The 134,618-nt window shown below is 43.0% G+C and overlaps 2 protein-coding genes and 1 long non-coding RNA gene across 6 annotated transcripts; all 3 read left to right on the top strand.

Annotated features, from left to right (window-relative positions):
* Window positions 1-19,694: 19,694 nt before the first annotated feature.
* Window positions 19,695-59,840, top strand: INF2 (inverted formin, FH2 and WH2 domain containing). Of its 4 annotated transcripts, none has more exons than XM_027901642.1 (23): window positions 19,695-19,792; window positions 37,887-38,295; window positions 39,606-39,721; window positions 40,250-40,409; window positions 41,175-41,208; window positions 42,238-42,379; window positions 42,483-42,624; window positions 43,145-44,038; window positions 45,207-45,352; window positions 45,439-45,500; window positions 46,127-46,229; window positions 46,319-46,404; window positions 46,949-47,049; window positions 48,323-48,393; window positions 48,504-48,611; window positions 49,526-49,596; window positions 50,232-50,352; window positions 50,909-51,073; window positions 51,734-51,836; window positions 52,687-52,845; window positions 53,858-54,622; window positions 56,118-56,174; window positions 59,243-59,840. In XM_027901642.1, the coding sequence occupies exons 2-22, from the start codon at window positions 37,902-37,904 to the stop codon at window positions 56,171-56,173; spliced, it is 3,999 nt and encodes a 1,332-aa protein (XP_027757443.1). In that variant the 5' UTR covers window positions 19,695-19,792; window positions 37,887-37,901; the 3' UTR covers window position 56,174; window positions 59,243-59,840. The 4 variants fall into 4 exon arrangements, with proteins under 4 accessions (XP_027757443.1, XP_027757442.1, XP_027757444.1 ...); XM_027901641.1 differs by lacking the exon at window positions 19,695-19,792 and adding an exon at window positions 20,568-20,862; XM_027901643.1 differs by lacking the exons at window positions 19,695-19,792; window positions 56,118-56,174 and adding an exon at window positions 20,568-20,862.
* Window positions 59,841-61,210: 1,370 nt separating this feature from the next.
* Window positions 61,211-80,140, top strand: LOC114066721. Its single transcript, XR_003573234.1, has 3 exons — window positions 61,211-61,349; window positions 74,644-74,648; window positions 80,130-80,140. It is a non-coding gene; the product is annotated as an uncharacterized LOC114066721 (long non-coding RNA).
* Window positions 80,141-95,236: 15,096 nt separating this feature from the next.
* On the top strand, window positions 95,237-123,694 carry ADSSL1 (adenylosuccinate synthase like 1). The gene is made up of 13 exons (XM_027901647.1): window positions 95,237-95,449; window positions 110,104-110,206; window positions 111,606-111,668; window positions 112,418-112,468; window positions 112,807-112,873; window positions 113,279-113,386; window positions 113,742-113,823; window positions 114,742-114,868; window positions 115,799-115,953; window positions 117,103-117,227; window positions 119,148-119,245; window positions 120,379-120,528; window positions 121,933-123,694. The coding sequence occupies exons 1-13, from the start codon at window positions 95,261-95,263 to the stop codon at window positions 121,983-121,985; spliced, it is 1,371 nt and encodes a 456-aa protein (XP_027757448.1). The 5' UTR covers window positions 95,237-95,260; the 3' UTR covers window positions 121,986-123,694.
* The last annotated feature ends 10,924 nt before the right edge of the window (window positions 123,695-134,618 follow it).

Genomic DNA, 134,618 nt, shown 5'->3' with positions numbered 1-134,618 from the left:
AAGCACTCATGGTGAGCTGTTGCTCTCACCTAAAGCAGCTCTGGGAGGTTTGAGGTGCCCAAGAAGCAAAGAGACAGGGAGGTCTACTAAGTGAGGATCTGGTCAGAGTGACCAGACTTTTTTCTTGTCTCCCCTCAGCAAAAAGGCATTTATTTACCCAAATAATCCACATTTCTGAATAAAAAAGTAGAAAATAGTTCTCTAAGCAACTGAAAGCTTAGTTTCCCAAGCTGGACACCCATGCCAATGTTTTATTAGGAATCTAAACTAAAAGCTGGGCGCATGCCTTGTTGCTGCCAAACAAGTTCTAATAGAAAGGATAGAAATGTAAAAAGATCTACACATGTAAAATACATATATTTGAAGTACATATGTTTGTTGCATTAAGAGTACAATCACTTAAATTAGGGAGAGCACTTCATTTCTGTGCCTGACTCACAAGCAGTACCCATGGCAAGCAGCATATGCCAAGGTGCCAGAAGTCTGGAGGATGTGTGTGGGTAAGGCTGGGAGGTCTGATCCATCTCTGATGGTTTTACTTCCTCTTTTTAAGTTCACAGCAGTGCAGAGCAGATCTGATTCTTGTCTGCTTCAAGTCACTGCCCAATGCCCCCGGTATTGCCTGCAGGTATCACTTCTCTAAAAACCATAAAAGGACTAGATACATGATTCTCAAAAAAACCAAACAAAAGATCCAAACCAATAAACAAATTAAAAAATCACAAACAAAACACACCAAAAACAAAAACACAAGAAAAACAGTAACACCACCAAACAAAAACATAAACAACAACAACAAAAATATCTAAACCCATGGAACCAGAGTTGCAATAGGAAGATGGCACGTTGTTACCAGGCTAATTCACAGCAAGAGCTGGTCACTATACCACACAGGTTCCATAGCAGAACCCAGCACAGATCTATTGTCTTCACCTTGGTCTGATGAAATCCAGCAAGAGGATAAAGTGCAGAAAAGGTACACATAGACAGCAGTGGTCAGACCAAGCAGAGTGATGGAGCACTGTGCTGGTCATTATGGGGTGTTTCATGGTTGTGTTGAATTCACTGACACCCAAATGACCTGAAAAGAGGCAGAATAAGAGCTCCAAGCCTTGCTTAAAATGAATTTCACTCTCAGCAGGGGATGCAGACATCAACTCTTGCACATCACCTAAAGGAATGCAACATAGGCAGGCAAAGCTTGTCCACCACGAATAAATCAGACCCTGCAAGCTAGGCTAGCAATGGTTAGAACCTCATAGCTGCATCTCCTCGGGATTCAAATGAAGCCACAAAGAGGTACTCAGAGCAGGACGGTGTAGTTTCCCACAGGGTTGTTCCACAGACAGGGTGATCTGGGACAGAGCTGTGCCCACATAGCTCCACTGCATCCTTTCCCTGCAAAATGCAAAGAGCACATGGCAGGCAAAAAGGAAATGCAAGCCAATTATAAACCAGAAAATCAAATAGCAGTGCCATCTGGAGTGATCAGTGTCATTCACTCCCCTTTTGCAATCCCAGTGCAAAGGATAGAGATGGCAAAGAGATGTTACAAGATAATCCCATTTGGAAACTCTCATGTTCATATTTAAGAAGGGAAGAGGTCATGCTCATATTCCCTCCAGTACCCTAGGAAAGTGAGAGGATTTGGAGGTGGGGGACGTGCTTGGTTCTGTTTTCATCTGAAGTGGTTTGAATGCTCAGCCTATTCAACCTAGGAAGCTTTGGGATAATAATACAGCCCCAAAACCTAAGCAAGTGCCCTGTGTTCTGAAATCAGCACTATTCCCATTGTAAGTGTAGCCTGCATAACAATTCAGACCCCCATTCATCACTTTTACAGAGCTGGTTTTAATGCAGCTGTGCCAGTTCTGAGGGGCTACATCCTTCCACTGAGCAAACGCGTTGCAAGCAAAACCTGAATGAACCTCTATCTGTTTGACAGATCAGGCACTTACTGTTTAATTATACAGATGAGTAACACCAATGAACGGGTGCTTTTTCTTCAGAGTTTGTTACAGGGGAATGAATATGAATTAGGCTGTAAAACAAAACAACTGTGGTGTAAATAGTGTAATTGCTGCCTTCTCATCTGTGGCAATCAATGATCTGTTAAGGCATTTTACATGGCTGCCACGAGCCACTTCACCATCTCGCAGTCAGTGGCAATAAATAACTCCTTTACGAATGAGAGAAAGGGAGATGTACTCCAGTGTGGTACCCAGAGAGCTGCAGTGCATCAGCGGGGACAAAGGCAGTGTGGAAAATGATGTGGGCACTCACTTGTTGATCCCAAGAAGGGACGGACAAGTTGGGATGCACTTCATATGGGCAGATCCTCATTTGACAGCTTTACTTAGGAAAGTCCTTGGAAGGGATGTTTACTTGAGGTCAAAATGTGTACCCCAGCTTTCTCACAGAGCCTGTATGTGCCCTAAATAGCAAGGGGGAGGATTTAGACAGCGATTTCATGATGCCTCTAGTACAGCAGTCATTCTGAGCATGGCTGCAAAGGCCATCCTGTCCCCCAGTGCAGGCAGCTCAGTGGTGAGCGAGGCCAGGGCTCTCATCCCTCTGGCACTGCCTTGGTCTCCTCATGCCTCTACAGCCACACATAGGCATTAAGAAGAGAGTCAAAACCAAAACCCTGCCCTGGAGAGAACTGCACCAGCAGGTCAGAGACAGAGAAAAGAAGGGCTTTTTCAGTTGTCACCTCAGGGTCAGGGACCTCACTCGGCACTTTCTCAGATAATGGAGAAATGAAATAGGGCTGTGGCTGCTGGTTTGTCCCATTTTGCCCCAGGGTGACAGTGCTGACTCAGATGACAGAGCAGCAACAAAGGCCCCAAGGGCCAGGCTTTCTCCTTTCAGTTGAATTTCTGAGCCTCTCCCTCTCTGTGCAGATTAATTCATATCAAGGAAATGTTTTCTCTCAAAAATTTGACACTCCTCGTTTTCCTCCTGATAGAAAAGTTTCACAGAATGGATTGGGTTGTAAGGGACCTTAAAGACCATCTAGTTCTAACCCCCTGCCATGGGTAGGGACACTTTCCACTACACCACATCGCTCAAAGTCCCATCCACCTGGCCTTGAAAACTTCCAGGGATGGGGCATCTGCAAGCTCTCTGGGCATCCTGTTCCAGTAACTCACCACCCTCACAGTCAAGAATTTCTTCCTAATATTTAATTTAAGTCTCTCCTTTTTAAATTTAAAGCCATTAACCCTTGTTCTATCACCATATGCCCTCACAAAAAGTCCATCTCCATCACTCTTGTAGCCACTAAAGTTACTGGGATGTGCTGTAAGGTCTCCCCAGAGCCTTCTCCTCTCCAGGCTGAACACCCCCAACTCTCTCAGCCTGTCTTCACAGGAGAGGTGTTCCAGCCCTCTGATCATTTTCATGGTCCTCCTCTGGACTCGCTCCAGTGAGTACTTATGTGCTTATGTTGCCCCATGCAACATAATTTTTATGAGAAAGCCAAGGCACTTTTCTACCCAGACCACAAAGAAAGAGTTGTCATGCTGCCAGCATCACAGGCAAGTGTTCAGTCATTCCTGTTCAGGCCTAAGACACCCCATCCTTCATCCCCATCCTCCAGGAGGAAGAGCTTTCACACAAGAGAGAGCCAGGGCTCAAAACCCTTCTCATCAACTGCATAAGCACAACCTCCACCTGCAGCTCTGGCTCCAGGCGCCCTTTCTAAACAGCAGCTGGAGCTTGTTAGAGCAGCCATAACCTGCAGCAAGGTCAGCTCTGCATGAGAAATCAAACCAGAGTTGCAAAAATGGGAAGTAGAAAGAAAGCGCTCGGTGTGTGGTCACTGAGAGCAGATGGGTATGAGAGTGAGGAATGAGCACCCGCACGTCTCTGCCTGGAGGCTTCTGAACCTGGAACTGGGTTTACCTGTGCTGAACAAGAGCCCTGAGTGTGCCATGCCAGCCTACATCTACACTGCAGAGACTTCACCTCCAGCTCACTCCCATCCACACTGGATCCAGCCTCAGGAAAGGCATGACCCTGAGCATCCCCAAGACAGGCAAAGCTTGGTGTGAAATACTCAGCCATGGTTCCTTCCAGCAAAGCACCCAAGATGGTGCATGAATTGTGTGCATCAAAGGAAAGCTTCTCTGCCTTTGCCATCGCTGGGCACATGGGCACACACAGACACACACAGGGTAGGTGTGTGCAGGAGCTACTTGGCTTCACAGCATCAGTCAGTAGCTTAGTCAGTAGTTACCTCAGATCTCTCCTTTAGTTTTTTTGCTCTGGCACAGCAATGTCCTGCAGGGTTTAATCACACCTGTTCCTTGTACACATGGACACAGTCACTGCAGACCAGGTCTCACCGCTTCAGCATCCATTTCCAACAGGACTGGTCCCCAAACCACAATCAAAATGAGAAGGAATGAACCTGGCAGCCAGTTAATGCTGCTCTGCCAACAAGCCTGACACAAGATTACCTCTCCTAATTTCAGTGCCACTGATTTTCCTCCTGCCTGTCTCTCCAGCAGGCATGGTGCTGGGCTCCCCAGCCCCTGGGGCTGCCCTGAGGATCCCCTGCCTCCCCAGCTGCCCACAGTACTCACAGGACTCCTCAGAGCAGCATCAAGACCTGGAAACAGAGAAAACAAAGCTGCCTGTTCACATCCCACCCCATGAAAGAACTAAATCAGGTGGCAAGGTATGTTTTTGTTGTGTTCATTGAGGGCAGCTAGAAGAGGGGCTTTTTTCCTCTAAATCATCATGAATTAGAGAAGGGAGTTCACATCCAGTTACAGGCAAAACAAATAAGCACATGTGCTTCCGTCTTAGCTAGAAATGATGGCCCAGATCTTCCCAAGCTCACTTTTCCATTTGTGGCAAAAAATTCCCACCTGGCTTGTGGCAGCATGGCTGGAGTTACTGCCACTCTTAGGTTGATCCTTAGAAGGGAATTTAGTGGAGTCCCTGCTGATCTCACCAGCCTCATGTCTGACCTGCACAGAGAAGAGGCTGAAGGCTTTGCTTAAGCTCTCCCTAGATAGTACTTACTGAATGTGAGCAAAACCAAAAAGAGATGAATAAATTGTGCAGGCATCCTCTCAGGCCCCCTGACACCACAGCTCATGGCTGTTCATTTCATAACCACCAGCAGCCCTTTTTTTATCTTCCTTCAAACAATATTCAGTCATTTGTCCAGACAAAGTGCATCGCCCTCCCTGACCTTTACATTGGTGCGTGGGGCCTGGCTTGACAGGTATGGATGCCCAGATCCTCCCAGGGCCAGTGATGGCTTGAGCAGAATGATCACACAGTCTGTCAACAAGACTCCTGTGCATCCCACAGGGACACAGGCAGGAATCACAATTCAGAGCTTAACAACCCAGCAGATCTCAAAGCACTTAACAAAGGCAAATAGGATGTATCTGTCCAAGGGAAGGGCATAGGGACAAAGATGAACATCTCCAAAGGCCTTCAGGCACCTAAAGGGTTCTGAAACCAGTCACACCACTGTCCACAGGTATGTCCAGATTTTGGCCCTCCTGGTTGCCCCCATCATCTCCCCAGTGAGTGCACCACACCAACACCTACTACACAAAGGAACTGTGGCAGCGCTTCTGCCAAACAAGGTGAAAAACCTTGAACACCTTCTAAGACTTCTCTGCTTTTGATCACTATCAGCATCTTCCTGCATGCTCTTGGAGAGCACCACAGCTTGCTGGCAGGGGTCCAATTTCAAGAGCATCCTGTCAGACCTGTATCTCTAGTTCACCACTGCACTGTGCACCTCTGCATGAGTCCTTGCTTACAGAGACTCAGTGATTCTCTGTTTTAAATCAGATCACAAATTTCCTTCCCACTGTAATGATTTGTGGTTCTAAAAGTGGTCAAGATTTTCAGCTTCCTTTTTGACTTTTCGGGAGTGTAATCTCATCCATTGCAGAGAAATCTAATAAACTTCATTCACCTCACTGCAATGACACTGCCTTCACCCAGTTGCAACTCCAAATAGCAACTGGCCACTCACTTCACACCATATTGCAGACACTTCAGCATACATATTTGCTTCTACTTCCTTTTTTTTCATTTGACACAAACTATTTCTCCTTTCTATGTCCTGTTCACATCAAAATCTCAATTTCAGAGAAAAAAAAAAATTAACAGAAACTTTTTTTTGGCCTGAAGGCGGCAAGAGGCATTGAGGTTCTCAATCCCACCTCTAAGCTGAAAACTGCAGTTCTCTACAGTTCCCCTGCCCCTGACATGGCAGTGAAGCCTCCCACACTCCCTCCTGCCCCTCCCAGGCAGTCCCACGGGCTTTATCTGCCCCCTCCCATTCCAAGTGCCTGACTCCTCAGGCATTTCTGCTCACCTCCCACATTACAGGCGACCCAGACCTTTCCATGCCATCCTCATTTGCTCCCTCCAGCCCCAAGGCTTTGCAAATGACCAAGCTGTGGAGCTCCAGGGCACACAGAACACTGACTGGTTAAAGCCTGTTGTCCTTGTGCTGGACACTTGGAGCATCCAGAGCACACAGAGACCTGCTGAGCATCTCTAATTTAAAACCATTTGCCTTAAAAAACACTCCAAGACCAAACAAGGGTACCTAACTGGAGATCATCCTTGTGAAACACAGGTGAGACATCAGCCCAGAGACCTGTGTCGGTTTTAATCCAGCTGTCTGAGGAAGCAGCTCACCCACCAAACCACATGTTTCATGTGGTTTGTGCTCTGGGGTCAGTACCTCTCTCTGTCTTCACAACTCACTAGACCACTGCCAGGTGATTAGAGGTGGCCAGTGTAAACAGGTACATTTCCACACTGCTGCACTAGTCTAGGGTAGCTCTCCCTGGGCCCAAGGCAGCCCCCATGCTGGGGGAAAGCTCCAGCTGCTTGACTTGACCAGGGGATCAGGCCACGTCCCCAGTGAACTCCAAACCTGCTGGCTGCAAAAGGCTTCTCTGCACTCAAATACAGATGTTTGTGTACAGAGCATCTTCATAAACCTTCAAAACAGAAACCAGTGTGGCACTAATAAGCTCTGCGTGGGTACCTCCAGCAGCAGCAGCTATCTGGGAAATATCAGCTATTCCCAGCTAGAGGGCTGGAGGCAGCTATCACTGTCCTGCTTGTTATCAAGCTCCTTGGGTGCAAAGAGACTGGAGTAGCTGCATGTTGCTGAGCGCAGTGCAGCAGCAGATTATGATTCTTATGAGTAATCCAAGTTTGAACCTAGTGCTCAAAATACATGCCTCATCAGCTAAGAACTGCTAGACTCTAGTTATTCTTAGTCCCCAAGTCACTGTGATAAGAAAGTAAATGAAAATGATTCCCAACAAAAAACATACTGAAATGAAAATATTTATCATGCTGTTTCTGGAAATGAGTAAAGGCTCTTCATTTTTAGGGCAAACAACATGCTGTTTCTATAAGAAACCACTTCATGGATGATATTTACTCATCTAGACTTTCCGAAGTGAAAATGAGTGCAAGGTGTTTGTAGGGACCCTGCCTCCATCCTCCAGTCTGGGATTGCCTCTACATATTTGGTGAGGAATTCGCAGACCAAGTGAAGCAGCTGCAACAGATACATAGGATCCCAATGCAGAGAAGCTATCACAGTGTAATACTGCCCATGAATACGCTGCCTCCATAGGGACAGAATGGAAAGATGAAGTCAAATGAGTAAACCCCATGCCCAGCATGTGAGATCACACAAATCTGCTGTTCTGACTTGGTAGTGTTTTACAACAGCATAATTACCTCTAGTAGGGTGAGCTCAGTGGAGAAAAAGGCCCTTTCCTGGCGGAGGTGTTGACACAGGGAGGAAACACAAGCTATCCATTCCCCATTCACTTACAGCTTCATTTACGGAGTTGGAAAACAGAGCTCAGCACCCACATGCCTCCCCAGCTTTTATTTCACAAGTTTCTCAGATAATAGTAAGTTGGAGCTTTGGGGCTTGTCTTTCAAAAGCTGATGACAGATTTAAAGACTGGTTTTCCTAAGCCCCGCGCAGATTTCTTAAGAAATAAAAGAGAGCTGAAGACAGTATAACAAAAGATCTCTCTCCCTGCGTGTCTCACATGGACTATATCCTCAGAGCAGTCACAGCTACAGTAATACTTGGCTACATGAATATTCAAGGGTTCACAACAACTTTCAGCAGCCCTAAGAGGATCTGTTCTGACTTCCTACAATATGGCCTTTGGGATTCAGGTCTTCCTCTGCTGTGGAAAAGAGTTACAGGTCTGCAGCCAAGAACAGCCACCAGTGCTGTGGTTTGCAGTATCTGTGCTGTGCAACTGGAAGACACAACATGGACTACTCATCCTTCAGATTTGCCAGCCTGACATGAGCCACCTTTAGTGTTTGCTCCAGCCCTGCTGGCGAAAGCAGGCTGCAGTGCTGCCAACCCACCTGCAATCCCTCAGCAGGTGTGATTCCTCTGAAACCTGTGTGAATCCCAAGTGCAGAATGACGACACTTTCCAGCTTTCCCACTCATGCCCACTTCTACTGCTGGCAAGGCAAGGGCCAAACTCTGCAGCCACACTTCTCCCTCCTGTTTTCACCAGCTTCAGGTCCCCTCTGGTCTCTGTCTGCCAGACATGCAGGAGACAGGGAGATTTAAAATTTGACAAAGACATCAAGGGGGCCAGACACATAGGTCTTCCTTGTATCAGTGATGAGTTTCTCAGGGCTTTTCAGCTTTTCAGCTGCTGACAAAAGCCTCCTGCAATGACCCATCCTTCATTCTGAGCCTGGCCTTGGGAGAGAAAACAGATCTGTCCAGCCTGAACGAATTCACTGCTCAACACCAAGGGCATGAACACGATTTTGACTCTTTATCAAAACAGTCAGGCGAAGGGCAAGGCAATATAGTGCAAATTAAACAAGCACAAGACAGCATAGGTGGTTATAGGAGGGAAACGAGCTAGACAGTGACTTGAAGGCTTTCCATCAAGTAAGGAGTTGGGTTTATCCTGCCCTACCCTAATATAACCCTCTCAACTCTTATGACTCATAGGTTCACCGTGAATCACCACTCCCTTTCTGGTTTCCTCCTGCAACTGAAAGAAGCATTTTCTGTTGGCCCATGGCAATGTTAAATAACAGCCTTTCTCATGCTGGCTCAGCTGCCTGGTCCCAGAGTCATGGGGTGGGGATGTGGCACGCAGCTCACCTAGCTGCAGGAGGGGTCACATCTGCCTATGCGCATCCAAGAACACAAGCAGGCAGGTCCCTTGAGCAGGCTACAGGACTAAATACACTGCTTTCTGAGGTTAACCCAAATCCCTGGGGATCAGTGCAGCTCTTGGGTCTCTGGAAGGAGGAAGGGGTTATTATGAAAGCAGAAGCTTGTACCAGTGAAGTGTGCAAAGCTGTTGGTCCTCCTTACCCCATCCTATTGCTAAACCCAGCTGAGCCTCTGCCCCTGCTTCACTGTTCAGATATTAATCAAATCCAACTCAAAATTAGTCTTTTCTTAAAGCAGTTTTCTGATGAGTAACCAAGTCACATCAGTGGCTGAGTCATAGGAAGCAAACCTTTGTGCAGCAAGAGCAAGCTATGGAAACTCCCTGTCAAATCAGCTTTGTGACTGTCTTCAGATGTTTCTGAAAAAGCAGCTCTCTGTACCACAGCTAGCTCAAAACCTGTCATTGGCATGGGCTAAATGTTTTGAAAATGTTAGAAAATTATTAAATGGTGCCTTAATTGCAAAGAGAAGAAGCAGAAGTGCACATGGGGAGGCAGATTGGTTTCCCCTGTCCTGTGGTACGTAATCCCATGGGGACACAAGAGATCTGAGTGCTCTTGCAGATTCTGTTGCCATCTTTGTAACCTTGGAAAAGTCAGAGTTTCGAGATCTAGCACAATCTGAAGGCCAGTTTTTAAAAGACATTTGGCAGCAAATTTACTGAGCTTTTTACGGCTCTGGGGGAAAAGGCAAGGACACTTACTGTGGGACCACACTTGGCCCATGGGTGAGGTATGGGACCAGATCATGTCTTTGGCAGCAGTGAACACTTAGGCAATAAGGACATGACATTCTAACTCCAATACTTTTCTAATCCATGAGCATTTTTTGAACTTTGTGATCCACACTAGATCCTTTACAATTAACAATCTCAGTGAACTTTTCTCCCTTGAATTTCTCTAACCACTTTTTGAAGCCCTTTATTCTTGAACTTCTACAATGAATTCTACTGTTTAACACTAGACTGTATAAACAACTGGGTTTTGTTAAAAATTCTGTTACTGGAAACAAAAAGAGTTAATTTTAGGACCCCAAATTCTCATTTTGGGAGGAAAAAGGGAGATAATTCTGTTTACTGTTCATCTCCTCTATTGCACTTATGACATTGCAGCTTCAAACACAGACCCTTTCAATCGCTCCCCTTCCTAGCCAGTAAAAAGTCTTCTTGTGAGAAGAGGTGCTATTCCTGTTACCATTCCTGTTACCTTTCTCCACATCCTTTCTATTTCAGCTTGGGTTTTTTTCAGCAAGAGAGTTAAGAACTGCTCTGGGTGGGCAGCCTCCCAGCTGTGAGAGCAAAACATTTCTTGAGGAGCTTGTTGTGTTTTCTCTTTTTTGTGCACTTTTCTGTTTGAACAATATCTAACATCTGATTTGCCATTTTCTCTCTGCTGAGCATTGAATTGACATTTTCATGGGGTTATACATGATGAATTAAAGCTCTTCTTTCTGAGTGGCAATAGCTAATTTTAGACCTTACCGCTGTGCATGGTTAGGATTGTTTTGTTTTCCTTAAGTACATGAATTGCATCTGCTATTCTTCCATTTTGCCAATAACCTTTGTGAGATCGTTCTGTTAATCTTCTCTGTCAGTTTTAATTTGTATTATTCTCAGTCAACTCTGCATCATCAGGAACTGCTGTCACTTCTTTATTCACTCTTCTTCCAGATCACTTATGAATATGCAGAAAAGCAACCCAAGATGAACCACTATAGCAGTCTGTTAGAATTATAGAATATCCTGAGTTGGAAGGGACCCAAAAGGATCATCAAGCCCTACTCCTCGCCCTGCACAGGACAATCTGAAGAATCCCACCACGTGCCCAAGAGTATTGTTCAAACATTTCTTGAGCTCTGTCAGGCTTGGTGCTGTGACCACTGCCCTGGGGAACCTGTTCCACTGCCCAACCACCATCTGGGTGGTGAACTTCTTCCAACCTAAACCTCCCCTGACACGACTTCAGGCCATCCCCTCAAGTCCTGGTCACCAGAGAGAAGAGATCAGTGCCTACCCCTACACTTCCCCTCATGAGGAAGTTGTAGACTGCAGATAGTTGTAGACTGAGGTCTCCCCACAGTCTCCTCTCCTCCAGGTTGAATCAGCTGTTAGTCCACTCCTTATCAGCTGTGAAAACTTTTTGCTTCATCTGCTTTAACCAGTGTTAGTCTATGGAAGAGGCTTCAAATTTACTCCCCTGTACTAACTTAGATTTCTGTTACTCTCTTCTAACAATTTTCCACAGTCTGAAATTTCCCCTTAAACTTTTCTAGTACTTTTCTGGCTTTTGAGATTCCCAGAAAACCTGTCCCTTCATCACTACATCACTACGTGTCTTCACAATATCTGAGGAATGCAAATAGCAAATACTAAAAAAAAAAAAAAAAAAAAAAAAAAAAAAAAAAAAAAAAAAAAAAAAAAAAAAAAAAAAAAAAAAAAAAAAAAAAAAAAAAAAAAAAAAAAAAAAAAAAAAAAAAAAAAAAAAAAAAAAAAAACAACAAAAAAAGCTTAATTTTTAGGAATGTCACAAGTTCTCAGAGTAAAAGCTGATGATAGTCAAGTGCTTATGCATTTAGAGGCAACTCCATGTGCTGAGTCATACATGTCATCAGCTCTTCTGTGGGAACAGATCTCTGTGTTCTTGGCCTGAAAATTAAAACATGTGCAAAGGCTTTGACGGTATTAGAAAATGTTTATGTGCTGTTATGCCATGTGACATTATGTCATAGGAAACGAATCATTCATGCCAGGCTCTGACAACTATCGCTGCAAAAACTCTTGCCAATCAATGAACTGAATGGGATCAAAATGTCCAAGTAAAAATTGTTTCATCCAGTAAAACAACTGATGACTATTCAAGAGTCTCACCCTGCTTGTTTTGTTCTTCAGTTACAGACAATTATATTAACAAAAGCTCAAATGTTTACATTGCAAATGCAGTGTGTCTTAGGCCAGTGGTTTGTTATGTTTCCAGTGCAGCAACCACAATTTTCCTTGCATTATGAGCATAACCACAAAATGCTCTGAGCAAATATGTTCCATCCCCATAAAACTTTGTGGACAACTTATAAAAACTATCACTAATCTGCATACTACCACTGCTTTGCATGCTTGAGCAAGAGACACTCTTCTATTGTTGGAGTATCTCAGGTACCTAAGGGTAGATTTTGGCAGTTTTATCTTCCTCCTTTTTACACACAAGGAACGACAGAAGTGGATAGTTAGTCTGTGTATTTACCTCATGGGCCTCAAGTTGCCTGTAAGACACAAGTTCTTCTTGGGCTACATATTGGTTGGCCATTAATTCAGCCAAGAAAAGGTCCCCAAGAAAAAGAGAAGTTACAGGAATCAGAGAGAGAAGTGATGAACCAGTTTAGCATCAGAAAAAAAGTTTCCTCTAAAATGGTGGCAAAATATTTTGTGTTTTTGTTATTGGGCTTGAAACTGAGACCCTTTGCCCTCGGTGGCAAGATGGGCGTACCTTGGCCAAGAGAATGCAGGGACACAAAATAACCATTTCCTTGAAACCAGAATGGTAATGGGCAACAAGCTGACTTTATCCTCACAACCATGAGGATATCCAACCATGGCCCTATTTATTTACGGCCAGGCATGATGTATGCATGTACAATAGCCAAATTATCAAATATTCCAAGCTATTGTGGGGTCAGCCTTTGTTCTGCTGCATGCACCAGCTTTGAAAGAGAGCCTTTGTAGAGGAAAATGGCCTGCTGTTCGTATCAGTTTCCCTCCCCAAAACGAATTCTGCATTTCTCCTAAAGACATACACTAGGTCTAAGTCTTGCTTTCACAAAGGGGCTTTGTCTGGGTGCCTTTGCTTAGAACACAGATTTTATTTATCAAAACTGCACATGAAATTTGGTGCCATGCAGAACATGCTGCTTCTCCCCAAACTAGGATAGTGGAAATAGATCCTAGAGGAGAAGGAGCCATGCCTTGTCCTGCCACGGTCCCATCCTTCCACCAGCTCAGGCAACCTGGCTAAGTCAGTGCTAGCTTAGGACCCAGCTGTCTCCGGAAACAAAAAACCCCATGTCTTGCTCAAACCAGAACAAAGACCTTCTGGGGAATCAGTGACAGCTTTTTGCAGATATTATATATTTTTATTAAGTCACTTAGCTAAAACTTTTGCAGGCATTGTTTCAAAGAATGGGTAATGAACCAGGCTCTGCAAGGGGTAGAGGGCTTCCTCCACCTACGAAGAGCAGGCTGGAAGAAGGCCTAAAATACAAGACAAGCTGTACTGGGCCACACCAAAGTCTCCATCCAACTAGACCTACATTTACTCTCTGTAAGTGGCCAAACCGGATGCCTCATAATTGTTAGTCCTGCCTAATAATTGATAATACCAAGCTAATAATAAACCATTATGCCATAATTAATTATAGCATATAGTCATACTCATCCATAACACCTCCTCAGTCTCCAGCATTTTGCATCTTAGGGACTTTCAGACCCAGAAGAAATATCTCAGTAGCCCTCAGACTATTTTTCTTTCATGAATTGGTCTTCCCTGATTTTTACTGCCACAACATGCTGCATCAGGCAGTTTCACAACTTATGTCATCTAGTGTGAGGAATAAGCCCTCGTGGTTTACCTTGAACATGTCTTGTACTAGTTTGTTGAGGTTTTTTCTGAGGTTCTAAATCTTTGCTGGAGAAGACACGAAAGAGCTGGATTGTGTTTTTCTGGATCCAGTTCCAGTGCCTAACATATTGTAGGGCCCAAGCATTTGTAAAAATCCTTTCCCAGAAGTGTAACATTGTTTTTGCCATATCTGCACCTCCGGTATTCTGGTAAAGGCAAAGAGGTAGAGGTTGTGTCATTAACAAAGTAATTTAGCTATGACCTGAAACACGTCTTAAGCTGGTTGGTCTTTCTTCCTATGGCTGTGGATTGCCCATCCAAAAGCTGATAGAGGAAGTTTCCATTACACAAGACAGGCAAACCTACAGAGTCCATAACCCTTCACCTTCTGTCTCAAAGCACATGAAACACTCCAGGCATGCAGGATGGGAAGGAAGAAACCTTGTGATGTGAACCACAACCAAAGCAGGAGATGTAGGCTAAGCCTGACGTGAAAGGAACAAGGAGGGAGCCAAAGGAGGGGTGACTTACCCAAAAGCACCTCCCGTGTTGTGAGAGCGGCTGTCCTTGATCACCACCCAAAATGGGAGGGCAAACTGTATATCACAGCCTTTCTTCATTCCTTCAGGCTATAGACAGATGTTCAAGTAAAAGGAAAGGAGAATTTAGGACAAAACCCTTTTGTAGTCACTGAAACCGGCGTCTGCGGCTGCAGGCAAACCCCTCTTAATCACTTTTCATAAAGCAATGAAGGTCTCCTTTAACTCAGCCTAGAATTTTGGCCTTTCATCTCCTGACAGACACGTCACTTTTCTGACCATTAAAACCCTTGTTCTCTCCAGTGTAAATGTGTTTATTTCTTATTAATACCCATTTGTTCTTGTGCCAGTATAATTCACACACTTTAATTGCTGGGGATATTTTTCTCCTGCGTGGCACTGACACCTTTCCTGAAATACTCAGAGATGATCACATCCCCTTTCAACCCTCATTTTCTTATGCTTTGTCAGTCAAAGTCTTTTAATCTCGCCCTGTAAACCACCACTAGCATCCCCCTTCTCAGCATCTGTTCCACTTTAAATTCTCCATTCTGGGAATTATCTAGAATTACACACAGCATTTCAAAGGATGCTCCTAGCTGAGTTATTAGCAATGGGGACCTGAACTCCAGCAAGCTGGACATAAAAGCAGAAGGCTTTCCTGCCAGAACTGGAAACATTTCCAAGCTCTGGAAGACTTAAAAATGTTTACATCATCTGGATAAGAGATAGGACCAGGGAGCCACACATCACCTGTCCCCCCAGTCTAGCTGGCAGATGCGCATCCCACCAGTGAACAGGATACCTGGATAAATATTCTCTCCTGATTTTGTATCCACCTCCCTTATCCAGGGCAAGCAACAGCAAGCGTGGCATTGCTGTGTACCTGGAAGAATACCAGGAAGACAAGGAGGAAGAGATTTACAGGAAAGCCAGAGCACTGAATCAATAAAAAATTACGTCCCATTAGTCTGTACTTTGAGTGAATAATCAGTTCTAGAACTACGGTGTTTTAAAACTCCATTACATGGGAAACACAGTCATTAATCCCAAATTGTGATTAGGTAGAAATCTGGTGGTGAAGGGAAGGAGACTTCAGCCTCTGCTTTTTAACTGCTGTGGATGCTTGCTCTGGAAGCTTTTCATTTCTATGAAATCATGTTTGAGATGCAGTCACTGTTGCTGGGGAAATAAACATGATGGCACATGAGGAAAAAAGTGCTCTCAAGTGGGGAGTAGGCAAGAGGAGCAGATGAGCTCTTATGAAACAAAGGACTCTCTCCTCTCCAAGTGTTGCCTCTAACAAAACAAAATATGCGGTAAAGTGACTGAAAACATCTTAGAAAAATTGACTGTGCTTAGTTACATTATATAATAGGACATCAGTGAGTCTTTATCTAAATTACACAGTCTGAGGCATTTCACCCATTCAGTGTCTCTAGGCTTCTTAAATGGTGGGGGTTTTCTTATCTTCTTCCCATCACAACTGAAAATGCGTGTCTAAATCCTTGTGTATCTATGCTCCATTATTGACTTACAAACACTACATTGCTTCCCAGTGTTCTTACTTAATCTCCTGTGGTTAGGGAACACTAAAACACAAAGATTATTGTGCGCTTGATATTACAGATAATATCTTTGTCTTTGAGGCTCTCAACTCTCCTGGGACCTCCCCCTCAGGAAAATTCAACTGCTGCCACCGCTTTGCGACTCAAAACCAAAAAAGCACTTTTCTTCTATGCTCTGACCTTTGCTGTAAGCATTGTGAAGGGCTGAAGGGAAGAAACAAAAGATCAGGAATCCTTCTGTGTAGTACATGCTCTTAACCTCCACTGCTGGAATCAAGGCCCACTTTAATCTGAGCAGGGACAAACACAAAACCAGTTCTCGTCATCAGACCTTGGGACAACAATTCCTGCAGATGTGCAGTAATGACATTCTCAGCATGGTAGATCTCTATCTAAAACTCAGCCGTTTAATAGGGAAAGGAATGTCTGCACAAACATTCCTGTCTTTACATTCCTGAGCTCTACTGCATCCTTACCTTCATGTCATAGGCCCCCCAAAAAATGTTTCATCCCCACTGAGGGGCAGGGCACAACTGCAAGTAAAATATAAGGAACCGGTCATAGAACTCTGGACAGCAAGAAAAAGAGATCGAAAGAAAAAAAAACTTCAATCCATTTTGACTAGACAGTCATTTTAGGTCCTCCAACTGACATTTTCTATTCTATTCTATTCTATTCTATTCTATTCTATTCTATTCTATTCTATTCTATTCTATTCTATATTAGTGTAGGTAGTGAGAACACAGAGCAATGCAAGCTAAGAACTATTTGGAAGTAGCTTGTTCCACTGAAAAAATTTGCTTTTTAAGAGCTCAGTCCAGCCAGGGCAATAATCCCCCTGAACTTCAAAGCCCCATCTTCCAGCTGCAATGGTGTTTCTTTCCATCCCTTTTACCATGGGACCAAACAACCAAGCACAGAGATGTTGTTGAACAAAACTGGATTTGCTATCAGCTCTTTTGCCTGCACCAAAGAAAAAAAGTGACCAGCTGGAGGTTAGAAAGGAAGAAAAGTGGCTTGTGTTCTAACCAAAGAAGAATTTGGACCACGTGGTGGAGTTCTATTTACACATTTCTGACATAACTGATAGTGATAACACCAGATAGAAATGGCAACTCAGACATTCAGCAGCACCTTCAGTGACCACAGCCCCTCCAGGCAGGCAGATGGGGAGCCCAGGGAGAGTTCAGCCTGCTTTTCAGGGGTGCAAGGTTTCAAGGTGCAAAGCACACTGCAGATACAGGTCTGGGGAAGTAAACCAGCTACTGCATCCCCTTGGCCACACCACATACTCTGGACATACATACATAATGTGGCTCTATCCCAACAAAGGAGCACTTGTGTGTTCACTGTTCACCCCCGCAGTCATATCTGCTTCAGTCAAAAGGGATTTTGGCAAAAATGAGGGGGTTTTTACACAGAGTTTCATTTTTTCTCCTTGCCTCATCTTTTCCAAGCTTTGCTCCTTGCTCCTACATGATGGTGAGAGCCTTTGCAGTGCAGCAGTTATAATTTGTCTTCCATGAGCAATTTTTAGGGCCATGTGTACTGTCCTTCTCATGTCCACGTCAGAAAGCAGGACTGACAACTATCAAGCATTGGGGTAAGAATGAGTAAAGCAGTGACACACGGAGGAAGGAGAAGAGCTCCCTTGCTGTCTCTTATCTGCCCCAAGTACAAGGTCACTGTGAACTGCAGGTCTCCTGCATGTAACCCAGCTCCACAGCCTCCCTGCTACCCCACAGTCCTACAAACATTGCTGATAAGTGGCTTAAAGGATCCACTGGCCAACTTCCCCAGCACACACCATGTGGGACAGAGGCCACAAACTTGGTGCTGAAAATACCTGAAATGGGCTTATGACTGAGGTAGCATGAGGGGAAGACCCACGGGTCACATCACAGCCAAGAGCAAGGTGTTCTGCCTGCCTGCCTTCTGCATGGCCAGCCCCGGCAGGGCTGCCCCAGAATGTAAAGGGAGCAAACAAAGGCAAAGAAGAATTAAAATGCGCTCAGGCAGGAAAGATTTGGGTTCCCTGTTCTTCTTCACACACCAAAGTAGCAAAAACTTGCAGAGAATAGAAAAAAGGCTAAAGCAAGAACAGCAGCAGCAGGCAAAAGCAATTACTATTTCCTAAACAACAAACAGCTCTTTCAAAATCGGCTTTATACGCTTCAGAGAAAGATTGCAGGGGACACATCCATTTTGCCTGTTATGTAGATTTTTAAACTTAAGTACATACCCACCTGAGTATTGCATAAGATACCAATTAAGAACATTTATTTTGGGTAAAAGAAAAACCAGTGAGCCACTCTGCTTAACTGCCATCTCTCAGAGAGACAGTCTTTTTCCATTTGTCTCCTCTTCCACTAAAAACAGAGGAGTGTTTTATGCCAAACAGTAAAACCTCAGGTCTCATTTTCCAATTTGGAGTCTCAGAGATGCACAGCCCTGTGTTCTTACCCTGTAACTATCCTCCAGTCTCCTATAATCACACTCAGTGGTCTGAGTTCAGCTCTCACCAGCTTGCAGCAGCCCTTTGCAAAACACTTTATCATGATTTTTCCATCAGCTCTCCTCCTCTCCCTGCTTCTTGATTTTCCCTGCCAGATTTTCTCTGGGTGGTAGAAGTTGAATGGCTCTGCCTGAAATCATAACTGACTCTGGCCCCTAATGCCTATAGGAGACAGCACTTCTGACTCACAAAGGGAAACAAATTTTTCCACCAAATTCCCCCCACTTGGCTGATAATATTTAGTTTAACTCCACTGTTTCACTGCTCATCTCTAGAGCTGATGTGTTTCACCAGGGAAAAAGGAATCCTTCCCCTCTGGGGGGCTGGTTGGGTGTGCCCATCGATCTGACCTACCATGAGATATTGAACTTGTACTGACTTCAGCTTTAGGCTGTATCTCTCTAGATGTTTACACGATGATAGACTCAAAATCTGTGAAAAATGCAAATATTAGCTTTGCTAAGCTGGTGCCCAGTACAAGGTTCAAGCATTGAAATAGGCTTCCCAGGAAAGTGGTTGAAGCACTGTCCATCCCTGGAGCTATTTAAAATGTGTGTACATGTGGCACTTGGAGACACGGTTTAGTGGTGGACTTGGCAGCGCTGGGTTAATGGTTGGACTTGATAAACTTGAGGTCTTTCCCAACCTAACAGATGCCATGTTTCTACGATTCCATCTCAAAACTGAGGTGCTCAAATCGGGGAGACAAGGGTGTGGGGGTCCACAGAGGAAGGTGTCAGGGTTCCTTGGCTCTCTGACCACCTGGGTAGCCTGTCCTCAGCTTTTGTGATTCCCCCTAACCTCCCAGCTCCCGTGGCTAGACAGAGAGTGTCCCCCCACCAGGGACGGGGTGCATCCGCACACACTGGGGCACAGCACGGCTGTCAGACGGCTCTGGCTGGGGCGGGGGGGGGGGGCAGCGCTCGCCTGCAGGGCGCCCATGGGACACAGGAGGAAGGGGCACGTTGCGGGGGAGGCAGGACCTCTCTGCGGCGAGAGGGGCAGCGAGGGGAATGTTGGCTCCGGGGAGGGCTCTCCCTCCGGGGATGCTCCGCCAGGGCCATACCAGGCGAGGGGACCGGCGCTGCCGCGGTGACATCCCCGGTAGGACGCGAGGCGGAGGCAGCGCAGAGGGACCCACCGGTCCGGTGGGAAGAAACTTCCCCGGCGGGGCCGGTCCGGGCCCCCCGCCCCGCCCGCGCCCCGCCCCGGAACGGGGCGAGGCTGCTGCGGGCGGGCAGAGCCCGAAGGCTGCGGGCGCCGGCGGAGGGTCCGTGCCCGCTGCAGGGTCGGTGCCCGCCGCAGGAAAGCGCCGCGGTAAGGCCGAGCTCCGCGATCCTGGGGTCCTCTCAGCCGGGAGAAGTTGGGCTGAACCCCCATTCCGGGGCTGCAGCCCTGCTGAGCATCTCCCCCTCCCTCCGCGGGCGTCCCCCGGTCCCAGCCGGTGTGACGGGGAGAAAGGAGCTCGCCGGGCCAGAGCTCGGCGGCAGCTCGGAGCTGCAGGGAGGATGGAGGCGCGACAGGAGCAGGGAGGTTCAGGTGGGACCCAGTCTGGGCTGCAGGTGTGGCCGCAGGGCGCGTCGCTGGGACGCCCGTTTGACGGGACATTGGAGAGGTAGGAGCCGGTCCGGGTTGCAGATGCAACAGAGCGGTGGATAGGTAGTACCTGGACCAGACTGCAGGTACGACGGTGGAGCATACAGGTGGGAGCTGGTCCGGATTGCAGCTGCAAACATACCGTGTATGGGCTGGATGTGGTTTGGATCGCAGGTGGTGGATGTGGGTTGGATCGCAGGTGCAGCTACACCGTGCCCAGGTGTGACGTGGTCCAGATTGCACGTGTAGGTGCAACGTGGTGCGGGTTGCAGGTGTGATGTGCAGGTGGGATGTGGTCCTGCTGTGCCGGGGGCTGACTGAGCATCTCCAAGCACAGAGTGTATGGCTGCTGTGCCTGTGTCCAAGCTGGGCAACTTTCAGGCTTTTATTTTGAAAGATTCTGTTATCCAGTGGTTTTCGGACGTCTCCCAAGTCCTGCCCAGTTTTCCCACACAGCTCTCTCCAGCCTCATCCTCCCTTTTGCTCAATAACTCTGCAATGATGAAATGGCTTCTTGCAACATCAGCACGCAGAGCTGAATTCCAGAGCTCGGGGGCGGGGAAGGAGTGCTCAGACACACTGATCTTAGGAGAAATGCCCCAAAACAGTGTTCATGGTCATCCCTCCCAGTACCAGACCGACACTGTGAAATGTGCACTGCTTTTCTCGGATTCCCGAAGAATTTTGCTGGGTAAACACAGTGGGACACAACCCCAGGCTCCCTGGTAGATTGCGAGGAAACTTCTGGCCTAAGTCAGTTGGAAAGAAAAGTTGGAGTCAGCAGAGTTGCGGTAAGGTTGCCATCGTCCTACTGAACTTGCTCAGAATTTGGGCTGTCTGGCCACTAATCTCATTTCTCTTCCATCCACTTAAACTTGCTTTTCCGCTACACAGAAGCTGCCAAAACTAAAGGATGGGGGGCGGGGGGTGTGTGTCATAGGAACCTATGAGAATAAGGGTGGGGGGGTTTTTTTGTCCTATTATAAGTTAATAATCCCATTTCTAGGCTGTCATCCAAGAATATTGCTCAAAAAATGCAAGCAGTGTACAAGACCCATTGTATAAAAGATAATCTAAATGCAGGACAGGAAGGGACCTGGCAGGTCAGCAAATCTAAACACAGAATGATATTATGCCTTACTGCACAGCACTGTAATTCATTTGTTCCTGGTCTCCTGGGAAGGGGAAGTTTCAGAACTTTACTGAACTGACACTGCAATTTTTTCTCTAATATATGGTTTTCTCTTACTTTGTATATGCACTGTGACTGCTTAGTTCTCCCAGTATATATGCTTTTCTTTGTTATCAGTGTAGAAATAGGAGTTGCACGCTTTTCACTGTGTCATGCCACGCAAGATTGAACTTGCTGTCTGCTTTCATGAAGCAGGCTCCAGCTTATGCTGATCCCTGGCAGTCATGGGCTGGCCTTCTTATTTTCCAACTTCCCTGTGGATGAGCAGAGCTGCCAGGCTCAGAGATCTGTCCTGTGCCTCTCATGCTTTGACATCTCACCTAGAAATAAATCCCTCACCTGGTAGGTACTGCAATTATCTCCTCCTCAGGTTCTTCCTGCCCTGTGATGGGGGTGGGAAACTGGAATGTTTCATCCTCAGGTGTCCATCTGACTTTTGTTTTCTGCTGTCAGCTCTCATCTTGCTCCAGGCCTCTTATTAATCCCATTTTTATTGCATACCCCCATGTTCCGTGCTGGTGCAGTATTCCCCCAGCTTTCTCCCACTTGCTTTGTTGTGAAGGGAGAACTTAAGTTGGTAGTGACCCCTGCCAAATTCAGACTGACCCCTTCCATTTGATTGTCTGTCCAATCCTTTTAGGTCTGTACCCTATCGCAATTTTTCATCTTTTGTTTGTTAACTCCTGATTTCACTGAGATGCACAGCAAGGGGCTGCATTCAGATGTGTTTGAAGCTGAATTTTGCCCGGTGTGTGCCAGGTATGCTGGATAGGCTTCCCAAAGTAGCTGAGTAGAAAATATTTCTTATCAAAGCAAGCTAAGTTGCATTTTGTCCTCCTTCCTTCCCTGTTTACTTCCGTGACATCAGTTATTGGGGTGGTTTTTTTCTGCAACAATTGTTCTGTTGATGAGGGATGTTTAATCCCACCATTGTGTTGTAACCAGACGTGAGTAGAAGATGGGTGTAATTCAGCAGTGGGTATCAACACAGTGCTGTAGACTGGGCAGTGAACAATATTCATAGAGCTGAAACAGCTGGGGGAACGTCAGACAGACTCAGTGCTCCTATCTGAGCTCAGATTTAGCTCCCAGTTGAACATCCTTGCTCTTAATATTTGCAATGTGGTCTATCAATAGTGATTCAGAGGAAATACCACCCACTGAATCAACAAAGTCAGCTCACAGGGTCACACAAGGCACTGAACAAATCCAGCTCTGCTCAGTGCAAAATACCGCAGCCAGTAGGTGCAGATAAACACTTCACAAGGAGTTATCCCTGTTCCATTCATTAACACTGGACATGGTTTTTTATATAACCAGGTGAAAAAATAGCTAAATATTTTGCAGAAGCTAGATGCAGCCCTGCAGCCTGATGCTCCTCGTGTTCAGTGCATGACTACCTTCTTCTGCCCTAATATATTATAATCCCTTTGGTATTATCCACCAAACTCAAGTTTATTCCAGTGTTTCTCAGCACTGCATATGCAGCAGTTTATCATACAGTGCTCATGAGTGTGCTGCTGTAGAGCCTGCTTCCATCTCTCAGTGGCCAGAAAAAGCACTGAGAGCACCAAGTGCTGCAACAGAGCAGGCAAACAATCTGTATTTTAATTATACTCTTGGGTTCTGTGCTGTAAACTGAAATGCTAAGAACAAATTGGGGGAAGAAAAAAAGACGTCAAATTCTGAGCTTTGACTTTCCCCTTCTAATGAAGGGTGGCATCGTGCTCATAGGTCTGGTGTGGGGTTTGTCACAGCATCCCAGTTGTTCCAGGTCTGCAGGCACGCTTTGAGAACTGGAGCGAAGCGCAAAACAGGAGTGCTTCAAAAAAGGGTTCTCTGCGTTTGGGCAACTTTGCTGTGCCTCTCAGGATTCTCGTCAAGGGCAAGTATCATCTGCCTCCTTTCTCCTAGGGAAAAAAAATACTAGTGAGCAACAACCAAGCCTTATAATTGCTACCAGGTAATGTCAGTGGTAGATGAGCTGATTTAATGGAACTGAATGTCAAAACAAATAGGGGTGTGGGGTTCATGCGTGAGCCCCTGAGTCATAGCCTGGCATCTACAGGAGTGCCCGCAGTTTAGTAAGTAGTTGTGTGGTGTGGCAGGTGAACATTTGTTGCTGTTTTGCCAGCCAGCCTCTCATATCTGCAGAAATCATCAGGAGAGCATCTAACAGCATGATGGTTTTTCTGTTTGATGTAACGAACACATATTGTTCCCAGATTCAACTGTTTCTACTGGTTTGGTACCTGAGCTGACATTTCAAAGCGCTGGGAATGCTGAAGCCACAGATCAATGAGAGTCTTAAGCAAGCAATAGTGTTTGCAAAAAGCTCTTTAGCATTTGATGGTGTATTTCAAGGTGCTCCGAAAAAAGAATGATCCGATAAAGGACATCAGGCAAAGCCAGAAAGGAGGACTGGGAGCCGGTGGATGAAGTCCTCATGCCAGCATTGGAGTCACTCAGCTGATTCCAAAATGTTTAACTACCCTAAAAGAAACAGCTCATTTCAGAAGGGACCTTGCTCCAGCACTATGTCCAGTAAAACAAGTACAGGCAAGTGAAGAGCTGACAAATACTTTAGCTGGTAAGGTGGGATGTTGAACTTGGCAAGGTTGTAGTGGGAATCACCAGGTGGTGCTGATTGGCATTGACTTCCCATTTGTTTTTCTTACCACAGCTTTCTTTTCCTCAGCTGAGGTGTAAACGGTATTTATTTGGGGGAATGTCTGAGGGCAGAGGAGGGATTTGCTCTTTGCACTGCTGCTCCATTAGAGTATGTTGAGCAGGTGTCCTCAGCCACCCCTTGGTGCTGAAAAGACTTTCCCAAAAGGGACACAAAGGAAATTTCAGTTGATGGTTTGCATGGCTGCTCACAGAGTACCCACAGGTTCAGTAACACTGATTTCACCCCAAATCCAACTTGCTAAACCTTCTGTTGCCTCTGCTGTTCCCAAGCTGTGGTTAATGCCAACATAGGACATCACTAATGGCAGCTGGCCACCTTGGGGTGAAGTGGGTCTCCACTTTTCCAGCTGGGAGAGCTGAGTCACGTTTTAACAAGCGAGGACAGCAGAGGAATTTGGAGATCACTCCAGGAAAGTGTGGGAAAGGAGTCACCCTGCAACCATAAACTCTCTATATTTAGTTGTACTTTAAAATGGAAAATGCTGGTGATTTTGCAGTTGCAGAGGTCAAATGAGTTTGGGGACCCGCAGATCTGCTCTGCACGGAGCCTCTGCACAGGGAGTCATGGCCACCTGTCTGCCCCACTGTGTTCCCCAAAGTTAGGGACATTCCAGCCTTGTCCCTGTCCCAGGGACTGCACAGTGAGCTCATCCCTTGCTGGAGGCACAGCCTCTCCCCAGTGTACCCTGGCAGGCATAGGAGGTGAAGGGAGGGAAGCAGCAGAGCCCCTTTCCTCTCTCCAGATCAATGAATGAGGTTGGCATCATCTTTCTTTATTTATTTATAACTTTGGTGAACATCTCTGCTTGTGGCAGTGTAGCCAAGGAATAACTTTGTTACCCTCTGCTCTGTTGGTTAAATTGCATTATTTTTAATGAGGCAGCTACCTCCATGCTGTTTCTGTTCTGCTGGTTTCCCCTGTCTGGGAACTGCCTGCTCCTCGTCCGTCCTGCTTTTCTGTTAAGTCATTGCCCAGCATTCACTGGAAGCAGTGAGCTAAGTGTTAGCTTTATTTTCTGACAGAGGCCCCAGGTGGAAACAGAAGTTCCCGTAGTACAAGGCAGCGGCTTTTTGTGAGTGATGCTTTTCTTCCCACACCCTGCTGAGAAGTCAAACTGTGGCAAATCAACTCATTCCACTGTCTGGCCCAGATCAAGGTACTTCACCTAAATAAAAGGATGGTCCCTGCTGCCAAAGGATTTACTCCAAGGAGGGGGTGCAGCTCCTCATGGGCTAGGTGTGCAACCCAGGGGGATGCAGGAGGAGAGGCAAAGCCACACAGCCCTCCCTGGACCATTCCTTGTGGACTGGCCCATTTCTTCCATCAGCACTACAGTTCCCAGCTCCAAGATCTTTCCCTCTGTCCCAGCAGGTCCCTTGGGGGTATGAAGTGGCACCAGGGGGTTTTGGGGTCCAGCTTTGGGGTTTTGCCCCCCTCGCTGCCCACAAATGTGGACTCTGGGCGGCCGCCTCCCCTGCATCGTCTGTGTGAGTAAGCCTCCCTCCCGCCCCAGAAACAGCCACAATCTTCTCCTTTGTGTGTTTCTAGCTCAGAAAAGGCTGATTCATTCTCTGAAGCAGATTAATTACTTCTTCTATTTAGAAAAAAATAATATAAATCCTCTAGAATTGGTCAGCTTAACTTTCAGCTGTATGCACAGTGCAGTAAAGCAAATGCGCTGTGAGCCAGAGCATAAAAGTTCACAAGGAATAAGAAACTGGGGGTTGCAGTATTTACCTGGTTTGTCAGCAGTGGGCTCTGCAATTTAGGAAGTATTTGTGAATGTGTCTTCTTCTTGACTTATATGACAAACGGTGCAAATTTGAGCCCACCGTGAAGGCGAACTGGGGAACAAATATTTTTATTCCTTGATACATTTTATAACTTGTTTCCCTTCTGGTTTACATCATGCTGATGTGGCAGCCGGCTCCCTGAGTAGCTCACATCTGAAGCCTGGCTGAGCTGCTCCATTTCTCCCTCGAAAGGCAGCTTTCCAGCCTGCCTGGCTCTGCTCACTTGTTTATGCACTGATGGGCTGTAGTTCCCCATTTCAGAACAAGCTGTCCAATATTCATGAGTTATTTTATATTTACCCAGTTCTGAGGCTTCTTTTGTAAGCCTGGGGGTAAATTCTGGGTTTTGTTGTTTCCATTACTGGAAATGGACTGAACCTTCACAAACATTACCAAGCCTTAAATAAGGCCTCTATTTATCTAGAAAGGAAGGGAAATGACTAACACAAAGCTAAATTGATTTACTAGCCTGTAATTCCCAAACTCCTGTACTGATAACACTTGTAAGCAAATTTTGGGGCAAGCCATATGTGTAGAGATGAATCACTTATAAAATGATATCCTAATATTAATTGTGTATTAATTTTTCAGATAAATACAGTGATTTTCTTCTTGAAGATTAATGACAGCCACATGTTCAGCTGGCACAAAACACTGCAGCTTTTTGGACTATGTAGACCTGAGGATATGACTGAAAAAGTGATTTCTTTGCAAAGAACAAAACAGTATCACTTGTTTCTAGAGTGATTTAAATTATACTGAAGGAAAAACTGAAAGAGAGCAAACTGTCAGTATAAGGTATCCTACATGTACAGTAAGGTCATTTTGCCGTGGCATGAGAAATTCCCAGGATCAGCCTCCAGTTGGTTGGACCATATTAAAATCAGTTTGCATTAATTCCAAGACTGACTTAGAACTGTAAAGATAATATTGAGGAGGACAACTTTAGGTCCTCCTAAAAAACAGCTGGACCAAGTACTGTAGCAAAATGAGGAGTTAAGCCAATGTTTTAGGATTACAGTGTTATAAAATAGGCTCTTCAAACTTTTTCACCCAACAGTAGAGCAAATACTCTGAAGGCATCTTTGGAGTGGATTATGTTGAAATCACACTAAGCCACCCTTCTTCAAGAATTTATTTTAAACTGCTCAAATGCTTAACTTCTTGAATTAGCAGCTGAGCATGTTTTCTGGTTACTCTTAGTACCGTTCATGTTCTCACAAGCTCTCAGAAAAGTACCTGGCAGTATCTGAGGCTGTGCTCCTTAATGTGTGCAATATGTGCTTCGCCCAGGCCATTAGGAATCCTGGCTATGGTCAGCCTTATCTGAACAAAAACACTCAGGATGTTTGCTTTGGGGCTGTTCACCAGCTGAGATACCAGCCACCGTGATTCATCAGCAGTTGAATGGAAAAGCTGATCTCTATAGGAGGGAATCATGTTTGCAGCCTTTTTGGAGAGCAGCTGGAAAAATGCTTCTCCCTTCTGTGCGATTCTGGTGTCTTGGTAGCTTTTTTTCAGAAGGGATGTCTGTAAAGGTATAATATGGATCTGGGTAGCCCTTTGGCTTAGTGGTGCCCTCAACCCTTTCCTCTTTGGACCTCTGGCATCAAACTGGTTTCTAGGGAGGAGCAATTCTCTCCCTGAAGGTCTTCATCCTTGTGCAAGTCAGGAGGGCTTGTGCTTGTGCTAAAAAGAGTACAGAGGACAGGACCTGCCTACCTCTCTCCCTCTGGGCAAGTCTCAGAAGGTCTTTTTTCTGTAATTACATCTTCTTGCTGCTGCAGCACCAGTGTGTGTACAGGGGAGCAGAGTTCATGGCAGCCTTCATCCTGGCAATGTCTGAGCGGTTGCAGCCCTGCAATCCCTGCAGCCTTAGTACATGTGCAATATCTGTGTGCAGGATAAATAACCTGTATAAATATCAGGCTCCTTCCTCAGCCTGTGCTTAGGTACACATACATCCTTCCGAAACCCATGCATAGGTCTGTGCCCTTTGCTCTGGGAAGCACTGCTGGTGCAGTTTGGGGTTTTGGCAGAGATTTTTGCCATCACCTGCCCAAAGAAAGCACCAAGTTCCCCACAGTTAATGCTTTCATCTCCCCAGCTGGAAGCACCCTCCCCCAAAACAGGATGTTTCTTTGTTGCAGAAGCTTCCTACCGAAAGAACTGCAGAGCAAGTTTTATGGATGTTTTAAGCAGATCGACCCCATCAAATACAAAGTTCCCGGAAATATGCATGTGCTGGCAAAGTCCTTTATTTTTGTTATCTGAAGTATCCATTAAATAAAGACTACTTCAGAATGCTTTTTTTCCTTCCTCTTAACATCCTCTAAAGTGAATGCATTCAGCAGAAAAGCAGTCAGAGAGCTGGTCTGTGACAAGAGGGATGGAGGGATATCAGTCTCCAAGGAGAGCAGAGAAATTCAGTAAGCAGAAGAGCCAGTAGCAGCCAGATTTGCAGTTCCTGTCTTGCTTCTGTGACATCCTGAGGATGCTCAAATGTCTCTGCTCCCTAAGGAGGGAGCAAACCAGCTGCTGTCACTGTGCTCTCACTGTGCTCTCTCTGTACCTGGGAAGGTCAGCTTTGGTTCACCCCATCTGCTTCCCAGCAGTTCTTCTGACATCTCCTGCTTTCCCCGTGGCACAAGGTCACATTGCAAAGGCCAGGCATCTTGTGGGCGGGGGGAGGGGGGAGATTGCCTCTCCCCCTAAATTTATATGTCTTCACCCGGCCAAATCCCCTTTCATTGCCATTTCAGCACTTTCTCTGACACTGGTCCTTCTGGTTGCTTAACTCAGAGCTCAGTTCTCAGACAAGCAGAGAAGTTGAATTATCCAGATTTTTTTCCAGTACCCTAATTTTTCCCCTATAAATGTGTGGTTGTCTTCACTGGCCACATAGCTACCACAATACCCAGTAATTTGGTCCCAGAGATGCAGAGGTGAATTACACCTGTAATTCCTGAATACTGCCTGTGCTGATGTTTAGTAATTTAGTAACAAGTGATACTGAGCATTTTAGGCAGGATCACCTAAAAAGAGCCATCGCAGCAGACCTCTGGCTGGCATCTCTCCCTGCCAGCCAGAAATGAGCTGGGTGTCTCCTTTCCAAAACCCTTCACACGTCTTACTTGAAAAGCCGCTGGCATGGGAATGGATTTGTCACAGAAACGTGGAGCAGCGAGAAGACACTGATTGCTGTAATTAGGAATAATCTAATTCCTAAAGGCAAATGGGCTGTATTTATGTCTGTTTAATTGGATTCCTGCATTCTGTGGACCTGCCATGTGGGCAGTGAAGCTGTTGCACTGCAATCCAGAGGCAGCAGAGCGATACTTGAGGTGTAGAGGATCTCAGCTTTACCTTACCTAACACGGGACTAAACCCTTAGTTCTTGATATAATCTGTCTGATTTTGGTGTAGTTACTCTTCAGAGGACCACCAAATCATCTGCTAGAAAACCAGGGTAAAATTAGGCTTATTTGCTGGGGGAAAACCCTTACCCTTCTCTCTGAGCAACTTGAAAGGAAAGTTCGTAGGATGGAAGCTCAGACATGAGGGGATGGATCCATAAAAGGATTTATGCCCTTAACACCCTACATCCTTGTGGTCTGGGGGCAAAGCTTCGCTCCCCAGGTTGGCACTGAGCTCTCCTGTATGATAAGCCTTTGGACTCGTCTCCAAGCACATCAGTTCAGGGCTACCGCTGCTTCCTCTAAAGGAAGAGTAGGCCAGGTGTGCTGAGAAAGCCTCTGTCCCCAGGCAGTGCCCAAAGCATTCCATCAGAGACAAAACCCCATACCTGGATTCTTTCTGGTCATGCAGTGAAAAGCAAACACCTTTGCTGGGGCCAAGTTACAGACAGTCGGGTTGATGGACTTTGGCCGGACCTGAGCTCAGCAGGATGTGGGAACATCCATCTTTCCACGAGTTGCTCTGACTCAGGCTGGCATTGGTGAGGGTATGGGCAGCTGTCTGCAGCAGACAGACAGGGCAGCAAACATCTGGAAGCAGCAAGAGTGATGCCTGGGTTCTCGGGAGCAAGAGCTGGGTTCCAGACACCCTTATTTTTCTCAAGCACTGCCCAGTGCTGTTGCAGTTCATGTCCATGGGGCCCACAGGCAGCCACTGCAGCTCTAGAGCTGGTTTTTCTGCTTTTCAGCCCAACTTCTCTGCTTCTGCTTGTTTGTTTGTTTATTTTTTTGGGTTTTGGGTGGTGTTGGGGTTTTTTTGTTGTTTTTATTTTTTAATGTGGGAAATGATGCAACCTTTCTAAGAAGAGAGGCATTTCTGGCATTTCTCACAGATCCAGGCTTCAGATGAAACCTGATGGGAGCTGATTGATAGCCTTTTACATTTCTTCCATGGTTTTCAGGGACAGGAATGTTGCACCATTACAATCCTTTCTTTGCAGGACCTTTTTTTCCCCCCTTAATTTTATTTTTTTTTTATTCCCTAAAACCTGCTGTGAGCCTGGTCCTGCTCCTAGGAACCAGATTAGCAACTAATCTTTTGAGGACTTGGGATTTAAACTTCAGGAGTGAATGCTATGTGTAGGGACATTCACTTGCTGGTGTAAAACCCATCGTGAATTAACATTAGTCTTGGATTGTATAGACACACCCCCAGAGTGTTTCCTGTGGCAGGATGGAGAATTATGTGGAGTCATTTCCTTGGACATTAAGTTGTTGTGGTGAAACTGTTTTAATTAGAAAGCACGTGGCATTTGATCTCTTAAAGGTCAGCTGAATTTGGACCAAAGGGCAGACAGATCAGTGGATTTCTAATACTGGTGGAGTTGTGCTCATGTACACAAGGGTTGAGTTTCCCACCTAAGGCAGGAAGACTCTTGCTGTGGGCTCCAACTTTTGATCCAGGAGGTTCAATTCGGGGTAGAACCTCACAGAGTAAGAAATAAACAGCATTTGAAGCCTGCTACCCTGAGCCGGGCAGGAGGCCTATGCTAAAATGGGCCATGTTGAAATATTCACAATTTAATAATGACTGGGTTTCAGTCAACACCTCCCGAGAGGCTGAATGGATGCACTTTGCAGCTGTGGCTCACAAACTAGTTTCCAGGTGAAATGTCAGCCAGAAAGGCACAGAGATATTTTCTCTTAAAAAGAGCTTTTCATGTCTTTAGAGCCTGCTCAGCCCATAAAAGCTGGGCTGCACTGAAGCTCAGCAGGACCTTAGAGGTGCCCAGTGAGGGCAGGATTCTCATCACTGAGCCCCTGCCCAGAGGATGCTGCCTGAGCACTCAGTCTTTGCTTTGCTGATCCTCTCCCAGCTCCCACGATGGGCAGCCTTAAGCCAGACATCCTCAGTATTTTAAACTGTCCTGGCTCTTCCAGTATTGCAGAGAGCCCTGAGATCTTGCAGTATTTAAAGCTCTGGTGTCACACAGCCAGAAAACCCAGTGCAGCTCATGCAAGATGCAAGGGGCTGTCCCCACCACCCCCACGCTCTCCATCCTGCCACCCTGACCATCCTGCATCCTCTTTTTTTCTTTTTTTTTTTTTCTTTTTCCCCTTTCCTTTGGCAGATCATTTCCCTGCTTTGGTCATTTCCCTTCTCTGAGTCACCCCATGCCAGGGCTGCTTTCTGATGCTGGCAGATGGACTTGGAGTGGGTGCAAGGCTCCCATTTTTCCAGTGCATGGGGAATTGTTACCCTCTCAGAACAGTGTGAATGAGAGGGGTGACAAATGACATGCAAATGCCTTCCCTGGAGGCTACAGAAAAGTCACTTCCTTGCACCTTTCCGAAGGCTGGTATTTGCATACTATTAGACACTGACATCCTGTTGAACTTTCTTAGAGCGTGCGATTTGTAGACGTGCCCGTTTGGGGATTTAGACGACTTTAATGACTGAAGGTTGCTTGGCAGAGAAGGAGAAAAGGAGCTGGCTGGGGAAGGGAGTGCTCGCACAACTGGTACAGAAGGATCCTTCGGTGTGAGAGAGACAAGGGAATTATTTGGCTTCATCTCTGAGGTAGGAATTCTTCTCTCTGACAGTTTTCTCTGTCCTCTTGGCATCCTGTGGAGGTGTTTAAAAACATCAAAAACAAACAAAAAAAAAAAAAGGCAATAAAAGGGTTTTGCTGCTCATAATATCTGCTTGTGTGACAGCTTCCCACAGAGCGGAAGCCGGGAGTCTTAGAAAGTTACCACTGCACTGTCCATGTTGCTGGGTAACAGCTCCTGCTTCTCACATGACCCCCAAATCGGAATAATGAATTGCATCCCAAAATGCTGAATGATGATGGCAGGTGGAGGTGCTGCCTGAGCATGTGGGCACTGGAGCAGGGGGTCCTCCAGACCTGCCTTACTCCCAGTCAATGTTTTCCTGGGATCTGGGCCTGGGTTCCGTTTCTTTCCAGTTGAGGTCTGAGGCTCCCATGGGTCTGCTGATGACAGCAGGGGAGGAAGCCCCAGTGAGGCCGAGATGAAGTGTTGGTGGCCCGAATTGCTGCAGCACAGCTGGGTGCTGACACCGTCTGTCTTCACGGGGAAAGTGCTGGCCACCACCTCACATCCCTCCAGCACGAAATCCACCGTGCCTCCGGGAGCGTGTGAGGATGCCCAGGGCTCGTACCCACTGTGGAAAGCTTTTTGTGTTGGTTTGTCTGACTGGGCACTCACACAGACAGGGAGGGCTGGTGCCTTGCTTCTGGCCAGGTTTCCCCAGTGGCAGTGGCCATTACCGAAACAAAGGTCTGAGAGCTGCACCGATCTGGTTTAAACCTGGCTCGCCAGCTCCAGGGATGTGGTTATTTAGTGTCTTCACACAGTGTCATCATAGTAACAATGAGTGGTTTTACACCCATTTAAAGCAAAGCTTGTGGAACCTTTCAGTATAAATAAGGGTTTAGATGCCACTGAAGGTCCTGATGTAAACATTCTTGAGCGTCCCACTTGAGCTTGATTTGTGTGTTGTACCTGTAGCAGCCAGATGATTTATTTATTTGTTTATTTACTGTGAGGAAGAAGGCATTGGTGGCTTTTTTTCCGTAGTATGGTTAAACCTGGTGTAACCCCACCACTACCAAGACATATGAATGGACTCTTTTACCCCCTGGGGAGACATCACACGATACTGTAGCTTGTATTTGCCCAGGAGAGAAAAGTTGTGCTGGCACACAGCATCCTGATAGTGGTGGATGGGACGGAATCAGGACAACATGTTTTTCCTTTATTTGTGAAAGAATAAGCTATACTGGCAAAATGCATACACATTTATACCAGTATGGCCACTTTTTGTCTATGCACTGAAGTCCTTCTCTGCAAGTTTGCAGCCAGAAGAAGCCATTGCCAGCCCATGCCAGGCCCAGTCAGCATGCAGATGGCACAGCTCCTGCCCAGCTGCATCAGGCTGTGTGTCCATGCTCTCTCATTTGCTAAAGACAGAACACTCCCCATAATGGTGTGGCACTGCTGTGGGCACAGATGACCCTGCACTGTGTTGTAAGAGCTCCTGTGTGCCTCACTTGTGGGGTGTGCCACAGCAAAGCATAGTGTGCCAAAGACTCCATGAACTTCTTCAGTATGGAAGAGCAGGACTGGGCACTCATTCCAAGACCTTTTCATTTTTTGAGCATAAGTCATACATTCTGGCTTCTGATACAGGTGAGGATCAAGAACATGTAAATAAATCTAGAGGCTGCTGTGGCTACTGGCCATGGCAGCAGAAGTGTGGAGCAGCACTAGGTTTGCTTGCTGAGTTGGGGACTGTTGGGCAAACCCTGCCTTTGGCTTGCTCACCTGAGTTTCCCACTGTACCCTTACCCTCAGCTCCCCGGGAGACTGAGAACGCTGCAGGTTCCTACAGAGGCCAATGGGCCCACACCAGGGGCTCAGGTTGGTTTCTAAAACAGAGATTTGTGGTTCCCCCCCACTAGTCTGGGTGTGTGGGAGGATGGTTTTGTTAGTCTGTGCGTACGCGAGCTGTTCCGACGCTGCGCAGGAAAACACAACAGTACAAATGAAAGCAAAAAGAGAGGTGGAGAAAACCCGTCACGCTTCTAAAAGTGATTTAGCCAGGATGTTTTTTCTTTTTAGTGACTGAGTAGTCTGACATGTTGCAAAATACAAAGGCTCGGCATATTCCCAGCAGCAGAGTGAAAGCTGGAACTACCCAGAAGCAAAACCTGTCATTAGCAGTCAGCCAGGCAGAACGGGCTCTTGGGTGCCAGGAACAGGCACAGAAGGAAGGAGGGGCTGAGCAGCTTCTCTCAGGGGCCAGCAATGTGACCCAGCAGCCTTGTGGAGGGAAGCAGGGGGCTGTGAAGGGAGAAGGTGGGATTGGGATGCTCCCAGACTTCAAAGGGCAGCAAGGAGCTACTGTTCCCCCTCATGCACCCCTGTTCTTCAGCACAGACAGAGAGTCTGCCCCAAAAAATACAAACGGTTTCGACCTGCAATTTTTCTCCCTTCTGTTTTTGCTCAGTTATACTTAGCTGCCCTGAGAAATCTCTTTTTACATGTCCTCCCCAGTCCTTGCTGTGATCCATGTCATCCTGGAGGCATGCAATAATTTAGACTGAAAGCTGTGCTGTGCAGCTCTTTTCTCCACAGCTTCACAGGATGGAGAAAGTATTGGCTTGCCCTGATTTATCTCCCACAGATGTCATCTCCCTAGGAGCTGACTTGAAGGACAGAGGGGCACAGAAAACTCAGTCTGGGCAGCACCTGGTTCAGAAAGAAAGGAGAAGGAAATTTTATGAACTGGGTTGGATGGATGCAGGGAACATTACAGCTTTGCAAACCATGAAACGCAGTGTTGCTGTGGCTGGGTGCAGGAGGGTGAGCCTTTAGGATGCCTTCATGTTTCCAAAAAGAATCTTGCAAAATTAGAAATATTTTTGCATCAGTGTTGCTGCTAAGAAGCAACTGCTTCTTTAGTTGTCGTCCTCCATCAGGCCTGACCAACCTCTGAGGGTGAGATGAGGAGAGTGTTGTATTTAACACATGGAGATGTGGCACTTGGCAACAAGGTTTAGTCTAAATGGCCTCTGTGAGCCAGCCAGATAGATGTGTTCCATTTTAATCCTTATCCATCTCACTCTGCTGAGATCATTTACCTGCTAATAAGCTCCTGTGGTCAGAGATAAAAGGTGAAACTACCAGCCCTTAAAGGATGTATCTGAACAACTTTGCAGCACTTTGCTTCGTGGAAAATGTGGAAAGATGTTGCATTCATAATATATCACTCATATCTATGTTTGTAAACAGATTTGTCACACCATCTGCAGAATCGTACTGCCATCTCCTCTCCTCCATATTAATTTCCTTTCCATTTATATAGTACAGCTCCTATTTATTTTATTCCCTTTTTACAGTTAGATACATAAGACATCTCTTTTACTTCCCTGCAAAAAGTGTGCGCTCTCTGTGGGAAAGAATATTTAATCAATCCGATTTTTTTCAGTCTAGCGCATAAAAACATAAGCCGGGACTGTTTGGAGAGGTACCTGCCTGGTTCTGTTTCTCATCTCTTCACATCTGTGTGGAGCAGGTGGGAGGGAAGGATAATTCAGAACAAATCCACTGGTAAACAGGATGCTCTGTCGGTATTTCCTGTCTCCTGTTGTACTGGTGGAGCTTAATTTTCAGGAATCAGCTAAGCCTCAGGTCAGTAATGCTATTATAATTTCTCTGGCTTGCTGTAGCTGATACAATATAATACAATACAAATACAATATGGTGAAGTATTTATACATCTGGGAGCAAAAAGCCAGCCTGCTTTGTTATCTGATTTGATAAGAAATGTTTAGATGTGTTCAAATTTAAAAAGTGATTTGCTGAGTATAGAAAAGAACTCACATCAGAGAGAGGGAGCTCGCAGTTGGCAGCCACCCCTGCAGCCCCTCATGCAGACCAATAGCCAGGTCGGATGGTCCTGCCCCACACCAAAGGTCCAGGCTTGACCCCAGGCACTGGAAAGGGGTGGCTGAGCTCAATACACATCATGGAGCAGGATTTGACTACAGGTCTGTAGGAGCACCTCTTCAGCCCCATGACTGTGAATTCACTGTGGTGAGACGTGTAGGACACTGCCCCATCACCAGGGCTGTGACCCTGGGGCAGGGCACTCTCTTCTCTCCCTCCAGGGAGGGAGGATCTTTCTTCTTCTTTTCATTGAGCGTAACCCAAATACCGAAGCTTGGGTACAAGGGAGGGACTGGGGTTGACTAATCCCATAAGAATTTTACCGAGAGTGAGTAAGGGCTTTGGGCTGCAGACAGTGATGACAAATCTTAGAAACTCAAGCCTGTGCTTTGGCAGGAGGGTTTGTTGGTTGGGGCTTTTTTCTTTTATGGTCTTTTTATCACTTTTCAGCTGTACAGTGTGTTCTCAGATCGTATATCCACAACTTCACGTTTTTCAATTGTGGCCATCATCTTTTCAGCCAACAGAATAGGGAGCAACCGGGCACTTGGCCAGCTCCTTTCCCATTGAAGCAAAAGGAAACTCTGCAAGAAGGTTTCTCCAGAGCTCTCTAAAGGGCTTTTCTGTCACCATATCCTGCCATCTCCTCCATCCCTCTGACCTCTCAATGAAGACTTTGATGCTGTGAGCTGAGTGCCCCTTCCAGAGAGTCCCACCATCACCTTCTCTCTGGGAAATTGTTCAAATATCCTATCCCATCACACTTTGCATTTTTCCAAGAGGCATGTTTAGGCCTATAATATCATGCCTACCACGAATCAGTGAGCAAACCATATGCCAAGGTGTGTCTGCCAAAATGGGGTTTTGGGTAAAACAGAAGCCATGTGGCTCGGCTGTGGAGAAGCAGCCAGGACCTTTCCCAACAGGGTAGTCCCCAGGAAAAATCACAAGGTAGGCTTTAAAATGAGATTACTTCCAATCAGCGTAAACCATCCATCCTTTGTCTTGGCTGTCTGGCAAATAAAACCTTCCAGGGATTACTCAGTTTACATTTTTCAAGCCTTTTCTCTACTCACTGCAGGGCCAGAAACCCTTGTGCTGGAGCTGGGAAAGGAAAAAAGAGACTCTCCCATAATCCCTTCAGTCCCCTAAGTGCTGAGTTTTGGGGCCCAAATGGCCCCCAGGTTATTTTGAGTCCTGTACAGGCTCAGCAGCCCAGGGGAACAGAGGTCCTGGGGGCATGGAAGGGAGGAGAGGTCACGTCCATAGATGGCTTTGGGTCCAGCAGGTTTATCCCCTTCTTATTGGGCAAACTGTCGTCTCTGGGAGCAATTCAGCTCTAAAACGATTGCATGCAGCGTTGAAAAGGACTTGCATTGTATAACTTAATCGCTGTGGGTCTGAAAAGTAATAATCCTGCCTAAAACCGTAAACTCTGGTACCAAGAGTTACACTTGGCTTTACAGATTCTCTGTGCTGAATCAGCTCCTGACCCTCCTTGCTGCTATAACAGCCTGGCTGAACAGGCCATGCCCTCCAAGCAGATGAGCCATTGCTGCCCATCTCCAAAAAGGTGTTCTGTTTTCTTAGCCTCCCACTCCCGTCCCTGCACTCACAACCTGTCAGGGCTCTCACATTATCATGCACAAACACCACGTTTGCAAATATATTTGCTATTACAGCAGACAGGAAGGGATTTAAGTGAGTGCTATAAAATTAACCTCAACATCAGTCAAAAGAAACAAAAGCAAAAAAAGAACAGGGTAATTAGATGCTCTTATGAGCAGGATGTGCTCAGAATTACTTCTCCATCCCGTTGCAAATGCTTAGAAACTGCACAGCCTCTCCAGCACAGTGAGATTTTAAAGTGGTTTAATGGGCATTAGGAGTTTAGAGCTGATAATGCCACTTCCAACCTTATCCTTTCATTGCATGAAAATAGGTAGTGGCTATTGACTGGTGTAAATTGGCTACTTTTAAAGCTGTATTTGCTGGCTTGGATGTGCTGAAAGTCTCTCCATGGAGTTTTCAGACCCTGAATGTGAAATTTGTGTTTAAGGTGGGGATATATTGAGTTTCTTCAATAGAGGGCTGGTTCCAGTGTGTTCTCTATGTCCTGAAGAGCTGGGACCTGCTGTAGTTGGGCTTCACATCCTGATCACTGGAGAAAAAACAGGGCTACCGGATGGTTTGTGCTCAGTCCAGAATAAACATCTCACTTTACCTCTTCTTTTCTTTCTTTCAGAACAAACTGTTCACGATGTCAATCAAAAAGGAAGGTGCCCACAAGAAGTGGGCTGCCCTGAAGGAGAAACTCGGACCCCAGGAGACTGACCAGTCAGAGGCCAACCTGGAAAATGCCGAGCCGGAGCTGTGCATCCGTCTCCTGCAAATGCCATCGGTGGTGAACTACTCCGGGCTGAAGAAGCGTCTGGAGAACAGCGACGATGCCTGGATGGTCCAGTTCCTGGAGCTGTGTGGGCTGGACCTCCTTCTGGAGGCCCTGGACAGGCTGTCTGGGCGAGGAGTGGCCAGAATATCCGATGCCTTGCTTCAGCTCACCTGCATTAGCTGCGTGCGAGCCGTCATGAACTCCCACAAAGGCATCGAATACATCGTGAGCAACGAGGGCTATGTCAGAAAACTCTTCCAAGGTGAGGAGACATCTTCCTACTTCATCCATCATGTGGTATGGTGGGGGGACTTTCTTTTTGTTTATCCTTCTGCCCTGCACCAGGCTTGTTGGAAATTGTTTGTCACAATGGATTAGTAGTATTTTTTTGGGTTTTTTTAAATAATATTGCCATGAAGTCACATTGCCTTTGCCACCCAGTGCTGTTTCCACACAAATATTGTCATAGTTTACTGAGAAGCTGGGGTAAACCCAGCCTTAGCTGTATGCAGGCATGACCCTTCAGTTGTCAGACATTTGCTATTCAGTCTTTGTGAGCCCCAAGGGCAGAGGGAGAGGAATTGAAAGGTCTTGGAGTCTTGTAAAGAGGAGGGAAGGTGGCATGGTTTAGACTCCAGAGAGCCCATTCTCTGTGCTGCTCAGTCTGTTCCTTCTAGAAGATGGTAGGGCACACCACATACATTCTCTTGCCATTCACTTGGCTCGTTGTTAGGTATGAAATGCATCAAGGCATCTCCTAGAACTTCTTGTACAGCACTTAATGGTGCTGGTGCCGGAAGGATGACTTCTGTGCTGCTCCACAGAGATTACAGCTGCGCCCAGAAACCCTTATTAATATCTTTTTAAAATGCATTCAGTCTGAAAGCTGGCTTGCTCCCCTCTTCAGTTTTGAAGTCTCCTTCCTTCCTCTTCACCCCGCATTTTCTTAACCTTTGTGAAATATGGAGCTGGCATTTTTATGCTGTGAAAAACAGGGGAGTATCCTGGGATTTTCAGTGTTTGAGCTTCTTTGTGTACTAATAAAGGAAAAACAAGATGGTCTAATCCTCTCCCTCCCAGCTCCTAGGGCTCACAGAGAAAGAGTTGTGGAAAAAGGGAATGCATGGGGACTGGTTAAAACAATTGGTCTAATTGATATGCATATTGGTCTCTTCTGCACTAAAAATAAGAGTCATTAATCGAGGAAAATGGTTCATCTGCTGTTCTAGAAAACAGCCATATGTGAAAATGTGAACTAAATTGTGTGATTGTGAGTGTTGAGATCTTGGCTGCTCTTTCAGCATGCCACTGGGACATGGAAGAGATGAACAACTACAGGCTGCACCAAAATGCCAACAGGGTACCTGTGGCATTTACTGTTCCCACTAGAAGTTACTATCACATAATGTTATTGGGATGGGATATCTAGACACTGAGATATTTTTCTTACCATCCTCCATGTACTGGGTCCCCTCCTTCTGTCTTTTTTCTACCACTGGTCATAACCCATATAGCAGAGGACACTGAGAGTCATTTTATGTTCCACTTTGTTTTGTTCTGTTTTTCTTCCAGCACTTGACACAACTAATGTCATGGTCAAAAAGCAAATATTTGAGCTACTGGCTGCACTGTGCATTTACTCATCAGATGGCCATGCTTTGGCTCTGGATGCCTTGGACCATTACAAGGCAAGTGTTGGGTTGGAGCAGGAGGTATGGATCAGCTCTGATCCATGCAGAAAAGGGTGGGAATGAAGTTTATTTTGCATTGTTTTAGTAAAAGAAGCAGGGATTTATAAGGTGAAAACTGTGGGAAATTTGTCCTGGTCAGCAAATGTCTGTGGTGCTGTTCTGTGACTTGTCTGGACAGATGACTGCTGACCACAAGGTGTTTTCTGGCAGCAAAAGCACCACTAGATCAGCAAAATAAATGGTGCTACATCTACAGGTTTCAGTGCCCAAGAGCACAGGTACATGCATCAGTTATGAGAAAGCATGAAGGGATCCAAAGAGATGTTTCACCGACTTTCTCTGCCAAACGGAGCCTGCTCCATAATGGAGGAGTGCTGCTTTGACCTGCATCTTCCTGTCCTGTCCAGAGTGGGGATAAACTGAGGTTTTAAGGTGTTAATTCCATCTGAGAGCCTGCACCACAGTGATAGATGTTTATGTCTATAGAGACTATTCTTTTCATAATATCACCTGTGTTATTAACAGAGTGTGAAGAACCAGCAGTATCGATTCAGCATCATAATGAATGAACTCTCCAACACAGACAACGTGCCATACATGGTGACACTGCTGAGTGCTATCAACGCCATCATACTGGGGAAAGAAGAGCTAAGAACAAGGACACAAATCAGAAACGAATTCATAGGTAAGGATGTTTGTTGCACCTAACTTTCTCTGGAGAAAGTCAGTTGTCAAGCAGTTTTTATTTCAGAGATATCCAGAAGGTGCCTGAACAGGGCTGGGGAGCAAAACTGCAAATACTAATTCTCCTTTTCTTTTGATCTCTGTTCTCAGCAACCTTTCTGTCACCAGATTTTTTTAATTTTGCTGCTTTCCCATAGCTTTGATCTTTTCTGGAATCCCAGCAACATGTATCACTTGAACTTCTTCAGAACATTTCTATAACCATCTTATGTGGCCACATTTCTGTATGTTGCAACTTCTTGTAACAGTAGTTGAGCCACAGAAGCTGTCCTGTGACTCAGAAATTCTTTCCAACTGTTTGAATCCTGGTATCTTAGGTACCGTTGCTGGGATTCACCTCATGTAATGGGAGCATCTGAGCTGATGAGCCTGGGCTCCATTTCTTTCTCTGGAGAACAAGGGACATGGGACCATGACTGATTTTAGATATCTAATTTGGATTGAGGTCACTCATGTCCCAGAAGTGCCTGTGTCCCTCAGTAACTCCATGGGGATTGTGGTTCACACAGTTGCTGCAGATGTGTGTTGAGGTGTCCCCTCATTAATGAGATGGGACCTACCCACTTTGACAGATCCATATGAAGATATTTTCACTTTTTTCTCTCTGCAAAAAATATTTATAAGCATAACATATATAAAGATCATAGTAAATCAGTACCAAATAGGTCATAATGAAAATATATCTATTTTATTTTTGTCCTTCCAGGGCTTCAGCTGTTGGATGTTTTAGACAAGCTAAGGTAGGGATCACTGGTTACATTTATTTTATGAATGAGATTCACGGTGGGGTAGCTGTGAAAACTTAATACTTATAAATCTTCAGTTGTGTGAAGTGCAGTGCACCTGGGTGGGGTGGACCACTCTTGTGTGCACCCCTTACAGGGGACCAAAGGCATTCAGGCAGTGTTAAGATGTTCTTGCCAACCACAGTGTCACAGGGACAGCTGTTGGCACAGATGGCACGGGCAGAGGCTCTGGGCACAGATGGAGTGGCGATGTCCTCATTGAGGCTGTGTTTCAGACTGAGCCTGGAGCAATGCTGTGGGCTCACTGAGCAGCTCACTGTATTCAAAACCACTTCACTGCTGCTGTTGGTCCCAGAAGCACCCACCTAAAACAATTTACTAGTGCGCATCTTGGCATAATTTAAAAATTATGTTCTGTCAGAAACGTCCGTGATAAATTCTAGAATGCATTTTATGTGAGTTGCAGTTATCCATGTAACTGGAATTGCTCCATCCAGCACCATAAAAATTAGGGAAGAGAAGACAATAGTGTATCAGTGGTGGAGTTCTTACACAGAGTGGTTTCGAGAGTGTTGAAAAAGTTAGTTTTAGAATATCTAGGGGTTTTTTAATCAAATTTTGAGTAACAGAGAAGGAAGTTTTTCAAACAGAAACATCACTTGAATATTTTCATTTTGTCTTGACCCTAAAAAAGAAAGAAGGTGGCCCAGTTTCATAAAGGTGGGAATGCCACTGTATTGTTACAGCTCCAAGGAGAATTCCATAGCAAGCATACACTAGGCCAGGTTATGCCATGAAAAGTCCCATTCGTTTGTATATGTTGACTGTAGGAAGAGATATATTCAGTTCAAAAAAGGATACACTGATGGCATCTGATCCTTCATAAATAAGGCACAGTTGGGTACTTCAAATACTGACTGGCTGAGTCTGAGAGGCAAAGAGATAGAAACCATTTAAACGAAAACAATCTTCTGAAAATTAGTGAAGGGCTCTCCAGTGAAAATGAGTGCTGTAATATTGCAGAGACATCGAAGAGGAGGATCTGCTTATCCAGTGTGATACATTTGAGGAGTTCAAGGTAGAAGATGATGAGGAGTTATTAAAGATGTGTGATGGCATAAACATGAATGATCATCATGAGGTCTTTTCATCTCTCTTCAATAAAGTAAGTAGGCCCTCCCATGGGGTGCAAAGTCACACGATGGCAAAGTTAACCCACTTTGCTTGGAACCAGCCTTGCTGTGATGGAAAGCTGCCCTCTCTTCCAGGTGAGCCGCTCTCCAGTCTCCATCCAGCTGCTGTCCATCCTTCAGAGTCTGCTGCACTTGGAACCATCTCATCAGTCCAGCCTCCTGCTGTGGGAGTCCTTGGATGCCGTAGTGAACAGAGCCCTTTTGCTTGCAAATGACAGTAAGAATGACAAATCCATCCAGCCTTGCACACTCCTCTTGTTTTACCTTGTCCCACCCACAGCCCACAACAATCTTTCCCAAATGCACAGGAAATAGTCTGTGGGAATTGGTAACAGCTGAACAGAAGCTGGGACAAAGCTACACCTCCTGTACAGGGTCGAGTCTTGATGTGAAGCTCCATCTGTGTGGGATGGCCACGTTTAGGAGTGGGACTGGGATTCAGTCTTGCTTTCATGGTTAATCCCTGAGAGCGTTGGGTCATGGGAGTCATTGGGAATCTGTCCTCATTGGCATGCTGCCACTGGCACTGGCTTGTCTTGCTGGCAGGCTTTTTCAAAACAGTGTTTGTGGGCTGGGAGCATGGGAAGGAAATTGTCTGGAAGCCAAAAGTGTAGTTGTGCAAAGTGACACCACAGAGTGGGCTCTGCGGCTCCAGGTCTGCTGCTTGGTGAGGGTTGAATAGCACGATCCAGCCCTGGGGCCCTGTTCCCTTCTCTGACCTTGATTCCTTTCTCTAGTTCAAGGGAACACAGTTGAAGAGGTCATGGAGAGGCTGCTGTCTACCAAGAAACATCCAAACAAGCAAAAGCGAGCTGAGAACCGGCTGTCTGGGAGTGCAGCTGGAGGTGCCCAGGGTGAGCCAGAGCCATGTGCACGTGCAGCTCGGGGTCCAGTGGGATCATCAAACCCCTCCAAGGCACCGACAACATCCTCAGGGCCACTTGCCAACGAAAAGAAGATCTCATCCTGCCAGTTCACAGGCTGCTCTGCTTCACCAGAGACGTCTAACTCTCCCCACAACACTGGTTCCACCCCGGCACCTCCACCCCCACCACCTCCGCCCCCACCCTCTGGCACAGCAGGCATGAACCCCACATCCCTGATGACGAATACACCTCCAGCCCCTCCACTCCCTGGCGTCCCTCCTCCCCCACCCCCACTGCCTGGCATGGAGGGTATCCCCCCTCCTCCTCCTCCACCATTGCCTGGCATGGGTGGCATCCCTCCCCCACCCCCTCCATTGCCTGGCATGGTGGGCATCCCACCTCCTCCACCCCCATTGCCTGGCATGGGTGGTATCCCACCTCCTCCACCCCCATTGCCTGGCATGGGTGGTATCCCACCTCCTCCACCCCCATTGCCTGGCATGGGTGGTATCCCACCTCCTCCACCCCCATTGCCAGGCATGGGTGGTATCCCTCCCCCTCCCCCTCCTTTGCCTGGCATGGGTGGCGTCCCACCCCCTCCACCCCTCCTGCCTGGCATGGGAGGAGATTACATAGAAGCTGTGGTGGCCTCCCAGTTCAGCTGCCCTCTTGGCATGGGCCGCCCTCCCCGCAAGGCGGTGAAGACACCAACACTGAGGATGAAGAAGCTGAACTGGCAGAAGCTGCCCTCCAACGTGGTGAGAGGTGAGTGGCATAAAGTCACAGCTGCTGTAGGGGTTACCCAGGGGAGGAAACACTATCCTTGAGTTTGTCAAATGTGGTTGACTCCATTTAGATACAGAACTTTCCTGATTTCCTTTACTTTTGACCTGCAGAGCTTAAATAAATAAAAGTAGCGTGAAACTACTAGTATAATACAGTAACCATTGCAACTAAATCAGTACTTTGGGATAGCTTGTTTATAACTAAAATAGTCGGAAATTAAAAGAAAAGAAAGGGAGATGGGAATATTTCCCTAATACACCATGGCATGCCTTAGGCCTGAGTCCTCAGCAGGCTCTGATCTAAGTTCCTCAAACTTCCATTCCCCATTTCATCTATACTTGTATCTTGAAATATTAAAGTCATGAGTAAGAGTACATTTGAGGATCACATCATGTATCTCTTGATTTTTGGGTTACATTTCCCTCTCCTAGTGGATCTAAAGAGGAGCATGAAATGTGAGAAGAAGCCAGGACAAGCAGTGTCAGCTTTGTCCTAGACAAGCAAGGCATCCACTGCATAGAAGCAGGCAAAGGTGAAATCTAAATAAGGCATGTTTTCAATCACAAGAACAGTAAATTGTTGGGATTATTTCAGTAGAGACTTCCAGAGGCATGTTAGGGTGCTGATTGTTTTTTAAATAGATGTTAAGTACGTACAGTGGACATTCATTCAAGCAGTCCCATAGCCAGCATTATACATGAAGGCTCAATTATAACATGATAAATGGAGAAGGTCAGTGTCAGAAAATGTCCAGGTTGTGCCCAGTCCCTCAGTTAGGATGCAAGGAAGCAAAAATAACATCAGCCAGGGGACTAAAAACGAAATGTCCAAGCTCTCCCTTATGCGGACCCAGTTTGCCCACCCTGAAGGAAAATGCAGTTGTAGAGGGAGGGATGGGGCTGTGCAGCCTCTGTGTGCTCAGTGCTGCCTCCCCTAATGAGCACATCTTGGGGTAAAGCACTAAGTTTAATTGCCCTTCAGGCCCTTTGGATCCCACCTGTGGGAATTGCCCCTCCTCAGTAATGATCATTTATCTTATTCCATTCATCTTCTGAGGAGTGTCCCTTCCAGCAACTCACTCTGCCCCGAGAGCCAGGAGGTTTCAGCTGTCCCTGCAGCCAGTCTGAACACTTTGTCTCTTTTTCAGAGAGTCACTCCATGTGGGCTTCGGTGAGCAGCAGCAGCGAGGAAACTATAGAGCCCAACTACACCAGCATAGAGCAGCTGTTTTGCTTTCCACAACCAACCCCCAAGGAGAAGACAGCCACCCCCGTGAAGGCAGAGCCAAAGGAGGTGAGGAGGTCCCACTCGTTCTTTTGAGTAACGATCACTGCAGACAGCTCATCTAACGCGAGATATCTTCTTTTTCTTTAATGAAGATCACATTTTTGGACTCCAAGAAAAGTCTCAATTTGAACATATTTTTGAAGCAATTTAAATGGTAAGATATGGCCAGTTTTCGTGACAGTTGACAAAACTTTGAGCAGGTTTTGTGGTACCTGGAAGGTCCTCACGAAATCTGTTCTAGCCAATGTGCTTTGGTGGTCCGTGTTACTGAATCATCTTAACATTCCCCTGCTGGTCCTACACTATCTTTAAAATACTGAGTTTAGAGGTTTAGTTATGTTTTTACATACAACATCCCCGTATGTTGGCAAAGGCATTACATTTCCATGTTACAGATAAAGTTGTGGCACAGTCTTAGGGTGACTTGGGCTGTGAGACACATCTGGAAGTCAAATCCCTCCTCAAAACATGTCCAATGGACAAGTTAAGAATTGAATTTTCTCTTAAGATAAAAAAAAAATGCCCAGAGAAAGGATCTGGAATTACAGGATTCATCTCTGGCCTGGAGTCACTTGACCAGGGCCAGAAACAAAATTTGGGTTATAACAGAAATCCAGGTCCTAATTCTAATTTAATTGTGGGGAGGTATCTTCGCTTTGGATTATTGTGACTCTCACTAGGGTAAACGCAGAGTGCTTGCACAGATAAAAGTCTTGGTAGTGTGTGGTACTGGAAGAGTGGTCTTTGGGTGATGGCTGCCTCTGCTCCTCCTCCCTGCAGCTCCAACGAAGAGGTGACTGCCATGATCCAGAATGGGGACCGGACCAAGTTTGACGTTGAGGTTCTGAAGCAGTTGCTGAAGCTGCTGCCTGAAAAGCATGAGGTCAGGAGGAAAATGGTACCCTTACCAGAGGTTCACAGAGCTGAACACACAGTGCAGTCCTGCAGTCTTAATTCTTTATTTCCCATTAGATAGAAAACCTGAAGGCCTTCAAAGAAGAGAAATCAAAGCTAGCAAATGCAGATCAGTTTTATCTCCTCCTCCTTCAGATTCCCAGGTAAGGATGTTGGTCATGAACTTCAGCCCAATCTTTTTCTTGGTTTACTTCTGGGAAGTTTAAGTTTCTTTATAGGAGCCTCCCAGACCAACACTGATGGGTATAACTGGATTCCCTCTTCCACCACAGAGCTGTCCCTTTCCCTGTTAGCCTCAGATGGAGGGCTCTTCCTGCTTCAGCACCTGCTCTCCCTCTGAGCAGAAGCTCATCCAGACCCAGGGTCAGACATGCCCGAGGAGGCTCCATAACTTATTGAAAGGCAGTGCCAAATGCCGTGCCAAGAAGGGGGAGCCCATCTCTCACACAGTGGTCAGTCTTCTCTTTGCTGATCACAGTGTATCAGCAGAATATACATCCCTACTGGCCCTCAGGGCAAGGGGCAGCCCTTTGCCTCCCTCCGCAAGCCACAGACAGTGGTTTGATGTGGATGTGGTTGGCAGCAGTGCTGTGGGCTGGCACAGACTTGCTGGTGGTGTGGGAAGAGGGCTGCTGTGGTGCCCAAGATTCCAGTTTCTTTACACTATGAATCAATCTCCATCCTCAGCTACCAGCTGCGCATTGAGTGTATGCTGATCTGTGAAGAGACCATTGTCGTGCTGGACATGATTCAGCCCAAAGCTGAAGCCATCAGGAGAGCCTGCGAAGGTAAGTGACCTGAGCTTATTTCTGGATCTGATTTATGACAGGAAGCTTTAATTCCTACCCAAACTCCCCTGGAGCAATGCAATATTACTACCCAGTCCCCAAAGAACTCCCCCATGGTCCATTCACTGGTTCGCTGCAGCACATGAGGTGCAGCTGTAGGTATCTCCAGTGATGGTCAAAGCCCTTAACAGAACCAAAGATCATTTTCCCCTGTCCTCAGCCCTCTTTTTCTGCAGCAGATGTATTCCTCTGAAACAATGGTGAAGTGCTGGAAACTTGTCAGTCCTTTCAAAGGAGCTGAATTTAGACAGCAGAGCTGGCCTCATTGCAGCTAATTCATCCATCCAGCGTTATTTGCCAAATTAAGACCTTCGTACAGCAATTTTCCCTGCTGCCAGAAAAGCCCACCCCAAACTTCCCCAGAAAGTAGTGGTGTTTAATATTTCCCTGCCTACAAATGGAACCAGAAGAATAAATTTGTTATTTTGGGTTATAAAACTGCTGATGTTCAAATTTGGCGAGTACATGGGGAGATTATGCAATAATAGGTTTTGGCTTCCTATGGCAGAAACCTCTGGTTCCAGTCCACTGAGAGCAGGATACTCTTCTTGGCACTGTCAGTGTTACCTGTCCTACAGAGCTGGTTCCCCCAACTCCTGCTGTGGGTTTCTCCAACTGGCATTACAGCTGCTTGCTGGGATAAACTGAAGCTTTCCCAAAAAGTGTCTTCCCAGCAGCCCAGTTGTCCTTTTGGAGCTGCTCTTGACTCAAAGCTGAGTGCTTCAGAAAGCACACTGCCACAGCACCCTGTCCTAAGAGTGAGGACAGGGACTACCCTTCATGCCCAGGTGATGATCACCTCCACCATGCGAGGCCAAGAACAGGGTGAGAGTCTCTGGTTTTAGCAGCTGGCAGATAATATTCACAGTTGAATGGAGTTGGCAGGATTAAATTTGCAGCCCAGTTACCCTCAGCCACACTGGGGCACTTCCAAGGAAGTTGAAGCCTGTAGGTGAGGAGGGTCCAACTCCAGATTATTTGCTGTTAGAAATGAGAGACCAGATTGAAGACAGAAACGTAAGTCAACAAAAGCTTGTGCAACTTGTGGAATTGAATCTATTTAAACCAGTTTCTCTGCAGGTTGGGCCATTGGGCTGCAAAGGTGAAATACCAGATTTGATTCAGTGGAATTCAGAATCCCAATTTCAGTACAGTGTAGGAAATGTTCTGGTGTAACAGAGACTTTTGCTTAAAAGTCCTTTATGTTTTTCAGATCTTCTGACCAGTCATCGCCTGCCGCTCTTTTGCCAACTGATTCTCAAAGTTGGAAACTTCCTGAACTACGTAAGGCCTTCTTTTGTCTTGCCGTCTCCCATTACAGTCTGTGAATGATCTCCTTTAGGGTTGTAATTTGGGTGGACACGAGTTACCTGTGCTTTCTTTCTCTCTTGTAGGGAAGTCACACAGGCGATGCTGATGGGTTTAAGATCAGCACTTTGCTCAAACTGACAGAGACCAAAGCAAACCAGACCCGCATTACGCTGCTCCACCATATTCTAGAGGTACCACTGCCAAGTCCTGCACAGTAGGGAAGAGGGAGGGTTTTATTGTCCTACTCCTAGTTAATGCCATATGCTTGTACTCATACCCTCCCTGGCCACCCACAGAATGTCACAAGTCAGGAACATTTGAGTCACTTTGGCTGGTGGAGGTTGCTTGTTGTCACTACTCAGGAATCTCCTTAAGACTTGCTCTGTTTCCCTCCATCATCTTTCCCCACAATGTCTGGGACTTCCTTTTTCATATCTGTGCAATCTGCACATCAGCAGCCGCAAACCACAGAGCACGTGGCTACCAAAGCTGTCCTGGCTCGTCTGAACCCGTTCCGCCTTTCTGCCTTTCCACGGCCTCTCCCTTTTCCACCAGACTATGCTCAAGCTTTTTATGCTACTTTTTAAGGTCCTGTGACTTTCTTACTCCCTGCAATGCTTTTTTTACTTTTTTTCTGAATGCTCTGGTCTGCCACTTTCATTCATCAAGGTCCCTCTGTTCTGGTTATACATGTTCAAGCACCACTTTAGCTGGCAGTAGCTTCAGCAAGGACAGCTGAGAAAGTAAAGGATGCAAATAAGATTCAAGGCCTTTTAGTACCCTCCTGGGACCGTAGGAAGTGTCAGACTGCATCAAAGTCCTGCCTCCTCCCATGCTCAAGAGTAGGTGTCTCAGAAAAGGGCAAAAGAAGAGCTTAGCTTTGCTTTGAACTATGAGTATTTCTCAGGGTTCGGTGCTCTTGTATGTTTTTATAGCCCAGAGAAATGCTTTTCCTCTCCAAATGTGCAAACTACAGACAGCTGGGCAGCAGCAGGTCATGGCACAGTCATCCTTCCTGGAGGCTTCTGCCTGTGTTCCTTCCCCCCAGCTTCCCCTCAGCTCCTGCCACACAGCAAATGACTCTTCTTTCTCTCTTCCTCTTCAGGAAGTAGAAAACAGCCACAAGGACCTACTGGAACTGCCAAAGGATCTTGAATACGTTTCAAAAGCAGCAGGGTAAAATTGTGTGTCACTTCCTTTTAATTAAAAACAAAAATAAATCGCATGTACATCAACAATATACCAGAAATTAGGACACACACAGCTGGCATAGCAAATTAACAAGATGGCATCTTATATAGTTTGAACCAAAAGATTTGGTTGATGAACATTGAAAGCCCTTTAATATGTAATAATTCTACTACAGCTGGCAACACTTAGGGCTGAAATTTGCAGAGCATTCAGTTAAAGCTGCCTTCCAGACCCTTTCAAAATTTTCACTGCCTTTGTGGTAGCAGGAGTTTGTGAAGGTCAGCTACCCAGAAGCATTCTGAAGTGCCTTTGGCCAGGGAAAGTGAGCTAATGCTGAGCACTCCAGGTGGAGAACAGCGTTGTGAAGAGGTGGACTTTTTTTGGCCTTCTATCCAATACACAAAGTTTTAGGTAGACCTGACAGCCTTTCCATAAGTGCTGTGGAAGGAAGCTGTTTTCCATGAGCTTGGACTGTATAGAGAGTTCAGAGCTCAGGTTTCAGTTCAGTGAAGTGGTGGGAAGTAGAGGGACATCCAAACCACCAGCTCAGACTTGCCCACTCTTTGGTCAGCACCAGATGCTGGAGTGTCAACTAATGGTGGGGTTCTGTATGATTTCAGAATTAATCTTGATATTATACGCACGGAGTCCGGTACCAATTTAAAGAAGTTGCTGGAGCTTCAGCGGAAAGTCTTATCATCAAATGATGATGTGAAACAACAGTACGAGAAACCAATCCAGGTGAGTAATGGAGCTCACTTAGATCTCCCTCCTTACACACTCAGAAGCTATGCGTGGTACATTTGCAGCTGAGGAGGCTGATGAGAGGAGGGGAAATACTGCCACAAGACATGCTCTGAGATTTGGAAATAGGCTGCAATGCCACACAAACCATTGTTGTGCATTTGCCCCAAAACTACGTACCTTTGGTGCGGCCATTTCTTGAGGTGCATGCCCCAGCTGCTCTGTCCATGCTTTTGTGTGACTTCTCACTTGAAGTGAAGATGTTCACCCTCTGTGGGGGTCACCGGAGTAAAGCCCTTTGCTCAGGATTAAGCTTTGTATGTAGCTTTCCATGTCTTGCTCAAGCCATCCCTGTAAACTGGCACAGGCCAGTTTGCCAGGAGCAAAAATCATCTGCAAATCTTCGTTTCTTCCCACCTGCTTCCAATAAGCTCTGCTGCAGTTAAAAGGCAGGACCCGGAGACCTCCAAGCTCTTATATTCTTTCTCTGCAAGTGCACTTCACTACTTGTCCTCTGGATGGTGTTTTACTGTGTGTGTTTAATGCATTTCAGGATAGCATCGATGCCTCCAAAAAGCTGGAAGAAGAATTTGAAACCATTGAAAGGAAGAGAGAAGAACTTGCAAATTATCTCTGTGAAGACCCGAGCAAGTTGTCCTTAGAGGACATATTTAGCATCATGAAGACCTTCAGAGATCTCTTTATCCGAGCCCTGAAGGTTGGCATGATGCTGAGCATCCCTAGTACTGGCACATCCTCCACTCCAATAGACAGGGATGGGATGGGCACCAGAATCTGGTGGGGGAAGATGCTGGTTACGGGCTCCTCCTTTTGGCACTTGGCGTGAGGCACCCAGTGAAGCACTGTCTGAACCCTTCTCCACTGCATCCTCATGCAGTGCTGGTGCTCCTGACCTGGCCCAGGCCCTGGTGATTTGGGATTTTGGTGCAACTTTGGCTGCAGAGTCAGAAAGATACTTTTGGGCCAATCGTGAAAATTTTAAAGGAGGGTAAAAACTTTTAAAACTAAACCCTTTGCTTCAACCTGAACTAACAGACTCAGAGCCACTCATTTTGAGAAACTGGATTCAGTATTTTCCACTTAACCTTAAGTGAAAGGTCAGACAGAAGGCGAGCACACTGGTAGGTGGCTGTGTTAGGCATATCACCACTGTCACCTCCAACTGGGATGTGGCAGAGTCCCGGCCAAGCCAGCAGTCCCCTCTCACCCTCTTGGCAAAACAGCCCAATGCCCATTATATTTATTGTACAGGATAAGGCCAGAATTTTAACTCCTTCATCTATAGATCTTCTTTCTCTTCATCAGCTTCTAGCAGATGTTTAGCCAACCTTCTCATGCCCCTGTTACCTCACTGCAGGAAAACAAGGACAGAAAGGAGCAAGCTGCCAAAGCAGAGAAGAGGAAAAAACAGCTTGAAGAGGAAGAGGGGAAGAGACAAAAGGGAGAAAATGGAAAAGTCAGTGAGTATCTGAAATGGCTTCAAGAAAGAGAGATGGAGCCATAGAAGCTCTTTGCTGGTCCTGCTTTTAATGGACCAGTAGTGGCAATTTATTTTGTGGGTTTCCAGGTGCCAGCTGACTAAAGGCTTTTAGGTGTCTTAGAGCCATAGCTAAGAATTGACTTTCCACTGTTGCAGCTGGGCAGAGAAGTTAATTTTAGGTTTGCTGACGGAACAGCAGAAGAAAAAAAAACACCACAAATTAAAACATTTCAGTTAACTTTTTCAGTTTCTAAACATAACTTTTGAATACCAAAGCTAACAAGAAATTTGTCTTCTCCTCCAAGATCTTTGTACACACTTGAATGATTTCTCTTTATCACAAACTACTGATGTCCCAAAAATCTTGCATATAACTTTTATAACTTTCCTCTCTGGATGAAAACAAAAGACTGAAAAAGACGATTGGAAGAAGCTGAGAGGATAGAAATATAAAAATTATTTTCCCTCCAGGAAAAAAAAAAAAAAAAAAAAAAAAAAAAAAAAAAAAAAAAAAAAAAAAAAAAAAAAAAAAAAAAAAAAAAAAAAAAGGCCCCCATCAACATGGATAGGAAACAGGGCTTATTTCAAGGTCATGGCACAACCAGGGACACATCTGGGCAGAGCTGGTACCACTGGTGCCAGCCTGTAGCACTGAAACTTTGAAGTAAATGCCTTTTCTTCATCCAGGGCACACTGTTGTGGGGTCACAGAGCATGAGCTGCTCCCAGGCCTGATATTGGTGCCTTGTTCTTGCCCAGTGGTTGCTTGTACTGGGACAGCAGTACCCACTCCATGGGCAATTTTAACACCCATCTCTCTCTCTCTCCCAGTTAAGAAGGGTTTGGGGAAGCAGGACGAGGTGTGTGTCATCGATGCACTGCTAGCCGACATCAGGAAAGGGTTCACACTGAGAAAGACAAAGAACAGACATGAGTCGGATGCAATTCCTAAACCCTTGTCTGAGGAGAGCCCGGAGGAAAGCCAGTCTGGTAAGGACACAGACCTGACTGTACTGCAGCTATTCATTCCCATCTGCCTCTGAGCCTGAGCCAAGCACGCACCAGCAAGAAGCCTTCGCCTTTGCATTTGCATTTGGGGCATTTTATTTAAGAAGGCTTTGCAGCCAGTGCTGAGGAGAAGAGGAGCAGAGAGCCTTGAGCCGTTGCCAGACAGATCTGTTCCAGTATTAGCAGGAATTTGGAGCAGTATGGCCTTGCACCTGTGCTGATGAACCCTCTGAGGTGCTTGATCCATGTGTCAGCCACAGCACCATGCTGATGGGACACTGGTGTCATCCCCACACAAGTCCCCTCCACACTGTTGAGTCTCAGTAGCACAGTGTGTCACTGCCTTGGAGTCTGCTGCACCCCATCCTAGTCTATGCTTGGGAATCTGAGGAAGCCCTTAAAAGGATTAGAAACCCTATTTGCAGAAGTACCCAAGTTCTTTAGGTGCTTGTGAGGAGATAGCCCGTGGGTTTAGCTTTTCTTTGGTCTCTTGACCTCAGTGTTAGAGCACAGTAGGGAAGTTCAAGGAGATTGGTCTGCCATAGAGCCCACGTCTTCCCTAGAGCTGTTCTGCAACGGCAGGATTAGGCTGGTTAATGGGCAGCTCTGAAGTCCTCATACAGCCAAGCCAGCAGTCCACCCTAGTTCAGGACCTTGCAGGTTCTCCCTTCCTGCCATAGACTTTCAGGCCTCCTTGCAAGTCCAGGAGCTTCCATGGAAATCAGTCAGTTGGCAGCAAAGACACGCCTGATGAAAACAAAGCAGGGCCTTTGTTGAGCTGGAGCCTTGTAGTCCAGCCAGGGTGACCATGTTGGTATAAGGGGGGAGGTACAGGGAGAGTAAAATAATGCTGCCTCTGCATAGGTGCTTTAGGGTCAGTGCTCCCTCCACAGGCAGCTGCTCACCTGTAACCTCTCCCAGTGGCAGAAGCATCTTGGTTGATCCCAGGTGCAGCTCTGCAGCTGTGGCTGATTGCATGTTTTTTTGTTTAAAGGAAAGAGCATTAAGGATCCACAAGCAGCAGGGAAGCAGATGAATGATGAGACCAAGCAAAACAAGGATGGTCATCCCTCAGAAAGCACTCCCTCCTCAGCCACTGCCCTGATGGAGATGGATGGAGCAGTTACAGATGCTTCAGCTTCAAACCAGGTGTTACCTAAAAACAACGCTGGAGGAAGTTTGCCGTTGGAGTCCCAGACCGAAAGCCCATCCGTGAGATTGGTGGAAGCTGATGGGGCTGCTCAGCTCGTGCCTGGCACTGGGATGGAGCAGACAGACAACTGGGCAAGCCTCCAGCCAAGCACAAAGGGCACCTCCATTGCTTTCTCTTTGGCTGACACAGGCATGAGGATAAGCTTTGTGAGCAGCAGTTCAGCCACTGCTCTGAGAGACCAGCTCAGCTGGACTAATGGGTCCCTCTCAGAAGGCCAGGACAAGGAATGCCCAGCTGATTGCTCAGAGACCTACAGGCTGGCACAGGAGCCAGAACCCCAGCTGAGCAAGACCAGGACGGACCCCAGCAGCGCTCCCTGCAATGAGGCTCATCAGGCAGAGTCAAAAGAGATGACAAAGGAAAACGAAGACCCTGGTACAGACTCACTGTTGGACACCTCTCAGGAGAAGTCCTTCTCAGAGGAGCCAGCCACTGACTCCTCTTGTTCAGCAACACTTCCTCCAGAGCAAACTCACACCGACAGGGAAAAGCAGAGGCCACCTGGGAAACGGAAGAAGAAGAAGAGGCACAGCAAAAGCTATTCAGGTAGCCTATGTCATAAATAGCCCTTGGGAAGCGACTTAAGCGTGAGAGCCCTCCTCATATATTTGTATATAGCTGTTCCTCCCCACTTCAAGGCCCAACGCCACCTGCCCCTAGAGCCACACTTTCATGGAGTTTGATATTTTTTTAAACCTGAAAAACCCAAGCATAGTTCATTTGCATGACATTTATAAGTAGTTTATAAATGGATAATGATGAATCAATAATTTAAAAGCCCATTACACGTACGCAGTAAAGATGGCAATAAGCACATCTGTCAAGTGTGCTAAAGACAGCTACAAGGCATGGTTATGTGCAAACAAGAGCTCCATTAGGCTCCAGAGCAGTGATTAAGAGCATTTAATACTCGGTACTTAATCAGCAATCGCCCCCTCTGAACTACTTATAAACACATAAAGGCAGCAACATCAGTGCTGCCATGGGGTTGTTTGGTTTTTCCCCCCGCTAAGCCTCCTTGCAAGAGCACTCCTGCCTGACAGGGAGCCCCAGGGGTACTTTAAGTAGCTCCTAAACATCAGGCCCTCAAACCGTTACTGCAGGGTGAGGGGAAAAAGTCATTAAAAGTCATTCAAAAAGAGCATCTTGCTGATGCTTCTGCAAAGGACCCTGTTTGACCGGCCAAATTGGGCTGCTCTGCTGGCATAGGGGAGAGGGCTCAGCTGCCAGAGCCTCACAGGTCTCCACCTCACAGCAAAAGACCACAGTCAGTCCTGAAACTGGGAAGAATGTCCCAGTCCTTTAGACTATACCAAGCTGAAGCCACCTTTGGGTGGCTAATTAATCCCAAATTAGAGACACCTCATAGAGAAGACATGTGGGTCTGTCAGCCTTTAGAAAGATACAATATACTGTACAAAACCCATTTTCTGCAAGATCCTGGGTTCAAAAAATTAGACATGAAAGTGGGAGAGTCTCTTTTTAGCAACGTTTAATGTTTTTCCTTCCAAGGAAAGTGGAAGAGAAAGGAAAGAAGGGTTTGAGCACCCGTTTCTGAGAAAGACAGCATGGGTAGAGCAGCGACCACAGAGGAGTTACCTTTTAATACAGCATACCCCAAGGCTGTAGTTAGTTATCTTTCTAAACCTGACACTTACCCCTAGTTAAAAACAAGGCACAAAACAGAAGTGGTTTCCTAGAACTTGCTTCCCAGGTGACAGCAGGAGGAGCCGCAGCAACGGGAGCATCCCATGCTCCCAGCCCTGGCGATGTTTTCCTGACACCTGACATTAGTACTTCTGGCTTAAGAACTGACCCCATCCTGCAAAAGCTACAGGGTTCCCTGGGCATCCAGGGATGGCATCAGAGGGGTTGGAACCACATGATCTTTAAGGTCCCTTCCAGCAAAAACCATTCAATTATTCCATGTTCCTAGGAACATCTCTGCTATTAGACAGCATTTTCATCATAAAAAGTTCCCTGTTACCTTTGCCTTGCCATGACCAGATATATTTAGTGTGTCTCTTTTGTTTAAAAGCAGAGGTTGAGAGTGATACTGGAGATAATAAAACAAAAAAAGGTTGTGTGACACAATGAGGTATGTAAACTCACAAAGGTGTTTTTATGTGAACTAACCACTGCATTGGGACTTCACAGACCTAATCAGTATTCAGCAAATCAGCTAAGCTTTTTGTCTTTGTGTCTAATCACAAATACATGTGAAATAAATTTGTTACTCTGATTTTTACTCTCCAGGGTGTTGATCTTGCGTTGAGTGGAGTCAGTGCTGACCTCCCTTTGACACAAGATCACAGCCCACATGTTCATCCTCTGTGTCAGCAGCAACCAAACTGCCTTTCCCTGCAAATAATTAAAAGTCATTATTCTAACCAAATAATCAAACCTCTCGTGATGAAAAAAGTCCTTGCTTTGATCCCATTATTTTCCCAAAAACTGTAAAAATGCAATTTCAGTACCTACCTCCGGCAAAGAACGGTCGGTTTGCTGGTGGGTAACCACTTTCTGTAGCACTATTTAAATATGGCTATCTGGAAAAGGGAATAAAACACTGGACTCAGGGACAAGTACTTGTTGGGGCAAGGCACGAGCTCCCACTCAAAGCTAAATTTGACTCCAGAGTTGCACACAAGTTCTCTGTATCCTTCACTGATGCTGGCAACATATGGTTGCCCCTCAAAAGGAGTTTCAGGATGAGACTCTCATTTGCAAAACTTTGTCTGTTTTTACAGCAAGTGGAAAGAAAAGTAAGAAAAAGAAACAACCGAAACACCCACTGTACTGAAATTGCATAATTACGCCTTGCCCTTTCCATGCTGATGAGCATCTCTTATGAACTAAATCAATATTGTCAAATTGCTCTTTGTCTCATTTCCTCAAAGGAATGTATTTATTCTCCAGCATCCCCAGTTCCCTGGGGCTGGGAGCCCAGCTGGGAGCCCTGCTCCCACACAGCCCATCAGCCCCAGCCCCTGGGATGGCAGAACAGAGAAACCTGTGGAGGATTTCCCCACAGGACTGCTTTTGTTCCTGCACCTGGATTATCATTTCTAGCAAGAGAAAATAGGATTTACACTGGGTAGTTGCAGTCCTGACTACTCCTGCCCTCATCTTGGCGTTTTCTGTACAGGATTATATTAAGTGGAAATAGCTCTGTTGGTTTAAAAATCCTGAGGAAGATTTACTGCAGGAGCAGAAAATAGTAGCATTGAAGGATAGGTGGGAAGTACATCAGGACTGGTGGTCGTGCTGCACTGGGAAGGCAGCTGGAACTGCGTTAACTGAGTTAAGCTTATTAATACATATTATAATTAATATATTGTATGTATTAATACATAATATAAATTATGTATTTTTTCAAGCTCTTGGATTCCAGCATGCAGGCTTAAAAAAAGTAGTTTTTGAAAAATTAAAAAAAAAAAAAAAAAAAAGAAAAGAAAAAAACACAGACAGCTTTGCTTTGTCCTTAAGAAGACATAGGAATACAACACAGAGGAAGGCTTGGACAAATGATGCCTTTATGAAGTGGCCAAGTGAGGCAGGAGTTTCAGTGCATCCTTGGAATGCAGCACCTGGCATCACACCAGGAGCACCTACGTGGGCTTCAATGCCAGGAGGCAGAGATGAGCTGCACCTTGAAATCTACAATTCTCTTTTTCCTCTCTGTCTGTCTTTATGTCACAAGGCAAGGTCAGCAGGAAAAAAAACAAACACATTTGCTTCTCTTTGTCTCCCACCACAGTGCTTCCTCTCCCAAATGCAGCTCAGGTCCATCCATCCCTCTTCGAATGACAGATTCAGCAAGCCTAGAGTGCTCCCATTCAATCTTTTTAACTAGGATGTTCTACCTGATTTTTTTTTTTTTTTTTAAATTTTACTGTATGTTTTGGCCCAAGCACACATGATCTGTTCAGGTCACCACTAGTTCTCTTTTGGTACAGGATATTGCAGATATTGAGCTCTGGTCTCACCTGGACTATATCTTGTTATGCAGAAATTTCTGTAGTAATGTTGATGTTCCTTAATTGTCAGGTTTTTCACCCAAAGATTAGCATCCCACATCATATTCCTGAAAAAAATAGTTAGTTGGCTTTCCTCTGGAACCAATGTACAGGTGGGTATTCTGTGTTTGTGTGCACATTGGTAACATCTGAACTCATTTCCAGCCAAATCCAAAAAAAAGCTGGAAGAATGTCCATTTAACAAAGGTAACAGTCAAACAGAGGAGGAACTGTACAAATGCCTAAACTCAGGAGAGATGCTCTTTGAGTTTCCTTGCCTTAGACCCCAGAGAATTCCTACAGACAAATGCTCACGTCTGTTCATGCAGCTTCCCTGTTCTTCTCCTCCCATCTGTATGTCACTTGGAAAAGTCAGAATAAAGAAAAGCATTGAAAGCATTAAGTCCATAAGCAGCTAGGCTTTGGCAATTTCCCTGCTCACAAATATACTTGATTTATTCCATAGAAAATAAAAGAAAAACCAAACTGGGAGCACAGGCCAGCACTCAGAGACCACAGCCTGGTGAGGAGGGAGGGAAGGGGCAGAAGGGCAGCTGTGACATTCACGTGGCACAGCGGCACATCAACTCTTGCAGAGAGACAGAGGTGTTTGAGGGTCAAGGTTTTTCTTTAATTCTAGAGGAACAAATGCCTCACCTCCCCTTCTGCAGACAGTACTGTCTGCAGGCAGTTTTTAGATGGACCACGAGAATGTCATCAAGCTAATGCTCTTCCTCCTGTTTGGCCTTTGCCTTCGTGTCTGCCATTAGAAATGGTATTTGGTTTGATTATGGAGTAAGACAGGCTCTTAAAAATGTCAGTGTGCTGCCCCAGCCCTCTGACAGTCCTGCTAAATCATCTGGATTTAGTAAGTTCAGCGATTTAATATCTAGAAGGATAAATGTTGTTGGACTGAACTAGCACCCAGCTTAAAAGCAAAGTTGCCCAAACTCTTGAGCATCAGGATTAGTTCTGGAAACATGAGGTTTTTATTAAAGACATGCAACTCTACCTGTTTTTAGGTTATCTGAAGAACAGATTAAGCTAGTTTCCCTAGAAGCGTCCCAACTGTTAGATACACATGCATGCAAAAAACACACTTCTGTTCATAGTTGCAAATAATTTGCATTTCCCCCTCCTCCTGCAGGTGTCACAGCAAGGCAGAAGGTATAAGAGAGACCAAGTGAACCACTCTCATGTCCCTGGAGCACTACCAGTTTGTCAGAAACCAGGTTCTGCATCGACGAAATGCCACCGTGGACACCTTCTGCCCCACATAGATGCACCACTTCTCCTCCTGCAGCCTTTCTCTCCCCTCCTGAGGACCTAAAGAGCCTCCCCAGAGACTTTGGACCCCTCAGCCCATGCCTTACACCAGGCACCTGGGAAATGGGGTACAGTTCTGCACATGGCAGCAGCGAAAGGGTCAGACCTGTCATCCACCAGCGTGGAAGCTGAGTCTTTCAACCTGCTCTTAGGCCAAACTCCTCTTGAAATGACAGCTGAGTGTGGCCTAAGAATGGACTGCAGTGTTTAGCCCTCAGAGAAACGTTAAAAATAGCAGTGCCTGAACGAAATTAAGGGTATAAATTAAGCAGTGGCTGTACCACCACAGGTGGAAGTGTGTTAACTCCCTCTTCTCATCACCCACTGACGATTTGTATTGGATCAGGTCCAAGACCCAGATCAGACAAATGTATTTTTACTCTCAATCATTTAAAGCAAGGGGAATCAGTTACAGGGAGGGGGGAAAAAAAAAGTAAAATAAAAAAAGAGATATTTTAGTAGGCATATGGCCATATAAACAGTGTGTGGTTCCTACATAATGCTTATGTGCAATTAAGTTGAAGCACGTCAGTAGTCTTAAGTAGTCTCGTCACACACACTGAAGTGTACATCAGCTTTTGGAGAACCTGGGCCCTTGTTTCTCTTATTAAGGCAACAGGAAGAGGTTTTCCAGAGTGCTCTGCCGGACACAGTTTCAGCTTATCCTTTAGTAAATCTCTGGGTTTGACTTCTGTTGTCAGCTGCTTGCACTCAAGAGTCTACGTCCAAGCTGCAGAACGTTTTGAGTCATGTTACTTTGGCTTTAAAACTGGGACTGTGCAGTATTGTGTTTTCAAAATACAGAGCTTTATTTCTCAAGTTTTGTAATAACACTGTATCATAGTTTTGTACATATCTGCCCATTTTAAAAGATCTATGTTTGTTGAATCTATGGTGTGATGCTGTGCTGAAACATGAATCAAGTGGAAGAGCTCGGTACATTTCAGAACTGTTCTTTTATATTGCAACTCACTGTGGCTAGACTAATGTGCAGGCTGAAGCTGATTTTGCTTTGCTTAATAGGACTTGTAATGTCCTTGTAACACTGGAAATTTAGAAATGAAAACAAGAATTAAATAACTGATTTGCTTTAACCAAAGCATCGCTATGAGCATATTGAGAATTGGTCAACAAAAGCAGAGATGAGTTGAGAGCAGACACGTGGGCAGATTGAGTGCAGGAGACCCTGCAGAGCAGCACAGCCTAATTGCAGCAGAAAGCTCATTCCTGCTGGCAGAACCATGTCACTCTCTCCAGGTTTGACTTGCAGGACTGTCTCCATCACATTTACAGGTTTTCCCTTTTCTCCCCTCTTTTCCAGTCTCAGAGCACATCACCCAAGCATCATCTTTTTGCTCTTCAGTCTAGCTCCTCTGCTCTCAGACTAGACCCCAGGCTACAAAAACCTGAGTATGAGATGCATTCTCCCAGCAGCTTTGCAACCTCCAGGTTTCCAGCAAGAGCCTGCAGCCCAGGCTGGCAGTGCACAGCCAGCTTCCTCCTCACCACCCCCCTGGCTTATCAACAGGAACAACATCATTTGGAGATGCAGGACTGGGGAAAAAAACAGGTTTTTTGTGTAACAAACAGGTTTTTTAGTCTGTGTAACAACACAGGTGTTCTGTGTTACCTAGGGAACCTTGCCTGCTCATGACCCACTGGCTGCTTGCTTCAGATGCTGCAGCATGTGTCCACTTCTCCACCTGGGTCTTTCAGCTTTCCCCATTTCCACCCAGAGAGAGCAGCTCATTTCCACAGAGAGAGTTTTTTGGTTTTTTTTTTTTTTTTTTTTCTCTGTGTTCTTACCTTGGCCTTCAAAGAGAGTGTTTGGCATTATCTTCTCACTGCCTTTAAGAGTTTTCAGAGAAATGGGTAATTTTGAGCCACTGGAGGCTCTTTGTTCAACAGTCATCTGTGAAAACTATATTGTCTATTCAGTCACATCCCAATAAGCAGACTCAAGCACAGCATTTATAATTTATTACTCCAGAGCAGCTCTGCTTCCATTACAGTGGTTATTTAAGAAGAGCAGGGAAACAGAATCAGAGCAGGTCAAAGACTGATGCTGAACTGGGATGTGCAGTTTTACTCCATTTGTGAGATTGAAATAAAGCTTATAAAATCCTGAAGAATTTTCAGTGGCTGCAAGGCCAAACTAATTGCCAGTAAAAGAAAAATCACTCATAGCTACTTGAACAAGTCTCTGTGTTTGGATCTCAAAAAAGAATTCTTGTGGTATATTACAGCAACTGCACATGGACTCCAGTATGTAAACCAGGCTGTGGTCACCACAAGTTTCTTGCTGCCAAATAAATGCATATTCCTTAATTAAGCATTGGCTATGTGATAAAAGTATGAGAGAAATCAGCAGAAATCTTTTTCAAGTACTTTACATCAAAAATCAGATATGTTTAATGAGATGGATTTCCAGTGTTAGCTTTTGGGGACTTTTGGTTGGCTGTTTGGTGTTTTTTTTTATTTCAATACTTGATGAGTTTCCTTTTTCAAGTGGGGATGGAGAAGACCTGTGATTCACAAGAATTTGTACATCTAAGTCCTGTATTTCCCACACAGGATATAATACACCTAAGCATGTAGTTCTTCTATATACTTAGTAATAATTACCAATTGTTTTGCTCTTCTGTCAGCTCACTCAGTGCTCTCAGGTGGATTCCATCCGTCCACATAGACTTGTGAGTGTCTAAGTGGCACAGCAGGTCACTAACTACTTACTCCTGGATTTCAGGGGGTCTGTTCTGCTCTCTGTCCCTGTCTGCCTGATTGCCCTCATAATAACCAGTCTTATTGTTAAATAAGACCGAGGCAAAGAAGGCATTGAGTACTTCAGTCTTTTCCTCATCCATGGTGACAGTGTTCCCCTGCACATCTGATAAAGGATGGAGGTTTTCCTTGGCCCTCTCTTGTTGCTGATGTATTTATAAAAACACTTTTTTATTATTTTTTGCAGCAGTAGCCAGACTGAGTTCTAGCTGAGCTTTCACCTTTCTAATTTTCTCTTTACTTGATGTCACCATCTCTGTAAGTGTTCAAGAAAGGACTCAGCGTGACACTTACTTAGTGCTATGGTTTAGTTGACACGGTAGTGTTCAGTCAAAGGGTGGACTCAATGATCTTGGAAGTCTTCTCCAACCTTTATGATTCTATGAAACAAAAGAGGCATATAAATGGAGCTATATGTACTTCAGGAGCACCACCACAGCCTTGCACTGTACTTAGAGCGTGGCTGAAACCTCAAAGCTATGCCAGTATCTTTTGGGTTGAGTGTACCATTTAGTCCTCTCCTTCATTCTGTAGAGCAGAGGGGGCTGAGAAACACCTTCTGTTCCTGTTAGAAAGAGAGAAGATAAATTTAAATAAAAGAAAAATGCGTAAGTTTCATCAAAATTAACCAGTTTTCATTCTGTCTAAACATGAAGCCTGGATCTGTGGCTTCATATTTCTGGTACATAGGGGTCAACCAAGATACTAATTTGCCAACGCTGAACGTTAGCATAGTGCAAATGCTGCTTGCTCTGTCTGTGTGGTGATAGTCATGGCCATGAAATATGGGTGACCATGTTAGTTATGGGATTATGTCCACATAATGTATCTGAAAGGAAATACGGCAATGAAAGAGCTCCATCACAAACCACATTTTGTTTGGTCACCTCACAGCTAAGCTGTGGGCAGGATGTGATAAACAGCTTTCCCGGGAAGAAAAGTGTTAACAGAGGGTTAAAAATGGGGCAGAGATAGTGACAGGACCTCTCTAGGTGTTCACAATTACTGCATAGTGACAATCTTGCAAAATAACCACATGATTTGCAAGGTTTGCAATGGAAATTAGGTCCATAGTACAGCAAAAGGTCTCCAACTCCTTAGTTCAGAGCAGGCCTTAAATACCAATGGAGAATTTGATCACTGGAAGTTAATCAACATATTCAGCACTGTAAGTAACTCACCCCTTCATCCATGCTATGCTGGCACTTAATTCACATTAGGGACTCTCTAATGCTCTCTTTGGTGCAGCATAAACAGCTCCTGCAAGAACTGTGTGTGACAATTCATACAGAGCCAGGTGTCGGTAGGAATTAGCAGGAGCCCTGCACTTCCTTAATGGACTTTAAGCAGGCTCAGCTTGCATTACTTAAAGTCAGAAGACAAGAATCACTCTGTGGCAGTCAGCTCCTATCAAGTCAGTTTAGATATGTGCCCAGCGTGTCAAAGGAGGGGGTTTTTTTTCTAGGATCAGCAGTCTTCACTGATGACACCTACATTACAGTTATGGTTGATTTGCCCTGCTCTGGGCATGCAGAACTTGATGTGCTTGTTTAGTACTTATGCAGCTTCATACAGCATAATCTGCTATGAGTTTACTCATGAATTGGTGACAATAATTACCAAATCCATCACTCAGAGTAGATGGAGAAAGTGAGAGGAGAAGCAGAGGCAGCACATGCAAAAAGGGTAATCGGTCCTGTGATCCTTTGAAAACCACAACTCAATTTTGTAACCTAAATGAAACCCTCAATAGCACACAAAGGAGTGATCCTTTGAGACCAACAGATTGTTCTATACATTTTATCATGCTTTTTAATCTCCATTCTTTAAGGTTTTAACAGCTCAATTAGAAAAAAACATAGTGGTGATGACAGTCCTCTGAAGGGGAGCTCAGACAAGACCATTTCCAGGGTCCCTTCCAAACACCTTTTCTATGATTCTCTGTTCAGGAAGAAGTAGAGACAAAAGATGCAGACAAGATAAGAATAATACAAGTCCAGAAGCCCTTTCAGGTCTGTATGCTAATCCTCTTTGGTGAAGCAGTGTCATACACAGAAGAATAAGCCCAAGGAGTAGGGACCACATTCACCATATCAGCAGTCTACAAACCCAGCCTGAATCACAGACAAATGATTTTTTTTTCTAAAATATCTCTTTAATTGAAGAGACCCCAGGGAGAACAGAACAGAAGGGCGTTTTCTCCCTCCAAGTATTTTCAACTGCTTTATTTTGATTTTAGAAGCCTAGAGGGCAGAGGAGAGACCCTGACCCCTACAGGGCGTGTTCTGTGGCACATACAGCTGCCTGCAGAGGCCTGAGTGCAAACCACAGCACAACTGCACGTCGATCAAATGGCAGCACCATGGTAATCTCTTCCAAACCATGACCTATCTCAAACCTAGCAAATATCTAGAGATTGAAGTTGTTATATCCTGTCCCTAATACCTTCATCTATACAAGCCCAAACTGAAGTAACTGTTGAAATTCCATTTTGAAGGCTTTATCCCTAGGATCTATGAACAGACCCTACAACACAGCTTCTCCCAGCCTCCTACCTGTCACAGTCCATCCCCATACTTCACATACACCTTCACATGGTTCCTTGGTTGAACTGCCTCATTCTTCTGCTGCAGGGCACGGAGACCACAGCAAAGGGGTCTTAGCAGCACTGTCCCCCACATCTGCCACCCACAGCTGCTGTTGCTGGACCAGGCTCCACCTGCCGCAGATACCAAGGCTCTTGCCATCCCAGCAGCTGCCAAAAAGTGGAGCCAATTGCCTTAGAGGGCTTTTCCACTAACTCCCATCACTAGGACTGAGTCCACAGGCATTGATCACACAGACTTCACAGCCATCCTCCAGCCAGCAGCAGGGGCAGTCAGAGTGAGAAGTGAGTGCTTTCACTGTTTCCAACCGCTACCATTTTTTTGATATGAGAAAATGAAAGTATCTGGATCTTAGTAAGTGAGAGGTCGATTGCAAAGACTAAACAGGTTTTTGACAGCCAAAGCGCTCTTCAAAGTGCATGAAATGCTGTGAACTTGGGCTATTGAGATCACTCATTTTCTGCCACTGGCTTCCTAAGAGGCTGTGGGCAAACCATTTTCCTGTGCCTTGGTTTCCACATCTGTGAAATGGGGGCAGTGGCTTCCTTTGAAACACTTTGACAACTGTTGATGTAAAATACCATGAAAGAAATATTGTTAGCTATAAGCAAAAAAAAAAAAAACAAACAAAATTCTGTTCTTTTATTTTCTGGCATCATAACACATGTTTGTAGCCATATTAGAGTCAAAACAAAAGGAAGAGGGAAACTTTCAAGGAATTATTGTTCTCCTAAGGCCTCTCTGAACCCAGGTTGTAGAAGGACCGTGGAAACTCCTAGGAACATATTTCAAAGGAAGACAGAGGACCTTACAGCAAGAAGATTGCTTGTGCAAGAAATGATTAAGATCTTCAATTTCTTCTACTTCTTATCTTTATCCTTGTAAGAATCATAATCATCAAGAATAAATTACACCTGAAAAGTCAACAGTGAGGAACATCACACTGGGAGCATCTCAATGCAAGCCAATCCCTGAATCCAAACTACAGCAAGTGGAGCCCACTGGGAGGTAACAACAGCTTTGTACTAGTTAGGGACATGTTTCTGCACAACCAAGTAACTAACCCTCTCCCCAGCTGGGTTATACATCCTGTCATTTACCTCCAGCCACTTGGTAAGCAGTACATCTTCATATCTTCAAAAATATCTGTATTGCAGACATCAACTCTGTGCTTACGCTTTTGATGGTTACCTTGAAAGCGTATGGGGCACAGTTTCTAAATAAGGACTTCCCCCTCAAAAAAACCCCATTAAGTATTAAGAGCACACAAGGAGAAATATCAGGTCTTCTGGAGCATTCACTGAAATACCCGTTTCCAGTATAATAATGACCAATAAATGAAATTCCAATTAAAAAAACCAAGATTTAAAAAGCTAATATAGCTCCTTATCAGCCTGCCAGCAACAAAAGAAATGAAAAACTGAGAGTTCTTATGTGACCCAAGACAGAGAGGTAAGATAGTTTTTGGATCTGACTTAAAATTCTAAACTCTGTGCCATCAAAATACAGCTTCTCTTTCTAGGCTAATGAGAAGCGTGCCTATTTTTAGCATGTCAGTAAGCAGATGGAAATGAAAGCCTGTATTGTGCTGGTCCCCGAACATCAGCAGCTTTCCAATAAAACAAAAGGTGCAGTAGCAGAGCACTGAAAACAGCTTCACAGTTAATTGCAAGTTAATTGATTCAACTGGATCATCAGAATTGGGCTGGTGTATTCAGTCAACCTCTGTTCCCTGCCCTGCCTGAATGTTTCACTTACTGAGCCTTTGGAGCTTTCCCCAGCATGATACTCCTTGTCTGGTTGCGTGGAGATGTGTGTGTTTATGTATGTATTCACCAGAAGGGAGGGTTTGCACTTTCTGAGGAGAAATGTCACGCAGAGAATTCTTTTTAAAATATACCCACAAGCTCATTTGAAAAGTATCAGCAATGTAAGTTACAGCTGCCTTGAAGTTATACCAAAGCTTTAATCTTCCTAAGAGCATGGATTTCTCTACGCAGTCTCCAAAGTATAATCTTTGGAGATACGTTATTATAAGCCTATTTATCATTCAAAGCATATTAGCTGTTTCCTGTGTAGTACTACTTGTTAGTAGGATTTTTAAAAATAAGACTTTTCTTGACACAAACCCTGTAGCAATTTAGATGAGCACTCTGATTAAAAAAAAAAAAAAGCTTCCTAATTAATAATCTTACTGATTCTCCCAATAGCTTAATTAAAATAAACAAGCAGCAAAATTTTAACATGAGCATTTCTAATAAGATTTTTTTTAACAGCTCATTTTACTACTAATATTTCTAGCAGAGAGTGGTTTATTTCTCATTAAGCTTTCTTATTTCTCATTAGGCTTTCTCATAGGGCTGAGTCCCTCACTTGTCCTGTTAGGGTAATTACAGACATCTGTACAAGTTTACCACAAAGATTGTGAAGTCCTAAAGGGGATACATTAAGTTGTTTACATAAATTAAATGTAAGCCTGTCTTACCTTTGGGAAAGTGTTAGTGCTTATTTGTGCAAAAAAAAATTATGGAAACCAACAACAAATTAATCCAAGTAAACTGCAAACACATTTAATATTAATTTTCTATTATAGGCCTTTGACTTAGTTATTTTAACTGGTACCATTTAGCATGTAAATCAAGTGCTATTTTCTAGTTGATTTAACACTGAAAGTTTTTTATGTAAGCCATTCTTACTAAATTAAGACTGAAAACAAAAATCAAAAGTTTTATTTCTTTTTTTTGCATTAAAGCCACTGGTTTACAGTTTTACTAAGGCTGTTGTAAGAGCTGGGGACTATAATCAGTATGAACTACTAGGTTTCAAAGACACTGTTCCAAATTATAGATGTTTTGCTGGTATGCTATTGACTAGAGATGCATGAATTCTTAGTTTTAATGCAGCTCCCTTACAGAGTTTTGTGCAAATCACTGTCTAAATCTCTGTAAATCACTGCCTAAAATTGCTGTGTCAGGAGGAAAACGGTCACTCAAAAGCATTAATTTAGCCCTTTTGGAACATAAACGTGGTGTGTATACCAAATAAATCTCTGATCCTGCACTGAAAATGAAAGTCCCTATCTAGTCAACTCTGTTAAAGCTGCCGATGCCACTAATGTGTTTTGTTAAAGACAGGGATGGCAGGGGCTTTATTTCTGCTTACATACAGTCCCTAAAAAAGCTGCACCTACTGTGTCATTATTTCTGGAGCATTGGTGGTTGCTCATTGCTCCCCTTTTACCACATGGGGTTTCTGCTGCTGTTGATGGCCATTGCTGCAGAGGTTATAAAGAGAGACATCACACAGCACCTCCAGCTACTGAGATTTAGTGTCCCAGGACGCTGCTCATCCTCAAGAAATGCAATTATTTGCAAAAGAAAGGTTCACGCAGTCAAGCAAACAAAACCAAGTCCTGAGCCAGCAAGTGCTCTACTAACTTCAATAGGTCTGTCTCCAAGTATAAAACTGGGCTTACACACAAGCTGGGGACTTTTGCATAGCCTTTTACAAAAGGCTCTGAGAGAAACTGTGTAGGCAAATACTTGAGAAGCTCAAGGCAAATATAAAGATTTGCTCTAGAAGAAAATTTGAAGGGCAAAACAAGACCATCTTACTCAATTGTTACCAGTCACCTTCACGTGAGGCCACAGATACCTAAGCAGCTCAGCCTGAGTCCTCCTCCTCAGCTGTACCTTGTTTAATTTATTAGGCTATTTTGAAGGTTTCTATTAGTATCCCCACCCTTTTGCACTCAAGGCTAAGTTGTGGCAACATGGTTTCTCAGGAATAAGTGACTCTGTCCCTGCTGTTTGAGATGTCCCTTCTGTAGACCAACTGTAGCAGAGGCATCCATTTACCCCCTTGCAAGAAAAATCCCACTGAATGGCTGAGCAGCAAGGAGGAAAAAACAACCAGGTAGAGATTTACTCTGCTGATACCATTTTCTCTTCTCTTTTTTTTTTTAATGTGTCACAGGAAGGTAGAAGGACCAGGAGAAGTCAAAAAGGAGCCTTGTGGCCAGCAATACTGCTTTGCTCCTGACTTGCACAGCTGAAACAATGAGGAAATGTCACTTGGAAATATTCGTGTTGTTTACCTTAATAGGAAGGTCACTGTTATTTCTGTGTCTCTGTGGGAGTTAGCAGTAGCCAGCAGTTTTGCTAATCCATGCACCTCCTTGTTGTCTTATAGAGCAGGAAAATGGGACCGGGGCAAGCCATGGAGAGCCTGCTATCAAGCATGCAGAGCCCAAAACACTGCAAACCAGTGTCTAGAAGATCTGCTCAAAAGGTGGACAGGTGCACTGAGGTTGATACAGACTTGGAAAAGGAGAACTCCAGTGCAGACCTGAGCCTTTCTTCAACTACTGGCCTTTCTGGAAAATCACAGCAACGCCCAGGGAACGTGTCACCTTCCCAGAAAGGGGTTTCGTTTTCGTCGTCGTCCTCCCAAGGACAGTCTGTCATGCCAGCCGTGCTACCACAGCTGCCAGCCCCTCCACCTCTACCTCCTGGGCACAGGGTGCCTCTTCCACCCCCATCTGTGCCTGGCACAAACACCCGGTCGCTCCCACCTTCCCAGCCATGCAGCAATCCTGGGTGCAATCGCCTTACTCGTGGATGTGGGGGGCAGCCCCCACCTCAGAAGACACCGACTCTGAGGATGAAGGTGTTCCACTGGCAGAAGCTCCCCTCTGACGTGGTGAGACGTACGTGCTTGTTTGTAACGCGGGGCTGATCAGTTCATGTGCTTTGCACCCGAAGGAAAACACTGATGCTGGGGGGCTGAGCCTTGGCTCATTAAGTCAGGTCACACAGGTGGTCCCGTTGCTTGCTCTCAGTCCTGCAGAAAGTTACCAGTCAGAAAGCTGGGCCTTTGCCAACAAATGGAGGAAATAGTTTTAGAAAAAGCTCTGAACTGAGGCTCTGTGGCTGCTAAAATTATATTCTCTTAACCTCTCAATCTCGGTTTGCTGCTTATTAAAAGGCAGTTGTGAGTCTGCACTGATTAAGGTTTGTAAAATGCTCTGAGTGTGTCGAGTGGAAAGATTCTTTGAACAGTTGTGCTCCAGGGTTCTTCCTAATGAACTCCTGGCATATCACCAGTGAGTAAACTCTCAGCTGAGGCTTTTGCTTTCCTTATTTATTTTTTTAACTTGCACAGCCAGAAGATGCATTAGCCAAGATCTGGGGCTGAAAATTCTTGTCAGTAGGGCCTGGAGAACATGTACCCTCAGCGTAGCTCCCAACTTCGTTTCATACTGACCACAGCCATGTGGTTTGTGGAGGATTTCCCACACAATAACACTAAGGACTGTGCTTACCTTGTGTTCTGCCAAAGGGGCTTGCAAGTCCTGTTCAACTTCCAGCAGTGAGACCGGGAACCTATTTCCATTTTTGCTGTGGCTTTTAATACTCAGTTCACGCAACACAGATCTCAGTTATTCTCCCTTGCTTATCACCAAGACAGGGGGACATCAAGGGTAAGAACTTGCTTCTGTGATAAAATACATAAACATAGATACAAAAAATCCTGTTCGAGCCAGAGTCTGTTTTCTTGGGCAGAGATACAAGTTGAGATTCATCCCCAGTGTACTCAGTGTCACTGTTGCAATCTTTCGAAAAGAAGAAGGAGGTGAGATCCTTTCTGAAAGGTGCCGGTATTGTGCACAAGTTCATGTTTTGAAGTTCTGTGTGTTATTTGGATGGCTCCTGATGATTCTGGTATTAATGTTGGGCTTGGGAGTCCTTATCTCTTGCAAAAAGAGACATTTACCTAATGGGGCTCAGCCTCCCCTGTTTGGGTTCCACAATTCTGCAACATGTAGCCAGTCAGGATTCAAAAACAATTTGGAGCAGCCCATTAAGTTCATCTGCTGCCTTCAGTTCAGCGAATCTAATGTGGAATCAGTTTTCCAGGTTTAATTAGCCTTCAAACCTTCGGGATGCTCTCTGTGGGAGCTGTCATTCTTAAATAATTAACATTTGTCCAGGACTAATGAGCATCATATTTCATTCATCCTCTAAAGTGTTTTCCCTTTCAGAAATCAGAGTGCCTTGGAAGTGCTCCTCAGTCTCTGTGGTCCATGGATGTGTTCCATCTTGAGGTGTTATTCTCTTCCAGAAAGCCGCTCCATGTGGGCTGTGATGCCAAGCAGCAGCAAGGAGCTTCTGGAGCCTGACTATGCAAGCTTGGAGCTTCTTTTCTCTGTCCCACCAAGCACACCTCAGGAGAAAATGGGGTCAAAAACAAACAAAGCAAAGGAGGTACTTGGTCTGCTCATTTTTTGTAAAGCCTGGCAAAATTCTTGGAATTGAAAAGCTTATTCTCTCTCTATTGTTGCCAATCATTTATAATAAGAAAGTTTGAAACATTTTGAAGTCCATTACCTGAGGTTGCCTTAAAAAAAAAATAAACAAATAAATAAAGCACAGGAGATGTTTAGAATTAAACATGTCAAAGTAACTGCTGAGACAGGTCTTCATCTGAGAGGGGGAGGACATGGGAATTTCAGTATTAATTCTTATAATAAGAATATTCTAAACAAATCAATTTCCTTCTCCATGCCTTTGTCTCTTTCTAAAATAGATCTCATTGCCTGTATTCTAAATTGCTTGGGACTTGATTAGTGAAGGTTGATGATAATGTTATTACAGAGAAGAATGAATCCCGCTCAATAAACAAACAAAAGCTCTAAAAAAAAATCTGTTAAAGTCCAGATAAATGTATTTCTAGCTGACTGATTTTTTTTTTTTCTTTTCACAGGTCACGTTCATAGGTCCAAGAAAAAGCCTCCTTCTGAGTATACTTCTGAAGCAATTTAAGTGGTAAGATTTGGAGAATAACACCTGAATTACTGATTTGAATATGTCTATGTGTTTATTCAGACCTTAAATGAAATTGATTTGGCAGATATACTTTACAACTACTATCTTTCTCTATCAAGGAGTCAACTTATTTTTCCCCTTTTTTTAACATAATGAGATGTGGCAGTCTCTTTCCAGACAATTAATACCATGTCTCAAACTGGAATTAATTCTAAAATAGACCCACTAATTCCTAAAGAGACAATATTGAAAAATAACAGCCCAATCATGTGGAAACATATTTTTCTTTGGTATTATTGACATAAATATCAAGTCCTGGCAGGAACTGTTAGAGAAGATTATTGAATGGAAGTTTCTAGTTAGTTAATTGCTTTTAAAGAGACATCTCCAGTGGTTCAGATCCAAAGTCATATATAGTTTTTATTTGCAATTTTCCTATAAATAGGAAACAGTTTGTATAATTAAACAAATGGAAATTTACAAAGTCACAGTCCTCACAGGGAGGTGGGGGATGGGGAAGGAAAGGAATCTCCACTAGTTCTTGGGAAAATGTCTTTACTCTTAGATTCCCTGAAGCTACTGCAGGATGAAGATAGATGTTCTGCTCTCTCCCTGCCCTTTGTGTCATGGCCCTTGTTGAAAGGGCTTCAAGCAGAAACTCAGCCTAGGAGTTCCTTTGCATTAAGAATAAATCAAAATCAGTGAGAGGAATTTTTTTTTTAAATCATTATTATTCTTTTTCCATTACAAACTGCTTCTCAGTGGGGGAGAACTGTGCACAGCCTAATCCAGATGCTATTTCCTCTCTTCATGATTCCCTGGGCAGTGTTTGAGCTCTCCTGGGAGCAGCTGGTGACCGTGGGATCAAAGAGCTGGGCCCTGCTTGCAGTCATGAGGGAGGAGGCTGCTCTGCAGCCCAGTGCTGTCTCTGTTAGCACTGGTGGCTGCAGGGAGCTCAGACCTCCAGAGCCCAAACCACAGCAGTCTGGAACCATTTCAAACACATGTTGCTTGCCAATGTTGCTAGCAAGGATTTGGGATAAAACTTCTGGGAGCCATTGGTCTTATCCTTGTCTTTGCTGCAAGCAGTGGGGGAATTCAAATGTAAAGCTCTTCTCAGTGGCACTGGACACCCACAGTAAAAGGAGAGCTTTGGGGGTTCATTGTGTAAAGATGAACAAAGCCTGGAATGCACACCTAAATTACAAGGAATATTGCTTCAGGCTTAAAAAAAAAATCCTTTGCATTTTCATACCTCCACCGTGCTTTTGACAACTAAGAACCAAACTGTAATGGGAGGCAAGCATGAATTACTTCACCTACTCCTGCAGTGCTAGCTGAGAGACTGGGATCTCAGGTTATTAACCCTATTGCTCCACAGCACTTCTCTCTTTCCTGCAGCTCCAATGAAGAGATTGTTGCCATGATTCAGAAAGGGGATAGATCCAAGTTGGATGCTGAGATACTGAAGCAGCTACTTAAACTGCTGCCTGAAGACCAGGAGGTATCAATAATGTGTCATTCTGATGGAGTTCAGTGTGTTGTGTGGTCAGCTTCAAACATTTTGCACTGCTAAAGCAAGCAGCTATGACTAGATCCCACATCCTCCTGCCCCATCTTGGTCCATGACATTCCAAGGCAGGGCAGTGGGAAGTCCACCCCAGCAACAGTTTGGCCTCTTTACACAGAGTTTGGGCAAGAGCACATTAGGAGACTGAACACAGGTGTAGATCAAGGGCTGTTCTCTGTCCCATAGTTTTGATTAGGTGGATGAAGCATGTTAGTATTTGTGGACTTAGGTGAATAGAGAAACTTTCAGAGAACATTTCAATGAGGAGGAAGGAACAGGATCCATTCCTTAAAGGGGTTTCTGCGTGTCTATGCACTATAACTTGCTGAATCCCAGCCTACAGATTAGGAATTCATCCTAGGAGATTCTGTACAAATGCAAAAGGTCTTGCAGTCAAAACAAAACCTATATGTTTACCCTTGAAAACCAGTTCACATGTAGAATTTATTGTCCATCTGCCTCACTCCCATTGCCTCTGCAAGTTCAGAGAAGCCGGTTTCATGGCTCTAAAAAGCAACAGGCACCATGAATATATGTGTGGTTATTTTACTCCTTTATTCCCTGTTAGATAAAATATTTGTGTGGTTATTTTACTCTCTTATTCCCTGTTAGATAAGGAGCCTGAAAACTTGCAAAGAAGAAAAATCACAATTAGCAAATGCAGATCAGTTCTATCTCCATCTTTTGGAAGTTCCCGGGTAAGCAAAGTTTTGCTTATCTTCAACCCTTGAGTGTTGTTCTTATAAGATTCATCCACAAGAATTAAGGTCTCTGCTTCCTGTGCTAGAGAGATGTTCCTAATATTTAGCCTTCAGCATAAATCATCTGACTGCTATTTGTGGAGCTGGCTTGAGAAATTTTTCCTTCACAGAGGCCAAAGAGACTTTCAGGCACCTTCGGCAAACTACGGTTAAAATAACCTTGCCATGAAAAACCTCTTGACTGTTGAACAGCTACTCCTGTGTGGTGTGAAGTTGCAGACTGAATCCTGTCACCAGGCTGCTGATTCACTCCACCCCTGGGCAACAGATTCCAGTTTACCAAAGAGAGCCCACAAACCCCTGAGTGAATCACAGCAGTGCCTGTGCTTCCACCACCTCCCTTGTTTTTACCAAGTCAAATGAGGTGCACGCAGAGAAAACCTTTTGCTGTTAATAAAAACACGGTGACATGTCATAATTAATGGCAATATCCTTCCATCAATCTGATCAGTTGCCATGCCACAACCAGAGACACGTTTTTGAAAAGGCGGTGGTGAAAATGTGGCTTTTCATTTTCTCAAACTTCTAGTTAGCTTCAAAAGTACTTTAGAAAATGTTTTCATGGCTCTTAAACAATATTAATCCATGGCAAGGCATGAATGTCACTGCCAAAACATTTCAAATTTCTGTTTGTGAAGTTAAAAGGAGGAACTAAAATCCTGGCTAGTGCTGCCCAGAAATTGTAAAAAATTATGGCCTCATTATGCAAGGTAGTCACTGCCAGATGTCACTCCAGCATTGCTTTCTGAAAGAGGAGATGATAATTGTTTCTAGGAGATCTTTGGAAATATCTGTGTTTGATTTATTTATAAGCTGGTTCTCATGTCAGAGCATTAAAGAGAACGTAAGAATGCTGGTACCGTGCTTTGCCTAAAATGGGTGATACTCTTGCTGAACATGACTCAATTAATCAGACCTGTTGGGTTTTGTTCTTTGTGATGTTTGCTGTGGTTTTTTTCCACTGATCCCTTCTAGTTACCAATTGCGGATTGAATGCATGCTGATTTGTGAGGAAACAAAAATTCTGATGGAGTGTCTGTGGCCCAAAGCACAAGCCATCAAGACAGCCTGTGAAAGTGAGTACATCAGTGCTGCACCAGAGCCCAGGCTCAGCCACTTTCTTCTGCTTGATTAGCAGCAGTGGTAGCATATGCTATAATCTAATCGAAATTAACCTTTTAATTGCTGAATGTGTAGCAAACATAAAAATGATTCTGTAGATTCCCCCTCCTGGAATTCATTCTGCAGAACTGTAGTTTGTGCTGTTCTGCTCTGAAGTGGAGCTTCTGTTGGCAAGAATAATATAAACCTCTCTGTTGTCAGTGGTTCTGCAGAGAAGAAGAAAATTTCCTTAATCATAGGATGGTTTGGATTGGAAAGGTCCTTCCTGGCCTTGAACACTTTCAGGGATCACAGAATCACAGAATTATATAGGCTGGAAAAGACCTCTAAGATCGTCAACCTTTGACCCATCACCACCTTGTCAATTAGATCTTAGCACTAAGTGCCACATTCAGTCATTTCTTTAACACCTCCAGGAAAGGTGACTCCACCTCCCTGGGCAGTCCATTCCAAAGCTTAACAACCCTTTCTGTGGAGAAATTCCCCCTGATATCCAACCTGAACCTCCCCTGGAGAAGCTGGAGGCTACGTCCTCTCATCCTGTCACTTGTTGCCTGGGAGAAAAGGCTGACCCCTACTTTGCTACAACCTCTTTTCAGGTAGTTGTAGAGCATGATAAAGTCTCCTCGAGACAGAGATGTCAGTGCCAGGGACTGTTTAAATACAGGTTAAATTTTTGTGTGCCGTGGAGATTTTTGTCCATAACAATAAATCAGTTCCAGTTTTTCCTGAAGTGCGCACAGGTTGAGGTCCAGCTCAGCTCTGCAGTGGAGCAGAGAACCATGACATACCAGAATTTGGTTTGGCGGCCAAAAAGGACATCCCAGATGATGTTCACCAATGTTTCAGGAGACCTTTTCACACAAAATTAGCCTTAGTTTTAAGTTGCCTCATTCTTGAAGGTGCTCTTGGATTCCAGCTTCAGTTCAATGGTTTTAGAGAATGGTTGATCTCCTCTTGGACATTTAAATTGCACAACTTTTATGTTTGCACATAAAACTTGGCCATACCTGTTTGTCTGATGTCAGTGCTGTGGTTGCTGTTCGCTGGGGTGCAACCTACAGCTCTCTGCAGTCCTCCTCTGTCATCCCCATCCCTCCTCCATCCCATTGTGTGGGTCAGCATTTCTTTTCTGGTTCTACCAAAAACTTTATTCTTCCCCCAGATTCTCCTGCTAAAATACACAACTTCTGGTTATTGTTCTCACTAATGATGATAACAAGGCAAAAAGCCCTTTTCTCTTCTTAACCTAAAATAATATGTGCTGGGAATGGGGACTATAGACTTCCACAGTTTTATACACTTTCTCATATGTGGTTCTCCCTCATAAAGGATTGCAGGGTTGACACACCTGTACTCCAAACTTAGTGTGGAAACTAGTTTTCTATCTACTTGTAAAGAAGAGATCACAATAGAAACTTACTCATTCTACTTCCATTCAGCTGATTTATTTCTGTACTGGTATTTTTCCAAATCCATAACAATAGCTTGACATAATCCTGGATGAAAATTCTGTTACCATCACTGTCAAACCTAAGGAAAATCCTATTTCAGATAATTTAATTTAATTTATTGAAAATGTCTCTCTTCTTATTCTTAGCACTTCTTACCAGTCACCGACTGCCAGTTTTCTGCCAACTGATTCTTAAAATTGGAAACTTTCTGAACTATGTAAGTAAACTGATTTCTTTACTTGTTATATTCTAAAGATAATGGAAAATACAATGCATGACTTGGAAACTGAAGGAAGGATCTTTTTTCTGTATCTTCTAGGGGCATCACACTGGAGATGCTGGAGGTTTTAAAATCAGTGCCTTGCTCAGATTAACAGAAACAAAAGCAAACCAAAGCCACATCACCCTGCTTCACCATATTTTGGAGGTACAACAAAACTGTGAAATTATTCCTGTGTGCATCATTTTCAAATATTAATGCCCCAGAACCTAAGGGGCTTTTCCTTCAATAATACCCCTCCATTAGTATCTGGAGGGTGACGCTCTGTGCCTGAAATACAATGAAATCTTTTCCACAGCTCTCTGTGCAGATGGGATCAAACCCATTTGCAATAATGTTTAGAGAGTTAGCACTAGGCTTCCTTTCTCAAGTTCACTTGACTTGTCTGCTTGCTGCTTTCTTTATCTTCTTCTCCAACTGCTCTCTTGCGTTGACAGATATCCTAAACGCATCTGTCAAACGAAATTTATTTTGGTGGTATGAAGGCAACATCTCAGGTCAGCCTGCGCACTGTGGCAGCTCATAGGATGTAAACCGGAGCACTTAAAAGAGCCTTTTGCTTCCTTTTTAACTCCCTGTGGTTGCCAACATGAGGAAAAGCATGAACAAGACTGAATTTATCTCTATGGTTATAAGAACAAAACCGAGGTGTTAGTTTTGTCAGTCCTGATGTTGTCAACTGAAAAACTCTCCTACCCTTAGGCTGGCTGTGTATGATAACAATTTTTTCCCCTTCAATTTTAGGAGGTTGAAAAAAACCACACAGATCTGCTGCAGCTTCCCAGAGATCTTGACTTTGTTTCCAAGGCAGCAGGGTAGGACATCATTGTTTGTTTCTGTCATGTATGAATTGCCAACCTCTTTAAATCCAACGAGGAGCTGAGTCATTTTATGGTGCTGTAATAAGGTCACAGGACTTCTCTGCTATGGGAGAGAATGGTTGCCTTCCAACACCAAACAGTGTTGAGATTTATAAATCAGCCTGGCTAAGACTTTTATGTGGGGCTCAGAGTGATTTTTCTTTTGGTTGTTCCAGTGCTACTTTAGAAGTAAAACTGTGCAGACAGGGAACATCCCTCATTTTCAAGGACCGGATTTTTCTTCCACATATTACAGTAGAGACGTATCTTCCCTGAAATTTCTCAGTCATTTTTAGTTGCAAGTCCATCAGGAGGTGCAGAATAGGGGTAAGGAGGGAATGATTGGGGTGATTTATGGCAACTGGGGGACCCCTGAGTTGAGTATCAGCATCTTTCTAATATATGTGGGTAGAAAGAAGAGATCTGTTTCCTCAGATGTTCAACTTTCTTCCCATGCGTCCTAAAGCCTTATGAGTCTATCATCAGCTCCTTCTGTTTAACTCAGAGGAATCACATGGAGATATGTTAAATTACACTAATCATAATCTACATTTATAGCGCCAGGATTAAGATCTTTTTTACCGTTATGAATTCATGGGATTAATAGCAAACTTGAAGTGTTTTAGATTTGTAACTTGAAGCAGGGGTAACTTCTAAATCTGGAGATGTATTGACATTTATTGTGTAGCTGCTAAATAATTTTTTAAAATTATTTTAGTTTGGTAGTTGAACAGAAAAGACTACAGCTTTTGTGAGTTATATTTGCAGAATTTAAGTTGGATGTTGCTTTGAACCATGAATTTCTTTTTGGGATGTGTCATAATGGAAATACTTTGCTTACCCAAAACTAGATCTTGCTCATCAATGATACAAATGTTCTCTTCTTTACAAAGTAATTGCCCTCTAGTTCAGTCAAACTCTCAAACCTACAAAAATTGATTTGCTAATCAATCTGTGAAGAACTGTGTACAATGCAAATCCTGCAAGGGACTCTTTTAGGGCTGCTCGCACATGGATGCACCATGAAAGACCAAGCCAAGTTTTGCTGATTCAGTAAATTTTGTCTGGCACAAAGAGTAGTTCAGAAGTACAGAAGATGTTGTTTTGGCAGTGTTTGGCTTCGGATCCCCACATGAGCTAAACTAACTCAGAGAAGAGATACATTTTTGGACTATAAATAGACTAGGGAGAAAAGGCAAGGAGGGAAAAGAACCAGCTAAATAAGGATAGTATTGGCACAGGGGAGATGAGCTTGTGTTGCCTGTGAGTAAAAAGAGGCTGGAAATATTTTGGAGGTTTTTGAATACTAGGACAGGGAGGTTCTGTGAGGTTCTCCCACAGTCTATTGGGGAAGTAGTGAGGGCAAAAGCACAGATTCTTTCTTAGATGAAGATTTGAGCACATAAAAAAGAATTTTGATAGAGGAGAACCACCTGCAAAAGCAGGGCTGGATAATTAATTCTATATTCTACCTTTGTGGACCTTTCAGAATCCACATGGATGTCATGCGGGCTGAGGCAGGTGCCCATTTGAAGAAACTGTTGGAAATAGAGAAACGTTTATTGTTGTCAACAGAAGATTTAAAAGTACAGCATGGACAATCTGTTCAAGTAGGTAATGTGAGTGTGACACATTTCCCATATTTCTTCCTAAACCCCATCTTCTCAAAGGCACTGTGATTCAGGTTGCAGCTGGACTCAGAGCCCTATGAAAAAGAGGTTGTAACTACCCTCCTCCTGTTTCCTGATGGAAGGAGCATCCCAGATTTTCCATTATTTCTGTAATGTGATATTGGGATATGGAAACAGCTGAGGACCAGACAGCTGTTTGTATGGGTAAAAGAAAGGAAGGCCCTAAAAATGAAAATGAGGCTGCAACTATAAATGCGTATGGTACAGTACAGAAACATGTTTTGTCTCACTGTTCTTTGGGGATTAAAGTGAACAGATTTGCAAGATGCTTTTTTTCCCCCCCCACATATTTCTTAACATCCTAGCTCTTCATATTTGCAAAACAGGTCACTTAACTAAAGTTAAAAGGTAGAAATCCTGGTTCTGTATTTAACTTGGCCAGGAATACCACCTAGTGCCTAATTTCCACAGGGTTGTATAATAAAGTGCGACTTTCATCATGGGATGAGCTGCTTTGGGCCAAATGAAATGAGGGGATATGCAGATGGTTCAATTCAGAAGTAAATATCACACTTTGTGAACCAGCCTTGTCTGTCAGTTTTTTAAAAACTGACTGCTCTGTGTTAACTGGCCCGAGTCTTCCGGGTAGCTCAGAACATGCTACTTCTTAATTTGCATAAATTGTGTTTCGAAATGTATCTCAGGACAGCCTCGATGCTTCAAAGGACCTGCAGAAGGAGTTTGCCACCATTGAAAAGAAGAAGGAAGAACTTGCTGATTATCTTTGTGAAGACCGAAGAAAATTGGTTTTGGAAGATCTATTTAGCACAATGAAAACCTTCAGAGAGATCTTCCTCAAGGCCTTACAGGTGGTTTGCATTTGTGAATGTTTAGAAATAGGTTGAAAACTTTTTTTTTTCTTAAGCAAGCAAGAATTTCCTTTTTCTTCCACTCCAAGCTGGGCTACCTAACCCTGGCTGCAGAAGTAAAGGAAAGTAATTTTATGTGGTTGCAACCTGCAGTGGGAAATGAGCATGTGGACAAATATAAAATGGGATTATTTTATTTTATATTTTATTTATTTTATTTTATTTTATTTTGCTATGGGGAGCTAAGGACCCTTCAAGTTGCTTTTCCCACTGCAAAAATTATTAGCCAGTCCTCAGTGCAATAGGAGCTTTGTGGCATGTGAAGGAAATAGCAACATGACATGCTTTATAGGCTTTGCAGTTAGGCAAAAGGTAAATTTTCCAGTGGGCAAAGCCTAATTGGAAGATATGTTTACATGTCAGTATTTCATTGTACTAGTTAGTTCCAAACGGTATGTTTTTTGTTCCCAAAAAAATCCTGAATCTCCCAAGAGATTATATTTGGCACTTTATTAACTTACAGGACTGTGCTCCTTGCAGTAAAGGTAAGAAAACAGCAACTTCCCTGTAAAAGTTGTGTAGAGAACCTTCCAAGCAGTAAGCTTCCATTTCACAACCCCAGCTACATACTAATGTATGTTCCTCTAGGGTTTTCTTAATGCCAGGGGACAGTGGCTTCACATTTATATATTTTAACAGCAAAAATTTCCCACTCCTGTGCTGACTCCAGGAGAACCCCAGCCTGGATTTGCCTTTGGTAGAGGCAACCATCCACCTTACAAGAAGAATTGCAAGAATACAGACAGCTCTGCTGGTCAAGAGAGGCTGAGGGAGTGATTTAGGGTAGATCATAGACTTCAGATGAAAATGATGGAGTTTCTGAGGAAGTGATAGAAGATGAAAAATATATCCTGTACTGCTCCCACTACCTGCTTCTCCTGTGGGGCACTGGGCTGTAATGCCCCAAGCAATGCAGATACCCAAGTTCTGAAATACTGTGATAGTGCCACAGACAGTCTGGAGAATAAACCCTACAAACCACAGATGTTTTGGCAATATGCTTGATCCTCAAAGTTTCTAAACATGAAGGAAAGAATTGAGAGAGTCAAGGACATAATGGCTCAGCATCTGTGCAGAGCTACACTGGAAATTTACTGTAAAGGGTAATTCCAGGTACTGTGGTTCTTTTAAGAAACAGTCCCAATAAAGGTTATATAGTGTCCTAGTATAGCTTCAGGAGATTTAAACTACATTTCTGGGTGCCGCTTGTTCACAGCCAAGTTGGAGCATCAATTTCTCAACAGCATCTCACCTTGAAGGTACCACAGCTGTTAGCCACCTTGTGTGCATCTCTTACCTTCACTGCAGACCTGTAAATAATCTCCTCTTCCATCTTGCCTTGCTTTCTCCCTATCACTGTGGTTTGAGCAACATGCTGAAAAGCTGAAGGTCTGAATTTTTAAAGCATCTTCTTGTTCTGTGATTTTGATTTTTATTAGAATCAACCACAGGCATCTTCTCTTCCCAGTGCCATTTTTTTTAAGCTTTAATGCTAAGGTGTAACTTTTATTTTGAGATCAGTCTTCTGTGTAAAGTTAAAGAAGGTCTCTTAGCACTACCAAAATCATTAGTGTTATCTTCCCATTCCCACATCAAATAGGAAGGGAAATAGTTTTGATAAATAGTGATTCTTCATGTCTTCTAAGCTTACCTACAGAGATTTTGGTTTTGTTACTTTGTATAAACAAAATCTTTTTCTCTTCCCTGAGGGTTCTTTCTGACTTCTTATCCTCCAGGTAACAAAAACTGAGCTACACAAATGGAATTGCTATAATAAGATTCTGCCATATTTCTCTCCATCTATTTGAAGAGTAAAAAAAAACAAACAAACAAACAAACAAAAACCCAACAACAAACAAAAAACACCACCACCTTTTCAAACACCTAAATGATCTCCAAAACTGACATAGCGAAAGGGAACTGGTTCATCACCCAGGGCTGTTTCACCAGTTCTCAAAAAATAAAAGGAGCAGATGGCAAGAGGAAGGAGACAGGGAGAAAATAGCTTCTCAGTTCAAAGACAAAAAAATAGAATTGGAGTTATGCTGAGAACTGAGTGTTAAAATTGTGGGAGAAAGAATCACTGTGTGATTATAGGGGACCAGGGGAAACATTTGATTTCCCTTAGCATTTACAGCTGTTTAAAGAAGGGAGCTCCCAACATAGAGATGGTCTAATCTCAGGAAAAAGAGAAAAAAAATGTTAACCAAAATCTACTCTAGGAAGTACTCAGTTGGTGCCAGAGGTTACACAGACAGCTCTGCACAGGGATAGTTCCTCACAGCGCTCCCCTAGGACAACTGAGCTGGAGCAGCTGCCCAGTAGGGTTCCTATGCTGTTGGAACAGGATGTGCTTTAGATAGTGTAGAGACAAATAGTTGTCATGGAGCATCTTTTAATTCAAAGATCAAGCAAGTATCTATTGTGCTACAAAGTACAAATCCAAAGCAACATAGTTTTTTACTGAATCGCATCCCTGCAGCTGCCTTCAGTAATCCAGGAGGGTGGAGAAGGGATTGTGAATATTCATTCCTTTACTTTCTTGGGCTTTCTTGTGTTCTAGAAACTCTTTTAATTTGCATTGAATTGTTATGTGGGGATTTTGGGTTTTGTTCTACAATTGTTCTGAACAATTCAGTTCAGGTTTGCTTAATCTATAAGTTTATTCTTAATGTGTTTCAGTTTGTTCTAACTGCTGTGTGTGCTGCTCAAGTAGCGGGACAATGTATCCATGAATCCACCTCCTTTACTTCTTGTGTCATATAACATAGAAACCTCCTCCCAGGACCCACAAATCTGCAAGTCTCTCAATAGCCATAATATTTCAAAGATTTCATGCTAAGGCACAGCAGGAATTAATCTGTCAAGCACATAGGAGGTATATGCTGATAGAAGGCTTCTAGCCCTCCAAAGAACTTCCCCACCTGTAACTCCTTCCTTCAGAAGCACCATCTATTCAGGGCCAATAGATCCTTTTCTTTCTTTTTCAAGAGCACACTGTTTTTCTTCCCTTTCTAGGCATCCAGTGAAGGTGTCCATAGCCTTGAGCCTATAATTCTCCTATATTTCAGACAGAATAACTCTGTTGATGTTCACAGGTTTTCTTTATTTGTCTGGAAAGTTCTTTGGACCAAAGGATCCTAGGCTTCTACTTTCTATAAAGGCTGTAAGAAACCTGTGCATGTTTCCTGGGACTTCTTTGTCCCATTTTATGGAAATAGTGGCAGATGATCCATAGAAATCAACCAGATTTATCACTATAAGGGGAAAATGTATTTTCTGCTTCAAACTCTCTGCAAAGGAGACCAGACATATCTCATCAAGAATCCTGTCTGCACCAAATCATCAATAACTTTCTGGATGTTAAGTCTTCTCATATGACACAAATCTCTGTGACAGCAGGCCTTATAACTGCTGATCTACCTGCATTGCATAGACCAGCTACTCACTGGTTGCAATCAAAAGCAGGGAAGTTTCCAGGTGGGATGGCAATGTTCTGGTGATGACTGAAGCTCTGGAACAAGGACTGCATTTAAGAAAATGGCTTTTAACATCCTAATGTTCTGCTACAGGTATGTCAGTTGTTCAGAACTACTTTTTCCTACCATTGTGCTACTTATCAAAACCCAGAAATACTCTTCCACTGAGTAAAGCTCTTCTTTTACCAGAGTTAATCATTCAATTTCTTCTTCATCCTTCATTAATCATATCATTCTGGTACCAGCAGCCCTGTGGAATCCACAGTCCTGCCTGTCTGCATAAATCCCAACAGGATTTATGCCATCCTGGCAGTTATCCGAGTGGTACCAACAAACATCCAGCCTGGCCTCTGCCCCTGAACACTAATGCAGAAATACTGCTGGCAAATTTAACGGGAGCCTGAAGAGAAACTGTGAATTGCTGTTTAACACAGTTGAACAGTTCCTGAAAATTCTGGTAGAAATCCCTGAATACAAACAAGGTTGCTACGGGATAAATCTCTAGAATGCTAATTAAGTTAAACTAATGTTCTGTTTTGTGGACAAAGGGACTAATTAAGAAGAATGCATTTCAGTCCATAGTGAAAAGTTGCAGTTAAAGCTGATGAAATAGCTTGCTGGTAACATCATCACAGGGAGAAGGCCAAAGGGATTGACCAGGAAGCTCTGTTCTGCTATTTACCCTCAAATCTCAGCAGCTGAGATTTTTAAGTGTGCATAGGGCATGTTCAGAGTAGCTATTCATTGCAAACGGAGAGTTTCTTAACAAGCTTCTCCTTCAGTTACTCTTATTTACTTTTTTATTTGTTATTCTGTTTGAATGCAGGAAAATCAAGAGAGGAAGAAGCAGTCTGCAAGGTCTGAGAAAAGGAAGATAGAACTTAAAGGAGAAGATGCAAAGAGGCTAAAGGGAGAGTATGGAAAGTGCAATACATTTAACAAAAAATGATTCTGGATTTATTAGCCAGTTTTTTGTTAATTAGAAGGAATTTATCTGTAAACTGTGGCTGATCTAATACAGTGAGAGTGATTTATCCATGGATGATGTCATTGTCAAGCAGATAGGATATTAAGACATCAATTATCAATTTCCAAGTGCAAGTTAATGCTTGGAAGAAATCGTGATAGGGATGTTGGAAAAAATATCACTCCCACTGAGCAAGTTTCTACCACCTTGCTAAGAAGTGGAGATTATCCTGCTGCTAGTCCCCTGCATAGTCCCCTGCTAGTCCCCTGTTCAGAGACTTTTAGGGGTATGGAAAACTGCACAGACTTGAAATTCATGCAGCATGTGTCTGGTGTTATTGTTACCACACATTTACTTTTTTCTGATCAGAGATCTGATTCCTTAAAGCAGTTATGTCTGTGCTTAAGGGAGTCTCTGTGCTCTGCTGAAGCACAGCTGATTGATGCAGCAAAGCACTTGCTGTGCTGGGCCTCCCTGGATGTAAAGCACATCTAATGCTAACATTGGCATGTGTATATTTTAAATTTTTATTTTTATTTTGGCAAATACTTAGCATCCACTTGTTATTGGCAGAAGTCTTCAATAAATTTGATTATGCTTTTTGGTTCTTCAGAGAACCACTGCAAAAAAGGCATTAGCAAATCTGAGTGGAGTTCATGTACATTTTACACTGGATGATCAGAAGATTCTCGGAAGAATGTGTTTTTTCTTGTGGCTGGCATCTAAATAAATGACCTTCTTTTAGCTCCTCTTTCACTGTTACCTTTAGAAATACAATTTTAAAATTCATAAAATCCATTAAAAGCTGACCAAAACAAAGTTTTCAGTATTGTCTTGACAAGTTGTACCGCAAATGTTTTGCCTACTTTGCAATCATAACACACTTAATGTAAAGCTCCAGATTAAAACAGTAAACCTTTATGCTATAAATACAGAAAAGTGACTTAGTATATGATAAAACAAAATTGAAAAGCAATAGTCATCAGCTGTAAGAATTAAAGGTCGCTTCAAGTTTATAAAGAAAAGGAGCACCAGACCAGAAGAACCTTCTGTACTTACAATGGGAAGTTTAGGTCGAACTGCTGTTATTTTTGGTCCTTTGTGAGAAGGTGGATTTAATTCTTGGGGTTATAAACTTACACATAAAAGAGCATTTAGAGTCTGAATTATTTTTCAGTACTTATTTTAGAGAACTGTGCATAGTTGTGGTGACAATGAGAATCAGGAATTTTTAAAATCTATTTTTGATCTCACTGAGGATATGGTGACAAAAAATACAGAAGGTATCAGATCTGGCATCACGGGATGCTGAAGCTCAGCTTATCATTCTTCAGTCTATGTAAAACCTTTTTTCTTTCCTTTTTTTTATTTTTTATATCATATAATCAGCAAGTAATCAGCAAGTTAAGTCTTTATTTTCTGAGGAAGGGAATGAATAGACAGAAAATCAGATGAACCCCTATCAGCATGTGCTTACAGGATTATCAGGGCCTGGTTTGGTTCCACAAAGAATGAAGTACACCTTTAACTTGGCAGGTATCTCCCCTGGTGCCAGTGATATGTAGCACACAAGGCAGTCCTGTGCATGGACCTTCAAGGTCCCAGTCCTGCAGTCTTTGAATCTCTGACCTTAACTGCAGTCACATGCTCCGTCAGTGTGAATATCTGGTTTATCCAGTTGTCTGAGGATCATTTCCCTGCAGCTGACAGATCTGCCAGGGACAGCACACAGCAGCAATATCCCGTAGGGCAGGCAATAATCTTGCTCTCCTCAGTTCAAACAGGAGAGGTGAAGGCAGAAGCACCCATCGCTGATGTAGCATTAACAGAATAGAAGGGAGGGCTTGAGCTACTGAGAACTGCTGAGAACCAAGCAAAGTCAAAAGTCGTTGCCAAAATTCAGATGTATGATATAATTAGGAAAAATTAGCGTATTCTGTTTGATTTCACATATTAAAACCAGTATTTTCTATGAATAATATTTAAGATAGGATTTCTTAAATTTGGCAACAGGCTCCTGCAGATTTTAGGGACTCAGACATTGAGGTTTTGGGGGGTTTTTTTACTGCTCTGAACGTGTTTACACATGTATGTACATTAAGATTTTTTTCCCATGTTTGACAGTGGATTAAGCAACTCTTCTGCTTTATTTTGTTCAGCTTCTGCTGCAGCAGCTTCCATTACTGGGCATTTAAATTCTTCTGGAGAATTCTGTCAGATACTTGCAGAAGCTATATTCTATATGTTACTTCAAGAAAAACAACATATATATGTGTTATTTCAAGAGAAATAGCAACCAGAGGTTTCTTTAGCTAACCAAGTGGAAAAATGAGCTGCTTCTAGTGGAAACTTGGGAGTGCAGCTAGTGACCAGAGCAAGCAACAGAACAAAACCACTTCAGAACAAAATATGCAAATGTGCAGTTAAATATCTGGTGAGAATTTATGTGTGTCACTATAGTACTGTAATTGCAGCAAAAAATGAAATGGTATTAAAAGATAAAGAGCAAGTAAATTTTGATGAACAGTACAGGAGTTCCAGAGCATAACTACCATTGTTACACATAGAAACCAACTGCAAAAGCAGATCTCCATTCCAGTTTCATATATTGATATATCCAGGGTAACATACAAGAGCTTTTCTCTGGCAAAATTATTATTATCTGTACTTGCAGAGGACTTACTCATTTGGCTGTAAGTATCAAGCTGATATATGATAAAATGTCACAAACATAAATTGGTCTTGCAATAGGAAAAGCATCTAGTCTTCAAAAGCTGGGGAAATCAGCTAATATTCTGCTGATAAAAGCTTACTGAGTTGCTGTTGTATTGCTTGGATTTTTTTTTTTTTTTAAAGCATCTAATAATGGTTTAAAAACTGTGTATTAAGGATAAGTGCAACTTTCTTTGTGGAGTTTTCTGCACAACAATTGTGCTATAATATGTTTGTAATCCAGGCTTTCGTATATCTTCAGTAAACAGAGCTAAATGAAAGTACCTGAATCTGTGAGGTTTATTAGTTGTGGGTTTAAATCATGTACTAGCAAATAAGATCCTGAGCAAATGTTTTTCCTGTGCTGATTGTGAATAATGTCATGGTATTTTAATTTTTTTATTTTTAAGTACCAATGAAAAGACAGACTATCTGACTCCTAATCTCTTAAAGAAGATGATGAATAAATGAGGAAAAAACTTCTTAATTGCATCTGGCAATATAAAACTGTTAAGCAGCTAAATTAGTTGCACATGAACTCTGGAAAACTGCAAATATTTTTTCTTTTAAAGAAACAAACCAACAAAAAAGACTTGACCTGCACTCCAGAGCTCAATGAATCTGTCACAGTTCTTTCACTGGGAGCCTGGCAGATTTCAGCCCATGCTCTCACAGTCATAAATGAGTATAACCATATTACAGAGTCCCTTTAATCTCTTTTTTAAATATACATCTCCCTGCACAATCTCCAAATCTTATATTGTATGGAGAGGTGATTCAAATTGAGCTCATGTCACTAAAACATGTCTTTAAGTCTTTCCAAAGGCTTTATGCAATCTTATTTCTGTGCACATTGTTTACTCATATAGCTGAAATAATATGAAGAAGCCTCTAGTTTTGCCATCAGCTTGATTATTTGTTGGGCAGAGAGGGAGAAGCTGTGGATGGCCCATCCCTGGGAGTGTTCAAGGCCTGATTGGATGGGGCATTGAGCAACCTGGTCTATGGAACATGTTGGAATGAGATGATCTTTAAGGTCCTTCCTAACCCACACCATTCTATGATTCAACTACTAGAGGGCTCACTCAAGGATTACAGAGACTAAACAAGTTCCTGTTCACATCTCTACTCAGCAAAAAGAGATCTGAAGCAGCAGTGATTGTCACATCCCACCCGAGACCCTTAACTTCTTGGGCAATCTGGGATGAGAGTTAATGTTGAATCATTTCTGCCTCATCTCTTCTCAAAAATGCCCAAGGACGCAAGAATCCTGAAATCTGGAAAAGCTGCTGCTGTGCTCAAATGCTGTCCTGAGGAGTTGTGTTGGAGCAAAGCTGGTCTTATTCACAGCTTCTCTTTCAAGCTTGCTAAAGCTTTATACATGTGTCCATGTTTATCAGATTAGTTTGTTAGTCTAATAAAAGACGCAAATGCTTTTCATTTCATCCTATGCACAACAGAGAAAACACATTACCACTCCCCTTCTTTATTTGCAGTAGCATTTACATATTTTGTGGGTGTTATCATGTCACCCTTGGTCTCCTTTTTCCTAGACTACAACTCTTTCTGTTTGTCAACCTTGGACTTTCCTAGTTTTTTCGTCCTAGGGTTTTCCAGACCTGTATTCATGCAAATTGTGGCTCTCTTATGTTCCCCTCAACGCAGTGCTGGGCCTCCAGCTGGGCAGTTCAGAATGAAAGGACACTTGCCTGCATTTACAGGTTGTTTTTCCATCTCAGCATGGTGTTTGACTTTTCCTGGAACCGTGTTAACATTTTGACTCCTATTCAGAGAGGTATCCTGGTCTCCAGCATGATATTTGTCACTTCCAGCTTCATGCCATCTGCACACTCAATAAATGCACTCCATTGCACACTCTAAGTCTTTCATGGAAACAGAAAAAAACCCTATGCACAAACACAGCCTTTATGATTTGACGTGCACTTTGTCTAAACAATTCATTCTTTACTACTCTCCAACCATAGATCTTCACGTGCTTCTGCACCATTTTACTATTTTATGGGGGCCGTGAACAAACAAGTGTTTGTTAAAAATGCAGTTCTGAAAAGAAACAGTATAGTGGGGGTTAATTTATTCTGAATTAAATCTAAAGTGAACTGCTTTAATCATGTGCACGTATTTTGTTCCTGTTAGTTGCCCTAAAGTAAAAAGCACTGAATTTTTTTATCTGAGAAGGGAAATGCTTGCATTTTTTTTCTTTGGGATTACAAAGGTGAAGCATTGCCAGATGAATTGGTTTTAATGGAAGAGCTGTCAGGAAGATGGAGCTCCTCTGAGACATCAATTCTGATTACTGAGCTAACAGCTCATTCCCTTCTCTATCAGTACCCAGCACAGGTGGCTCAGAGGGGACAGAGACACTGCCTACCTGTGGCCCTTACAAGTCCCATGGCACTCTGCATGACCCTCCTGTTAATGTCTTACTCAATTTAGAAGTCAAACATTTGCTTTCAACTGAGCAAAATCTACCTTGAATATTTGGGTCTTTTTCATCTCATACATCAAAATGTATTTAAATCCATTGATGTCCATGGATTTCAGTTTGCTTTTGACTTGGCATAAGAAGAATAATAAATCACTGTGAGTAATCAACTGCTTCATAGTATTTTCATGCTGAGCTAAACGGTTTGAACTTTCATAAAAGAAGTGTTGCCCTGGTTGATTAGTTTGCTTGTAAAGTGTTTGGTATTTTTTTCATTTAAAACAGTGTACAGAAATAGAATGTTTGACATTGGCAGCGCTGGAAAAAAAATACATCTGGGGTTTCTGGCCATCTCAGAATGACAATGGATGCACCTTTCTTTGCACAAAAACATGCAGAAATTTCCATCAAACCAGTCACTTTGAAGATATATGAAAGTTATGAATGTGTTCTTTGTGGCTGAGAGCCAGAAAGACCAAATAGCTGAAAACTCTGTCATCTGCTGCCAAAAAGACAGGAGTCTATCCTTAAGCAGAGCAATTTATAAGTGGTCATGCCAGGACGATTTGCTTTTAAAAAAATAAGAGCATAACCAACACCCAAACAAATGCAAGAACAGCACTAACATTACTCTGGAAAAATATTGGAGTTCCTATACTAATAGGTGTACAGTATCATAAAGAGAGGAAAAAACCCTAAATATGCAGGAATGGCAATATTAAATGCCATAAAAGTAATAATAAATAAAACTCTAGCATCCTCTCTGACTTCAAATGTAGCTGTAAACAACTTCTTTTGCAGAGAAGCAGCAGCAGGAATATGTATTACTTGAAGAAGAGGAGTTTTTATATTCTAGCTGTGTGGGGCTGACTCACAAATCATCAGTTTTGAGGAGAATTAGAGGAGAATTAGTAAGGGAACTAAGTGACGCCACTGCTACATTTTGCTGTCCTTGGGGCTACTGTTTTCAAATTGTGAAAACAACCATAAACATAATGCCTGACAAATATTTATTCCACAATGAGATGGCACAGCCTTTATTATTTTATGGACAAAATTACCTTATTACTAAGCAGCAAAAAAAATCTGAAACATGACAGAAGAGTGAGAGAAGCTTTAGAGGAAAATTTGAAAGAAAATGAAAGCCAGGAGGTGAATGAAACTGGGATAGAGTACAGAAGGGAAAAGCAAAAGTAAAAACATATCACTCTGGCACTGGCTCCTTTTGACAGCTATCAAGATAGACCAAATGCAGTAGACATGGACTTCATTAAGACACTCAGTGTGGTGCAGAGTATGGGGTGAGAGAAATTACAAGGGAGGCTAAAGGTATCAGGTAAAGAGAAGTCATTAACAATAATTTCTGTTGCACAGCAGGACCAGACTGGCTGCATATGTTCGAGGAGATGACAGACCAGTGCAGAAGTTTTTCAGATGAGGTCCAAAAGCTGTCAGTGCATGGCTGGGAAGAGAAACATGGACAATTCTGGGTGTTCCCATGTGAGATGGAACAAGTTCAAGCTCTAGTGGTCTGACACCGGACAGCTCTAGGCTGGCTGGTACCAGGGCAAGAAGCCAAAGAGCAAAGTCTATGCTTGAGCAGCTGTGGACAAACCTTTCAGTGCATAGTAGACCAAGGAATCAAATGTCTTAAAATAATTCACAATAATGTTCCATCCTGCATTGGATCTGGCTGAGATGAATTTTCCCTATGCCAGCCCTCCTAGTGCTGTAATTTGCATTGGGAGCTAGAAGGGTGTTGATAACATACCAGTGTTTTGGCTATTGCTGAGCAGTGCTTGCACAGCATCAAGGTTGTCTCTCCAGCATTACCCCCTCCACCTGGGAGTGGGCAAGATCTTGGGAAGGGTCATAACCAGGACACTTGACCCAAACTGATCAAAGGCTGTACTCAGTCAAAGCTAAGAGAAAGGAGAAGGATGGGGGGACACTCATTATGTATTGCATTTGTCTTCCAAGGCAACCACTACACATGCTGAAGCCCTGCTTCCCACAGAATGGTCCAATATTGCTTGCTGATGGCAAGTAGAGAACGAAATCTTCTGGATTTTTTCCTTTGCTTACATGCACATGACCTTTGCTTTTGCTTTAGTAAACTGCCTTTATCTTGACCCATGAGTTTTTTTCCATCTAATTTTCTCTTCCCCTGTTCTGCTGAGGAGAGGAGAGATAGAGTGGCTCGGTGGGCAACTGGCTCCAGCCAAGGTCAGCCTGTCATACATCCTTCCAACTGAAGTAACGGTCAAAAATAATTTAAAAAAAAAAAAAAAGGTAAAATTCTACAATGCAAAATTCTGAAACCCAAGCTGGAGGCTTGTCTTTTAGTCCACGTTAGACTGCACAAGGCATCTGGCTGTGGATAGATACATCAAATGCCAAGTAGCTGAACTGTAAATGCGAAGTGCCGATGGCAGAAAGTGGCAGAGATATTTCAGTGTATGAGATACCAGCAGTGCAGTGAAGTGTGGGAAAGGAGATGACTTTCATCTCGTATATGAAACTTGGCAAGTCCAGAAATGTTTTAGGTGAGAAATCTCCATCTGAAAGGAGAAGATATTATTGTCTACATGGAAGGTAACAGGACACTTGACATGGACCACACCAATTTTAGCTGCCCACATGCAAGAAAAATGAAAAATTCAGAACAGGTGCAGGGCAGGCAGGTGAGAATGATCAGCAGTTTGAGAGTCTGTCTTTAGAGATGAGTGAAAAATCTTGTCTTTTTCTGCAGAGCAAAACAAAGCTAGAGACTGGATATAATTCCTTCTATAAATAAACACACAGGAAAGGGAAAGGAAGAAGTATTTAAACTAAATGGCAACATCAGCACAGAACATATGGGTTTAAATTGGCCAGAAGGCTGGAAATTAGCAGAGGTTTCTAACAGCTCTGGAACTTATTTAGTAAGAACAGCATGGTGTTGTACAATTTTGTTGACTGCAGAAGCCGAGGAAACTAGGCTCAAACATCAGAACTTCCCTTCCAGTCTTCTCTTCCTTATTTATCACCTCCACTGCTCAATGCTAAATACTCAGCCGGAGCATACAAAGTGTTAAATCTTTTCTAACTCCTTTTCTGAGAGGAAATACTGCAAATGCTAAAAATTATGTAAAGCAAGTATCTGCTCTGTTTGCCACCATGAATCCCTACAAGGTGCTGGAGTCTGGATTATGTCCTATACTATTTCTATACGTGCACACACATAAATGCAGACATGTATGTGTATGGGCACGGGTAGATGTTTACATGCACACATACAGGGCATACATACGCACAACTGAAATGGGTTGAGTTTTTTTATTTCTGGAGTTCAATAGAGTGCTCCAGTACTTTCTTTTTCTTCCTTATACCAGAGTAACGGATTGTGGAACCACCCTTCTGCGTTTTGACCACTGCACAAGCCACGTGTTTGTGGGATCTCATACATATCACAGCATCTCATCTGAGCCAGAGTGTAAGAGAAGGAATGCGGCACTGGGAAATGCTGAATTTCTGTCCCTTGCTCTCTTGGTAGGGATCACACACACGCAATTGCCAGGAGGAGCGCAGAAGCAGCAGCTGGTGCGGTTTCCCCCGCCTGGAGCTGCGACCTGGTATGTTCTGCTGTTTTGCTTCTGTGCATGCGTGTGTGTGTGCACTGGTACGTACGTGCACATATGCACCTCACACTAACACAACTGAATGTGCCCCAAACTAGTCTGTTAACCTTACACATTTCAACTTGCTTCTTTTCAGGACGTGGTACCACTTGCCTGGAGATACAGAATGCGTGTTGCAGAGAAATCCAAGCCTAACCTATGGCTCATGGATGGAGAAGGAGCTATGGGTGACAGGCATGGTCTGTTTGCCTGCCACACTACAGAAGTGGGTGCTTAAATTTGTCCCTTTGTGACACAGCTCCACATGACTCGCTTGTTTATCTGTCTCGCAGTGGTGTTCCTGTGGTTTTTTTTTCAGGTCAGTGTGTGAGTGCATGTGTGGGTGTGCATGTGTGCCTCGCCAAAATAGTCTCGGGTATCTCAGGCCATGGGACAGACTATGTATATGCCTGTCAACAGGGTAATGCCAGTTCGGTAACAACAGTCATATGTATTTTAGGCTAACGTGTGCGTCAGTCAAACTCGAAGTGCGCCTGCCTGTGTTTGTCAGGCCAGCGGGTGGATGTTTGTGTCTCATGATCCCTGTGTGCCAGAGCAGCTTGTGTGCCTGTCCCTCTCCCTCTGACTGTTGCATATCAGAGGGTACTCTGAGTGTATGTGCCAGACTTCTCCAAGAGTGAAATTCTCTGTATGCCTAACAGCAACAGTCCCAAATGCCTCAGAGCAACATGTGTCTTGCAGTGATAGTGGCCTATATTCCTCAGGTCAGTGTCTGTGTGTCTGTCAGTGACACAGGCTCATGTGCCTGAGAACACTGTGTGTGCCTCACAGTGACACAGCTCCTGTGCCCAAGACCATTGTATGGATATGTCTCGTTGTGTCACTGTCACACCTCAGTGACAGTGACACACCTCAGTGCAGCACACGTCCATACATCCCTGTGACACAGCCCCACAAGCCTCAGACTGCCGTGACAGCCACATGCCTTGGACCTGTGTGCCGTGACTCTGTCACGGAGCCGTGTGCCTCAGCCCCTGACAGAGTGACACAGCCGCACGCCTCAGACCCCTGGGTGAGCGTGCCTTGCAGTGATGCAGCCCTGCATGACCCAGCTCCATGTTTGTCTGTCTGTCTGTCTGTGCCAGAGGCCCACCTGCCTCAGACTCGCGTGTCTGCCTGAGGGTGCCACAGGCTCATGTGTCTCTGAGGTGCCTCTGTCACATGGGAGCCCCAGGGCTGTGCACGACCCACAGTGCCACAGCCTCCACATCTGGGGGTCGGTGTGTCCGTGTGTGAGGGGAATGTGTGTGTGCGAGGGGACCACATGTGTGAAAGGTGTTGTGCACGCATGTATGCGAGGGCACTGTATGAGAGCAGTGCTGTGCGTGTATGAGGGGACCCTGCGTTGGTGTGTGAAGGGACCTTGCATGTGAGACGTGCTGTGTGTGTGTGTGTGTGTGTGTGATGGGACCATGTGTGTGAGTGGTGCTGTGTGTGCGTGTGTGAGGGGACCGTGTGTGAGGTGTGTGTGTGAGGTGTGTGTGTGAGGGGACCGTGTGTGAGGTGTGTGTGTGAGGGGACCATACACGTGTGTGTGAGGGGACCGTGCGTGCGAGCGCGGCCGGCCGGGCGGCCGAGGCCGGGCCCGGGGGGCAGCGGCCCCGCACGTCAGCGCGGAGCAGGGGCGGGCGGCGGCGGCGGCGCCCTTAAAGGCGGGCGGCGGCGGCGCGGGCAGCGCGCAGGGCTCGGCGGCGGCGGGGAGCGAAAGCAGCGGCTGCAGCCACCCTCCCACACAGCATGTCGGGCACCCGGGCGTCCAACGACCGCAGCAGCCACCCCGCCGCCGGCGGCGGGCTGAAGCGGGCGCGCAGCGAGCCGGGCGGTAACAAAGTGACCGTGGTGCTGGGGGCGCAGTGGGGGGACGAAGGCAAGGGCAAGGTGGTCGACCTGCTGGCCACCGAGTCGGACATTGTGTGCCGGTGCCAGGTGGGTGCCGGGCCGGTTCTTATCAGCCGCTCCCTCGGCGCTTCCCCGCCTTGCGTTCCGTGCTCCTTGCGGCTCCCGCTTTCCCCCAGCTCCCCCCGGCCCGGCGCCCTCCTCCCCGTGCGGGTCCCCTCTGCCTCCCGCTGCTCCTCCCTTTTCTTCCCTCCAGCCCTGTTTCCCTCCGCCTGCCCGCCGCTCTTCGCTCTTCTGCCGCTCCTCGCTCCCGCTGGTGTTTCCTCCCTGCCCGCTCCCTGTTCCCCCTCCCCGCTCCCTCTCCCGCAGCCAGCGGCGGGACGCGAGCGTGTCCCGGTGGGCAGACGTGTGTCCCCCACACACCCCCCCGACCCTCCCCGGCTGCGCCTCCAAATGCCACTCGGAAAGAAAAAGCCCTGAGCTATAAATATAAATAGCTGACCCTTCACGATAAGCGACACTGGATCCCGAGGGGGCGGGGGAGGGGGGGGGCCGGGGCCGCCTGCCCGGGGGTGCCCGGGGAGGAGCCTTGGGAAGCCGGGACCCGGGGACCCGGGTGCGGTCCGGCCTTGCGAGGATGTTCTGCTGCCTGTGAAGGGCTGGGTGGGTGTCTCCGGGCGTGCTGCTTCTCCAGGGAAAATCGCGAATGAACCTCAGGAGTCTGCCAAAGTTTTACTGCAGGAGCTGTTTCGGGTGGGGCGGGTTGCGTTCCCTACAAAGAGCCTGGAATTGTATTATAAAAAGTATTTTAGAGTGGAGCGTGAGTAAAATAGGGGGGAACACCCTCCTTCCCAAGTTATGTAAAAGTACAAGATTTAGAGTTGCATGAAAACAGGGAACATCTTGTGTGGCTTTGCTTATATCTGTTTTTGAGTTGAATATGATGTATTATCAAAACAAGTATAAACCTAATTAGACACGCAGGTGATCCCAAGTAGAATCCTAAAATGGTTTGGTCCTTTGAAAAGGACTTTAAAGATCATCCAGTTCCAACCCCCCTGTCATGGCCTGGGACACTTTCCACTGGCCCAGGTTGCTCAAAAGCCCCATCCAGCCTAGCCTTGAACACTTCCAGGGATGGAGTATCAGTAATGGTAATAACTTCTAAGGAACTCTTTTCAAGCATTAGTTACAAACATATTAGATCAATACAGCTAATAATCTGTCTGTTTGCCCTTTAAATTATGTGAGCGCATTATTAACTAGTCAGCTTAGTCCAGCTCAGCTGATATGTACCATGAAATTTATTCTGCTTTAAAATGCATGATAGCCACTGAAAAGCTACAGACATCCTTGAATCCAAAATAATAAATCCAAGGACGTTTGTTTAATTAAGTATATTATGTAAATAAATGTTGTCATGAAGGTTAAATATTTAGAAGATGGAGGAAGTATTTTCTTTTGGGACATTAAACTCACAAGATCTTGAATCACCTTGGGGACAAGTTTCCCTGCAAAAGGTAGCTAATGAATATGTATTATCAGGAGTATAGCTATTTTTCCAAATTTATTTCTTCCTTCCCTTGCCCAGTAATGTGTTACTAGGAATTTCAACTCAGGTCTCAGGATTGCTTTGGTGAGAAAGCAAAATCTAAAAGTTTTAGCTGAGGAGGAACGTTTCATACAGGCCACGGTCAAACAGTGCATTCTCAAGAGGTTACTGTTACTGCTGCAAGGAGTCATATTGGGTTTTTTTGAGGGATGCCCTGAGGCTGCTTTCAAGAGGGATTTGCTGTCCTTCTAGAGAACTAATTTCCAAGCGTGGCCCCCAGGTGCAGCCTCAGAAAACTCTCTGAAGGATACAGGACTCTGTTTGTGCATGGGGGTCAGTGTGTTAACAACAGTCTGATGGCTTAGATGGGTTAATGTGCTGCTGGGCACATCTAGATCATCTTTCTGTAGCCTGATGGTGAGACTGGGGTGGATGGAAGGCAGGTGGATCTAGAACAGCTCTGGACTCTTTTCAGAGTTATGTTCACTGACACATTTGCACATACCCCGTGTGTGTGACTATAGTAGGATTACTGATACAATAGTCAGATGGAAGTGTCGTCAGGATTAGAGTTTAGGGACTACTATAAAGTATTTGAAAGATAAAATATGAGCCAGGATTTACTTTTGAGTTGAAAGTATTATAAAACTTTAGTGAGAAGTAGATTTTTTTTTCTTTTTTTTTAATACTTAAATGGGGGTTTGGCACATTTGGCAACTTGAGCATGCTTTAAAACATGTGCCATTTTAATAATTCAGTATTTCATCCTTTCAAAGCCAATTATACAAGTACATAATGGTGTATGATTTTTTACCTCTGTTAGAAGTCAAATGAGACTGTTAAAGCTTAGTAAAGATGTGCACATATCTAAGGATGTGAGCTGTACTGATGAGTTCTCCCAGTGTGATAATGGCAGGTCATTAACTTACAGGTGTAATCAGCTTGAGAGGAACTTAATTAACATTGTACAGTGCCATCTAAAACCTCAGCATCTGAACTGGAATCTTGCTTGCTTCACATTCCTCCTGGAAACTAAGGAAAAACTTCTAGTGCCATAACACCTGTATATTAGAAACATTTGCTTAAAGAAGTAACACTGAATGTCTCATTTATTAGAGTCTAGAGGAAAAAAAAAAAAAGTAAAAAAAAAAAAAAAATCCCACCAGTACTTTTTTGTGGTTTATAATATGGTGATTGACAAGATTACTTCCTGATGTCCTGTCGACTTCATTTTCTGAGACATTCATGGGAATTATGTTCAACAGCTTGTTTTAGTCCTCAGTGAAACAGAAGTAGAGAAAACTCTAAAAGGAATGTCTGAAAGGGGGATATTTGTCTTTTGAAACAATGTCTCAGATATGTGGTAGAATACTCTTTGAGCTAACCTTTCAAAAAAAGGTGGGGTTTCCCCCCCTCCCTGTATAGGAATTTAAATCCGGGGCCAAATTTAAGTCTGAAGGGGCTTTTCAAAATAATAGTTCCCTAATGTTTCCATGAAAGGAAATAATTTTCATTAAATGCTTCTCCAGTGTTTTAGTGTGTTGATTTCATGAGAAAAATCTGTGACATAGATTGCTGCAGAGGAAATGAAATTGTATTTTCTGTGATACAAGAAAGAAAGGCAAACAGGCAAATGGAATAGGACCCCTATCACAGGCACGAGGGAAGAAGCTTCAAAATATGTTGGAGAAAATTCTGCATTAAAACTCAGCCTCTTTAATTTTCCCAAGTGTTCAGGATTTAATTTCGCGTGAATTGATGAGTCAATTTGTTGATCGTGTTGTTTCAGGTTTTTTTCAGTACTTAGATTATACACAGTCTGAGTTCAAAATAATTAGGTACACACCATTTGGCAGTACTGAAATATGTGACATAATTTAAATATGAGAACTTAGTTCACCTGAAGTAATTGATTTCATTTCCTCTGTATACTTGAAACTTCCTTTGTGAAACAGGGTGTTTCAGAAAGGGTAAAAGATCTCTGTATATTCTTGTAGATGGTGCTGTACAACATTTTTCACGGGCTGCTTTCATTAAAATACCAGATACATGGGCACACAAACCCACATAAACAAGCAGAAAAGGTATTTCTGAATAAACTAATAACAGCAGGCCATTTTGGGCTGTTAAAAACTGAGTAGGTTTAAGTTCGGGTTATTAATGGAGAACATAAAGAACATTTTTCCTCTAAATTGCTCTTTCAGCAAGCAAAGGCACTGAGGGGCAGAACATCAGATTCCAATATTTCTTTCTTATTGTGGCCTCCTGGGGCATGGAGCTGCCTTGTGCTGTGCAATATTTTTAGTCCCTGGTATATTTTCAGGGAAGGGTACAACCAAGGAGCTCAGCAGCAAATAGTTAATTTTGATGCTTCTTTTAAAAAGCAGGGTTTGCATTTGTTTAAAGCTTTTAACTAAGAGAATATTGGACATAAAGAGGGGAGTTCACTTTTTACTTGGCCTTTTAGCATGTTGTCGTAGAACCAGAAGTCCTTCTATAAGATGAAGTAATTTGGGTACGTATAAGACACTAATAAAGAGAAGTTTGGTGTTATTCAAAACATGGTTTCAGATCATGATGTCTTCAGTGGCAGCTCTCATTCTAGCTGTACATTTCTCACATCACTTCATATGCTGTCTTGTGCTACCTTCAAATCTAGAAGTTGTGGCTGGTATTAGGTACCAGGGTTTTGATTAGATAGTTTCTCTGATCTGGTTTGGAGTATGATCAAACGGTCACGTGTCACCAGGGCCAAGGTGGAGTGCTTCCAGAGGCACTGCCTAAACTAGATCTGTTCCTAAAAAGTCATATGTAGTATGTCCTCAGTTAACCGAGGCCAGCTGGTAGTCATGCAGTTCTAGCTGTTTCCTTAAGCTGAGACTACGTAAGGTACACTGTAATAATAACTTTTCACTCTATGTGTTTACTGGACAGTTCTGTTTGGGTGTGATTGGAAAAGGAAATAGTGTGCATTGTCATATATGGCAAGAAAAGTGCCTTGCATCTTTGCCAATAGTGGCAAATTACTCATGAGACACTTTCATAATTCAAGTGCGTGCCAAGAATGCCTAGGAATTTCTTTTGTAATGGAGAGTAAACAGTTCTGCCTTTCCTGATGGAAGTTTCTTGTGCAGTAACATTGTTTTTCAACAAAGCAACCCAAAGCGCTGTAAGAAAATTCCTCATAAACAATTTGATAAAAATTTTGAAGGGAAGGAAAGATTTTTCAAAAGCCTGATGTGACAGATACAAAAACTGTCACCAGTAAGTGAGTAGAGCCCCCATGATAATCACCATTACCTGCAGTGGGTCACAACCCAGTTACAGAATAGATGGGTGAAACAGTGGTGACACAAATGCATCTTTCCTTCGCTTCACACCAACACCAGTGGCAGTGATTCAGCAGCAGGGACTAGGACAAGACAGTTTTTAAGGTTTTTTTTTTCAAGCTGTCATTTGGCACTGCTATTCCAGCATGCCTATGACAATGCTGGATGTGTCAGTCCTGTGACACTTCTGCCTTCTGGAAGTCTGGAAACAATCTGCCTGATGTTGTCAGCATTCCCTTAAGAAATGACATTTAAGAGGCAACACCAAATGCTAAGAATGTGATTGCATTGAGGAGAGCTGTTATTAAATTTCTTAAGCTTCTCATATGAAAGGTTTTGTTTTGTACTAATTATGCAGTCATTTTTAAAATAGTTCCTCTTGTCCAAGTATGTATCCTTTCAAGTTAAGAATTGCTTTGGTTTCAAGACAAAGGATATTCTGATCTTTTGAGGCAAATGAACAAAAATTACAGTTGATGTTAATACTGAAGAAAAGCTTAGGAGGTTTAAAAAGGTACCAGAAAATCTGACTGTTAAGGTCTTTTGTGGTTGAGTAGTTCACAGTTATTTGGACAGAGAGATTTAAGCGGGTCATACTCAAAGAGTGTTGAGTGGCCAGTTCTCTTGATGTAGTGGATGTTAACAAATAAGATTAGGAGAAAAACCAGTAGGAAAAGCCTGGCAATGGTTTGGGATACCACTGTGACATTAAAGAAGGATCTAGGCAAGGGTGAAGGGACATACCCAGTGCTTCAACACAGGTAACTCATATTATTCCTGGTTTCCTTATTTCCTTGTTTTAGCGTTTTAATGGGTGCAACGTTAATGTCGTATATTTTTGAAGCAGTGCTTTGAGGAATGCGGAGGAAAATACTGTGGGCAAGTGATCGAATATAAAAACCGAGCGTGGCAAAAGTGCCAGACTAGTAGTTTCTCTCAGTGGTTTAGGTGGGAAATGGAGGGGTTTCCTTTGTTCCTCTGTTGTTGCTGCTTACCCTGCCCTGTCAGCAGCACGTTGTTGTCACTGTTCCCTATTGAACATGGGCTGCTGGAACTGTTCGCAGCAGGGATTAAATTAGGGCAGTTTTATGTGATGATTATGTGGAGTTACAGGGGCTTGTTGGCTACTGCTTTTCTCTGTGTGTAGGTATCATGTGTTGCTCTCCTTTCAGTGAGATTTAACCCTGATATTTAGTATTTCTCCCTACAGGATAAAGTAGCATGGAAAGACTTTAATCTCTTAATGATTTAGTGCTTGATGATCTTCAGTGAAGAGATTGATGACCTTGGAGTCATGAGTGTGCAGTGACTACAGGACTTTTGTTTTTGATTTCTTGAATGTTTGGGAGGGCTGATAATCCCATTTGTACATTCATGCAGTTGTATTTCTAAGTAATTTTTTGCAAGATTCCCTGCAAGGAAATCAAATAGATTTCATTTTGCTGTTCAACAGAGGAAAGGATTTGTTGAGTGCTTTTTCCTGAGCTACAATAAAGAAGTCCACTTTTCCAAAACTGATTTTTTTTTTTTTGTAGCAACTTGTCACTTATAAGGTATTTTACCCTATTTTCTAATTAATTTTCCTTGTACATAGTTACATGCCACACTGTATCATTTTAAGCTTTAGAACAACATGGTGACATTGCTATTTTAAACTGGTCTCTCCTTTGGGCATGAGCGAGATCATCTCAGGACCACCAGGATTATAAATACTGTGTGAGAAGGTCAGGTTTAAAGTTTCCAAATCTCCATAAGAAAGCAAGCTTAATTTCCAATCCCCTTTATAAAGCCTGATGAATTTATTATCCTCTACAAGCATCAAAAGAAAACAGCTGAAAATTAAGCTGAAATGGCATCTGTTCTATTTCATTGCTGTTGATAACTTGTTTACAGATATAAGAAAACTTATGTTCATATCTTTGGGTCGTATTACTTCCCACAGGGTTATGACTACACTTCTTCAGAAGACAGGACTAAAGACAAGCAGACATGCCTAGTTTTTTCATGTTTGATTTCCTTTATTTTAGTATTCTACTAACATTAGTCAGAATGGTTTTTCCACTATAGTATTTTCTATCAGTACACCTTGCATTTATTTTCTTTGCATCTCCTCTTGGACTAAATGTGTATTTTGTTCTAGTGGTATATTGTTTTTATGTGGTTTGATAAAACTTTGAATTCAGTTTGAGAGAAAATAACTGAAGTTTGAGTTTTGACTTTGCCTGCACTGATTGCTGTTTAAAACCCAATTTGAATTAGACCTGGCTTTTTTAGTTGCATTTTTCAGATACTTAGGAAGACCAAGGTATCCACATAACTTTGGGTCATTTCTTTTAGTAAAGGAAAAATACTACATTACTGGTGCAATATATGATATAAGCTTCAGGTTTTATATTTATGCTAGAAATAATTTTACATGTTTCTTTCAAGTTCAGAAATCCTGCTTGGTTCTTTGTAGGAGTATTTGTGTTTATAATCATGCTGTTTGTGTTTATAATCAGGCTTTAGCAAGTCTCCTTCTATGGGAATTTGGGGGTTTTTGAAGAGATCTCTGTTTTAATTGGGAAGGTGGGAGCCTGTGGACTTTGTTGTTTGAGACAGCAAGAAGGGGCACACTTGAACAGGGGCAGAAACCAGACACAGCAGTTCTGTTCAGAGTTGTTTGTACTTGAAACCATTACTGGGAACAAGAGCCAGATAAACTAGATTTGGCTGATGATGGTTGGTGTTGGGAGATAAACCTGCAGCTCACTCCAGTTCTTTGTCACCTCTACAGTTTTAAACATCACCTCTCCCTCACTTCTTCTGGTCTAAGGATACCTCTGACTATGCCCCACCCTGCTCTTCCAAATTATTTGCTTTTTGTTTAAAAAAAAAAAAAAGGTTATGGTCCACATCTTGAAACTTGAGTTGGGGTAAGTTGGTTTTTATTTGGTGATAGTTAAACTGGGGGAAAAAAAAAACCTAGCAAGAAAAACTTCCAGTAGGAGAAACTATAAAAATCACCTGTGGCAGCAACCTCGCCACTGGAATGTGCAGCACTTCCAGTCACTGACAAAAGCTTTCAGACACAGGTGATTCAGTGACATTGCACTGAAGGGTCTGAGTATTCAAAGCACTTAATGCATTGCATTTGTCTGATTGGATTTTTTTTATGTTCAAACCTCATTTTCAATGGTGTAAATAACGAGAAATATCATGAAAGGCAATGGATCTATATTATTATAAAGTTCATGTCAGAGCCTGTTGTGCTGGTAGCACTCATTAGCTACATTTACTCAAGGTAGTTCCAGGTGGTTTCTGAGGTAAGTTAGAAAACCACTTTTAATAAAATTGTTAAGAGGAGAAATTATTTATGTAACAGTGCTCCTACTTGTTTATTCACATATAAAATGTTATAAATGAAAGAAAAATAGTCAATTCAGGTAAGAAAGCAGAAGTGATTTATAGCCTCTTTGTTAGTATGATGAGAGAGGTGTTTGGCCTGCAGATGCAATTGAATTTCAGAAAATGTTTTGCTCCATTGATGGATGGAATTAGTAGAGCTGGGACACTTATAATGAAGGGAGATAGACAGGAGTCATAGCATTTGTTGTCAGATGCAGACTTCCCAAACTGCTGGTTTGTGACTGGTGTTCCAATTCATAGATTATAAATTCATATATTATAGTAATGCCAGAGGGGATCATCTTGTAATCTTGTCCTAGTACCAAGGACACAGTATTCTAGTGGCAGTCGCACCACTGCCAAAAGGAGAGGTAATACAATCTTTCTACTCCCCACCTACTTAATATTCCAGTTTATACGTGCAAGGTTTGCCTTGGGCGCATCAGCCAGTACTGAAACTGTGTTCAGATACCTCCACGTGCTTCCTAGCACAGGTATCTCCCATCCAAAGTTTGACCTACGTTTTTGTTTCGAATTCATTTATTCAGAACCTGGTCATGGTTTCTATCCCACATTCACTGCCTGTGCCAGTGGGCTAAGGAGCTGCTATGTACTCGTGATGTGTCACTCACACCATGGTGGTGTTGGCTGCAGATCTTCAATAACCAGTTTTTGTTGTTTCCCCATTCCATTACCATCTGGGAGAGGGTGAGAACTGATCCTCGTGGGACCCAGCAGAAATAAGCCTTCTTTATGTTCACACAAATATAGTTTGAAACTGTCTAAGGTATTTTATATGTGCTCTGATGATTCTTTCATATCAATCTACTTAATCAAGTTGTGTTTGGGCATTTTGGGAAGCATGGAGAAAATGAAGGATGTGCCAAACAGCAGATCATCTGGAAACAATCCTCCCACATACACAGAATGCCATCTCCTGCATGTTACCTGCCTGGCAAGAGCAGGCAGAAACACCTCTGAGCATAAGGACACATTTCATTCCTATTCAAATGTGTACCTTAAGGCTAGCTGGGAAAATAGAGTTCCTGCTGCAAGTACTCAACAGCCTCGCTGCTGCTCTCAAAAGAAATTCCCTTTTTATCTTGGGATGTTTTGGCTTCAATACAGAACAAAACAGGAGCCTTTAAATGGTTGAGCACTTTGAGAAGTGGGTTTGTTTCTTCCTGGTTTGTTTTTTGGTTTTGTTTTGTTTTTTTAAACTTCTACTATAAAGACAAAGACTGTGTCCTCTGCCAATCTGTTCATAATACTTATTAATTCCCTGAAAGACAGTGTTTATACCAGCATACAGTTGATAACATTGGTAAGATATAGCGTCTTAGTTTAGTGTATTGTTTCAGTTCTGGTGTTCAAGCACTCTGAAATACTAATCAAAGTACATCAGTGCAAGAATACAATATGACAAGTAGATCGGCACATAAAAGCTTGGAAATGCATTTTCTTTTTAAACAAAGTGCTGTTCTGAAAAAAACCCTTACGATGATTTATTGGATAGTTTAGTTTCTATAGCTCTTTCTGGTACTGGGACAATATGTAACTTTACGCTTGGATTATAATATTTCTGAAAATATAGATTAAAATATTAAAGGAAAAAAACCCCAATTTTTATCTGAGTACAACTTCATTAAAAAAAAATCAAAAAAAAAACCAAACCCCACTGCTGTTAATAAAGTCTTTTACTGCTTTGCAAGTTAATAAAAACTGATTTGTTGAGCAATGTAGGTACTTTGAAAAGGCTGAATAATAATTTTTCACTACAGGCTGTTGTGGTGGGTTGACCCTGGCTGGATGCCAGGTGCCTACCACAGGCTTTCTGTCACTCTTCTCCCCAGGTGGGTAGGGGAGAGAAAAATATAACAAAAGGCATGTTGGGACAAGGGCAGAGAGAGATCACTCACCAGTTACAGTCATGGATAGAACAGTGGACTAGGGGAAAATTCAGCTTATTACCGATCAGAATAGGATAGTGAGAAATAAAATCAAGTCTTAAAAACACCTTCCCCTGACCCTTCCCTTCTTCCCAGGCTCAACTTGGGGGCCTAGGGGGACAGGGGGTGAGGGCTGTGTTCAGTTTATCACACATTGTCTCGGCTGCTCCTTCCTCCCCAGGGATGTGACTCCTCACACTCTTCTCCTGTTCCAGGGTGGGGTCCCTCCCTGGAAAAGTCCTCCGTGAACTTTTCCAGCATGAACCTCTCCCAAGCAGTTCTTTATGAACTGTCCAGCATTGGTCACTTCCATGGGTTGCAGTCCTTCTGGAACAGGCTGCTCCAGTGGGGGTCCCCTGCTGGCAAACCTGCTCCAGAGTGGGCTCTTCTCTCCATGGGTCTGCAGATCCCTGCTAGGAGTCTGCCCTGTCATGGGCTTGCTAGGGTGTCACAGACTCCTTTGGGCATCTTCCTGCTCTGGCCAGGGTCTACAGGTGGAACTCTGCTCCACCGTGGGCCTCCGTGGGCTGCAGGGACACAGCTGCCTCACTGGGATCTGCACCACAGGCTGTGGGGAATCTCTGCTCCGGCACCTGCAGTGCCTTCTCCCCTCCTTCTGCGCTGACCTTGGGCTCTGCAGAGCTGTTTCTCTCTCACATTCTTGCTTCTCTCTCTGGTTGTAGTTGCTGGGGTTTGTTTTGGTTTTTTGGTTGTTTCTTTTCCCCTTTTTAAGTACATTATTCCAGAGGCACCATCACAGTTGCTGCTGGGCTCAGCCTTGGCCAGCGGTGGGTCCCTCTTGTAGCCGGCTGACATTGGCTTTATTGGACAGGGTGGTGGCTTCCAACATCTTCTCACAGAAGCCGCCCCTGTAGCCCCTGCCCCCATCCTGCTACTAAAACGTCGCCATGCAAAGCCAATAAAGCTATGAATTACTTCAATAAAGTACTTATTTTTTACTTAGGTGCCTGATTTAAATGTGAACAATTCTAACACCTACCAAATACAGCCAGAAACAGGCATTTGTGTGCTCTGGAACTTGAATGTAGCTGGTATGAAGAACACCAGCTGTGGCTGCACAGTCAAAAATCATTGCTGCATTTAGGTAGTGCCTCAAAGGAAGTGCCTTTGTGTGCTCTCTTGAGACGAGCTTCTGAAATGATATGTTGGTCTCTATTATAGTAGTAATATCTATCCCCTTGTCTGTGGTGTGTGTAATACTTCCCAGTTCTCAAGTCCCACTTCACTGCTGCAGCTTACTGTAATTGATAGCCCCAGTCACCTGCACTTGGAGGCTTTCCTGCATGTAGCACAGTCTTAATTGAGTCACTAGAGATTAAACTGACTGAACAGAAGGGACACAAGTGCTGCTGATCGTGTTGGAATCACTGCAGGAGCAGTAAGGAAGGTTTTGGGTTGAAGGGGTTGCTGATGTTCAAGTCACTGCTGTCATACCAGCTGCACTCTGAGCCTTTTGGTGCCTTCTTGGGAACAGAACATCCCACACCAGTGTAGTTTAAGGGGCTGCCCAGGCTTCCAAGACTTTGAAGGTGAATGCTAATTGTTATTTCTGGTCATAACATCATTTCACAATGCAGATCATGCCAAAGTGGCAGTGGTGATTAATCTGTCAGAAGTTGTTGCCTTAATGTTCCCTTTGTCAGAGATGTGTTTGAAGAACTGCAGAAGGCGGCAGATATCATCTCTAGTGACTTGGGAAATTGCAAATGGTGAAAGATAAATAAACTTTAGGTGGGCTCAGTGGTGCATGGCAGAATCTGGTTATTAAATGCAAGTTCATTATGCAGAAATGTGTTTGAAGCAAGGGCCAAGCAGAGGCACCAAAAGTTTCTTGGTCCAAGAGGAAGCATCCTGAGGGCCCAGAGAACACTGTCACTTGCTGCATTAGTGTTCATAGCACTTTATTGAAATACCATTTGAGTATTTGAGGGAAAGAAGGGAGCTTACGCAGCTGCAGTGTACCAGGAGGTTTTCTGCACCTTTATAAACATGTAATCTTCAAATTAGGCCTATACAAGCTTTTAGGTTCCCTTATGTTTCATTAGCAAAAGCAATGGCTCATAGAGGCCCTATATTGACTCTCAGAACTTGAGTAAAAAAACTTTAGTAAATGTCTTCAATATCTGAGCTTCTAGACTGTCAATGTGCTGTTAGAATATCTGTGTAACTGAACATGAGAAATTACTGAGATGACCAGATAATAAAAAGAAAGTATCTCATCAGACCACTGTTATGTTTTGCAAGTGTGGTCATGTCTTTTGGGCAATTCAGTGCTCTGCCACCGCTTTATATTTATAAAAATGGAATTAATTGAGCTGTAAAAATATACTTGGAAGACACTTGTTCAGGAAACACAGACCAGCGTGACCAGTGCAAAAAGCAGTTCCAGAGCTGTCAATACTAGCTTTAAATTAGAAAAATGCTGTTTTATAAGGTCTGTCACTGAATTCTTGATTCCAGTTGTCTATCCAGAGAGACTGAAAGAGGATTCAGATATTTTGGGCCTTAAATGATGTATCATATCTGCTGGTGTTTCTGGGCTTCAGAATTTTTTTATGTATGCCAGCTTTCCCAGCTGCTTGATTAAAGTCCCTTTTAAGCATTTGCTAAAGAAAGGGACAGCATTTGTCTGGGTATCAGTTGTTCAGAAAATTTTCCGAAAACATAAACTGTCTTTCATAAACATTCTCGTACTGGTGTATCCCAACTTCTGAAGTTTCAGGATAAAAGAAAACATCTTTGACTATAATTTAGGAGTGCTGTTATCTCGGAATGTGAGTCCTCAAGCCTGACTTCCTTTGTTCATATTCATGTTGATTAAGTAGAGTATAACTATAGCATTAGTGACAACAAATACTTTTGAAGCAACCTGGTTCTCCATTTTCTGAGGAAACATGAAAACTGTTGCTTGTAGTAGAGATTAAATCAGTATTAAATGAGGGAGTTAATTCTTTTAAACTTTCCATCTTGCCACTGTCCATAGCTGAGAAGAAAAGGAATGCTGGGAGTCCCAGCAGAAGTTACTAGCCTCTTTCTCAGCCTGATACCAATATAATAAAATAAACCAGTGTTTCAACTAGCTCAATCCATTCTATGTCAGACTTCTTAAATACTGTGTAAAGGACTCTCCTGCCTGGTTTGTTATATCTGGGAGGCAAACAAAATACCCAGGGTGGTTCAACTTCCTTCAGGAAGGGCAAGTTATAATTCTGTGTTAACAAGATACTTGGGAATGCTTCTCATCCCAAGGATGAGCTACCCAGAAGGTTTTTAATCAAATGAAATTTGTATGTGCACTACTTTTTCTGTTATAACTCCTACTCAGCTCTCCCATAGCAGATTATCAGTTTAAAATTCATTGTTGAGCTCATATCTTCCAAAGCATGGAAATTAGTTTTGTCATATTTGAAGGCATATTTCCTACTTTTCCTCCATCACACTGCTTTTAGAAAAATGTTCTTTTTTTTTTGTAAGCTGTAGCTTTTCTTTTCCTATTGTTGTGTTTCAGTATTTATCCACATTTTGGAAAGGATTGCCAGTTGCCATTTTCCTGCGCCTTTCATAAATGGGCAAATCAGTAAAGGAAGGGTAAATGAAACTCTGGAATAACGTGTTATAGTATTCATTTTTATAAATGGCTGTCCTTTCTCAGAGTTTTCATATAACTGCACTCATTCAGCCAGCACTCTGTCTGCAAATTACCAGTGGCAGTCTCCATTCTCCTTCCAGCAGATACCCTCATTCTAGACAGTTTTACATCATTCAGACATCACTTCAAATCCACAAAGATTTGTAATCATTTTGGAAAGCTGAAGGCCTGTAGCACCGGAGCAGACAAGTACTCAGATTTCCCAACCTTATCAATAAGAGATTAAGTTATATCAAGACAGAAGAGCAACAAACATTAGGCCTTCTGAGAAAACTTTAATTTTTAAAACTCTTTATATTGCTGGTCAAATCTACTCATGACCTTGATTTACTCACCTCTTTCCAAGTTTGTGTGTTGTTGCATCACTCTCTTTCAAAGCTACTTGTGAAAAACCAGTTTATTGAGGAAAATACCAGCTTCTATTCTAGGTCCTGGTAGGGAGTCATGTAAGTCATGGATTGTGGCAGGCTCTGTAAAGTGGTGATAGTGGTGACAACTGGGAAGATCATGCCTTGACCAGTTCTTGGGGTGGTCCTGTGCAGAGCCAGGAGCTGGACTTTGACAATCCTCATGGGTCCCTTCCAACTCGGGATATTCTATGATTGACAAGGACATTCCGTGAAGCTGCCAAGACATGCTCTGCCTTTACACAGACCTTCTGTCTTGAACACCAAGATAAGCAGTATCCCCTCATTGTCCTGTCTGAGACCTTTTCACCAGAAACTATCAGGTGCAGAAAGCAGTGACCAAAGACATGTATAAATAAGAAAAAGATGGTCTTGTCATCATGTCATCTATTGAGAGTTTCAGGTGGTGATACATAACAGTTAATCTTCAGGTGTTTCTTTGTGTTGCAGGGTGGGAACAACGCAGGCCATACTGTGGTTGTTGATGGGAAGGAGTATGATTTTCACCTATTTCCTAGTGGCATCATTAATCCAAAGGCAATTTCTTTTATTGGTAAGACAATTTTGCAATTTATTATGTAAGATAAAATTGTATAGTGAATAGCTGCAACTGTATTTTTTAGTAACAAGTAAAGAAAATTGTATAAGTGACAGATTTGCTTAAGCTGTATGACTTTTATTCCACTGCTGCTTTAATATGAAGAATTACTCTACTTTCAGTGTAGTTTCTGCTGTTAGAAAGCTGAGAACAAGAACACTCTTTTCCTATCTTTTTGCTCCTTCTTGTACATTATGGTACAAGTTTGAATTCCACCCTCTACTTGCACACTCCTTTTATACTTTCATGAATCTGTGTGCTATTCTTTGAGGACACAAACCCCAGGACTTAGGCTAAATAAATAATATAATTTATCTCTGATATCTTCTTTACTGACTTTCCAGAAGCAGGCCCCAGGATACCAGACTCTGCTTGGAAGGTTGTCATCCAGCCTCCTTTTTGTTGACATCACTAGCTGTTTAGGGTGATGCTGTATTTTGCCATAAAGATATTTGGTGCAGATGGCATCATATAAAGGTTTGCATTGCCTACTGGACATCAAACTCATATTTAGATGATAGGCAAATTTAAGGTCCAAAGTTATGATTCTTCCTGGCAGAAATTATGTACAGACTGTGCAAGAAATTAGTGTAAGTTTCAGTGAGTCACAGAGTTTCAGTGTTTTTCCATTTGATAATTTCCGAATGAATGACTGAAATATACTAAACGTATTTTTCCTCTCAGCTAAATGTGCTGTGTTGTCTTGCTTTCTGATTTACTCCCTTGTCAATTAGTAATGACTATTACTTAAGTTTTGCTAAATTTAGGCTGAGACTGGCTCTTGCATATATTTCTGATGTTCCCAAGGAGGCAGCAGCTGTTTCCAGCCCACTGCATCACTAATCCTCCACGTCTCGCCAGCACTGCCCTGTATTGCTTGTGGTTGTGCTTAGAAGCAGGGGGGAGGCATAGCTAATGTATTACAGCACAAGTTCGAGCTGAGTTTAAAACAAATACCTGAGTATTGAAGAAAATTTAAATATTTTCACGCAGGCTTGTCAGTGTGGTAAGGCCACGGACTTCTTTGAGCTTCTCCCTGTGAACAATTGAGGCTGAAGTCGAGGGGCAAAGTCCACCACAAACAAAGACAAGAATCTGCTTACCTCAGCTGGCTGTGCAGCAGCCTGGCTTTCACGCCTGAAACAAGCCAGCTCTGGTTTTCCTGATTTTAACAGGCTGGTAGCTGCTTATGCAAAATCAGGATTTGTCCAAAAAGTTCTCAAGGTCACTTTGTGACAAATTTAGTTTTGCTTTTTAAATAAAACTTTAGATAAGTAAGTGTTTGCAATGCCTTACTTCCTACAAGTGAGTATTTTATTCCTTGCTTTAAAATAAATCATTTATGTTCCCAAAGGTAATGGAGTGGTTATACATTTACCAGGCCTGTTTGAAGAAGCTGAAAAGAATGAAAAGAAAGGTTTGTATCAAGTAATTTTTAACCTACCTTTATATCAGCAGCCAGGTTGAGGGTTTTTGTAAACTGTTGTTTCTGGCCATAAGTACTCAGTGCAGTAACAGTCTAGATTTTAAAAATAGTATTTAAAATGTTGAATTGCATTGCAGTCTTTGGACATATTTTCTAACTCAACCTTTTCGTGTGTTTTGGGGAGTTTTATGGCATTTGATACCACATTAGATGGAAAATAAATCCCAAAGTGTGTGGTAAGCTCCCTTTGACCTCAGACTGAGATGATTTAACTCAGAGTTTCTGTGCCCAAATATAAACTCAATTGGTTCTGCTTTGAGTGAGGCTTTGGATCCTATGACCTTCCAAGGTGCCTTACTTCCTAGATTGTTTTATGTTCCTATATAGAAATCATCTGTTTTCTGAGCACAAATGGAGTTTAAGCGATGTATTGTATAGCAAGTTAAACAAGATTTCCTTAAAGTAAGATTTGTGTGTAAGCCGCAGCATTCTGGAATTAGGAAGTGAGTATCTTTTTCCATGCCAAAATGAGAAAGCTGAGAAGTTAAAAATGAGAAAAGTTTGTTAACAGAAACATTGCTATATTTGATGTTTCCTTATGGTTTATCCATTTTGTCTGGAGTCTTCTTAACAAGAAGCCATATAAACTTGGAGAAAAGCATAGAAAAGCTGAAAGCCAATGTCAAAGTTTGACCAATCAGCACAGCTGAAATCCTACCTTTCTTTATATCTTCTGACAGGCTTAAAAGATTGGGAGAAAAGGCTGATTATATCAGATAGAGCACATATAGGTAAGTGACGATTGAAAGGGGGAAAAAACCTTGCAAATGATTGCTTAGCTCATGATGCTAAACTATTATGCCACAGAGCAGTGATGTATTTGATCTAACACAGCTTCTTTGTATGTTGTGCATCAGAAGCATAATAATGGAATTTGTATCCACTGAAGAGTGATGTTTTACATGTTTTCACAACGTTTAAGGAATACTTGCTCTGTTTTCTCTTGAGGAGGCCTGTGCACTGTCAGTGACAGCAAAGGCACTTTGTCTTGAAATTATGGATGTCTGTGATGTAAAGAATGTTTTTCTCCTTTGGTCTCCCACTAAATCCATTTGATTTTCCATTGCAGTGTTTGACTTTCACCAGGCAGTAGATGGGCTCCAGGAAGTGCAGCGTCAAGCACAAGAAGGCAAAAAGTAAATATTTTCAACACCCTCATTTCATTAACAGTTACGCAAATTTGAAAAGAAATGGAGTAATTTTGGAAAACAGAAGCGCAGTATACTTCTAAAGACCCTTGTTGATATTACTAATTCTGTGACTTGGTTCTGCTTCTACTAATGTTAGTGAACAAACTGACAAACTAACTGTCAGCCAGACTCAAGGCTTCATGCTTTACTGCATACCACGAACATTAGCAATATTTATGCAAAGTCTGAAAGTTGCTATGTATTTATTATTATAGAACTTTAATATCTTTTATTGTCTCAGACTTCTTGCCCAGTGTGTGATACAGTGAAGAGTTTTAACAACATTACTTGGCATAAAGTGTATTTTTTGCGTATATTTATACATGTTGGGTGGGTGTTGTTTTCACTTAGTATTGGCACAACAAAGAAGGGGATTGGACCAACATATTCTTCCAAAGCTGCACGAACAGGCCTTCGGATTTGTGACCTCCTTTCTGACTTTGATGAATTTTCTTCAAGGTACAACTATTTTCACTTCTAAATGTTATGCTAAAGAGTGATACATTTTGGCTGACAGATTGGCTTTTAAGGGGATGTTTTTAAATATGTGTCTGAATTTTGTGTATAAATTGTCTAGAAGGAGAAGAAAACTGGAAAGAATGTGTGTGTATTTCCTGTACTTCACAGAGTTTCTTGTAATTTAAAATGTAATTTTGTACATTGGGAAATGCACTGGTTGAGGTATCAAAAGTCCTGGGTGTTTTCTCCCTATAGCTCTCAGTATATACTGTGAGTAATATAAATTGATTTCTTGCCAGAAGTTCTTGTAAACAATGACTATGTTCCTCAGAGATACAATTTCAATATTTTTCAGATTTAAAAATCTGGCACAGCAATACAAGTCAATGTTTCCCACATTGGAAATAGATACAGAAGGACAACTGAAAAAGCTAAAGGTAAGGATTTAACACTTGTAATATTTATTTTCATTTTAAAAAGTAAAAACAAAGTGTACAAGAACTACCACTGATTAAACTAATAAATAATTTATATGAAAAATTCATGTGTTCATTGTTATAAAAGCTTTAATAAGCAGTAACTATGCTTTGTAATAGAATGTTCTCTCTTATTGTAGGCATTAATATAAACTTTGTGGGTTATGTAATTCCCCTGTAATATTTTACTTTTTTGAATGTTGTTTAACATGACTTGTATTAAAGTAGTCAAGAGAATGCAGGGTGACAATTTCAGTTAGTGTTCTCCAGTCTTTCTGATGGACTTCATTGATTACTGAAGAAATGTTTGTGGTAACGTTTTTCAAGATCCTGGTATTACAAGAAAATTGTCTTTTTATAAATAAGTTCAGAAGAGCCACTGATAAAACAGTTTCTTTCATGAATATGTAAGAAAAGAGAATGATAAAAATCTCTCTTACCTTTCCCAGGTTTCATCTCACACTTACTCAGAGCTGACACCGTTGAGATGTTTTTTAATATTTTAAACAAGTGATTTTTTTTTCTTTTGGTGCTTGCACTATTTCTAAATCCCATTCTCAGTGTGTCTAGACTATTAACACACTATCTAGAGACTACAGCAACAGAATTTGGTAGGCAAACCACATCTTTATGAAACAGAAATTATACAGAAATTATGGCATTCTAATGCTATAATAAGTAATTTTTTTTTTATGTGGTTCAGTAGAGAGATTTGTTTTCAATGGATTATAAGATAGTGGTTCTATTGTTCAGGAAAACACAGTTACTGAGGCTGGAAGCTTAAGACTTACCTGTATGTCTCATCCTTCAAAAGTGAACACAGCGTTCCCTACTTCCATCCACTGCCTGGGGAAGCTGACTTTTGTGCTCAATTTGCAGGGATATGCTGAAAAAATAAGACCCATGGTTAGAGATGGTGTGTATTTTATGTATGAAGCTCTTCATGGCTCTCCAAAGAAGATCCTTGTTGAAGGAGCCAATGCAGCATTACTTGATATTGATTTTGGTAAGTTATATTCTAAACTCAGTTTAACTCCTCTAAGAGGTCAGTTTTATTTTGGTTAATCTTATTTTGATTTGAGTTTGTATTGACTGCAAACAGCAGGAAAATAGGGAAACGAAATAGGAACAGGTAGGAACAGATCTCCCGGAAGTAAAGCACAAATAAGACATGGGTTGTATCATTAACAGGGTTAAATGCTTAGGGTTTAAATACTGATTTTTACAGAAGTTTTTTCCAGTGGAGTTGAAATTTCGCTCCAGACGTTTTTGTCTTTATGACTTTTAAATGTGTGTGCACATTTCCAGACAATCCAGGCACTCATTGCAGTGCTGCTGAGATAATTCCTCTGCAATGGAAGGAGGATTAAACTCATATAGTAACCTCTAAGTCTTGCTGCTTCAATTGGTCTCTGCTCTGCTTTCTTACCAAAAGTCTATTTAAACAACCTAGTTCTCAGTGAAAATGAAATGAAGAACTGATCCTCCTAACCAGAGTCACAGTGTAGAGATTATGAGTAACCTCTTAAGACTTGGACAATTTGTGGCAGATACTCAGAGCCACTTGTGTAGAGCATTTGGAATGTCAGACTGTGACCTTTACACCAGGCTCTCCATCGATGTAGTGGAAATACTTTCTGTGATACACAAGACATTGAAAAAAAACTTTACACAGCAGCAGCATCTTATAATAGATCCCATGCCTAATGGATGTAGTATTAAGATGCTTTTCAGCTTCTCCCTTGTGGGCCATTCTCAGTGAAAGTTACAAAGAATGAATGACATGTAGCAAGAATTTCCCCGCTCTTTGGCTGCTGTTTCAGTTTAGCTTTAAAGCCAAACATAGAGGTGAAAAACTCCCTTGAGGTGATAAAGCAAAACCAGTCTTTGTTTCTTACCACTGCTGAAACAGGGTTGTGCTGTTGTGTTTTGTCAGGCACGTATCCCTTCGTGACCTCATCGAACTGCACCGTGGGCGGTGTGTGCACCGGGCTTGGTGTCCCTCCCCAGCACGTGGGTGATGTGTACGGAGTGGTGAAGGCCTACACCACTCGTGTGGGCATTGGAGCCTTCCCCACCGAGCAGATTAATGTAGGTTTAACGTTACAAAGTGTGATACATACAGTTGCCAACAAATAGCAGTCCATGGAATGGGGTAAGGGTACATCAGGAATGAATAAGCGGTGTAATAATAAATGCCGAGCAATCGCGCTCGTGAAAAGGGGAATTAAATTACAGGCTTCAGGTATTTTTCATCTGTGTTACGATGTTATATTGCAGGGACTATGCTTCTGTTGTAATGAATTATGTGAAAACAGACTTCATCAACTTATATAAGATCGTTAGGTGTGTTTCAGTGGCTAGAGTTTGTTGTTGTATACTGGAGCTGTCAGTGTGTCAAAGGAGAGCACAAATTACAGGACAAAACCTCTCTGCTTAACAGCCTGTGTTCTGTGTGATTTATAGAATAAATGTGGCATGTGCATCAGCCAGTCATGCTCTAACTGATCAATAAAAAGAAGGGGAGAGACTTTGATTCTTTTAAACTGTCTACAGTATTTTCATTATCAAGAAACTAGAAAGCTTAGGTATTGATTATGAGCTATGCATATGGCAATCTCTGGGTTAGTGTTCTGAATCTAATTTAAGAATTGAGTCACTAAAATCCTTTCTCTAATGACTCAAATAGGTTGGTGGTATCCTTTAGGTTTATGGATCATGGACGTGAAGTTTCTTCCTTCTTCATTTTTAGCCCATTATAGACACTGCCAGTCCAAAAGCAACACCTGGCAGTCTCACACTCTGGTAGAACCAAGTATCACTTGACATGGACATGGAGTCTGACCTAGACATTGTACAAGCATTGGTCTTGTCCCAAACATTTACAGTCTTGTCCCTAAAAACAGTAGATGCCAAAAGACCGGATGAAGAAAGTAAATGCAAACAAAATTTTAAAAACAGCTGAATCGCCAAGGAAATCTTCCTTTTAGATGAAGAAGGAAGAAAAGTGTTTCTTTGGAACATGAAATAGTCAAATAAATGGTTGGAAATGTTAGTGATTGCAATACAAAAATCCTGTTCATTAGGGACTCTTTTCTCTGCCTTAGTTCCATCCTAGTAAAACTTAGGTTTTTTTTCATTTTTGCTTTAAAAAAAAGGCTTGAAATTGAACATATTTTTCTTGCAGTTCTTGCGGTTTTTCAGGGAAATAGCATCAGCATTATTTCTGTCTTATTTTAGGAAATTGGAGATCTTTTACAGTCCCGTGGCCATGAGTGGGGAGTAACTACAGGCAGAAAGAGACGCTGTGGCTGGTTAGATCTTGTCATTTTGAAATATGCTCATATGATCAACGGATTCACTGCGTAAGCATCAAAGATTTTGCGCTACATTTGGAAGTGATAATTTTGTGCTTCGCAGAATAAATATGTAGGTAACATTAATATAAGTCCAGTAAAGTGTTACATTTTAAGCAATACATTAATTCGCAGTGGGCAACTGAGAATTGTCTTAATTCTAATAATAATCTAATTCCTTTTTTTTTTTCTAATTAAGTAACTTTACAACATCATAGCAGTGATTTTTTTTGGTATATGTTTTCACTTTGCTTACCTCAGATGGCCACTGTAGATTGGATCAATGTATGAGCTTTCTAACAGTTTGCTCTAGTGTTCTTGATCCAGTCATTTTATACTGACTTGTGCTGGGTTTGAGCTTTGGTTGCCTCTAGTGGATCCTACCTGTAGGACCAATTCTGCTTCATTTGGAACCACTGCCTCTATAAGTGAAATAAATGGGATGACACAAAGTGTACAGTGACTGGCACAACTTTCATTCCAGGTTCATTTATTTGCAAAGGTGTAGTCAAATGTTGTATTATAAATTCTGCTTTTAATGGGCTGACATTTGTTTTCTTTAAGATGAAGTGACTTACTTGGTTGATAAAATATTTTATAATTCAAAATACATATAAAATTGGCATTTTACGGGAAAAGTGGCTGTTTAAAGGAGCTGTTCATGACCATAATGCCCTCAAGCTAGCTTATGTCTTGTGCTAAAATACTAGTAGCTATCACAAACCATTGATTTATAACTAACTACCAATCTGTATCTTCAGAAAAAGTTGCAAAAATTTTATAACAGTTTTGTTCATATGAAGTGTAGATTTACTGATGCATTCAGGCAAACTTGTTCATATATGCAAACTCATGACTCTGGGAATTTTAATGTATTGTAAACTGAGACTTAATTTAATGTTGTTTATGCTACTACTAATATTACAAAGGAACAATGGTCTTGTTCATTATTTCTCAGAATGGTTTTTAGTTTTTGGTTTGTGGTTTTTTTTTTCACTTGGATTTATATTTTGCTTTAACTTACAAGTCTCTAGTTTATGTGGAAATAGCTTTAAGAAGTCATTAGGTTTCCTTTTATTTAAATTCTATACAATTACTGCACTCCTATCAATAAAACTATGTCATCTCTGATAACGGTGACAGTTACAAAACATGAGCAGATAAAAACATTTGAAAAGTTGAAGAACTGTCTCTAGGTGCTTCTTTCCCTTTTGATTTAATCCTTGCATTCATCACATACTTACTGAGCACACACAGCATGGACTATTATGCACTACCTGTCTAAATCCTTAACTACTCAGATTTTTACCAAGCAAGGTCTAGGATATTGTTTCTGGAGAATTTGACTAGTGTTAAAATGCATCTTTATTGTGATCAGTGAATACTACAGTGTCTTCTTGAGGTTCCATTTTTGCGTGCTAGTTTGTTCATTCACAAGATGAAAAAGGCTCATTAAACTGTCAGCACAGCCAAGGAACTGAAAGTCAGGCTGATTCTTCCTACTGAACTGCAGACGTGGTTTTAGTAACCAGACCATGCTTGCTCTGTTATAAAAGTGTAATTTAGTAAATAAATCTGTCACAGAGTTGTTGTGAATCCGTAGGAATAATCAAAAGTGCTGTCAATGATGTCAAGAGTTGTAACCCCCAAACTAGGCCCCCCAAGTGCCGCTTCACCTAGTGTGCATTTTCATGCACTGAGCTGAACACTGTGCACCTGTATGAGCAGCCAAGAATTGAGGAATGTGTCATAGTAACTCAGAGGCGTGAATTCATTTAACAGCGTTCATAGTTTAATGCATTTATGTATTTCTGCTGGCTGGGCTGCCTGAGCTGGACTTGGGAATAAAAAAAAAAAAAAAAAAAGGTGGAAAGTATTGAAGAGGAGATTCACCACATGTATAACACTTACTGTTGTTTTTCTGTGCAGTTTGGCGTTAACAAAACTGGATATTCTCGATGTCCTTGATGAAATTAAAATTGGTGTTGCCTACAAATTGGGTGGAAAAAGAATCCCATATTTTCCAGGTAAGTTGTTAAACATCTATGTTCATTTTTATCTTTCCTGCCAGTTAAGTCACGCCTGTTGGGAAAGACTGCTTTTTAAAATCAGGCTTGATTTCTTTTTTGCTGGACCTCCTGTAGCAATTTGTGGAGCTGCAGTATCTGTGTAAAGGCAGCTGTACCAGTACACTGACATTTTCCATTTACCTTGAGTCTGTGTACAGTGAACTTCAGAGCAAATAAAATCTTGTGTTAAGACCTCTATGTCTTGTCCCATTAGATTTTTTTACTGGCAGCACCAGGGATCTGAAAGTCAGCAAGACTCAAGTTAGTGACTCTGTATCATTGGCAATAGCCTTTAGTGAAGTTATAATAAAGGCAGTGCTTAAGCTGTGCAAAAATGAGATGGACACAAGCAGAATAAAGCTGCTTCTGGAATTAACAGCAACAACACTATGGTTAATAAAAATGTATATTACCTCTCGATAATGGTTCATGTTAAAACTTTTAAGATGTAATAATATGCAATTTTTTTTACATTAATTATGTTTTCAAGATGCCTGTGACAGTCTGTGCTGAGATGAGGGGCTTGTTCTGTTGAGATGGAGGATTCTGGAGGCATGGGGTGGGCTGGCAGCAGCCAGCTTTCCCACCACTGCTGGTGCTTCCTTGGTGTGGGCACAGTGAAAATTCCAGTGGGGAAAAGCTTGAAGACATCCGAGTTTTTTGCAAGCCTGATTTAACCCTATTCCATAAAGATAAAAACCTTTGAGACAGTAGTGCCTTGTCTACTGTTTTATTACAGTCTAAACCAAAAGGTGGAACTACTGTAAACCTCAAAAAATCTATTTCCTCAGAAATAAAACTGTAGTGTTTTTGTTGACTCTATGTTGACAGAATGGAGTGCATCCTACAGTTTTTAGGAGAGGAAGCTGGATTTCTGAATCCTCTTAAATCACACTTGTCTTCCTAAATGTTTTAAATAAATCTAAATTAAGAACGAGTGAGTGAATTAATGAAAAAACAGTAAAAATACTGTTTCTTCATATGTCAGATTTTAAATGTTGTCAAAAGACTTTTTTGGTCAAGAACCATAGGTACGTTCTGTTAGGGTGGAGCAGCTAAAATCAAGTGTGACAAAAATTGCTCTCCCACAGCTAATCAGGAGATACTACAGAAAGTGGAAGTAGAATATGAAACAATGCCTGGGTGGAAGACGGACACAACTGGAGCACGAAAATGGGAGGACCTCCCACCTAAGGCCCAGAATTACATCCGCTGTGTGGAAAACCATGTTGGCGTGCCAGGTAAACCTTTCTGCAGGTGTCCGCACGAGGATGCCGCAGGAGGCAGGCGCAGCTCCAATGGAAGTGCCCCATTTGTTAGTCGGGAGTCTCTTGATTTGGGCAGGAGGGAGCAGAACTGCCGGAGGTTGGGCTGATGGTGGTAGAGGACAGCTTGGCAGGAAGCAGCAAAGGGTGTTCAGCAGGCAGGTCTGCGGTGCTGCAGAGAGCCCTAGGCTGCTCCTGGCAAGGGTTTAACCAGGGGAAGGATAAATGTGTGTTGCTTTTGGCAAACTGCCACCTTCCGTCAGTGAAAACTTTAGGGTCTGTGCACCACACTTCATTGTGTGCTTGGGCTAATATCCTCATCTCTTCCTTTCTGTGTCCTGCACTGCATCCCTCTCTGAACAGGGACAGACTTTTTTTTTCCCCATTCTTACTCATATAAGGAGAGGTCTTGCATAACAGGGATGAGATTGTTTAGCCCAGTTCTGCCACTTTGGAAAAACTGAGAATCTTAACATCATCAATCTCCGAAGGTCAAGCCATCCAGTTTTCTTCCAGAGCTCTAGAGGTTCCAAGAGCTAGCTGTGGATTGAATGGTGGAGTCTGCAGGGGAATTTCCACAATAGCAAGCTTAGAGATGTGGCGTGTGTGCTTTTGTTTTCAATAAAGCACCTCAAAGGCCACATCAGAGCAGTACGGGCTGGTTACAGCTGTGACAATTCCAGTATTGTTCATGGATCAGGAAGCATCTGATAGCAGAGCTTGAAACTCAGTGAATGGCCTGTGGGTGATCAAGGACACAGATGTGGGTGAAGGGATACGTAAATAAAACTCCCCTTACTTTATTCCTCTCATTCTCTGTGTGAAAGCAGTCTGCCCTGATGGGTCTGATAAAGGAGACTTACCTACAGCCAACACTTTAGTAACTATGGGCAATAAAACTGTAGTGGAACAGTTACAGTATGGAATTTACTACTCACATGGGATAATGTTTATAATTGCAGCCTCATATTTATTCAGTAGTATAGCACTTGGGTATCACTATCTCCTGCTCCACAACACGAAAACTTGAGAGTCTGGCAGAACTCTGGGTTCCTCTCTGCAGGGATGAAGCTAAACATCCTGTCACTCAAGACAATGGCAGTAAAGCCTGCAACACATGTGCCTGACCTTCTATTAGGCCCTCCACCTGCAATGCTTTGTGTTTATGATATAATTATTTCATGCTTTCAACCTTCAGTATACTGCACTTCTAGTCTGGTAGTGCAGCTACCAGAGTAAAGGGATTTTTGACAATGAAATTTCCTTCATAAATTTGTCCAGTTTGTAGTGAAGCATGATGAAAGGTGAAAATTATTCCAGTTCATTGATTGCAATATTTACTCTTGGTAATTGTTCTAACAGATGTGTTTTCCTCCCTAGTTAAATGGGTCGGAGTTGGGAAATCAAGAGAGTCGATGATCCAGCTGTTCTAAACAAACGAAGAACTCCAGTGATGAGAAGCACAACGTGGCGTTCATCAGTCCCTTACTGCTCCCCTCTTTATATGGAAATGCTATTTAAAACAAACATTTTCTTCTAGGAATTGAATAGAAACACAACATATATTCTGTATTGTAACATTTTATTTTACTTTAAGTTCTCAGTAAATTCAGTGTAAAATCTCCTTGTTGGCCATCATCAAAAAAAGTCTAAAAGGTATTCCTATCAAAATAAGGAATTTTTTAAAAAAAATTGATCCATGTTACTATCTGAAAGTACTTTATACCTACGTAGAGTTACTTCTTGCTGAAACCAGTATTAGCCTTTTCTAGTTGCTGCTGGGTAACTTTAGAATTGTGAAACTTGGATTTGTTCTTCAAATGTTAAAATGTCTGTGTATCTGGGTTTGCAGTACTAAGGCAGGTACCATGCACTGAAATTGGTTGAATTATAAAGATTTTCAGTTTCTGAAATACAGCAAAGTTAGGTAGGTATTTTTGACTGCACAAAGCAAAGCAAAAACAATTGTCTATAGTTTTTATAAAATTACTTTTAATAGCCTATTGAAATGAATAGAGAGCAGATAAAATATATTTCTTATAAAGCCTATTGTAGCAACTGAGATAACATCTGTAGTGGGGCCAAACTGGAGAAAGCTGACCTGCCTAATAATTCTTTGATCTATCCTGCGTAGTAACAGCCTGGAGGCTGTCAGATGTGCTGCCTGTATTCTAAGCAGTAGGGACAGGAGTGAGTGAAGGTGGAAGGAAGAGAGACCGCAAGCTACAAAACACACAGGAAGACTGGAGCTGAAACAGCACACTGCGTTTTCTCCATGAACCCGAGACATTTCTTCCTGCTGATGCTGTGACTGTAGTTTCCAAAGTTTTACTGTAGTACTCTGTTGAGGAACTTGGGACTTGCAGTTCTGTAAGGCACTCACTTCCACAGCTCCTGGGTTTCCAAGAATAAATCAAGGCATGACTCAATGATGACTGCTGCAGTATTTACACCCCTCATGCATTTTGACCTTCCTCAGCAAAATGTAATGACTATTTATAGAAGGGGATGGCACGTGGCAGCCAGGGTTGGGACACGTAGAAGCCATGGTGAGGTCCCAGAATCTTCACGAATACACTTGGATTTCTTTGTGGATCTTCTAATTTATAATGGTTATGCATCAAGAGCTCTCAAAAAGCTCCTCTTGTAGAGGAAAAAGAACACACTAGGCATGGGGTTATTCCCTATCTGTGAAATTTTCCACATAAATTTCCTTTTCTATGTATGTCTCAGAGAGCTATGACAATATTTTTGTGTCATTTCCAGGGGCTGTGGAAATGGCATCACAGCCTCAGTAATGCCATTATTCAGTGTGTGAGAATATCCCTTTTCTGAGGTGGTAACTCCAAGGATACAAACGATTACACTCTTGGCATTCCAGATGGGGGAAAAGGAAAACCTGTCCAGAGAATCTTGTGTCCTACTCATTCCTTATATCTTTTCTCACTAAATATGAAATAGCAGATAATGTTCAAAGCCATTTGTGTCAAGCAGGACTTATGAAAGTACCAGTACAAAGCACTAAATGTAGCTGTTTATGGTTGTATTGCTGCTTGCAAGGCAGAACTCTGACACCCTCGAGCTGCGGTGCAGTCTCCTCGTGCCTCAGTTCATCAGGGGCTCTGGCCCTTTTTCTCTAACACGAGAGCCCAAAGCTGTGAATCCTTAATTCGGTTTCAGCTTCCTTGGCCATCCTTGACAAATTGTTTAATCTCACTGCTGCTATTTTTGCAATCTGTAAAATGGCAATTAGGAAAACATCCTCACTGCCTTTTGGAGGTCCCTGTGTTGAGCCCTGCAGTTCTTGCTCTGAATTGGTGAGGAAGCTCTCCCCATCGTATTTGTGGGTATTCTAATGAAAGAGCAATGAGATTTCTGACCTTATTTAATGTTTGCAAAGCACTTCTGAAAGGTGCTTGGTAAGTGCTAATTATTACAAGCACTGTGAAGTGTGCCTCGTTTATATGAGGTAATTTAAGCATAAAGATGCTTGGAGGTATAGTAATTAAGTTTTGTTTTCACATGGCTTAACCTTGTGACATTTGCCTTCTGAATGATCTAGAGCTGTTCCTTTTCTTGGCCCCATGTTCATCAGTGCATTTGTGCTGGAAGGTTTCTGCTGTATTTAAGCTTTGGTTGATTTATAGGCAAAGTCCACAATGACTAAGAAGCCACTCCGTGTGCTGCATAACTGGATTAAATGATCAACTCTAAACCGAGTATTTGGCATATTGAAGATAATAGGTTTTATAGTTTAATTTTCACAGGATTACTTTCTCCTGTTCACCTAATCTTTTTCTTTTCCATTTTCCATTTTCCATTAAGTATCTGTTAGATCCACATAGCCTGTCTTTGCTTTCAAGGATTCATCAGAAACCTAGTGAGGTTGTCAGTGGGCATGATGTAATAGGCAATTATCCCATGACTCTATTACTGTAAAAATAATATACATTTCATTTCATAGCATGGATATTTTAAATGAAAGATATTTCATATGTGTTGTCATTGAGTTAAATGTGAATAAGTTCAGGCTTTTATCAAAAAGCTCTTTAATCTACTGAGTGACACAATGCTTAATAAGAACATTTTAGTGTAGATTTCCCTTCATTTTGCTGCTTCCCATGTATATTATTTTGTACTGTTTGGAATTTCATTTAACAGCGATCACTGTGATGAATTCAACTACTTCTTTCTCCCCAGCCAAATGCAATAATAATGGCTAAAACTGGTTGATGCATCATCCTCCTCAGTATCTGGATGGAAGAATAAGGGTAAACATTTACCAAAATGCAGTAATTTGTGATAAAGGTTATAGTTTTTTAAAAGTAGCAATTACTGATTCACACCTGCACAGTAATGTGTCTGACATATTTTCTCACACTTACCCTTACAATATGGCCTTCTAGTCAGGTGTACACTTCCTAACACATGCAGGGTAGGATTTTGAAGCTTTTGTAATTTTTTAATTTGGCTAAAAATGGTCTTACAGTTCTGGCATAATGCACTTTATAAAAGGAGAGAAAATTAAGCATTTCCACAGTAATGTGCAATCTATACTTACACCTTATGCAGATTTTTTTCAGATGATTTTTGATCCACACCTGTTTATTTTGTCCTTAAAAATGTATTAAAACAAATTTAAAGTAACAGTGCTTGGTCTCTATTTCTCCTTTAACAAAATATTCTTCATACAAAAATCCGGTTTAGTGTTTCATGAATTTTAGAAAGTAAGTAGGCAGCATTAGTGAATGGATGGATATTTTCTTTCAGTCTACAGATTTTCAGTGTTTGGCCTTTTTTTACATGTTCTATAAAATTTGTCACCCTTTCCCATTTACAGGCTGAGCAGGGATCCACCTTTAACACTGAGATTCATGCTTATCTACAGTTAGCTGGCCTGAGTGACCAATGGTTTTATGAAGGAAAAACACGTTTTCTAATTGATGCAAAAAATGTTCTTGCTAGAACAGCTGGCTCAGAACAACTGATGTGAACTCCATGTAGCTCTTTATCAGCAGCACTGTGATAGAAAAGAAAGGCAGATACTGGCTCAGATAACTAATTATCACCTCTAAAATGTGAGTCAGCTTCAGACAAGTACTGTTAGGGCTTCCAGAAGCCTTTATAGAATCACTCTTTTTCTCTTGTTTTTTAGAAGAAGCCAAAAATAGCAGGTAAGGGACCTGTCCCATAAATGACAGCAGGTAAATACACAATTCAGGGTAATGCCTGAGAGCTGTGTGAGAATTTATCTGCTAATTAACAAGGGTCTCTTAATTTGCTTTGCATCAGTTTGGTATGTATAATTTCACACAGAATGCTCTTTGGTAGCTGAAGCACCTGAAGCAGTTTCATCTAACTCCACATAGGGCTGGAATTGCCCAACACAAAAAAACAAACAAACAAACAAACAAACCACCATCACATACCACCCCCAAAACCCCAAACAAACAAACAGAACAAAACAAAATAATAAAGTAAACAAAAAAAGCCTGGGGCAGTTTCTCTGCCAAAATTGCTCATTGGGAAAGCTCTTTGCTTTGTTACTGGTGTGATTGTTGTCTGTCACCTGGAGAGCTGAGTCTGATGACTGGGAAGCAGGAAAAAATACAGAATTTTCCTGCCCTGAACCTCTTCTAGTAGTACTTTACATGGGGTCAAGCTCCAGCCCACTCCTTATTCCTAATGGAAATGGCCCAGCTTCCTGTGCAGCAACTTTTTATGTCCATCAGGGAGCTGGTTTCAAGAGCTGGATGCTGGCAAAAAGGATGAGCTGACATCAGCCTTTTAAGTGGGCATAAGGAAAGGAAGAAAATCCAGCTCCAGTCATCTTATCTTGAGAAGTCCCTGTTTGTGTTACAGGCCCTCCATCAGAGGTGTAACCTGTGAATTTGTTGGTTACTAATGAGTGTGTTAGTGCTTGTTTCATCTCTCTAATTAGATCCACGTTGCCAATGAAGAAGAGGATGCCTGAGGCATGGAGCCTGCTGGACTTCCACAGTGTTACGTGGATTCATGGGAGTGGTATTGCACAGGCTGCTTCAGAGAGGTGGGAAACTGGGTTCTTTGCTTCCTGAATCACTGGTCCATCACAAATGAGCTTTGATATGAAAGTGTTTTACTCTTGGATGGGGCTGGCTGCACCTTTGCATATTGGTCAAATCTAAAATGAAATACTATCCATGTAGATGTCAGCCCTAGAGTGAACCATTAAAGAAGTAAAGAAATCCTACCTAAGGACAAGATTTTGCCATTTAATCTCCTATATCCTTACAGGAAATTAGTTGTTCTAAAATATCTTCATGTGTTATTAATATCTGTACATTTGTGGAGTAGACACTGTTCATTAAATATTTGGCCATCAGCCATATGAGATGGTTAGAAAAAAAAAAAAAACAGGAAAGAAGGCCTTCCATAAGCACATACACTTTATAGCTTCCCTTAATGTAGAAAATTTTGGCCAACAGCTGCATTTTTCAGTGGTTGAAAACAGTACAAATTTTAACACTGTCTAAATAAATGTGTTTGGCAAGAAATGGCTTTGTTAGAAAAAAAAAAAAAAACAGTACTGGTGTATTTGAACATTTTCAGATCCTTGAGTTAATGCATCTTTCCTGTGACAGACGTCACCTTTCAGGAGCTGAATACATACTCCAAAGTTTACGTTGCAGGCTTGTAAATAGAGTCTCAGACAGCACCTTCAGGTGATAATTTTATAGTGCCTGAGAAGTGGCAGAGCACTTCAGAGAGTTTAGGTGGCTGCTGAAATCCTTAAAATACCCTGGGCAGAGGCACTGGAAACATGTTTTCTTACAGACTGCGGGATACAGTCAACTGTATGTGCCCTTCCAGCAGAGGTGTCAGTGTCCATCTTCATCTTCCTGTACAGGACTCAAAACTTTCCATACTAACTGGGCCTAATTCTTCAAATGTGAGGAGACAGTGTTTGCTGCTGAGGTTTGTGGAAGCTTGGCTGGCCTGTAAATGGAGATGGTCCCATGCAGGTGGAGGCAGCCTTTGGTGAATCTGACAAAATGATGAGCTTGGAAATACAGTCACGGTCATAAAAACTTGTTTCTTGGTGTTCTTTGCCTCTGAAAAGGAAACTCCCAGTGTCAAACCTACTGTATTTAGAGTTCTGTTTCCATTGAGATTCCTAAAGTAGTGCAGTCCTCCAATTTTCTTCTGCTTCAGTAGCTCCAGCCATCGAGGCTGTGCCCTTGTGGTGCCCTTGCAATGACCATTATCACTGTTCCACACTTTGGTTTGCTCTACAAAGTTGTGCACCCAGTGTGGAAGCTGGATTCCTTTCCCATGAAACCAAACCAGAAATGCTCTCCATCAGTGCCCCTGCTATGCTCTAGATACTACTCAGAGTTCAGTCCATGGGACCTGACAAGAGCTGGTCAGAAGCCACCCTCCACCTACAGTGGGGAAATTGGGTCCTGAGCACCAACTGCTTTCTGTATTTCTTCCTGTAGTGCTGCACTGCCTGCTAATATAGACACAGCTTTTGAACATCAGCCATTCCATCTCTTATCCAGTTCTTTTTCCACTTTATACTGATCCCTAACTAATAAAAAATTATTTCCTATATGTTTTTATATCAAATGCTTAATGAATTCTAAATAGATAATAACCATTGCATTTCCTTTATCCATAACATCATTTATTATCCAAGATACTCAGAGGTCATCTATTGTTAAGTCTATTTTGCATTTTTATCCCATTTTACATTTATCTTCATGTTTTTTAGTGAGCCTTTCCTTGAAAACATTGCTAAGTCTTGCGAACTACTGAGGCAAGGCTGTTAACCCTCTGGTTGTCAGCATGATTTTTCCCTGCCTCCCGTGAGAGTATTTCACTTCCAGTTCTCAGGTAATACAATACCACTCTCAGCTCAAAAGGTTATTAAAAGTATTTCTCGCTGCCCTGCAATTGCATAGAGCCATTTTTTTCAGAATTCAGGAATGCAGTTTGTAGCTGTACCAAAAGGGCCTCAATCACATCTAAGTGAGATAAAATACAGCTTGAAGACATTTACTGAGTAAGTTCACAAAAGGTTTTCCTTGCCATTCTGAAACAGCATTAAGTTTCTATCTATAGCTTCTAAAGGAGATTACTGGAAAAGAGAACTAAGACATCAAACCCATTCCCTGAGGATTTGGTCCACTGATTTTAAGTACATCCATTCTGCAGAAAAAATGAGAATATGCCTTCAGGGCTCTCTACTTGCCTCTCTACTTGCGGGTACTGAAATAAGTAGCATCTCCAGTTTTGCCAGAAGAACTGAGGTTGGAGTTGGGATAAAACAGCAGGAAGCTCATGTGCTGGGTGCTGAGCTTGGCCTAAGGAACAGCTGGTGTCTGGGACAAACAGGGAGGGGCTGGGAATTTTTACAAGCTAGGAGGAATGTCAGGCTACCCACCTTCATAATTCAGTCAGTTGCTCAGTGCCAGTATTACAGTTTTATCTTTCAGCTACTTTCAATGGTAATACATTTGTTTATGTAGATAGCTCATCCTAGAGTAGAGGTAGTGATAAAGAATCAGTATTAGAAACAGAGCCAATACTGAGCACTTTCACCAGCAATCTCAAGATTTTCTAAATCTTAGAGACAGGAAAGGAGGAAAGGACAGGATTGAGTCACACCAATATTTTATCTGAAATCCTCATGCAGGAAAAAAAATAAATAAATGAATGCATATGCATGGCAGGAACCTACTGAGCATAAATATATAGAATAATGCATTTTAATGTACATGGAAAAGAGGTCAAGTGAAAGAAATAAAGGAGATGTTATCTAGTTAAGGCATTACAAATGGGATAAGGCATTTTGTCTATTAGAGATCGATTTGCCCCACGCTACATAATTAAAATACCAAGGCTGGTACTGATGGAAGTCAGAGCCCTGCGCCAAATGCATTGATGATTTCCATGCAGGGGAAACATGCCAGCAGCATGACAAAGTCTCATTCTATTAATTGGCACCCTGGATGGTAGGCCTAGGATTGAGCATTAATTCTGCAGCTCATACCACGCCTCTCACACAAACTGCTCAGCAGAGGCCCAAGAGAATGAGTGCCTTCAAGACTTCCCAGCATAAACAGATTTCAACTAAGAGGGCTGTGCTAGGAAAATTTCCACATTAGCCCTTGCGATGGTCCCTGTAGCTGTGGCATGTTATCCTGGCAACGTTCAGGGAATCGGCTTGACTCTGTACTGCTTCTGTTTTCTGCACAGAGATCTTCTCTGTCCGGGACTGACAGCACAGCCACAGATATTTAAAATAAACACACTTTGTGAGCTGCTACTAGGGATGGTTTGTGGGACACGGTGAGTGCAGAGAGCCTGGCACAGCCCCTTGGAGCTGAATGGATGTACCCTGAGTTATTCCAGCTGAAGGGCTGCTCTAGGGAATGGATAGAGGGGAGCATGCAAGGAACAACATACGAAGCTGCCTCAAAGCAAGGATTCATTTCCACAACAAAACAACAAGAGCAGGGCTGGACGCAGCTGCAATGTGGAGGGAGGAAAATTTTGCCCAGCCCTTCCCACGCCACGTGTGGGAGAGGATGTTTTGTTCTGTGCAGTGCTAGTGAAAGGGCAGAGCTACCTCTCAGAGCCTCTCCAAGTAAATCCACACTGAATAATGTAATAGCATGACTTGGACACAGATTTAAAGAATTCCTAGGACAACCACCTAGTATTAAATGAAAAACATTGTCGCCTGCAGAGAAGGAAAGCAGAACACTTGGCACCACGTTAGGTCAGGAGTGGCTGCTATCGCTGTCAGAGCTCAATTTCCTTTTTTCGTGACAGATTAAAATAATCTGGAAAGAAGCAAAATGAAAGGAAAGTGCGTGGCAACAGAAATGAAGACACACTACTGGAAAGGCCAGGAACAGCAAAAATCTCGGAGAAAACAGCCCCTTTGCAAACCCTGTCAGTAGAACAATAACATCTTTGCAACAGCAAAAACAATTCATAGTTTTGAGAGTGCCCTCTAGTGTGAGCGGGACCTTTGGGTGCTCTGATCTCCTGAGCAGCACTGGAGTTTCTCAGAGCTGGCAGGACAGAAACACGCTGTGAAACTCAACCACACCGCGCTAATTTAAGAGCGAGCACGGCAGGATGGCAGAGCCTCGGCTTAACAGCAGCATTCCTCAAGAGCCAGCCCTTAATCCCACACATCACTGGCTTATCAAAAGTTATCTTGATGCACAAACTAACTCATGAAGATGAGGGCACGAACTCTGTGTTAACGAGTCTTTGTAAAATGACCTGCTCTTGCGAACAGATAATGTCTGGGTCAGGAGCAGCCCTTTGAGCTGAGCTGTAAACATGTTCTCTGTTAAGGCTGATGTACTACACTGCAAGAGAAAGGTACCGAAGAAAGGAAAGGGCCCTGAACCCTTTCAGAAAAAGCAAGTTTATTCAAGGAGTTTTGGAGGGGGTTTTATCTTCAAATCCATATTGCAGAGCACAGGAAGGACAGTGCAGTGGGACCGAGCGTGTGGGGTGCAGTGCTGCACCCCAGGCCTGACAGAGGATGTGTGTGCATCCTGATACCCCATCCAACCCAACACAGGCTGCATGCTGGCACATGGCCAACCACATCAACTGCTATAATATACTTTAAAGAATTTCCAGAATATTCCTTTGGCTATTTTAACATGAAAATGTTACAGAAGAACCAGCTCATTGGCCAAAATCCACTCATTTTATATCAATACAATTAAGGAAACTCATTATTTGAAGAGGTATAGAGACAGAGACCCACTCCTAGGTATTGTGTTTCATTTTATTTCTAAATGGCCTAATAATGAAAGAATAGAACAAGTGGGGAATTTTTACTGCAAGCACAGGAAGGGGAAGCCTTTGGTATAAGTGAAGCTGAAGGAAAAGTTTAAGTATATTGAAGGTCTTTTCTGATGCTTATGGGAAACTACTGTTAGACATTAGTAACAGTCTAAAAGCTAATATAGTCTCCTGGATTGATATTTATCTGCCACCTGTTCTTGAAATGGAATACTTTGACTTGTTACTGTAGGTGGATAAAGGTTGGTTGCAAAGCAAGGCATGGAGAGGAAGAAGTAAGACTGATGAATATTTAGATTCACAAAGCCAAATCAGCTATCCTGTATACTTTTTCTGACCCTGCCTAAAACAGAAGGCAGAATTTTCCTCAGTTTGCTCTGTTCCAAGCTTTTAAGTTATTTTCCTTTTAAGAAAGCATGCAGTATTGAGTTGCAATATCTGTGACTTACATTGTCTGTGATTTTTATTCCAATCTACCTGTTTATTTCTAATCGTATTTTGGAGTAGTTGTAAGTATTGATTGACAGATAAACTCATTATGATTGTCTTACAGACGGATCAGATGGATCAGAAACAAGCAAATAAAAATCTTTAACTCTGTAATTGCTTACTGGAATATTAAAAATCCAAATCGACACCTTTTATAGGAAATCAGGGGAGGAATGTTGTGACCCATTTATGTAGCATAATAGCATTTCCCTGAAAGCATCATTTAGGTACTTCAGTAGTAACCAAAATGGCAAATTTTATGTCAGGAATTACTAGGGAAGGGACCAAGAAGAAAACACCTTTAAATTCATGCTGTCCAGATGAGAAGCATACCTGCAGCTGATGCACTGGCCAACCAGCTTCAGGAAGGATGTCAGGGACTACAAGAGGTATGGAGAAGGATATCTGAGGCTTAGGTGTGCTGGGTACACTCAGCCACAAAGGTCTTGGGGCATTCAGGGTTCCCCCCCTTCCTCCTGGCTTTCCCTGCTGTGCACTGGGATGTGGCACAGGTGATGTGGATCAGGACACACTACAAAGGAGTGCTTCAATGTGAACAAAATACATCAGCTAGAAGGAAAAATGAAGGAGGATGACAGACATCATAGTCATGGATGTTATTCAGAGAGTCGGGAGAGCATGGTTATTCATCATCTTTTATAAAATTAGACACAGGAGACAAACAAAGAAATTAACAGGCAGGCAGCAAACTGAAAACAAACTTGATTAAACTTTTTTAAAAATAATATATTTATAAATAATATATTGCTCAGTTATAGACCTTGCTAGACAAAATAAGAAATAAAATTTTACTGGTTTTGAGAAGGGGACTTGAAAAATTCCTGAAGAGTGGACCTACTGACAGCTGTTAAACATTAAGATGGAAATTTTGGCTCAGAAAATTTCTGATCTCTAAAATGTAGAAGCGATGAACTATTGCCGAAGTCCTTCTGTGCATGCCCTGATTTTCGTGAAGCACTGGTAGAAACTGAATATAGGAAAGACAGACTTAACAACAGCGGTCCATTTTGCTCCTTAAACTTGCTTACTGAAGATGGAAACCATTGAAAAAGAAAATGAATTTTCCTTTTTTGCTCTAAGTGACAAAGCTATCAACCAAGCAACTTGTCTGTAATATTCACATGGGCACAGGAGAAGCACAGTAACAAGAAAAAGACTGTAATTTTTATTCTCTGGGCTTTTTTCACAGAAGGATTTTCAAGGATAAACCAAAATCATCGTATTTCACAATTACCTTTGGTGGCTTGGGATTTGTTTGGATTGCTTTTTCACATTCAGAATCTCATTAACTAACCTGAAAAATCATGAGCATTAATTTTCAGGAACGCTCAAGGCCAGCAAGCTTTGCCGGATCGGATCTCAGCCTTTCTGCTACTTCCAAATCACCAGTGGACCTTCCTCAAGGGTTACTGCTCTGAAACTAATAAAACACTCAACACTATTCTGTTGGGTAACAAGTCATCAGGCAGGCAGGTGACTCAATTCCCTTCCTGCAGGATGCTCAGGTGTGCTGGTGCAGAGCAGATGGAATTGTTTTGCCTTCATAGCTTACAAACAGGAGACGGCTTATCAGTGGCAGATGTTATTGAGGTTGAGTCTTGCAAAGCAATTAAGAGATGTCACCAGCCAAGGCTGACTCGGAGAGCTGCAACAGAACATTTCTGCATCTGCCCTGCAATGGGGGGTTGTGGCACATGTCAAATGTAATCAGCCCTCAGGGAAAGCCCCTTCTAACTCAGAATATTCTGTGATTCTGTGAGAGTGCCCTTAAATTTACCCTTTAGTGACAGCAGCAGCAGCACTGCTGCAGCAGGAGCTGCTCTCTTTCAAATCTGATTTGTATTTGAGATCAGAGTTTCAGAGCACTCCTTCTCCACAAGCAGAATAGTGCTTTTAGCTCTTTCTTCGTAGTTCAGCCAGTTCTCAGACAGCCAAGTTCCATCTACTCATATCCTATGCCATATTAATGAAACGTGTGATCTGCTGCCCTCTATCCCAACAGGGTTCCTTCCCACAGGGATTACATTCTGATTCACCATACTCCCCAGAGAGCTTCAGGGACATCAGAGTGTATAGCTAATAAATATTTACAGAGAAGTTGTTTTTAAAGAGAAAGGAAAGACCACAAGTTTTCAATAAAAATTGTCTGCTGAACATCCTTAAGCATACATTTGCAAATATGTACAGAAAAAATCCAAAATAGAAATTTTTCAGCTAAAGAAAGCATGGCAGGAGTCAGATTTTAGAGCTGAGGAGAGATTTTTTGTGAATTACTGTGAATTACAACCATAGCTTCCAATCCATAGACCACAGGAATAGGCTGATCAGCTCCACGGAAGAACAAAACAAAACAAAACAAAAAACCACAAACAAACAAAAGAACCAAACCCAAACACATTAACCTGTGTAAATTCAGTTCAGCAAATGGTGGGAGCATCGTTTTGGTGTCTGAACAATACTCTCAAGAACATGGTGGGATTTTTTGGGTTGCCCTGTGCAGAGCCAGGAATGATCCTCGTGGGTCCCTTCCAACTCAGGATGTTCTGTGATTCTATAGATGTAGTTCGACACTGTGTTTAGTACTACTGGTCTTGGTGCCTCAGTAGTTTTGGAATGATGTGAGAAATGAAACCCGGGTTAGTCTATTATGTATTATGGCCCATTTTCAACACATAGATCTATATTGTATATCTTTAATGTTACACTTTCATATAAATGGTTGCCACTCTAAATCT

Source organism: Empidonax traillii, unplaced genomic scaffold (genome assembly GCF_003031625.1).
Source record: "Empidonax traillii isolate 1590-97213 ecotype Southwest subspecies unplaced genomic scaffold, ASM303162v1 scaffold803:size405832, whole genome shotgun sequence".
Lineage (NCBI taxonomy): Eukaryota > Metazoa > Chordata > Aves > Passeriformes > Tyrannidae > Empidonax > Empidonax traillii.
This window is presented reverse-complemented; position numbering and strand designations above follow the sequence as displayed.

Coding starts and splice junctions, on each gene's coding strand:
- INF2 (XM_027901642.1), top strand. CDS start 37,902: ATGTCAATCAAAAAGGAAGGTGCCCACAAGAAGTGGGCTGCCCTGAAG. Junction 39,722..40,249: donor ATGCCTTGGACCATTACAAG/GCAAGTGTTGGG, acceptor TGTTATTAACAG/AGTGTGAAGAACCAGCAGTA. Junction 54,623..56,117: donor GCACAGCAAAAGCTATTCAG/GTAGCCTATGTC, acceptor GTTTAAAAGCAG/AGGTTGAGAGTGATACTGGA.
- ADSSL1 (XM_027901647.1), top strand. CDS start 95,261: ATGTCGGGCACCCGGGCGTCCAACGACCGCAGCAGCCACCCCGCCGCC. Junction 119,246..120,378: donor AAGAATCCCATATTTTCCAG/GTAAGTTGTTAA, acceptor GCTCTCCCACAG/CTAATCAGGAGATACTACAG. Junction 120,529..121,932: donor AAACCATGTTGGCGTGCCAG/GTAAACCTTTCT, acceptor TTTCCTCCCTAG/TTAAATGGGTCGGAGTTGGG.